Source organism: Myodes glareolus, chromosome 8 (assembly GCF_982192425.1).
Source record: "Myodes glareolus chromosome 8, mMyoGla1.1, whole genome shotgun sequence".
Lineage (NCBI taxonomy): Eukaryota > Metazoa > Chordata > Mammalia > Rodentia > Cricetidae > Myodes > Myodes glareolus.
In genome coordinates this window covers 2,765,217-2,909,395 of record NC_142033.1, presented here as the reverse complement: position 1 = coordinate 2,909,395, position 144,179 = coordinate 2,765,217, and the positions used below count along the sequence as shown (strand labels likewise).

The 144,179-nt window shown below is 42.9% G+C and overlaps 1 protein-coding gene across 10 annotated transcripts; it reads right to left on the bottom strand.

Annotated features, from left to right (window-relative positions):
• Positions 1-37,859: 37,859 nt before the first annotated feature.
• On the bottom strand, positions 37,860-107,692 carry Znf644 (zinc finger protein 644). Of its 10 annotated transcripts, XM_085691538.2 has the most exons (8): positions 107,444-107,688; positions 95,170-95,280; positions 81,170-81,230; positions 55,726-57,938; positions 54,925-55,626; positions 54,143-54,748; positions 40,319-40,421; positions 37,860-39,208 (listed from the first exon to the last, which is right to left on the bottom strand). In XM_085691538.2, the coding sequence occupies exons 3-8, from the start codon at positions 81,211-81,213 to the stop codon at positions 39,016-39,018; spliced, it is 3,861 nt and encodes a 1,286-aa protein (XP_085547664.2). In that variant the 5' UTR covers positions 81,214-81,230; positions 95,170-95,280; positions 107,444-107,688; the 3' UTR covers positions 37,860-39,015. The 10 variants fall into 10 exon arrangements, with proteins under 10 accessions (XP_085547664.2, XP_048303068.3, XP_085547661.2 ...); XM_048447111.3 differs by having other exon boundaries at positions 54,925-57,938; positions 107,444-107,687; XM_085691535.2 differs by lacking the exon at positions 107,444-107,688 and adding an exon at positions 107,128-107,414 and having other exon boundaries at positions 54,925-57,938.
• Between the last annotated feature and the right edge of the window lie 36,487 nt (positions 107,693-144,179).

Genomic DNA, 144,179 nt, shown 5'->3' with positions numbered 1-144,179 from the left:
GTCTTTTCTTATGTCAATATCAGGCTGTTTTCAGTACTGTAGCTCTGTAGTAGAGATTGAAGTCAGGGAATGTGATGCCTCCAGAAGTTCTTATATTGTACAGAATTGTTTTGGCTATTCTAGGTTTTTTGCTTTTCTATATGAAGTTGAGTACCATTCTTTTGAGGTCTCTGAAGAATTTTGCTGGGATTTTGATGGGCATTGCGTTGAATCTGTAGATTGCTTTAGGTATGATTGCCATTTTTACTATGTTAATTCTGCCTACCCAGGAGCATGGGAGATCTTTCCATTTTCTGGTGTCTTCTTCAATTTTTTTTCTTCAAAGATTTAAAGTTCTTGTCATACAGGTCTTCCACTGTTTGATTAGAGTTACTCCGAGATATTTTATACTATTTGTGGCTATTGTGAAAGGTGTTGATTCTCTGATTTCTTCCCCAGCTTTTTATCATCTGTGTACAGGAGGGATACTGATTTTTTGAGTTAATCTTGTATCCTGCTACATTACTGACAGTATTTATGAGTTGTAGAAGTTCCTTGGTAGAATTTTGGGGTCACTTATGTAAACTATCATATCATTAGCAAACAGTGAGAGTTTGACTTCTTCTTTTCCAATTTGTATCCCCTTGACCTCCTTTTGGTATCTTATTGCTCTAGCTAGGACCTCAAGAACTATATTAAATAGATATGAAGAGAGTGGACAACCTTGTCTTGCTCCTGATTTCAGTGAAATCTCTGGGAGTTTCTCTCCATTCAGTTTGATGTTGGCTGTTGGCTTGCTGTTTATTGCCTTTATTATGTTTAGGTATGATCCTTGTATCCCTGCTCTCTCCAAGACCTTTATCACGAAGGGATGTTGTATTTTGTCAAAGCTTTTTTGGCATCTAATGTGATGATCATGTGATTTTTATTTTTCAGCTTGTTTATATGGTGGATTACGTTGACATATTTTTGTATGTTGAGCCATCCCTGCATCTCTGGGATGAAGCTGACTTGATCATGGTGGATGATAGTTCTGATGTGTTCTTGGATTCAATTTGCCAGTATTTTATTTAGTATTTTTGCATCAATGTTCATGAGTGAGATAGGTCTGTAATTCTCTTTCTTAGTAATGTCTTTCTGTGGTTTGGGTATCAGGGTAATTGTAGACTAATAAAAAGAGTTTGACAATGTTCCTTCTGTTTCTATTGTGTGAAATAATTTGAGGAATATTGGTATTAGTTCTTCTTTGAAAATCTTGTAGAATTCCAAGCTGAAACCATCTGGTCCTGGGCTTTTTTTTGTTAAGCAAAGATTCTTAAGAGATAATGCTGGGCATAGTGGCTCACAATCCTAATCTCGGCACTTGGGAGGCAGAGGCAGGCAAATCTCTGAATTGAGGACAATTCCAGGACATCCAGGGCTATGTAGAGAGACTCCCCGTCTCAAAAAACAAAAACCAACAAAAAGATCTTAAGGGATTGATGGTTGTTTTGAGGTTCTGAGTTTTGGAGTAGTTTAGTTATTATATACCAATATTGTAACATGAGGGCCGGCTTGTTGGGGTTTCTGTCCCGACCAGTACCCCACAATCGGCAAGCCCAAAGAAAATCACACACAGGACTCCATAAGATTATAAACTGATTGGCCCATTAGGTCAGGCTATTTATTAGCTCTTATAACTTATGTTACCCCATTATCCTTATCTACATTAGCCACACGGCTCAGTACCTTTCTCAGCTGGGCAGCTTACATCTTTCCTCTCCAGTGGTCTGGGCAGAACTGCCGGAGGGCACTTCCTCCTCCTTAGCCTTCTCCTATTCTCATTGCCCCACCTCTACTTCCTGTCTGGTTGACCCGCCTCAACTTCCTGCCTGGCCAATCAGCATTTTATTAAAATACATGATTGACAGAACACAGACAATTCTCCCACACCACAATATGATATGGGATACCCCTCTGTATGCTGTGAATATGCTTTATTGCCATTGGTTAATAAAGAAGCTGATTTGGGTCTATGGCAGGGCAGAATAAAGCCAGGCAGGAAATCAGAACAGAGATATAGAAAGAAAGAAGGCAGATTCAAAGAGATGCCATGTAGCTGCCCAAGGACACAGATGTCAGAACTTTACCTAGTAAGCCACAGCCTTGTAGCGATACATAGAATAATAGAAATGGGCTAATTTAAGATGTAAGAGTAAGTTAATAAGAATCCTAAGCTAATAGGTCAAGCAATGTTTTAATTAATATAGTTTCTGTGTGATTATTTCAGGTCTGGATGGCCGGGAAATATATGTACAGTATCCATCTACACCACAAGCATCTAAAACATACCAAGATGTGGGTCTAGGATCAAGATAGTTTCTATATAGAGGCACTAATGGGTTTAGCGTCTAAGCCTTCCTGATGCTGAGACCCTTAATACCTTTCCTCATATTGTGGTGTGTAGCATGGGGGTCGGCTTGTTGGGGTTTCTATCCCGCCCGGTACCCCACAACCGGCAAATCCCAAAGAAAATCACACACAGGACTCCATAAGATTATAAACTGATTGGCCCATTAGGTCAGGCTACTTATTAGCACTTATAACTTATGTTACCCCATTATCCTTATCTACGTTAGCACACGGCTCAGTATTTTCTCAGCTGGGCAGCTTACATCTTTCCTCTCCGGTGGTCTGGGCAGAACTGGGAGAGGGAGCTTCCTAGAATACTCCCAGTCTCTTTGCTCCACCTCTACTTCCTGTCTGGCTTTCCTGCCTATACTGCCTGCCTGGCCAATCAGCGTTTTATTAAAATATGATTGACAGGATATAGACAATTCTCCCACACCAGTGGTGACCTCCAAACCATAAAACTATTTCTGTTGCTACTTCATAACTGTAATTTTGCTACTGTATAAATTGTAATGTAAATATCTGTGTTTTCGATGATCTTAGGTGACCCCAGTGAAACTGTCATTTGATTCCCCATCGGTTGGGACCCACAGGTTGAGAACTGCTGGTTTAGACAAAAAGGCAGGGAAAGGGAGGTTATACAAACAGCAAGCATGCGACAAGTTGAATTGGTAGTTTAATGTCAGATGAAAATAAACTTTTAGCCCAACACCTTAGTAATGTGTCCATAATAATAAAAGGGGTAATCCATGAGATTTTTCAGCTGTGTATCAAAATTAGAGTTTCAAAACACACCATGCAATAAGTGCTACAACTGAAGAGAAATAGAACATTTAGATTTTAATGAGAGATTTAGTAATCTCTTACAGGTAGGCCTTGCCCAAGTCGTTAAGAACGTAGGAGAAATGGATGGCACCATCAACCCATCCAGACGTGATTGACATCCACACAACACCACGCACAGCAGCGGAGTCTGTGCTGTTTCCAAGGTCCCATAATGCTCACCATGAAAGACCATAAAATATGTCTCAATAAATGTAAATAGACTGGAGTCATACAGAGTAAGTTTCTTGAGTAAAATTAGAAATCTAAGATCTTTTTCAAAGGCCACAATATTTAGAAATTAAACGGCAAACAGTTGATCCTTTGTATTAGGGTGTGTGTCTTGGACTCAATCAACTGAGGTTTAAAAACGTTTCGAGGACTTTGCACATGTGCTGAACACACACCGAGAGACTGGGTTGTAGTTCAGCCACTGGAGTGCTTGCCTGGCATTCATGAAGCCATGGGTTCTGTCCTTAGCACTCCATACACTGGGGTGGCATGGCACATGTCTACAGTACCGGCACCTGGAGATCTGAGACAGGAGGATCAGAGTCTGAGGTATCTTTGCCTACAGAGCAAGGTATATGGAAGATGTGCAAATACCACAGCATTCCATTTTAAACAAATGGTGTAATATGGCTTCCTTTTTTTAAGATTTATTTTTGGTTTTATTTATGTGTGTGTTTGTGTTGTGCCATTCGAGGGTATCAATCCCTACAGCTGGAGAAATGGGTAGCTGCAACTTAGTGCTGCTGGGTGAACTCAGTCCCCTGGAAGAGCAGTGGGACTCTCAACTGCTGAGACCTCTCTCCAGCCCCTGTCTGAACGTGTGTTTTAACAGAGTGACCAGACTGAACTGTTGGGAATAGGCAAAGGAAACAAGAAGAAAGAACCACAGCTTGTAAAGCCAGGTAGTGCATGGCTGGCACAGTGATTTCCATCAGGAGGTCAAGAGTGAAGACAGCAAGGAAGGATTGTATTCTAAAGGCTTCCCCTCCTAGACTTTATGTAATCTGTACACAAAGCAGAGCCGGTTAACCGTGTATATGAGTTTCTGGATGAAGTTGTGCACACAATGCTCAGCCATCCGAGAACCTCCCTGGCACCCCTCTGCAGTCAGTGAACTCCATTCCGCCCCAGGCTATCACTGGCATGCCTTTATGCTCTTAGGTTTCTCTGTGTCTTCTCAATGTGTTAGTAGCTTACCTTTCCCAAATGCGATTCCATTGTTTGTGTGAGCCACAGTTTGTTTATTCGCAACTGTTAGTGGATATCTAGGTCATTTACAACTTTGAATTTCTAAGAATAAACCAACTGTGCATGTGTGCAGACATGTTTGCCTATGAACGTGACTATTATGGGATGTCACGAGTCATGGTAAGATGTTTAAATTAACCTGACAAAATGTTTTAAAAAGTGGCTGTGCTATTTAACATTCTTATCAGCAGTGGGAGTTCAACTGTCCCTTATCTTTATTCCAGCCACTGTGATGAGTGTGGTTTGGAATGACATACCCAGGACGTTCCCTAACAGATCCTTCTCCAATTCCCTGTCCTTTCCATACAAATTGAATACCTGGACTCACTTTGAACTTTATCTCTGCAGTCTTGTACATGCCCAGGACTGCTGGATGTTATTTTGGTGTACAGACAGATCGCATTTGTCTAGATTCCCAATTGGTGTCTCTTAGGTAGCACAAGTTTCGGGCTACTATGAGAAAAGCTATTATGAAAAATTCATCTACAATGTTCTGTGTGAGTTTATCTTCCCAGTTCTTTCTTTTCAAGGAACTAACAAAGTGTTTCCTGAAGTGGATTTTTTTTTTTTACTTACTCCTACCACCAATACGTGATGTTTCCAGGTTTTCCACATCCTTGCCAACACCTTTTATTATATCTTTAAAATTTTTAATGTTTTTAAATTGTGCGCATGTGCATGTGAGCATATACCTCACTATACAAATAGAACTTGCTTGCAGGGCACAGTTTTTGTGGGGAGAGGTTTGAGTCTCTCCTCTACCATTTGGTCCTAGGGATCAAACTCAGATGGTCAGGTTTGGCAGCAAGTGCCTTTACCCTGAGTCATCTCACATTGATTTTTAATAATTTTAATCCACTTTTCATTGTGGTGTATAATCTTATATACTGCTTAATTTTTGCAAGTATTTTGCTGAGATGTATAAGGAGATATTGGTGGGTAATTTTAATAATGTCTTTAGAATGAGTTATAAAGTGTTACTCCTCTCCCTTCTCCTTGTGTGATGATTGATGATCACCATCAATTATCCTTTAATGTTTGGAAGAATTCACCAGTGAAGCCATCTGGTCCTAAGCTGCCCTTTGTTGAAAACTGTTTTGATTATTAATAGTTCACATAAACAAATATGCTTAATTTATTCAGGAGCGCAACTAGAAACAGGACTGTAAGCGTCATGGTGGATGGTGCTTTCAGGTATGCAAAGGGAGATGGGGGGATTTTTAGGTAAAATGAAGGGGGTGGCAGGAGCTGTTTGGAGCAGTGATCATCCAGTAAGGACAGGTGTCATGGATGACATCATCAAGGACTGACAGGCAGTCTCCAGGCAGATGCCCTCACAGAAGCAACTGTCGTGCAAGGCCAGGCTCTGTCAATCTCCTGCATCCTCTCGTGATGCAGGATCAGTGGCAGTGATCTTTCTCTCATCGCTGATTATACTGACTGAACCTTCTCTACTCTCACTACCTACAGTTTTGATGATGTTTTAGATTTAATTTTAGGCATGTTGATTTTCTTTGAGCCACGAGTGATTACAGTTGTATTGACTTTCACATATTTATGAATTTCCCAATTTTCTCCTGTTGCTGATTCCTAATTCTACTCCTTTGTTGTTGGAGAATAAACTTTATGTGATCTGTTGAGATGTTTTCTGACTTAACACATGGTCTGTCTATCTGGAGGAGGCTCTTGTGCACTTCAGAATAACATGTATTGGTGTGGGAGAATTGTCTGTATTCTGTCAATCACATTTTAATAAAAACGCTGATTGGCCAGGCAGGCAGTATAGGCGGGAAAGCCAGATAGGAAGTAGGGGTGGAGCAAAGAGACTGGGAATATTCTGGGAAGCAGGAAACTCCCTAGCCACTCCTGCGCAGACCACCGAAGAAGCAGCATGTAAGCTGACAGCTGAGAAAGGTACTGAGCCGTGTGGCTAATGTAGATAAGGATAATGGGGTAACATAAGTTATAAGAGCTAATAAGAAGCCTGACCTAATGGGCCAATCAGTTTATAATCTTAAGGAGTCTGTGTGATTTCTTTGAGATATGCCGGTTGTAGGGTACCCGTCGGGAACAGATATCCCAACAAGCCGGCCCTTATGTTACAATGTATCCTTTGTTGAGCAAAGGAGCTTTTGGTCTGCCTGTTTTGGTTTAATGAACGCAGCTCTTTGTAAGTGAAGACTGCTCATTCATTTCCCAATCACCCAGACCCAAATAATCACACAGAAACTATATTAACTACAACACTGCTTGGCCAACAGCTTAGGCATATTCTTAGCTAGCTTTTACATTTTAAACTGACCCATTTCTATTTTGCATTTTACCACGAGGCTCGTTGTTTGTTAACTCTTTCTTCTTGGGCAGCTACATGGCGTCTCTTTAATTCTGCCTATTCTTTCTCTGTATCTCTTGCAACCTGGCTATAGCCTTCCCTGCCATAGGCCAAAGAAGTTTTATTCATTAGCCAATAAAAGCAACACATATGCAGAAGGACACTGTGTAGCTCTGACTGGCCTAGAACTCACGCTGTAGACCAGATGGCTTCTGAGTCCTGAGATCCACTTGCCTGCCCTTGAGTCCTGGAATTACAAGCATGTGTGTCCATGTTTGGCTTTAGTAGAGTATCCTGTAGACCTATCAAGTCAGTGTTGCTCAAATCTCCCATTTCCTTGTCGATGTTCTATCTGATTTTGGAATGTGAGGTACTAAAAGTTTACAATCACTACTTTGTTCATTTTTTCCTTCTGTTCAGTTTCTGTTTCAAGAATTTTGAGATCCTGTTATATATGACCATGTTGTTTATGTTCACAACTGTTATTCTTGATGGCTTGACTTCTTATTCTGATTTGCCTCCATTAATGAGTTTTTGTCTTCAAGTTTAACATCTGACATTAGCGTATGCTCCCCAGATATATTTTAGTTATTGCTCCCACAGTCTACTATCAAGAATGTTTAAGAGCATATCACAGACAGTATATAGTTGGATCCTGTCTTTTTATCTGCTGTGTGAAAGATCTTCTTTTAGCACTTCCTATTCAGTCTGAAAGCAATATAATCCCTGTTTAATCCAAGATTGTCCTAATCTCCCCTTTTACTCAGTGTGTGTGTGGCCAGGAGCCTATAGAAGCCAGAAGGGGTGACATCTTTTGGAACTGGAGTTTAAGATGCTTGCAAGCCACCATGTGGGTTCTGGGAATTAAAGTTGGGTCCTCTGTAAAAGTAGAAAGTGCTCATAACCACTGAGCCATATTTATTTATTCATTGTATAAATGAGCGCCTGTATGTATGTGTACCACGTGCATATCTGGTGCCCAAGGAAGCCAGAAGAGGAAGTTGGATCCCATGGAATTGTAGTTATAGACCTTTGTGAACCACCTGATGTAAGAGCTGGGAACTTAGCCCCTTTTGCCAGATACAGAATTCTTGGGTTTAACTCTTAGGCTATATCTGTCCTGATATAGCACTCCTCCTGACCGCCACTGTTTCTGAGGACATATCAGACATTAGTGTGATGGGGGATCCCTTGCATGTGATGAGTCACCTTTATCCTGCCGCTTTTCAGTAACAAGTTGCTTCGAATTTACAGCTTTAAGAATCGCTCTTGTGGATAATGATATGTATCTGTGATGTGTGTGTCCATGAAGTATTTATGATGGTTTGTATTTGTGGTGTTTGTGATGTGTGTGTGTGTGTGTCTTTTTGGGTTTACACAACCTGAAATTTTTGAACTTTTTAGATGCAGAGGCTAAATTTTCTTATATCAGTTCTGTCCTTTTTGTCTTTCCTCTTCCTTTCTGAATTCCCACGAAGCTTTTAACTGTATCTTCACAGTGCCCCTGCAGCATGTTCAACAGAACCCCTTAAGTCTCTGAGGCTCCTTTCATTTTCTTAATTAACAAATTTTCTTCCTCAGCTTCCTCAACTGATCTATTCACCGATTCTCTACCTCAGTCCTATCATTGAGTTCTTTCAATGAAATTTTTGTTTTGGTTACTGTACTTTTCAAGTACAGCATTTCTGTGTGTTTACTTTTAATTTATTCTCTTTGGTGATACACTCTGCATCTAAGACATGTTCTCACATGTTTAAAACATTCTTTGGAAATGGTTACCTGTGAGTGTATTTAAAGTAACTGACATTTCCTATTGTTAATTTAAGCATGAATCTTTTCTTTTCTGCTTCTTTGCTTGCTTTGGAAACTTGCTGCTGAACACTGGACAAGCTGGATAATGGAAGTTAGAGAATCTAGTCCCCTTTTCTTTGTCTGCTGATTATGTGGTTGGTGCTCATGGCTTTCTGAACTAAGCCATGAAGCTGCATCTCTGTTGTTGGAAATGGCTACCGTTTTTTCTTCGTTTAGGGCTCAGCTGCTGTGGAATAATCTTTTGTACACTGAGAAGATGTGTCTTTGCCAAGGAACCTTCTGATTGGTTTAATAAAGAGCTGAATGGCCAATAGCTAGGCAGGAGGTACAGTCAGGCGTGGAACAAGTCGGACACAGAGAATAGGATAGAGTATAAGTCATGTGGTAGAACATAGATTAATAAAAATATGGGCTAATTTAAGTTATAGGAGCTAGTTAGGAAGAAGCTTAAGTTATAGGCTGAGCTTTCATAATTAATAAAAAGTGTCCATGTCAATATTTGGGGGTTGATGATCCAAAGATAGCCCGACAAGAAAGCTTGTTACAGCCAACACTAAGATTTTCTTAACTATCTGGAACAAAAGCTCACCTATCTTTGCTGAGGGAGCTGGTATTTATGGTTGTGTTTAGTTCATGTTGAGACACCACTCCCACGCTCAGTCAATCACACCTTCTGACTCAGGGGACTAGAGAGATGGCTCAGTGCACGGCTGCTCTCCCAGAGGACCAGAGCTCAGTTACCAGCACCGCGTCAGGCAGCTCACAACTGTCTTTAACTCCAGTTCCGCCTAGTGAAACAAACCACTCGGACTCTTGAACTACTGCTAAGGACAGGAGGCAGGCAGAAATACACTCTGCCACCTCACTTATCAATTGCTTTTTCTGCGATGTGATAAAATACCCTGGCAAAAACAACCCAAGGGGTTTGTTTATCTCACAGTTTGAGGGTGAGGTTCTTCATGGTGAAGAAACCCTGGAGGCAGGGGTCAAGCATCAGGTCACGTGGTTTCCAGACAGCCCAGGCAGGAAGCAAAGAAGAATGTCAGAGACAGCTCACCCTCTTCCCACCCTGATAATCTAATCTAGTAGCCCCTCCCAAGTGGTCCTCGAGCCTGTCAGGCTGACAGTATTAACTGCCACACTCACCACCTCTGAGAAGACGACGGCAGAGAGCCTAGAAGCCAGGGACTATAATTCCCGCACAGCTCTAGTTTAGGACTTGGTTCGTGCTGGATTTCATGGGACAATGGCTTTTGTATGGCTGTTTCTCCTTCCTGAATGACACGTTCTGTAGGATGGTGAGTGCAGAGAAGAGCTGTTTGAGTTCATGTGCATCTTCAGGTGACTTGTTTCTGAGTTGCTTGGAGGGCTCTCGCTTGGCATCGGATTCAGGTGGTAACTTCTTGACTTTGAGCAGGACCCTGATGCCGATATCTGTAGGGGCTTTAGGGGCACTGTGGGGACAAGTGAGGGTATTTAGGAATGGAGGTGACCCACAGTGTGGCTGCCATCGGTGTTTGAGATGCTCGCCTTCCTCTACAGAGCAGCACGGGATGCTGGCACATTACTTCTAGAGAAGAAGTGGAACCGTTTGTTTTTTTGTTATTTTGGCTTTTTTGGTTTTTTGAGACAGGGTTTCTCTGTGTTGCTTTGGAGCCTGCCCTGGAACTAGCTCTTGTAGACCATCCGCCTGCCTCTGCCTCCTGAGTGCTGGGATTAAAGGTGTGTACCACCACTGCCCAGCGGAACACTTTCTTTTTAATATATTCATTTTACATACCAATCACAGTTCCTCCTACCCCTCCCCTCTTCCTCCCCACCCACTCCTCAGAGAGGGTAAGGCCTCCCACGGGAGTCAACAAGCCTGGCACATCAAGTTGAGGCAGGACCAAGCCGCTAGCTCCTGTATCAAGGCTGAGCAAGGTATCCCACCAAAGGGAATGGCTACAAAAAGCTATCTCATGCACCAGGGATAAATTCTGGTCCCATTGCCAGGGGCCCCACAAAAAGACCGAGCCACATAAATGTCACCCACATGCAGCCTCCCCAGCTGTCAGTCCAGTCTGAGAGCTCCCACTAGCTCAGGTCAGCTGTCTGTCTCTGTGGGTTTCTCCATTGTGATCTTGACCCCCATCCCCTCCCCTGCCCTCCTCCTTCTCTTTGACTGGACTTTAGGAGCCCAGCCCAGTGCTTAGCTGTGGATCTCTGCATCTTCTTCCATCAGTTACTGGATGAAGGTTCTATGAAGACAATTAGGGTAGTCACCAATCTCATTACAGGAGAAGGCCATTTCAGATACCCACTCCACTACTGCTAGGAGTCTTAGCTGGGACATCCTTATGGATGCCTGGTGGTTTCTCTGTGTAGCCCTGGCTGTCCTGGAACTCGCTCTATGGACCAGGATGGTCTTGAACTCACAGAGACCTACCCACCACTGTCTTCCGAGTATGGGATTAAAGATGTGCGCCATCACCGCCAGAAGGAACACTTTCTAACTAGTTGTGACTGTTGGGTGCCTGACTCTTGGAGCCTAGCAGTGTTGGGGGGATTTGGGTTCTGGCAAGATGATGTGAAAACGGTCCCCCAGTTTCAGCTATCCTCCCAGCCAACAGCTACCAGTAAGTGCCAATCAGAGCAAACAGGGCTGCAGACAGTCCCAACCTTGAGTCCAAAAGATCCAGGCTGGAGCCACGGGGAGCAGAGGTGGGCTACGCCCAAGGCCACCCCAGTTGGCAGAGATATGTGAAGAAAACATATTGTCATTTTAAGCTGCCACGTTTTGGGCTGGTTTGTCACATAAAGCTAGATAATTGGAATAAGATGGTGGCGTTAATTTGCATTTCCCTGACGGCTGATGATACTGCTCCCTCTCACATGCCAACTGGCCCCTTAAATCTTTCCTGGTAAAGTAGCTATTCACATTTTTTGCACATTTTAATTAAACACTTCATTTTTCAGTTAGTTGTAAGAATTCTTTATTATTCTGGATTAAAGTCATTTAAAAATATGTGACGTCTCTAAGACAGTCTGTTTTGTCCCTTCCTACCTGCCCATTTTTCTTTCCTCCTCCTCCTCTTCTGAGACAAGGTGCCACTATATCCCCTCTGCTGACTTCAAATCCCAGTCCTCCTGACCCCACTGTGCTGAGATTATGAGAGTATGCTACCAAACTTGGCTTAAAATTTTTATTTATTATCTACCTATTATATATCTATTAACATTTTATAAGAAAACAGATTTTAATAGTGTTTTATATATATTTCATTTTAGTTGATTCTCCTCTCCTCCTCCTTCCCCCTTCCTTGCTTTATTCTTTTGCCCCAATCCCCTTTTCTACTTGGCCCTGTTGCCTTCTTAACTGCTCCTTTACAGTCTCTCTGCTCCGACCACATGGGCCTCTTCTCATTTCCTGGCTTGTGTATGTGTTTATGTATATTTACAGCCAGAGGCTGGGATCCACACGTATGAGAACGTATAATATTTATACTTCTGAGCACGTTACCTCGTTTAAAGTAAGGTTTTGCAGTTCCACATATTAGTTTCAAATTTTAATAATTTTATTTTTTTACAGATGAATAAAAGTCCATTGTGCATACATACCACATCTTCATTATCAATTCATTCTTGATGGACATCGGGCTGATTTCACTTCCTTGCTACTATGAAAAGAGACCTGTGACATTTAGTTTTGAAAGTGCAAACAATGAAACCACTTGGAAAGAGAATCACAGTGAGGACCTGTCTGGATCAAGTCGACCTGTGGGCATGTCTGTGAGAGTTATATCGATTATGTTAATAAAAGTAGGAAAGTCGCCCACTGTGGGTGGCACCATTCCCTAGGCCGCCCACTGTGGGTGGCTCCATTCCCTAGGCCGCCCACTGTGGGTGGCTCCATTCTCTAGGCAGAGGATCCTGAATTCTGGTAAGAGTGGGGGAAGCATACCGACCAAAAGTATGCCGCACCACCTTGTTCCTCCTTGTGGCTGTGGGTGTGATGTTCTCTCATATTCCTGCTCCTGTGAGTTCTCTACTAAGATGAACTGCAACCTGGAATTGTGAGCTAAAATAAACACTTTCTTCCTCGAGTTACTTTTTGCCAGGATGTTTGATCACAGCAATGGGAAATGAAATTAAGATAAACATGGACATGCAACTGTCTCTACAGTAGGATCCTTCTGCTGAGGTGCATGGTAATTTGACTTGCTGGGTCTCCTTTTTATTTTTTGAGAAACTTCCAGACTGATTTCCATAAGTAGCCACACCACACACACACACACACACACACACACACTTTCCCCACATCCTTGCCAGCATTTGTTGTCATTTGTTTCCCAAGTGACCATTCGTACTGGGATGAGATGGAGTCTCTGAGTTTTACTTTGCATTTCTCTGATGAGTAAAGATGTTGAAACTTCTAGAAACACGTAAGACCCTTTGTATTCCTTCTTCTGAAAGCAGTGCAGATCTCCGACCCACTTGTTGACTGGAAGCTCTGTTTCTTGATTTCTGCAGCTCTTTATGCATCGTGGATACCACTCTGCCTGCAAACTGCCCGCTTACCTGCTTCTGTGCACCAGTTTTTGGTTTCACACAGCCCACTTGGGGTTGTTCGCTGTGCTGGCTTTGGCTCAGAAACTTGCCTATTTTACGCTTTGAGTATCTGGTTCATTGTGAATTGATTGTGCGGGGTGAGGATATGGGTAGACTGCCACTCTCCTGCAGGCGGATACCCAGCTTTGCCAGTAGCACCACCTGAAAAGGCCTTTTCCCCCCAGTGCTGTGTTTCAGTGCGCGTTCTCGACGCCGACTTTGGAAAGGCAGAGGTCTTAATGCTCTTATAAAGTAAAATTCACCAATTTTTAGTATCTGTTGGTAAATACAGAAAACTGGTCACATGAATGCTTAGGGTTGACATCACGGGGGTAACAGAGAATGAGGAAACAACAGACACACAGATAAAGCTGGGATCCAGCGGGTTGTGAGCTCTGGTTAGCTGTACCAGCAGCAGTGGTGATGCAGACACACGACACACTTATTGCATGCGTCTGAACCAATGAGGTTTACTGCATAGAGCCAGAGCTGGCAGGCGGGTTAGCAGGTCTCAGGCCTCTATGGGGGAGCAGCGTCGGGCTTCCTAATTTCTGCACACTCGTTCATCATTCCTACTGGGACAAGAAAAAGGTCTTCCCATGTCCCTGGGTCTGAAGCATTAGTGTCCTTGACAAGCCACGCCGTCAACAGAGCACCTTCATCCAGGACTTCATCCACCGCCCCCTCTCACAGGCTCACACGACCTAGCAACTAAGGACGAACCCTAGTAGGAGTAATATGACCTGATCAGGCAAAGGTCACAGCTGTCAGGCAGTGGAGGAGAACGGATGCCATCCTGTGCCAGGTGAAGCTGTGGCAGGAGACTGACATTAGCATGAGACTTTCCTGATCCTTTTTATAGTCAGCTTTCTCCGGTTTCTTCAGTCAGCAACACTGCATGGGGACAAATTCCTTTTGGTTAATAGGAAACTTGTTTTCTTTCTAAACTTTCTCAAACCATTCCTGGGTGTATGGATAGTAATTTGAAATAAAGATCATAGCCATTTGAGGTTAATGAGTTGACTATATAGGCTTGATTTTTTTCTTTAAAATTATTATCATTGGGCATACCCATAATGTATGTGTAGGTCACATGCCACAACGCAGGAGTAGAGGTCAGAGGACAACTCTGTGGAGACAGGAACTTTTATAGGGGCTCAGGAATCCAATCACATTACCATGCTTTGTGGGGCAAGCATGTTTATCCATTAAGCCATTGTCTTAGTTAGGGTTTCTGTTGTTATGGAGAGACACCGTATCCATGGCAAGTCTTATAAGAAGAAACATTTAGTTGGGGTGGTTAGCTTACACTTCAAAGGTTTAGTCCATTATCATCAAGGCGGGAAGCAAGGCAACATGCAGGCAGCCACAGTGCCGGAGAAGGAGTTGAGAGTTCTTACATTTTCTTGAGGCAACAGGAAGTGGCCTGACAGTACTACATAGGTTTAAAAACAATTTTTTTTTATAAAAATTATTTATTTCTATTTCCTTTGTATGAATGTTTTGTCTGCACATGTGTATGTACATCACCTGTGTGCAAAGACTGAGGAATGGAAAAGAGTGAGCCAGAGTTCTTGGAACTGGAGCTACTGCCATTGTGAGCTGCTATGCGGGTGCTGGCAATCAAACATGGGTCCTCTGCAAGCAGCAAGTGCTTATAACTGCTGAGCCGTTTCTCCAGCTACCACGCACTGCATTTTCCCACCATTCTACTACTGATCAGTCAAAGGATGACTGTGATTTCGCACTATTAAGTTTCAAACCTGGGCCTGGCCTGCAGGCACTCCCAGCATCCCTCAGTCCCTGCCTGGCATAGGGTATGACCGGCATACCCAGTCCCTACCCTGAACTCCACAAGCCCAGATCCTGGCCCACTCTTTCCCCAGAGGCTCTTTCCTATATAACCCAGCCATTTTGGTTATCTGCCCCTTCTGTGCCTTTGGCCTCCTGGCTGCTGCGCCTGCTTCCCCTCTCCCCTCCCTCCCAGGGCTCAGGGTCACGGCCACTCTGGACTCTCCAGGACACCTCTGCCTCTGCTCCCCCTTCTATCTGCTATGAACGTTCTCCTCCACCATCCTAGGAGGAGTTATGTCCTTTGCTTTCCCTTTTATTTCCTTTTTCCATTCTACATTCCAAGTTCCTATGGTTTCTAGATTGAAAAGTTGGTATGTATTTATTGTAAAAACAGGTTTCATAATGACATTTTAATCCAAGTCTGCCATGTTCTCTGACCATATTCATTCTCCATCGTCTCTTTATCCATGGTTTCTCTCAACACATACACTCTATACACACACACATACATACTCCATACACACACTCCATACATAAACACACATGTTACAGCAGAACAAAAGTCCACCACACACATACTGTATTTTCTTAGCCTGTTCATCTATTGAGGGGTACTTAATCTTTGGGACATTGTCTGCTGTGAATTAGTGCTGCCATAAACAAGAATGTTGCAGGAATGTCTGTGGTGTGCTTAGATTATTAGACATTATACCATAAGTGATAAGGTTGGCATGGCTTTCTATCTTTAGGGGGTGTGGTGGTTTGAGTAGGTATGGTCCTCAGACTCATGTGGGAGTCTATATATAGGGAGAGGCAATATTAGGAGGTGGGAACTTGTTGGAGGAAGTGTGTCACTGCGGGGGCGGGCTTTGAAGTCCCACAGATGCCCGAGCTATGCCTAGTGTGGGACATAGTTCATTTCTGTTACCTGTGGATCAAAATGTAGCAGTCTGAGCTCTTTCTCCAGCACCGTGTCTGTCTGTGTGCCATCATGTCTCCACCATGACAACAATGGACTGCACCTCTGACACCACAGGCCAGAACTAATTACGTTTTCCTTCATAAGAGCTGCTGTGGTCGTGGTGTCTCTTCACAGCAATAGAAACCCTAACTAGGACAGGTGTTTTATTTTTGTGTTTTGGTGTCTGTGTGTTTGGAATTTCTATACTTGCTGAAGTAACTTCCACTCGCAGTCTATGAGGGGTCTCTTCCCCTATATTATTGCCAATATTTGGTTATTGTTTATTTTCTTAATGATAGTCATTCTCTCAGGTGAGACAGAATCTCAAAGTAATGATTTGCATTTCCATAGTGGCTACACACACACACATACACACACACACATACACACACACGAGGGGAGAGAGAGAGACAGAGAGGGGGGGGGGAGGGAGAGAGGGAGAGAGGAAGAGAGAGAGAGAACAATGCTTTGCCCATTTTATATATGGGCACCATATATGTGCCTGGTACCACAGAAGAGAGGGCATTGGATCCCGTGGAACTGGAGCTATGGGTGGTTGTGAGCCACCAAATGAGTGCTAGGAACCAGGCCTGGGCCTCTGCAGGAGCAACAAGAGCTCTCAACTGTGCAACCATCTCTCGAGCCTCCAGTGGTCGTGGTGTTTTGTTTTGTTTTAAGAGCCAGGATCTTCCTGTCCCCACACCAGGCTGGCCTCAGATCTACAGGTACCTGCCTGCTTCTGCCCTGAGTTCTGGCCTTAAAGGAGTACTGCCACACCCTGCTTTTGTTCATGAGTTTCATTGGCCCCTTGTGCTTGGCCTTCCGAGAAGCTCTACCCCCTTCTTCACTCACCTGCTGACTTGGTGGAAGCACACAACATCCCCTTCTATTTCTGCATACCTATTGATGCATTTCTGCGGTCTTCTCATCCTGGGAGGCTAATCTTCATTACAGCTTGCCTGGATTTGGTATGAGCGTGAAAATGCATCTCTGGATGTGCATATGAGGGTGGAGTCCAGTTCTGAATGGAAAGAAGAAAGCAAGCTCATTTCCCAAGCTTCCTGTGGACCACACATGAGCAGCTTCCCTCGGAGGTGTGCCACCACACTTTCCCCGCATGCTCAACTGCATCCCCAGAGACAGAATGAATCCTTCCTTCCTGAAGTGGCTTTTCAGGCAGGGATTTTGTCAAAACAAGGAAATGGTAATTGATAGACCGTTTTAATATTTTTTCCAGTAAGATCTACCCCAGCCTCTTTCCCCCCTGGCAGTTCAATGATTATTTCAATCTCTCTTTGAGATCATTTAGAACATCTTAGTTTCTGGAAGATCCAGTAATGTTTTGGATCACACTTGCAAGTCTACAATGACCTTATCTACCATTTACCCTCAAGCTGTGTAAAGAAGTGGGCTTGGGAGATGGCTCTAGTGCTTGCCTGCAAGTGTGAAAAATATGAACTGCTAGAACCCACAGAGAAGTAGGGTGGTGGCCACCTGTAAACTCTGGAGGCACAGACAGCATTCCCAGGGCAAGCTGGCCGACTAGACTAGCTGGCATTGGCACGCTCCAAGTTCAATGAGAGACGTTGCTTTGAGCTTGTGTACATGTACGTGTGTGCAAGCACACATACACAGACAGGACAGAGACAAGAGTGCACACACACACATACACACAGAGACAAGATAGGAAAATGAGAGCACATACGCACACACAGAAACAAGAGACAGATAGACACAGAGAAAATGCACACATATGCCAAAAAAAGAAAACCTACCTTTTGGAACAGGTATACTTTTTTAGTCCACACATACCGCCATCTGGTGGTTCTACACGCAACCATGCCGTTTCCTCTGGCCTCCATTTGTAAAACTTTGGATATGAGAAACAGAATTACAGCTCCAGATTTGGCTGCATTGTGTTTGGAAAGTATATACCCAACCATGCGTTCTAGAATGTGGAACCCTCCAGGGAGGCAATGTCTTTGTGTGATTTAAAAAAAAAAAAATTGTGTGTTTGCCTTTGTGATTTCATGTGCACCCCATGTAAGCAGGAGCCCTTGAAGGCCAGAATAGGGCATTGGGTCTGCTAGATATGGAATGACAGGTCGTTGTGAGGCACTGTGTGTGAGAGAACTGATCTCAAGTGCCCTACAAAAGAAGAAAGCACTCTTCCCTGCTGAGCCTTCTCTCCAGCCCAGGACTTAACAGAACTCTCTTAACAATGTCCACTAAGGATTAAGAGCGGATAAAAATTGAAGGCACCGAGATCATCAGTACAACCCCTGACACCAAGGAGAACCAAAGAATAAAAAACATCACCCAAACCTAACACCAAAATTGTATGTGGATCAAGTTGTTAATTGTATTTGGGCACAAATCCTTCTTAGTGGGAAAGAGAATTTCAGGTAGTCTAATGTGTGTATCTAACTCCTGCTCAGCCTAAGTCAAATACCCCTCACCACAGGAAGCACTGATCGTTACTAACTACAAGGAAATGTCTGGACACTGGCTGAGCACTGTGCACTGGGGTCAGAGAACACAGATGAAGATCCACTAGACATTGGCACTGGACTCGGACCTCTGTTCTCCTATGCCTTTCTCCTGATCTTATGTCACCTGAGGATTATTAAAATCAGTGCACAGACATGGCGATGTGTTACTATCAACATTATCAGTAACTCATCAGTGGAGATATCGTGGTGATCATGTTCTCAAAATCCATTGCTTTCTCCTCTAAAGTTCAGGGGGAAGTTTTTGCAGCTACTGAGAGTTTTGTTTTGAATCAAACTACGAACAGCAAGAGTTCAAAAGTACATGCATATGCCTGCTAGCTTTATGTAACCTGACACAGGTCAGTCATTTCAGAAAAAGGACCTCAATTAAGAAAAGTCCTACCAGAGTGGCTTGTGGGCAAGCCTGTAATGCATTTCTTTCGACTGAGAATGTGGGCGGATTCATCCCATAGAGGGTGGTGCCACTCCTGGGCCCATGGTCGTGGATGGTAAGAGAAAGTAGTTAGTTAATCAAGACATGAGCACCAAGCCAGTAAGCAGCGTCCCTTTGTGGTCTCTGTGTCAGTTGTTGCCTTGAGTTCCTGCCATGACTTCTCTGGACAGACCACAGTTGTGACATGAAACATACTCTTTCCTCCCCAAGTTGCTTTTGGGGAAGAAGGCAATGGAAAAGATAACTGGGAATTCTCATACATTACTTGTAGGTAGGAGCTCAAGCCATTGGGCCTTCCAGCATTAGGGAAATTGCACGAGACACCTCTGCATTCCCAAGCCATGTGGGTTTGAGAATGAAGACACAGAGTGAACTGCAAGCCGACAACCAGCTCTACCATGCTTAAAATAGAAACATTCCCAACCGGCCACTAAATGTGTTTCCAGGTAGGCTTTTAATCAGGGCAATGTAGATTAGTGTGCTTTGACTCTTTTAAACACCAGCATTTTAAAATAAAATTAAAACATGCTTCCAAACCTTGGTTTTTCTCCCTGTGCTGTAACAGGAGGTTTCTCTCTCGATGGTCAGTACATGAATAACCACTCTGAGGCTTACTAATAATTACAAACTGTTTAGCCTATTAGCTCAGGCTTATTATTAACTAGCTCTTACAACTTAAATTAACCCATTTCTATTATTCTGTGGCTTTTATTATTAAGCTTGTGGCTTGTTACCTCACATCTTGTTTCTCCGGTGACTGCTGGCATTGCCCAGATTCCAACTTCTTTTGCCCTGTATCTCTGCTTGGATTTGCTGACTGGTTCTATTCTGCCTGTGTATTGGCCAAATCAACTTCTTTATTAACCAATGGTAATAAAGCATATTTACAGCATATAACAAAAACAGTTATCAAGCAAGAATTACAGTTACCATATTTAGTCTATTTGTATTTGACGAAATTAAAGAAAATACTCTGCTTTATCTATGAGTCTAAAGTTTCATATCTAATTATCATTTACCATAATAAAAAGCTACAAATACAACTATCTAGTCTTCAACTCTGTCAAAGACTCCAGAAGGATATAATATTAACTAAGTAACCAAGAGGTGCATTGTAAGCAATTTCCAATACTCTAGAAATGACAAGAGACATCTGGCTGCCTGAACAGTCACCCAAAGATCTTCTGTAATATTGAGGTATATATCTTCAGCCTAGAAGCCTGAAGTGTCTGGCAGATTTTTGAGTGAAGCAGGAAATTTGAAGGAGTGTCCTGCCTATTTTGGTAAAATCTATAAGTAGTTTTCTTCTGTGTCCTGTAGAATGTCTGGCAGACTTTTCCATGAAGCAGGAACCCTGGAGGATTGTTCCATCTTCTTTTAGCAAGTTCAGTAGCCATTTTCCCATGGGTTCTGCATGTTAACTTTATACAGCATATTGTCAAGCAGTCCAGGAAAGAACAGTTTCTTGCCCAAATGACTAGTCTCACCACATTGAAAGAAAATTCTGTAAGGAGCCTCTTCAATGTCCATCATCCTCTGAAGTAATTGGTGCTGCCAGGAGCAGAAATCTCACATCCAAAGAATATAAGTTATTAAAACATTTTAAATGTCATATTTTGTAAGTATTTGAAGTGTCTGAAGATTACCTACCCCATTTGAAATATGTATCTGCATATCTAGAAAATCTAACATGACAATAAGTTTGACTATTATAGATGACTATTAATTTATATTTTAACTATATATTACATTTCTAAATAAGTTGCATAAATATAATACCTTAAACAAGAGTAAAAATAAACATATAGTATAACAAAATTGACTTTAAATTTTTATCAGTAAACCAAAATCCATACCAGTGTGATATATTTTGAGATTAAGAGCTGTTTTTTTTAATTAAAGTAGATTTAATAATCTACTCTTTATCATTTCTATATCATATTTATAGATTTATCTTTTTATTTAGAAAATTGACCATGACCATTAACCATTTTTAACCAACCCCATTTAAATGATAACAAACATTCATAAACCATATTTTGGGAATTTGAGCATAGTTCTCTAGACTACTTCCTGCTGATTGGGGGTGCTGGTAATCTAATGGGAAACCTGAAAAAAATTTGGAATTATGGTTAACTCTTGGCTATAGTAGTCTATAAAGCGGCACTGTCTCAGCCAGCTGCCCTGAAGCTGTTCCGGATATTGGGTCATCTAGGCCATTGCTCCCATAGGAGACCTCTCAGGGGGACTTACTTGATCAAACCATATTTGCCTGGAAGAATTCACAGATTCTCATCTTCCTGGAAGCAAAAACAGAACCTCTTTTCCAAAGTAACACATACTTAGAGCCAAATTTTGAAGTCAAGACACCTTTGTTGACTTAGCTTAGGAGCCACAATCAAATGTCTCTCTGCAGTTAGCTCAGTTAACAGTTAAAAAAAAAAAAAACTTCAAAGAAAACACAATAACATACATAATCCGGACTCCCTGTGAATTTTCCATTTTATGTGGCTAATTATAATTTTTTACTTTATTTCTTTTTTAAGTACCCCAGTTTGTCATCTTCAGTCTATAATTCTGTCTATCCGTCATCCCCTCTCCCAAGCTATACATATTTATCAAACAAATTGTGACCAGTTTAGAGCTTCCCCTCCGCCCCCCACCCCCACCCCGAATCTTATTGAGTGAGTATCTGTAATCCTTAGGACCAACTCAGAGGCTTTGGTTGTTGGCTCTGCTCTGTTTAGCTTTCCAACATGGCAAAAGCACACCCACCACCAGCTCTGGGAGCCATGCTCACTGCTTTACCTTTGGGAAGCAGCTTGTAGTATGCTGCCCATAAACCCTTTTTGTTTGTATGAGTAAAAGCTAAATCCACCATGTAGGGCAGCCTGCAGGCAGCAGCTGGGAGCCTCTTTACAGCAGCCTGTGTAAGAGACTGTAGGAACCACCATGCAATTCAGCCCATGGAGGTTGGCGGCTGGCTCAATTTCTTGGGCAGTTGTCCAGAGATGTGTCTGTGCCATGGCCAGCATGAGAGGCTAGGAAGCACGGTGTGGCTCTGTTTCTTTGTACTTAAGAACCTTTTTAAAGTTTTTGTTTGTCTTATGTGGATCTATACCAGACAGTGGGTACCATTTGTAACTGGAAGTTTCTCTCCTGCTCACCAGTTCCCAAATGACCACTCTAAGGCTTAATATTAATTGCAAACTGTTTGACATATTAGCTCAGGCTTATTATTAACTAGCTCTTACAACTTAAATCAACTCACTTCTATTATTCTATATTTTATCATGAGGCTTGTGGCTTGTTACCTCACATCTTGCTTCCCCAGCAGCTGCTAGTGTCTGACTCCATCTTCTTTGTCCCAGTGTCTCTGGTTGAATTTCCTGCCTAGTTATTGGCCAAATCAGCTTCTTTACTAACCAATGGTAATAAATAAAGCATATTCACAGCATACGGAGAGACCTAAGCTGGCCTCACACTGTGGATTCAAGCAATCCTCCTGCCTCAGCCTAAGTAGGTTACTTAATGCTCCTAAGCATCAGATCATTTGATTTGTAAATGAGCAAATGGTTTCATTTTCCTCAGTCAGACATTACTACAAGGAGCAACATGAAGGACTGGCCCCTCCATAGAGCTGTTAGGATTTAAAGAGCAGACCTCTGAGAGTCACACCCCTGCCTCGCATCTGCAGCTTTGTCATAGGATGAAGGAGAAGTTTCAATGCCGATATTGATGCTTCTCAAAGTTTGATACTCTGTGTTCATGTGACAAAGGACACTGGGGAACTGCAGCAATGAGCACTGAACCTGCACAACCCAGAATGAAATCTTGAGTGATTTCATGTTTGTACCTTGTAATCAGTCACAGTGAGATTTACACTACTAAAATTGACAAGCTCTACAAACCGGGTACCTGTAACCACATGAGAGCACCAGATGGGAAACCACACATTAAGTAAATACTACACACCACTGCACAGGACTGAAGTCTCCTGATACTATTATTATACTGAATTAGTGATTCTGTAGACAGGGTTTCTCTGTGTTGCCCTGGCTGTCCTGGAATTTACTCTGTAGACCAGACTGGCCTTGAACTTACAGATCCACCTGACTGAGTGCTGGGATTAAAGCATGCACCACCACTGCCCGACTAAATTAGTGATTTCTAAGTTAGAAGAAGGCAGAGATTGCTTGCATGATGACCCCAAATTTTAACCTAATACACAAATATCTCCCTGGATCCACAGCAGCAGAAATTGCCCCTCTAGGGCATTCTAGCTCCCCAGATCCAACGTCCTGAGGACCCAAGCCCTCCAAGTCACACGCTGGCACCGGCCTAATGCTTGCAGTTCTTCATCCTGAACACCTGTGACTCTAACCAAGTCAGTGGACATTCTATGAAAAGTACACAGTTTAGGGGGAAATCCAGTAAAGAAAAAATAAAATCTGTAGGTAAGTGCAATTCTCATGCCTCATCAAAGCAGCAGCTGGTGGAGACCAATACAGAAAGTTACACTGGTCAGAATGCAGAACTGACCATAGGGAGCCCATCCCCAGGGGATATATCTACAGCACAAACCCTACACTTAAGGCTCAGGAAACACTGTGGAGGAGGTGGAAGGATGGTATGAGCCATCTCTTACCACAGGGATCAGGGAGTCTTTGGCACCCATGAAATCTAACAATATGGCTGCCCTAAACAAAACCTGAACTGTGACAGCATCAGGTGACATGTCCACGTGGGTGGAGGATATCCCACAAGGTCCTGCTCTAATGAAGAGCGACAGGCAATGACTGCTGAGGGGGAGAATCCTGGATGACTCCCTACTAAGTCATGGGATACTAAGTGGTCACCCCTAGACATATCACACGAGTAGTACTAGCAGACACAGCAGGTCAGATTCATATATGTGTGGGTCTGTGGAACAATGATCAATATTGAAGCCCTCAATTTGTGAGGGAATGGGGGGCACAGAAGGAGTTGGAGAGGAAGGGAAATAATTCTCAAGAACAACTTCCATTGTTGCCAAGTGTCTGGAAGTACTCTGTAGGAGGCAGTTGCTCACAAACAGTACAGATAGATGCCAATGTGAACGATTTCATTCAAAATTGTGTTAACCAAGAAAGCCAAAAATGAAGACTCTGATGCTCTCCAAAAGCAGCTTCTCAAGAAGCTAATAAGCTAAATGCCAGTCTTAGGCTTACGCCACATGCTTCCCCTCTCTTCACTCTTGGTGTCTGTACTGACTGTCCAGGCTAGATTTTTCATTCTGTATCACTTACCATCCCTTTCAATAGGGTTCCCCATGTCAAAATAAGACAGTATGTGTTTTAAGGGACAGAATGTTCTTTAAAACATTTTACAGAAACTTACTTCAGTCACTAATATTCGTCCAATTCTTGGCCAAATCACTCATACAAAGCATGCATTCAGTCTTATTGTTTAGAACTCAGGGGAGATAGAGAACAGCTGGTCACCATCTTCTGCATAATGCCCTTCACATTTGTATCTGAGTGGGTACATTCATGGCAGAAGCCTAGGGGCTAGTGTTCAGCTGGCCAAGGCTCTATTCAAAACTATTACCCAGTCTCTTGCTCTTGAATTTTAAATGTGTTAATGAATTTTGTCCCCTACACCAATGTCAGGGGTCCCATGGCTGAGTGATATTACATGAGACTCTCTCCTGCCATCTCCACTCACCTCATCAGCTGGTACCTTTTGACTCCAGTTATTTGGGTTAATTCTCTCAACACAGTAGCTGAGGCAAGCTATCCACGCGGTTCCAAAGTGGTCCAGCTTCTGAAGTCTTTCTTCAGGATCCTGTCCTATTTGCTTCATTAGGCACGAGCCTCACTGCTGTTTTCTAATCAACAACTCATATAAAGCAAATGGCAGTAAACCCAGAAGTTGTTTTCTTATATTGGTTTCTGCCTCTCATGGCAATTTTGAGTCTGCTGTATGTACAGAATGTAGTTTATGTTTTCCTCTGTTTCTGATAACTGCAGCTCAGCTTCCAAATAAGGCTTTATTCTATTCCAACAAAGGGTGAAATGCATACATTTTGATCATACAACAACATGGTGCATCTTTCCCCTCAGTGTGCACATACTACTACATCTATGGCATCTTATCTTGTCAGGAAGAGCACCACAGACCATGAAAGGGTGTCTTTAGGATTAACTAGGGATCTGCAGACTAGCAGGGCTTCTTAAATCATAGATAGAAAATATATTTAGTTTCATTCCTTCCAGCAATCAGTAAATATTTAGCGGTCTGACAGAGGACAAAAACAGAGCTGAAGGAAGAATACTTTCGATGCAGCAACCATAATGCTGCTCCTGAAACATAATACTTTCAAAATAACCTGAAGGAAGCCCAGAAGACTCCACTGAGAGGCTGAGACTGGGCGCGAGAGCCACCACTGCAGAGGACACCTGAGACCAGGTCACGGTGCCGCAATGGAAGCTCAAATGGAGGTGTTTGGTGACAATCTCGGCACTGACGCAAAGACTGAAACGGTTTTGCTGAATAAAGTTTTCTTCTATATTTTACCTCACAAAGGACAGGCTGTACGGCAAATGTAAGAGCGATGAATGTTCACAGGTCTCTATCACAAGTCTTTTTGGTCAGCGTTGTCTTAATCCCCCACAAAAAAGTTAGCAGAAAATCGGGGAGATGCTCATACTTTGCAGTGGAAGGAAGATGCGCTTATGTTTAATCATATTTGGTGCATCCCACCGGGGCGCAGGCCACTCGGTGAGATGTGTTCTTGAATGGGGACAGATGGTGGCCGCGGTCGTGTCGTGCTAGAATACATTTCCACAGAGGATGATGTCGCATTCAGCTCGGTGTCCAGGCTGACGCTGACTGCAACTCAGTCACGGTATTTAAATCACATTAAGGCTCTTTTGTTTATGGCTTGCCTTGTGATTTTGTCTGGCTTTTTAAAAAGTATCTGCCAGCCTCCATGTGGCGCTTATGACGAGCTAACAGTGAGGCTTTTTATTTTTGCCAAAATGAACTCTGCACCTCTTTCAGAAGTATTGTGTCCAAAAAAGTTACATAAATGGATTATAATTAAATGTAAACAATTACAGTTAGATCAGAGTTTAATGAAAAGATCCCTTTTCATAAGCCATCTTAAATATTCTTGACGCTGTTGTGCTGGCCTAATTTTTGAGGAGGAATGAGAAGACACGCGACTCAGGCCCTGCTTGAGAAAAACTAATGGCAGTGTGAACTTGGGGCTCCACGTTTGGCTAGCACAGGGACTGCACACGCAGACACCTGCTTTGGCAAGCTCCCTCTCCTGGAAGCGTTCTCCCAGCAACTCCTGTCTACAGACTTCTGACACCACCATCATCAGTCCCACAGTCACGACTATGCTGCCCTTCTACCGCCAGCAGACAGCAGTGACGCGTATTAACAGTGATGCTACTGACTTCACAAACACTCCACACGAAGACACAAGCAGCTTGGACCCCCGTACATATGAACTTATACCAGGGTCCCAATGTATAAGACCATGCTCTGGTTAGCTATTTCAATTTTCATGTTTAGATGATATTACTAACATATAGGATAGCCCAATAAACTACAAAGAAAAACAACCTATTTGAAGCAGCCTAGAACCAGAGAAAGAAAATCAATAGAAAATGTCCTCAAGGGCTAGAGAGCAGGCTCAACAGTTCAGAGAATGTGCTGATCTTATAGTGGGCCTGGGCTCGATTCCCAGGACCCACAGAGTGGCTCACAACCGCCCAGAGCTCCAGTTCCGGGAGTCTCTCTCCCGGTCTCCACACAATGGCACACAACATACACATAAAAATTTAAAATGTCCTTAATAAAATGCTAGAAAAACACACACACACACGAGAGCATTTCAGAAGTTTCAAGGCCTGCACACACATAAACAACTTCTAGAAGCTTAGTGATGCTATTTCTAACAGAGGATTTTATTTTGTTACAAAAACTGAGAATCCCCCGCCCCCTGTGTGCACCACATATGTGCAGGGGCACTGGAGACAGGAGACTAGAGGACAGCAGATCCCTAGCAGTGGGGTTACAGGCCACTGCAAACTACCACATGGGTGCTAGCAGTAAAGTCTGGGTCCTCTATAAGAGCAGCGAGTGCTCCTAACTGTTGAGCCCTCTTTTCAGTCTCTCAAGTAGTCTCAAGGAGGGCTTTGAAAGCAGATGGTTCCGGTAAAAGCACACAACTGTCTCGAGTACAAAGCAGAATTAAGGAAGGAAGATTAATTAACAGATAATGGGGGTCTTGGAAGGAGAAGAGGAAACAATGGGGGTAAGGGTTATTCACGAGGCAAAGGCAGAAAATTGTATCTGAATAAAGAAAAGCCTGGAATCTGCTCACCCAGTTTCAGGTGAGGCTCACACACGCACACACACACACACGCACACGCACACACACACACACACACGCACCCCCTCCCCCATCATGCGCTAGGCTTAGTAAAGCTTCTGAACGCTGAACTCCTGAAACTCCTGCAATCTTGTAAACACCCGGCAGAAAGACAAAATTATTTTAAAAAATAAGTCTAACTGCAGCAAAAGAAAAGCAGAAAGTAGAAACCTCCCAAAGGATGAGACAGGAATACTGGAGAATTGGACAGAATGAAATGAAATGTAAGCTTCATCCAGGCGTGGCCGCACACAGCCTGGTTAGCAAAGTCATTGAGTGCATTGAAAACACAGCCAGGAGTCCAATTTTCCAGTTACAAAACTGTAACGATACAAATGCTGTTCCGATTTCACAAAGAGAAAGAAGGTGGACAGAGCCCGTCTCCGGCGGAGCCCAGGGTACTAGAGAACTGCTGCTGGACCGGAGTGAACGCAGGTGCTACTGGAACAGGACACAGGCGGACTCCTAGCCTGTGGTATAACCCAAGGAACGTCAGAAAGGGCCCGTGTCACATGAGGAGAGGGGGTTTCTAATGAGAACCAGCACAAAAGCACCAGAGCCCAGCCGTGAATGGGATGTCATTGTCTCAAAGGGAGGGACAGTAAAATCTACTGCATGCCAATGACAAAGATATCTTTTATTTTGGTATCTGAAATATCAAACAATTAGATTAAATAGTTATGAACTTCTGTATATTTAAAAACAATGTGTGGAAACCCAGAAAGCAAAGCTGAGGACAGGGAAGAAACTGACCAACCTCACTCTTACTGCAACCCTACCTGCTCTCTCAGGACCCAGCGGGTAAGGCACAGCCTGCAGGACATGACACAGACAACAATTGTAGCCTTCTCTTTATTTCACCCTGAATGCGCATGATACAAACCACAAATAAACTATGTGTATATAAATATAAAGCATTAAAATTTAGTAATCTGAAACCCAGAGATCTCATTTTCTAATATATGACCAACATATAAATTTATTATCTTAAACCCACAGAAAAATTTTACAAATTCTCCTATGTTGGCTAGTTTTGTATCAACTTGATTTAAGCTATAGTCATCTGAGAGGGGGAAGCCTCAACTGAGAAAACGCTTCAGTAAGATCCAGCTATGGGGCATTTTCTTAATTAGTTATTGATGGGGGAGAGCCTAGCCTAGTCTACTGTGGTGCCAGCCCTGGGCTGGTGGTCCTGGGTTCTATACGAAAGCAGGCTGAGTAAACCATGGAGAACAAGCCAGTAAGCAGCTCCCCTCCACGGCCTCTGCTCAGCTCCTGCCACCAGATCCTGCCCTGCTTGAGTCCTGTCCTGCCTCCTTCCTGGAAGGACTACAGGGTGGAAGTCTAAGCTAATTAACCCTTTCCTCCACAACTTGCTTTGGTCATGGCGTTCATCACAGCAACAGAAACCTACCTTGGACACCCCTCACGTGGAAACCAGTTAAAGGGGAAACCAATGCTGAAGTACCGCGTAATACGTAAACAGCAACAGTGTTAATGCATCTAAACCTGAGCTGTATTAATGTAGGGAGAAATTTAGAGACAGAGAGTTACTGTATTTTATAAATGTCAGCAAGTTAAAGAAAACCCCATGGCAATCTAAAACAAGTGGAGAAGCACTTGCTGAAGGCGAATAGCTTTCTTCACCGTGCAGGAGCTATGGCTACACTCGACGAGCAGGGGCCAGAGCGCGATGGCGGCTGTCTCCCTGGCACACACAGACGAGGACAAGCACACAGCAGTCACAGGCTCACATCCGAACAGCAAAACCATGAGAAAACTTGGGAGGAACCCTTTATTTACCATAGTAGGAAATCCAAAACAAAGATAACTTAAAAGAAAATGTGTCATTCTCTATAAAGAAAACTAAGACTTTTCTGCAACATCCTAGCAGGCTCCTACTGTGCAGACCGTGGTGACTTCAGCACCCTGGGGTTACAGTGTCCTTCCAAGTGTCTGACCAGGGCACTTGTTCATGGGCAGAACAAGGAGAAATGGATTTTACAGCTCTTTAAATTTGCCTTTACGTATCTCATTTGCTTTAACCTTGCTCAGGGTTTACTGGGTGTGAACTAAATAACAAAGATCTTTAAGAAAAAAATACCAAATCCCCACTCAGAAAATTTTTATAAGGATTTCTTAAAACGCTGGATTAACAGGGGCTGGAGAGACAGCACCTTGCGAGCACTTGCTCTTCCATGGGACTCGACTGGTTCCCAGAACCTAAAACAACTTTATAACTCCAGTTCTACGGGATCCGATGTCGTCTTCTGGTCTCTAAGGGCACCTATACTCAGTTCACATAAACAAAATAAAGCTTTAAAAAATGCTGGATTAGTAAACAAAAACTTAACACAAGTATTAAGAACAAGACAATAAAGAAATATTGAACCAAATCTAAAGAAGAGAAAGCAGTTAAGCCGCCTCTAGTGAAATCTTTGTGTCTTTCTTAGAAGACCTAGGAAAAGAAAACTCTCACACTGTATTCCCATGGTCACAGGGACTGATCAAGACAAAACTATATAGAACATAAAAACTAGGCTTGCTACAATGGACACCTTAGTGCCTGACATCTTGAATTAAAGTATTGTAAAGCAGTAATACCCTGAACACTTCACAGTAGTGAATAAAAATCTCAGTGGAGGCTAAGATGCTCTTGGGGGGAGAAAGACGGCTCAGTGGTCCAGTGCTCATGCTGCTCTTGAAGACTCAGGTTTGATCCCCAGCCCCCACACGGTGGTTCGCAACCATTCATAACTCCAGCTTCAGAGTTCTGCCACCCTCTATTAACCTCCACTGGCACATATAAACACATGCAGGCAAGACATGCAGCCACAAAAACAAACCTTTCTTTAAATGATTTATCTTTAAGAAGAAGCTATCTTAGGCTGCAAGATAAATAGTTTTAAAATATAATGTTAACCATATACACAAGCATTCAACAAAGAGCAAGATAAGACCACAGCACACGGCACAGCTTGGGACAAGGGACAGAAAAAGCAACTTGCAACAGAATCTTGTCCACGATCATCTTAGATTCCAGATTTCTCAGTGGTCAAATACAATCTAACCCAAAGGGAGGTGTGTGCTAAAACAGTAGAGAGTATCTAAAGAGAGAACCAACAGATGCTCTAGACCTGAGGAACTTTACACAAGCAGGGTGGCGGTGGGTGGCTTTAACAGCAGCTGTGAACATGAGTACAACAGGAGGTGGGGCAAGAGAGAGAAAAGACAAAATGGCTCTAACACGATGGCGAGATGGGTACACGTGGCAGGAGAAAACACACTGTCCTGTGGTTTGAGCACCACATAATCAACACACACAGAAATATTAAAAATAAGGTTTAAAAGACACCCCACAGGACACAACGAGAAGGACTTAGCACATATTTACCTGGAATCTCAAAAGACCAAGAGACAAAAAAAAGTTTAGAGATAAGAAATTTCCAGAATTCAAAAGAAACCAACCAAGGCCTAGTGGCACACACCCTTAATCCCAGCACTCGAGAGGCAGAGACAGGCAGATCTCATTAGTTCGAGGCCAGCCTAGTCTACAAAGTGAGTTCCAGGACATCCAGGGCTAGACAGAGAAAGCCTGTCTCGAAAAACCAAAATAAAAAAAAGAAACCCCAAATTTGATAATAGAAGAAAAAAAATCCCCCATATATTATATATAACATACATTATAGGAAATAGAAACAGTAAGCAGTAAACATAAGTATCCCAGGAGTGGCCAGGACATTCAGGCCAGTCTGGATCCCCCCCCACACCAGACAGGGTTTCTCCGTGTATAGAGCAGGCTGGCCTTGAACTCACAAGAGATCTGCTTGCCTCTGCCTCCTGAGCACTGGAACTAAAAGTTCCACCATGCCTGGACCTATAGCTTATTTTAAAATGACCAGCAGCTGTCCTGGAAAGAACACATGAAGATGGTGGCGTAACAAGTTCAATGTAGAGTATGTGGTAACTGCCAATTTACAATTCCACACCCAGTGAACATATTATTACATATTATTCAAGAATTAAGCTTGGTGGTGGTGGTGCATGCCTTGAAGCCCAGCACCCAGGAGGCAAAGACAGGCAAATCTTTTATACCAGCCTGTATATACTAGGGTTTCTAGAGAGACCCTGTCTCAAACACACCAAACGCCAGCAAACGACTGAGTGAAGGGACCAGTAGTTAAGTTACACACTGCGCTTGTAGAGAATCAGAGTTTCAGGACAAGCACCCACAGCAGGCAGCTTCAGCACCCGGGAATCAGAAGCCTCTAGCCTCCCCAGACACCTGCATTCATATGCACATAGCACAACTCCCAACCAAAAATAATAACAACAATAATAATAAATCTTAAATGCGTGTGCCTGCAGAGAACAAAGAGGTATCAGAGCCCCTGGAAAGGGAGCTGTGGGTGGTTATGAGCCAGGACGTGGGCGGGTACCGCAAACTGACCTTGGCTCCTCCGTGAGCACCAGGTGGTAACTGAGCTTTCTCTCCTCCGGGAACCCTTTCAGCATTTACAGCATTTCTTTGAACATTCCACGTCACAATGAAACAATCTGAGCCACACCTTAACATTTTGGACACTTTTCACTATTGAAAACATCTGACTTACTAGACTTGTATTAGCCTCTACACACAACTTAAAATGAGTAGCCACTCCTAAATTATAATTGTAAAGCAGATATTTTACTAAGTTATCTATGTGTGACACATTGAAATCCTCAATAGAATTTAAAGTTAAACACACTGAGTTGACTATATTTATTAGAGATATTTACGGTCCAGTGGTGGTGGCAGCGCCCCCCTTGAATCCCAGAACCTGAGAGGCAGAGGCAGGTGGATCTCTGTGAGTTGGAGGTCAGCCTGGTCTTCAGAGCGAGTTCCAGGACAGCCAGAACACAGAGAATCTGTCTCAAAAAACCACACCCCCCCAAAAAAAGAGGAAAGGAAAGGAGAGGAAGAAAGGAAAAGGAAGGAAAAAAGGGAGAAAGAGAATGGAAGAAAGAAAAAAAATGGTTTAAGTACTTGAGATGCCCTTAAATCGGGGAGCTGAAGTTCTTGAAAAAGGAATTGAATGCACAGCTTAGAATATTTGTAAACTACTATGCTGTCCCAAGTTCCTTAAAAAAATTGCAAAGCGTGACCTTAAAAGCATAAGAAAGAACTTTTAAATTTATATTTTAAACCATCTATAAAAGAAAAAATAATAAAAAAAAAACATGGGGGTGAGGTGTTTTGTTTTGAGACAAGGTCTTCCTAGGTTACCCAGGCTGGCTAGAACTCCCGATTCACACTCCTGAGTAGCTGGGGCAACAGGTGTGTGCCACTGCAAATTTCAAAAACTTGCGATCAGAAGACACAAACAGTTCACAGTTAATAAATTTCTATACTGGATCCTGGTTTAATAATAATCTGCCTGGAATTATACTAAAAACCCTACACTTAGTTTTGAAGCACAAAGGGCAATGTGTGTGACTTTCTTCACTTCTGGAGTGACATGCTCACTGGCTAACCTGAGCATGTGACAAGTTCCTCAGAACGCTCAGGAAACCACACACGGACAACACACACAGACTGTTATCAGCCCAAGTGTCAGAAGATTCTTGAAAAAGCTCCAAGCTGAGTATCTCAGAGAAGCTAACTCTGAAAGTGCAGTTGACATTACCTCAGACATTTCTTCTAGAAAAATGTTAGGTGCATGGTGCGGGAAGTCCCTCTGTATATATGTGCTGTTTTTATTGGTTAATGAATAAAGAATCTTCCTTGGCCTGTGACAGGGCAGAATACAGCTAGGGGGGAAAACTAAACTGAATGCTGAGAGAAAGAAGGTGGAGTCAGGGAGATACCATATAGCCGCCACTGGGAACAGACAAGCTGGAAACTTGCCACTAAGCCATATCCATGTGGCGATACACAGATGAATAGAAATGGGTTAAATGAATATGTAAGATCTAGCCAATAAGAAGCTAGAACTAATGGGCCAAGCAGCGATTTAATTAATACAGTTTCTGTGTAATTATTTCGGGAGTCTGGGCGGCCGGGAAACAAGCGGTCTCCTACAACAGCAGGTGACACTGGGATACTGCACATACACACAGCTGTAGCCACGGCAAAGGAGTTCCATCAGAGGAAGGTCTGAACCAAGGACAGTCACGAAGAACCCATCGACTCCAGGGCAGGGGACCAGCACACTCCTCATACTAACAGGAGAGAAGAAAAATAGTCCAACCACCCCCCCAAAAACAATAAAATCATAAAAATTAGCAAGCACCTCTTGGCAATAATTTAAAATGTAAAAACTCCAATTTATAGAGACATAGACAAAAAAGTGAAAATTGGTAGCCAACGAGATGGCCCTATGGGTACGGGCACTGGCTGCCCTGGAAACCTGGCCTCCATAAGCTCTTGTCTCACCATATAGGCCACAGTACAAACTTCCCTGGCAACAATTAGAAAGATACATCTAAGAAAGTAAAATCCAACTACCTGTCATCTCCAAGAAAACACAACTGGTGGATGGATACCCGGCCTGATAGCCCAGGATGGAAGTCAATGAAGGAAACAGCTAAACGTAACTTGATGTAGCTATTCTTATCCAACAAAGACTTTAAAACCTCAGAAGTAAAGGTCAATACGTGTGAACACCCTCTCCCTCTGCCCCCTCTCTGCTGAGGCTATGGGTCTTGGTGGAGGTGTGACCCTGGGAGGGGGTTCTGAGGTTTAAAAAGTCATGCAAAATGCAAAGTCTCTCCTCACTCTCCGTGCTGCTAGACTGTGATCAGCGGACGCTAGTGCAGACTTTGAACACTTCATCCAGTGCCTCCTCAGTGTCCAGTCTGCATGACCGGCTTTTTGCCAAACTCAACTGGGCACCTTTGTGCCCCAAATTCGTGGGGCGGGATCTCCAAAGTTCATCCCCAGCTCTGGGGAAGAGGCGTAAACTCAGGAAGGCAGTTCAAGTGCCAGGTGCCTCTCTTCTTTGTCCCCCTCTCAACGCCCCCCCCCCCAACCTGGTCCTTGCAGGATATAAATGCCTGTCTGCTTCTCACCACGACAATCACGGACTAACCCTCTAAACTTGCAAGCAAGCCCCTGATTGGATGCTTTCTTGCAAAGTTGCCTTGGTCCTGGCATTCTCTTCACAGCAGTAAGGTGACTGAGAGGAGGTGATTCATCAGACAGATCATTCAAACTAAAGTCAACAAAGAAACCTCAGGGTCAAAACTCACAATGGACCAAATGTTCCGAACAGATCTATAGATATGGAATGCCTATAGTACCACATTACAGATCACAAAACAGCAACTTAACAAATACAAAAACCAAAGTATTTCTATTTTTCTAGCAGATCACAGTGGTATAAAGCAGAAATCAATAGCAAGTGAAACCACACAAATGTCTGAACTCAACAGATTTCCTTTAAAAAAGATTTTATTTAAAATATTATGCATATGTGTCTTTGTGTATGGCTATGCGAAGGAGTGCAGGCGTCTCTGGGGCAAGATGCATTCGATCCCTTCTGCAGCTGAAGTTAGGGTGGCTGTGAGCTGCCCAGTGCGGGTGCTGGGAACCCAACACAGGCCTTCTACAGGCTGCTGCCAAGCTGCTATTTGGCCCTGGAACAATGCACTCCTGACTGATCATTGGGTCAATAAAGCGATCAGGAAAGCTGTTTAGAAAATCCCTATAATCAAGTGAATTTGAAAGCACACTCTGCTAGAACTTTTAGGTTATAGCTAGGTCAATTCTAAGAAAAAAATTACAACTTAAGTGCTTACATTTAAAAAGTAAGCTGAGAATGAATTCAGTCAAGGTCCTAGAAACAAGAACAAGCCAAACACCAAAGAAGCAGGTGGCCAGAAAAAAATAAAGATCAGGCCAGAAATTAATAGAGGCTAAAATTATAACACACATCCCTACCCGAACTAAGAAAGAGAGGAGACCTTGGCAAACGCCAAGGAAAGACTCTGAAAACCTAAAACTGCAAAAGCCTGGAAAGAAAAAGACAGTAAAAAACAACAACAAAAATGGATAAACTCCTACACACTAAGACACACCAGTAAGTCAAGACAATATAAGCAGCATAAATCCGTAACAAGCATCAAATTGAAGCAGTGATAGCTTCCCTACAAAGAAAAGCCCCAAATCAGATGATGCACTGTTGGATTCTAGAGAACTTTTTTTAAAAATTTACTTATTATGTAATTATGTATAAACATGCCAGAAGATCTTATTATCAATGGTAGTGAGCCACCGTATGATGGCTGGGAACTGAACTCAGGACCCCTGGAAGAGCAGTCGGTCCTTAACCTCTGAGATCTTATTATCAATGGTAGTGAGCCACCGTATGATGGCTGGGAACTGAACTCAGGACCCCTGGAAGAGCAGTCAGTCCTTAACCTCTGAGATCTTATTATCAATGGTAGTGAGCCACCGTATGATGGCTGGGAACTGAACTCAGGACCCCTGGAAGAACAGTCAGTCCTTAACCTCTGAGATCTTATTATCAATGGTAGTGAGCCACCGTATGATGGCTGGGAACTGAACTCAGGACCCCTGGAAGAACAGTCCGTCCTTAACCTCTGAGACAGAACTCTTAAGGAACAGCCAGCACGACTCCGCCTCCCACTTCTCAACTAGCCGACAAAAGGAGGGAAAAACTCTAAACTCATTTTATGGAGCTAATCAGACCCTGACACTAAAGAAGGTAAAAGCGGTTTGGGGAGGCAACTGCAGCAGAGACCACAAGGAATACTCTGCTTCTGGCTTCCATATGGTCCTCGTACAGCCCAGGACCACCTGTTTACAGATGGTACCACCCATAGTGGGCTGGACTCTGGGACATTAATTAGCAACCAAGAAAACATCCCACAGTCGGAGGCCACTGGTCAATCAGATGGAGGCGATTCCTCAACAGAAGCTCCCTTTCCACAGGTGTGTCCAGCTGACAACCAAAACAGCCACCACATATGGACGTTCTCAATAAAATCAGTGCAAACACATCTAGGAGAACGAACACCCTGACCAATCTGACTTCATCCCAGATAGGCATCAAGACTGGCCCAACATATGCAGATCAACTGGTGCTAAATATGACATACACTTCCAGGCAGATGCCACACAACTGGAGAAACAGCCTTTGACAAACTTCAAGACTCTTTTCCGATAAATAAGCCAGGACAGAAGGAACATAACAAAGGGTGCTTATACAAATCCATCCCCAACATTTATAAATAAATACTGGAAACCTCAAAGTTTCTCCTTCTGAACCAGGATCAAAGCAGGTGTGCCCATTCTCGTCACTCTGATCAGTGTTCAAAATCTGGGCTAGAGCAATAAAACGGGATCACAGGGCAGGGGTGAGTTTGATGGGGCAGCAGAGGACGCTTGTCTTGTGACTTGTGACGAGGCAGGCCACCTGAGTCTGACCCCTGAACCCACACGGTACAAGGAGAGAATAAACTAGACTAAGCATTCTGACTCTCAACAAGAGTGTTGTGCCCCCCTCACAAAAATACATGAATAAATATTGTTTTTAAAGTAAATAATGAAAGAAAAAAATCAAAGGGGTAACTAAGGGAAAGATGTCCATGCGTCCATACTCGCAAATGGCACAATTCTATACTTAGGAGGCCCTGAAGTATGTGTTTACACTAATTCTACCATCACGCCTACATTTTGATAGCTGCCATTATTAAGGGAAAAAAAGGCTCTAAAATTCACAAGTCTTCTCATTTTCTCGCTAAACTTGCTTTGTTAGCATATGGTTCTATTTCAAAAACTGTATTGAGCCAGGCACAGTGCCACACTGGTGTGGTCCCAGCCAGGCCAGAGGCTAAGCTGGGAGGGTTCTGAGCTCAAGGCCAGCCCAGGGAAAGGAGCGAGATTTTCTCCATCAAATGAGCAGACAACAGGACAGACACACACTGAAATCTACCCACGGAAACTCAACAGGACAGACATCTCTAGGAAGAGGTAATTGATACTAACCCAGACTTGGTATACTTTCAGTCAGAAGTAATGCAATGTGATGTAATTCTATACATTAAATGGCCCTGAATTAAGAGTTTAATAACCTAACAGGTGAAATTTTTTTTTACATATAACATATTGACCAATGTAGTGTTTCTAGAAAACCAAAGTAACATGGTAAATATAAACAATCCAAATGAAACAACTTCATGGACTACGTCCCATGGTAAAAGATGAGAAATGCTTTACGTTTGAGGCACTATGCTTCTTCAAGTCTTTATATTTAGCGATTTTTGGTAAGAAGATCTACCATAGAAAGTCATTTCACTGTGGTGAGCTATGTATGTACTCTACCAAAATACCCCTTTGTTCAAACTGTTTTAACGTTATTTACGAATGAAGAAAAGTATCAATGCATATCCTTGGTTGACCTATATTAGCAACTACACGAAATGTCATGGAATGGGTGCTTGCACAAGAACTTCCGCTTGTAAGGGTGCTACTTCTCGAACACAGGACGAAGCTGCTTGTGGAAGAGTTTGCAAGTCATCACGACCAAGACGCCTGACGGTTTCTCCACTCCTCACAGCACGTTTATTTCAGTGTTCCATGTCGGTCCTTAGCATGAGCATAGTGTTACACAATTTTCATACATATCATCACATCCAAAACAAGCTCTAAGATTGAAAATGTAAACATTCTCATCATATGTAGAAATATTTTGTGTATTAATAGTTTTGCTAACTGATCAAATTTGGAAGATAATATAAATGAGAAAGTCTATTCTAAATTGTGTAGTGAGCCTTGTTTATTAATTACATTTCTACAATGTTAAATAAAGAGACAACCCTGTCCTGTAAGCATGTCAAACTGTACGTAAAACATTACAAAGAAACACGTCTGTTAACAAAAGTATGTCTTGCAATAGAGAACATTGGATTTGTAAAATCTACTATGATACAAAGACGGAAAGGGTAAGAGCATCTTTGCTGACAAAGTAGGAGGTAGCATGGGCGCACCACTTCATTGTCTGAGAAATGCCACTGGAGGAAGAAGGCTTCCTCGCCGCGGGGAATTTCCAGGACTATGTACATAGTTCTTTTAGAAATACTTGTTTAAACAAATCTCCCTCCAACTTTTTAGTATATATATATATATAAAAAAAACAAAAAAAAGTTCCATGTGATTTAAAAAAAACACTTACATATCCAGACAGATAGTTCTCTGCCCTATCCGGGTGAACAGTCTCAAACTATGAAGTACATGATATTTAATGCCCTAAGTTGAGTAAATTTAGTTAGCAGTTCCTGGTATTATACAAAACACTAAATACATACCAACAAAATATAATATCTTAGTTTTCTATATAAGTGTGGGGAAAAAAAAACAGAGTCTTGATTCTGGTAACACTGCAGAGAACTTAACTGTAAGTCTGTCTGTAAATTCATGTGCAACACTTTACAAATGGCTCTCAGATGTAAGACCTTTGAGTAAACTCAGCCAACGAAACTCAGTAACCCTTAAAAACACATTCCATCCTATATAAAATATAGATATCAGCTACTCACTGTCTCAAGTATTCAGATGCTCTGATGTCCTGTAACTCACGTCCCCCACTGCTCCTACCTTAGCATTTATAAATGGACGTGGCTTACAAAAAAAAAAAAAAAAAAAAGAATTTTAAATTTACATCCAATTAAATTTGCTATTGGAAAGGACTCCTGGTTCTATGAAGCTGCTTCTGCCATCAGTAAAGAGAACGAGGCTTCCGTAATGGAGGCAGGCTTTTTAAGTAGTGATGTGACTTCAACCATGCCAGCTCCAGTCCGTGGAATATTAGCGTTTACAATGTGTCGTTGTAAGTGCTTAATCCAGTCTTCCTGAACAGACAATGGTCCCCGAAAGACTAGGCCACAAAACCTATAAAAAAGAAGAAGTGGATAATGGTAGTTCTCTTAATATAACTAATTCTATTTAAAACTAATTCACATAAAGCCCCTAATGCAGGAAATGAATCTCATCGTACACTACATAGAGCACTTGTTTAATAAATCAAGGGTTCTCAACCCGTGGGTCACAACCCCTTGATGGTCAGATGGCCCTTTCACAGGGGCCGCCTAGGACTATCCTGCGCATCAGATTTTACATTACAGTTTATAATACTACAATTACAATACTGTTGTTGGGAAGGAGCAATGAAAATAATTTTATGGTAGGGGCAGGATCAGAACAACATTTAAGTTCTGTTATTAAAGGGCCGCAGACTTGGGAAGGTTGAAAACCACTGGTTTGAATTAAGAGGATTCAATTTACACCTTTATTAACAGATTTAGTAAATGTTCTTAATTTTTGTAGCGGTTGTAATATTATTTGAGTTAAAATTAAGTAAATAGGTTTCTTAAAAAAAATCTAGGTGCACAGATATTTTGTTGGCCTCTAAGCTTGTGCACCACGTGCCTACGCGCAGTGCTCTGGAGGTCAGAAAAGGGTGCAGGACCCTGACCCATGTGGGTGGGTGCTGAGAACCAAGCGTGGGTCCTCTGGAGGAGCAGCCAGTGCTCTTAGCTGTTGAGCCACTTCTCCTGCCCCACTAAACTCTACTAAAACATCTAAATTCATCCACGAGAATTATTCTGAAGTGTCTCTCCAGTGCAGAAGCGTACTGTATCCACATATGTATCCATGAAGGTGCACAGAGGGTCGGAGGTGTGTTACGGAGGAAAAGAAAATGTGTTTTCAATAAGCAGGAACTTAAAGACAGTAGAAACAATCCAAACTAAATTGATCGAATATATAAAGCACAACTAATAGACCACTTCTATAAATACAGGCATTTGGCTGATATACACACCCAATCTTACAAGTTGTTGAAGCAAACCTAAGTATATGATGAAATAAGATTCTGTGCTGCAAAACCATAATTTATAATTTTTTTCGTTCCGCATGCCACAAAATAAAACTGCCAACTAAAATAGTTACTGTGTCTCAAAGGAAACCTGAAGAGACGATGTCTGGCAAGGAGGCAAATACCTGCACCGGAGAATGTAGACCTCGTCAGCACCGTGAGGCAACGTCAGCATCTTCTTCTTGCTTCCAGATCTTGACCTGGACTTCTTCTGCTTACAATCTAAGGCTAAACAAAAGAAGAGAAACACTTAACATTCCTTCTATGTTTAGAGCATACTTATGCAACAGAGAGACCACGCCCCCTACGTCCCATCAGAGAAATCTGTACTCCACTCCCTGTTGGCAGGGCATGCACTAAGTCGCAGGGTCTCACTCCCACAGCGGCATCTCATCTGTACACGTGCTCTGTGCCGCTCTTTTCAAATAAAGTTCTCCACGCACACAGAATGGAGAAAATGTGGCTAAAGAACCGGAAGCTCAGCAAGTCAATAATAGCAATAATGGGAATCTTTACTTTTGATCACACATAATTTTAAACATTTTTTTTCCAGGAAAATCACAACTTTTTAATGTTAACCAATTAAATTAGCATTTTATTACTACTCGATTAAATAGATTTAGCAAACTGAGCAATGAACTATCCCAGTGTAACAGAAAGCTCAATGAAAAATCAGTTTCTGCTGAAATTCAAGAGCAAACATAGCTCAGTTTTCATTTTTAAACTTATATTACATGTACAATCATACAAATGTGAGTTTTATTAGAAAATAGCTACAAATCTGTTATCTAAGTTCACAGCTGGATCCAATGTTTAATGCCAACTATTCTTTACAGATTTCATCCTATGTTTTCTCCAGTGGTTTATTTTTAAAATGTGATTTAAAAAATACATTTTTTTAAGAGTAGGCAAAATTTTAGGCTAGTTGTGACATTTTTCCATTACTTAATCTTTCCCTTTAATTATTTACTTCAAAGGTATGAGTCAATGGAAGAAAAGATTTTCATCAGTTGAACAGAGAGGACACAATGCTCTATAGTCTTTGGACAGGACTACAACACTTCTTTGGACAAAGGGATGATGGGAAGTGTGGGTGCTGCTTGTCAAATAGCAGGAAGAGAAAGAGTTCGTCTCTAAGGGTCCAAGCACAACAGAAGACAGAACCACTCAGATGGTCTTCATTCTTCTAAGAGAGCAGGGTGGGCTGCTCAATGAGCCTGTGAAATGGGCTGCTCAAGAGAACAGGTGTTGCCATCACAGAACCAGAGACCACAGTGCCTCATGGCGGCCGAAACGCACACAGCAAACTACAAACTGTAGGAACCTAAATCTCAGTCACGATTTCCGGCTTTTTGCCTCTTGTCTACTTAAAAGTAAAATCCAAGACTCATGGTTTTTTTCTATTTATTATTAAAACAAGACACCAGTAAGTAAAGAACAATTAGAAATCAGGCATTGAAGAATAGCTACTTCAAAGCTAAATAACCCAGCCCTAGAAAACTCTTTTTAGATTCTCCTCAGTTATTTGAGACGAGAATCTGGTACACAGCAGGGACTCAAACGCTCGGGACCAAAAGTAAAGCAAAACCCAGCAATTTAACCACTGGCATCCAGAGGAGGTGGGAGCAACGGGAAATACGCTCTGCCACAGCACAGCATGGGCAGTGCTCCTCTCTGAGGCCACCGCACACGCGTTTACACGCACACGCGTTTACACGCACTGTTGCAGCCACAGGCTCTGCGCTGGCTTTGGTATTTACCACAGACCTAGCAGGAATGAGCCAAACACCACCTACTTCTTTCCAGAGCTGCTACAGTGATGTGCACTCGGGAAGTGGAGTAGCTGTCAGCTACTCCCTTCACCTATGAGACACGTGACGTCTGCCTCCATGATGTAGGACACAAGGTTTAGTTACAGCCTTTCAAACCTGCCACACTCTATTCAAAAGTCCTTGTAGAACGCAGATAAATGACTGCAAGATACAAACAGGATTTATTATAACAACCCCTGCAAAGCATCCAAGACTGCAAACGGTCAAAAGGAGGTCAAGGAATGTGTCACAAGCTCCCAAACTCAGTTCCTCAGACACGCTGTGACAACTGGAAACTGAACAGCCAGTATCTGTAGGATACTTTATTTGAATGAAGAACAATAATTTCTGAATTTTGATATTGTACATACTCTCAAAAGGTGCTTTATGAACGACAACATCTAAGGTTGTAAATGAAGCCATCTAGTTTCAGCACTGATATCTGGAGTGGCATCAGAACACTGGGCAACCATCACTGCAGCTCGTAATTTCTGGTAACTAGTTTTTCGAGTCAGGTTACAGTTGTTCTTGTGTTGAGTGGCCTTATAAGCTTAAGATTAAGATATTTTAAATCTCACACTCCTGGCAACAAAACCTGAAAGTCTAAAATGTCTTAACATCTTCATTATTTTAAGATTCCTTGGTTCCCAAAAGCATTGTTTAGTAAGTGAAATGAGTACACTGAGCACTGAGCACTCCTGTAATGCAGGCCACACATTTATAAAACTCTGTAAACAGCTGAGTAATAGGAACACGTGCACAAGGAGGACACCCACACGGCACGGCTACGTCAGAGATGACTTACACGGAAATGCTCTGTGGAGAGCAAAGGACAGCACCCACACGTGTCTGCACAGAACACTGCTGCTGCAAGGAGCACAGAGCAGGCCTGGCCACGCGGGTCCTCACATGCCTGCCCAGATTGCAGAAAATGTGCAGGGAACCAGACTCATCCAAAAGACTGCTTAAAAATCTTTTTAACTCAGGTTATCTGAGTATATGGAAGACTGACACCTGTTCCTGCAAAATTACTCGCAAAGACAGTGAGCTGAGCTACAAGGACATACACAAAGGTTTGACAACCTAACTTTTAGTAAAACAGCTGTGTATTTACTAAATATGGACAAAACTCAAAAGACCCCACAGTGTTGTTATGAAAATACAGTCCAAAGCGCTAAACATATGACAACAAGCATACCATTAGATGACACACACGTCCAAAGACAAGCCTGTTTTCAGAACAATTATTTCATTTTATACACAGAAGAAAAAAAAGTCACTTTTGGTACTGGCGTAATTATATAAAATCTTTTGCTTTTTCCATTGTTCTGTTCATTGTATACAGTATTTTTCTAAGAAAATTTTCTTTTCTTCATTATACAAATGACTTCAGAGGACGAGGGCTTATTTGGTGTTACTTGAAGCTTCTGTAGCCAAGTACATCGTGGCTAAACTAACGTTCACCACTAACATTTTAATTGCTCTCAGTCATCCCTGCCCAATCGGCTGCTTCTCTGACTAACGACTGGTCTCTCTATGTGTCGCAGTGTGCTGTCTGCTGCTGGAACAGAACACCGTAGACTGGGTGAATGGAAACAAGGGAAGTGATTGGCTCACAGTACTAAGGCAGGAGTGTGGCATCCACTGTGGCGAGGCCTTCCTGTTCAACAATAACACGGCAGGCAGATGGGTATGTGCTCAGAAAACCAAGAGAACATTGGGCAAACTCATTTTTATCATTGCTATGCTAACTAGCCCACTTGTAAAGTAACAGCATTAGCCCATTCTTGAGGACAGAGTCTGTGGCTTCTGATGATCTCTTAAGCATCTGGTCTTCAATAATAAGACATTCTCATTTCAAAAGACAAGAACAAAGGAGAAGCCTAACCCATGTACGTGTAAAAGCTAGTAAGAAAAGCACCAAGACCAGGGCTCTAGAAGGACCTTTCCCGTGTGGAGAGTCGGGGCTGCCCTCCCCTACAGCTCTGCGGGATTCGGGATTCGGGCAGTCCTGTGCCTGTCTTTATCTCGGGCTTGTGTCACATGCTGGGGCTCCCACTGCAGGGGTCCTAGAGGATTCTGACTCTCACAGCCCACAGCTACCCTGGTGTAGACTCTCAGCAGCAGTTTGGTTCCTGACTCCCATTTCTCCCGGGTGCTGCCCGGTGAGGACTCACTGTTCAGCCCCCATGGAAGCCATGCTCCTGCTGTTCTTAGGTTCTGGGAGCTTGGAGATTTAACATCACCTGGAAACAGCACAGGCTTCCCACTTGTATCTGGAGTGGGTCTACTAGATCACATGGTCACTTAAGCCACAGTGGCTACAGGCCCACAAGCCCTCGATCTTTACCACACTGGTCCCCTGCAGCTGAAACTCTTACCTTTCCTCACTCTGTCCCCCACTCTCCTTACAATAAGCTGCAGCGCCAGGCGACAGCAGCTAGGGCAGACACTCAGCTACCAATGCTTTGCTGTCAGAAAATGTTACGCACCAGATAGCCTACTCCTCCATTCCGTGTTCCACACAACTCTGCCCAATTCTTCACAACAACAGAACAAGGGTGACCTTTATTCTTTGGTTGTCAATACCTTGTTCCTTATTTCTGTCTGAGCATTAACAGAGTGGCCTTTCCTGTCCACATTTCTACCAATATTCCAAACACAACCACTTAAGGAATCTACAGCTTTCTTCCGATCCCACACCAGAATTACTCAATGTTCTGCACGTGGCAGCGCAAACATTTTTTATAGCACGCTCACCTAAATCTTCTCGCCTCCTGTAGCTCCAAAGGTGGTCCACATTTTCAGGTGTTTTTAATAGGCCTACTTCTTGGCAATAACTTAAATCTCCAAATAAACACACTCATAATGCTGGGGTCTGGTGAGGGACTGACTGCATCATGGCACCAGAACAAGTAAGGGGTGGGGGAGCAGGGGAAACTGGACAAGCCATTCTTCCTAAAGAAACCAGCCCTTCAGTAGCTAACTTCCTCCCTACATTAATAAGGCCTGCATGAGGAGATAGCCTTGAGGGCCTGCTTAGGCCCTTTTTGTAACATGATCGGGGCTGGCTTGTTCGGATTTCTGTTCTGCCCGGCCCCCCAGCTGTTTAGCCCCAAAGAAAATGACACAGAGGACTCCGTAAGTTATAAAGTTGACTGGCCCGTTAGGTCAGGCTTCTTACTGGCTAACTCTCACATCTTGATTAACCCATTTTTCTTATCTATTTTAGTCATGTGGCTCAGTACCTTTTTCAGTGGGGCAGCTCACATCCTGCTGCTTCGGTGATCTGGGCAGGAGTGGGAGGAATCAACTTCCTCCTCCCCAGAATTCTCCTGCTCTCCTTGCATCATTTCCACTTCCTGTCTGGTTTTCCCACCTACACCGCCTGCCTGGCCAATCAGCATTTATTTAAAACATGATTGACAGAATACAGACAATTCTCCCGCACCACTTCCCCCTCTTTTTTAAAAAAAACAAAGGAAAATATCCATAGTTCATTTTTTGGGAATGTGGGCATAGTATTCCAGGCTACTTCCAGCTGGTTGGGGGCGCTGATAATCTTATGGGGACCTAAAGAAAATTTAGAGTTATGATCAAGTCCTGACTGAAGTATCCTGTGAGTCTTTATCATCTCAGGCAGCAGTCTTAAATCTGTTCTGGATGAAGAACTCAAGACATCTGAGCCATCTGTTCCTACCGGAGATTTCTCAGGTGGTCTCCCTTGGTCAAAATGGATTTTTCTCAACTCTGAATAAATCCAGAGCCTCTCATTTTCTCCAAAGTAACATACCTTTTGACTTCAATTTTAAAGCCAAGGTATTTTCAAATGTCTATTTTGGATTAATTCTGCAGCATTTATAAGCAAATATGTTTTAGCAGCTGTTGCTCCTTCCTCGGCATTCAAACAATTTAAAGAGCGCATAATAGCATACAGTATCAAGATTTTCTGTGTATTTTCCATCTTTACGTGGCTTTATTTTAACCTCTATTTCTTTTATTTTTACTTTTAACTTTTGGCTTTTTGAGACAGGTTCTCTGTATATTTTTGTCCGGGAATTCCCTCTGTAGACCAGGCTATCCTTGAACTCCCAGAGATCCGTCTGTCTCTGCCTCCCCAGTGCTGGGATTAAAGGTGCGTACCACCACACCCAACTACTCTCTTTTTTTATTTTAAGGCTTTAAACCTTTTTTTTTAATCACGCCTGCATATATTTTTAACACACTGTAAACCATTTAGAGGTTTTTTGTTCCTCTTTGAATCTCTCTTTACTGTGTATCTCTCTTTTTCTGACCACATGGGTCTTTAATTTGCTAAGGAATATGGAGAAAACAACAGTCAAAAGCTCTTAAGGTGTTTTAAGGTCCTTGCCAGGAAGCAAGCTGCAACAGTGTTTCCATAGTTGGGACTGCCTGCTTGAAAGAGTCAGAGCTTTCCCTGGCAGTATGGCCCAGAAAGCCAGCATTTTAAAACAGCGCAGTTTTTTTCCTGCTATGGCTGAAAACCAAAATGCTTTACTCTAGTCTTTCCCAAGCTTCCTCAGGCTTTCTGTGGATTCAGTTATCTATGTGGGCGCCATTCTGTAACATGAGAAGGCCGGGCCTGCTTTTTCGGATTTCTGTCCTGCCCAGCCCCCCAGCTGCTTAGCCCCAAAGAAAATGACACAGAGGACTCCGTGAGTTATAAAGCTGATTGGCCCATTAGGTCAGGCTTCTTACTGGCTAACTCTCACATCTTGATTAGCCCATTTTTCTTATTTTAGCCATGTGGCTCAGTACCTTTTTCAGTGGGGCAGCTCACATCCTTCTGCTTCGGTGATCTGGGCAGGAGTGGGAGGAATCAACTTCCTCCTCCCCAGAATTCTCCTGCTCTCCTTGCATCATTTCCACCTCCTGCCTGGCCAATCAGCGTTTATTTAAAACATGATTGACAGAATACAGACAATTTTCCCGCACCACTTTTAAAGCTACACATCTTACTATAGTTATGACAGCTAATTAAATTTCAGCCCAAGTTTTATGGGGCAGTCTTCAGATGATACAGCCCTGGGTTACGGTGAAGCACAATGGCCACATCATACAGACACCAAATAGAAGCGCTTAACATGTTCAATTTGGGAAAGCAAAAGCAACTATAGGTTTATTTGGAAAAAGCAGCAGGAATTATATTGTCACCCACAGGTAAGCCACCATTCCAGCACCACTGAAAAGCTGACGAGGACTGCGTGGTGCCAGCTGTGGTGGGAAGAGGACCCACGTCCCAAGGACATTCAAGTGTGAGTCTGATAAACTCAACTCCAAGGCTCAGAAGACCCAACCATATACAAAATTGTGCACACAAGCATTTTCTCTTTCTCAGTTTCAAAAGAAAAAGAAATAGGCTTGGGGGTGATTTTTGGGGGTGATTTTTGGAGAAATGCTAGCTGGTACAAGACAGGAATCAAGGGAAGCAGGGGATCGTTTACTTTAAAAACGAATCTATCTTTTCACTTAAGCTTTCTGTGTGCGCAGAGTCCAAAAGATCAGCATCACAGATGTGCAGCTGGACAGGGCTCCACACTTGGGTTTAATTCTGTTACTACAGTCTTGAAATTTTTAATAATTTTCAAACAAAAGCTACTACATATTCATTTTGCATGGGGCGTACAAATGCACTCAGTGTCGTGTCCTGAATACCTACTTCCACAGTGGTGCTGTGACTATGAAACAGTAATTGACCCCAAATCAAAATAAACAATCAGGGAGGGGTAAATGCACCTAGAAACATTTTATATCTCACCTGGAAGAGGATGATATGCAACCAATTTGGAAAGTAGCCTTGAATTACATTTGAAGTCTATGTGGAGAGGAAAGACCAGCACCACTGCTTCAATGCACAACTATACTCAGACACAGGAAGAATACCCAGACATAACCCACAACAGGACAGCAGATATTACTTCTCTGTGTTAACAAGGAAACAAAGTCAAAATTGTCTAAGGTGAGTTGGGCTCCATGCTATTTTATTCAGCAAAGCAAGTGTCTGTCAAGAAGGAGTTACTCTTCTTAAACTTAGACATGCCTAAAACACAGAACAAACATTAAAGCACACAATAATCAATCTGTGAGTCATCCTTTGAAAAAAGAATTACTCCAGCACTGGAATCCTGTCCTCTATAAGCTTCTGTATTTCTGAGACATCATCTGAGGAATAATTAAACAGATGTACAACAAGAAAGTCAAATTGCCTTCCCCATTGTCACATTCAACTTCAGTAAGACAGACAAGTCTAAATGTCACTCCTTTATGGCTTAAGAAGTCTGATTTGGCTTTTAATCATTTTTTAAGACTATATATTCCAACAAAGTTCAAAACTAAAAGCAGACATGGTGCTCACCAGATTATTTTCTTCCAGGGCATTTTCTAGATGAGATTCTCTGTGTGTGTTACACATACATACAACACTGGACAGCAAGATTTCATGTTATTCCTCAACTTACACACAGAACAAAGAAATAGTATATTCTACTTCTGTGCCTCTGAGAAAGTGAGGAAGGAAATCTCCAACCAGCCCTCTCTTGGCCTACGCTCACAAGAGGCAGTTAGAGCACATTTGTACTGTGCCTGTCTTGGGGCTTCTGTTGCTGTGACAAACACCGTGACCAGAAGCACGGGGAGGAAAGGTTTATTTTGTCTTCCAACTCTCAGGTCTTCACTGAAGGCATGTGGGGCAGGACCTGAAGCAGGAGCCCGGAAAGCTGCTTACTGGCCTGCGCCTCATACCTACTATGGCACGAAGCTAAATATACAGCTTCTTTATACCATCCAGGACCATGGGCCCAAAGGTAGCACCACCCATAATGGGCTGAGACCCCCTCTACATCAATCATTAACCAAAAAGAAAAACAAAACAAAAAACCCACCATAGGCCAATCTAGGTTCTTAATTGAGGTTCCCTCTTCTCGAATGGCTGTAGCTTGTCTCAAGCTGACAAAAAAGAAAAAAACTAACCAGGATAATACCCATATTACATATACCATAGAAGGTCAACTATGGCAGAATGCCTACATTTAGCTCTGGCTAACAACATAGTCTGTAACCATAATCCAGATCATAAACACTCAAGAATTCATGTTAGATGAGAAGTCACAGCAGGTTCAGAGAACACAACTGAAGATATTTTAGATGCATTAAAAATTATTAACATAAAAAGCAAATCCTAAAAAACTAATAAGTAGGGATAATAGGGATACTAAAAACAAGCCTGTCCCCACCTCAACTTCCTGTGTCATTCACTACTCTAGTGTATGACTTGTAAAATGAATTTCTCTTCTCCCTAACCATATCTTTTATTTAAAAAGTATTTTCCAAAGCATCAGATAAATGCTTTTAAAAAGTATTTACAAAGGGGATTTTAAACCCAACCTTTAATCCCAGTACTCAGAGGCAGAGGCAGACAGATCTCAGTTACAGGCTGTCTAATCTACAAAATGTGTCCCAGGAGAGCAAGACCTACATAACAGAGACCCTGTCTCAACAGAGAGGAGAAGGGTTAGTTTCACTAGTTCACCCCAGCACTCATTAGCTTCCGATGTCCTCTACTGCGCTCAACCATCTAGCTTACCTCCCTACCTCCCAGGACTTCTAGGAACTACCTCACACCTTCCCACATTACCCCTCCAAATACGGTTCCTTTCATCTCCAGACCCTAACTTTCCTTTTCGATTCGTTCTCCATAAGGCTCACATCAAACTGGCACATGCTGGGATGGGGTGTAGCTCCTTTTGGTACATGTTCTTAGCATGCAAAAAACACTAGATTCAAATTCCAGCATCTAATGAGCCAAGCCTGGAACCAATACTTTGTAAGAGGCTCGCGGGTGGGTCCTAGTAAACCCGCTACAGCGCGTTTTTTTGCCTCTGTACATGCCCAGTGTGTCACAGCTCCTCCGCCTTGCGTGTCTGCCTGAGGATCAGGTGCACCTGCATTTCTGACTCTGACTCCGTAGTGCCTAGCACAAGGCTTGGACCACAGCAGAAGTTGAGGGAAGAATCAGCCAGCATCTCTGGGTGTAGCGGGCAAACTGTTTACGCCTTTCCTTGCACAATAGATCAGTTTCTCGGTCCTTTACAGGTTATGCTAAATGGGCACAAGGCTACATTTCTCCAGCTGTTTCACAAGGCGAAAATAACAACCAAATGGCTAGGGGAAAACAAGACAAGTTAGGCACTAAGGTTGTAATCTCAGAAAATGTACTCAGAAATGTTGAGCACTAAGGTTGAAATCTCAGAAAATGTACCAGAACCATTCACTTTCTTGTTTGAATAAATGACACATTACAGCCACATAAACACATATGTTTCTATTCCATCTACCTCCTGAGGCAATACAGCTAAGGAAGTATGGACACTGTCTCATGGACAAGTCAGAAGATCCCTCGTGCTCCTTCTGTGTTTATGGGAGTCCATTTGCATGCGGGGATGTAGGAATCAAACCAGCCCCCTTCCTTCCTAGGTCTGCTCAAAAGGTGACCTGCGCTAGGCAAACCACCTGAACGCTGGACCCCTACGGCTGCTGTCGCCAAGGAACCGTCACAAAACTCATTTCAAAGTCAATCCCGTCGAGAGAATTACCAAGGTTTCTGCCTTTGAGTTAGAGTTGCTTTAAACAGTTTGAAGATCAACACTCTGCTTCTACTCGACGGGACTGAACCACTGTGCCATAGGAGGAAGCACTCCTACAGCATTTTCAGAGCACAGGAGAGACTTTTCCCACCGTTTATGAGCCCATTCAGTGCCTGGCTGAGTTCACTGGCACTTGTAGGAGTACTATATCACTAAAGCTGAAAATGGGCAAAATACCCATTCATAACATCCAACCTACAATTACACTCTAAAAATAGATCACTTTAAAAATAAAGTCTTTATTTTTTTGAAAAGCAGGCATTGACAAAGGACTAACGTTGAAAACCTTTTTCTCATTTCTGAATTACAGTGGGCTGGTCACTTTAGAAAACTGGGTCCTTGTTTCTAATTAGACTCATATCTAGTCTTCACTAAAATGTTCCCCACTTTAAATCTGCTTTCATTTTGAAATTATCCAACAGAAAGACTTGTTATATAGCAGAGAACAGTGCCTGGGGACAGCCTACATGGGGCGGTCGTGGTCAGAACCCCAGCTGTGCTATGCTGACTCTCCAGTGCAGGCACAGCACAGCGAGAACACAGTGACTCCCTACTCTCACCGCCTCCCGTCTTCAATGTCTCCAACTGCACGATCAAAGTGCAGGTGCGTGAGAACTAAAACCGCACAGCCAGAGCTCTCAAGAGTAAACTACAGCCGGCAGTTCTTCTCCTTTTCAGACAGACAGGGCTCCATCATCTGCAGATGAAGTCAAGAAATAGAGTGAAGAAGCAGAAGAAAGATACAGCGTAAAGCCAGGCCATAGTAGATGTAACTTGTAGAACATGAGGAGGAACAAGAAGCCAGGCAAACGACTACACGAGGAAGCAGAAGACAAAGACTTCAGAAGAGCAAGAGAAATGAGAAAAGATCAGAAAAAGGATTTTAATAGAAAAAAGATTTGAGCAGTTCTATTTAGGAAAAAAAGTGTATTTTAAAACTTGAGAGAAACGAGATTTGCTGAAGCGGGCAGTTTGAAGAAGTACAGAGGAAAGAATGGCCATGGTGTGAGCAGTGCATTCTGAGTAGGTAGGCCAACACGCTCGCAAACAAGCAGTCCAGAGATTACCTGCAAAGCTGGACCAGTCAACCAAAAATAGCACAGAAATGTGCACCGCAGCACTTCTATGTACATCTAGGTTTAGGAACCCTAAATGAAGGCGAGGGGCATTAAAGAAAAAATATTCTTCCCCTTGAAGATTCAATCTATACACTAATGAATTATTCTATATATTTGAAATTTCACTGTGAATTCCTCTCCTAATAAAGCATCTTTTCCAAAGTAGCACTATTGTCTTTTTCATGCTTTTTAACCAGAGATGTCTTTATTAAAATCTATTAATAAAAAAATTTAGAAATAAAATAGTATAGTTTTTAAAAGAACAGAATTAATATAGACAAAAGTTCACCTCCAATGGGCTATTTTCCCCTAACCAATCAGTATGAGCCAGATGAAAACTAATCACTTTAATGTGTACTCAACTGTTGCTTACCAAGAGGGGCTCCAGCTACCGTCTAACTACTGGCACCAGAGCACTGCACCAGGCAGACGTGCTGTGATGTCTGTTCAAACGTACCTGTGCCAGTCACAAGTGCAGCACTCTTCCTTGGTGCACAAGCGCGGAAATGGTTGGCCAGGCTAACAGCACTTGTAAATGTCGCACTGCACTGCACACACGTTCTAAGCTTCACAGGCATACCTATCATTCAAAAGAAAACTATAATCCAGTTCTCACTTCAAAAGGGGAAATTTTCTTAGTTTAATGTGTGTAGAAAAGCACCACAATAAAGATGATTTTTAAAACGTTTGTTGAGTTGGCTTAGCTTGAATTAAGGGAGTTAAGGGTTAGCAGTTGGCAGTGAGTATTCAGAGCTGGGCCATGCTCCTTGGAAAGGTGGAAGGTGGCCTGAGCTCTGAGCTCCTCAGGAAACACCCACTGTCGCCTTCTGGCAGATGTCTGTGTTACGCACATCATTTTCGAGGCCTACAATAATTCAATGTTGTGATGTGAACAGCACAACTCTGCTGGGAAAGTTCGAAGCTTACAACACAGCAATGGAGAAGGACAAAGTCTAGTGGACAACGTGGTAATCGACGTGCTGCACCCACAACACGGGACAAGGCACGACTAAATCAGGCTTTCCAATGAAGGCTGGAGAGGAGGAGGTGAAACACACCGCTGGACAGCTGTTAGACACAACATTTTATTCAGGGCATTTTATATTCATTAATCTGAATGCTCAATCCATAATGGCAAGTTAATGATTTGAGGTTTTTTGCTAAAATGTTTGTGCTAAATAAATGATCAACAAGCCAATACCACCACAGGAAAGGAAACGTTGAAAAAATAAGAAGCTCTAAACTTTTCAGACAACTCTCACTCCCCGAAAACATTTCAGCAGGTGTCACCAACACTATCATGGTGGTCACAAGAAATTCTGTCTCATGGTGAGCACAACTAACATGCTCTCTGCACTTCATCCTTCTTAAAAGGAGAAAACTACGGCCTTTGAAAGACTCTTTACTTGGAATAAAGCAGTCTACTATCCAGAATCCTGCATCAGAGAAAGCATTGTTGTAGACTATTAATATTCCCCCTAAATCAAAATTACAATAAAATATTAGAGATATTTAGTGCTTGCCAAGAGGTGAATCAGAATTACAGTAATTTGATTCTTTACTAATCCATGGGCCAATTTCTATTAGCTAAGACACGTCAACAGGGGCTCACATACACAAACCTTTCAACACTCTTAACCTCAAAACAAATAAACCCAAAACACCCTTCTAGTGTTTGAGTATAAACCAGACACATCCTTTCCCAATACATTCGAAATATCCCTTCAACAGAAAGAAACTTGGCACACCAGCACTGACAGAGGCACCTGCTCTGCTGCAGAAGAACACAAAACGGTAAAATCCAAAGGCCAAGCAAACATTTGTTCATATTCACTACGGTTCTCCAAAGTCACACCATCCCATAACACAGTGAGCTTCAGAGAGGAGACGCTTGTTTGGGTAAATGGCATCAGGCACCAGTCCTTTGGTCTAAGAAGTTGTTCTGTACTGCCTCGCCTAAGCAGCAGACACCAGCAGCTCAGTTCTGAAAACATCCCTCTGCAGCACTGGCAGAGGCGTGCCAGATCTTCCCTTTCAACAGTGCAGTGCTGTTACATGTCAGCCTCCCATATTACAGTAGCGCCGGTTTTCCCAGGTCAGCTGGTCTGGTGTGTAGGTGTGCGTGTGTGTGTGTGTGCATGTGTGTGTGTGCATTTTGCTTTGTTTCTCGACTTACATTCAGACCAAGACATGAGGCAGAGACTCAGTGCTGCTGGGCATCCACCTCAGCCACAGCAGAATAAGCAGTGTGGTCTGCACATGCGCAAACAGAAGATGCTCAGGAGGCACTGCCCAGAGGCTCCAGCTCACAAAGCCACTTAACTGTGTTCAAATAACAGTCACAAGCGTCCTCTTACCTGAGTGCACAGTCAAGTCCATTTTTTGTGGTTGATACATCAACGGACTGTCGTCGTTTAATGGAAGAACACATTTCTGAACAAATCTCTTCCTTGCCGTCTGGTTATGGATCTTCTGAGGAGAAAGAGCAGAATTCCTTTCGTCCCCCATCCTTTTGTTTCTAAGAAGTTCTATCAGTGTAAGAGATTGGTTCTTTCTTCCACTGGGCAGTTCGGGTTTTGTTTCATCACATTCGTTTAGGAAACTCAGGCGTTCTTCCTCTGATGCAGACACTGACAGAGCCTCTGTCTTTAGGCCATTACGGTATTCATCGAGAGGTAAAACATCCTGAGACAGGAAGTCGTCACCTGACGTGAGTTTCTGAGCTACAAACGGTCTGGGAATGATGCGACGATTGTTCAGGGCCTTTAAAATCTTTTCGTATTTCTCCTCGTTCTGCATCATCTCGTTCAGAACACAGATTGGAGACTTGTGAGCATCCCACTTAGTTTTCCCAAGTCTTTTCAGATGGCCTCTGACATGATTTGATAACCCAATCTTTGTGTCAAACCAACCACCACAGAGCTGACAAGTGTGTTCAGAAGTGGTCTCAGCCTTCTCTACAGCTAAAAGAGACGGTTAAGAGTGGTGTCAGGCTCTTTCACAAATCCCCATCAATGAATTAATTCTGAAATATGAAATTCTGGGATTTCTAAGAAGGACCAAACTCAAACACCATTTCCAACTCCTCCGAATCTCAACAGATTTATTAGGCCCCAACTAACTCCACATGTGAACTTACCTTTTCTAACACGCTTCACAGGCGTCCCTGTGCCAGTTCTTTTGAAATGCTGCATTTTGTCGCTTGTGGCTATTTGTTCTGGCGATACAACATGACGGGCTTCATAGCTTAATCCTGCTCTATGAAGATGCCCTCGGACGTGATTTGACAGCCCAACACCTGTTTCAAATGTGGCTGGGCAATAAGGACACGACTTCTTCTCAAGGGACAGATCAGTCCAGTGAAAAACGGAGCTATGCTTTGACAAAGGTGTTTCTGCATTTTCCAAAGGCTGAGGATCATGTATCTCACGCAAAAAGCTGTCGGTGCCACCATCTTCATAATACTCAAAATAAAAGCCCTCATCCTGATTGTAACTGAGGGCAGCACTGTCCTCACCTTGGCTTTCCATCTTGCTTTTAAATAGAGGCAGTAAGTTTACATGTTCTTGACTAAGACCACTGTAGGTTTCTTCTTCCATGGCCTGTGTAGTGTAGTCACCTAGCTCCACATTATCCCAGGAACTGTCATCTTCTGTCTCGTAACTATCTTTCTTTTCAGCAGAATTAAGCTTTTGCAAAACAACAACAGTCATTTTATGCAGAAAATCAGGATAGCTATCCAAGTCTTCTCCACCAGATCTTTCCTTCTTGGAAGCCTTAACTACTCTTTTGACAGCTACACGCTTGTGGTCTGGTCTTTTGGTGTCTGGACAATGAGGGTCTGAAATAAAATTATTATGAGAGTTATTTGATGATGAAAACAGGTGTGAAGAGTTTAATGAATTAGCCTCTTGTTTGAAAGGAAGTGGGTGTGATTCACCTGATTTTTTGATCATCCTGTAGTTTTCATACTTGTGTCTATATAAATAACTATTTGCCTTGGCATTAGACTTTTCTTTTGCTACTTGATGGAGATACTTTGGCTTTTGGTCAGTGCTGCTTTTTACTGTACCATCCTTGTGGGGAGAGCTGTTTGGATTGCACGCATTTACACCAGACTGGGCAATACTTTTCCGGGCTTTTTGTATTCGGTGTGGACGCTTATGAAATTTTGAAAAATTACTTGATTGTGAGCTTGATGCAAATGTCCGTTTAACATCTTGTTTTAAAGCAGAGTTCTTTGGAAATGTGGCTGACTGTTGTTTTACTAATGGCTTAGTGCAATCGAGATCTACAGACTCCTCAAGGATGTCATTTTTTCTTTTGTCAAGTCCAAGAGGATGACCAAATGAGTCAACACATGATGGGGAATGCAAACACTCCATGTGCTTTTTCAGAACACTCCTGGCTGAAGTAGTAAAGGGACACATTTTACATAGGTACGCAGCTGACTTTTTGGATGAACCTGTAACAGAGTCTTTGATCAAAGCCTTTTTTTGTGTTTTTCTCTGAGTTGCATCTGAACTGACGACAGGACACTTCACTGCAGCTCCGTGGGCGATGCCCCGATGGCACTCCAGCTCGTTCTCCGTGACCGCCATGAAGTTACACTCCTCACAGCAATAGTACCTTTTGTCCTTCTCATGGGTCTTAGCGTGCTGGACGAACGTCTTAGGGCAATTGGTACCAAACACACACTGAGGGCACTGCAATCGTGCGCTTCGTCCTTCATCTTGGAGTTCTTTCAATTCCCGGATTTCTTCCATCAGCTTCTGTCTCCTCTCTTGGTGAATGATCATATGCTTCAGCAGTGAATTGCGATCCCGAAATGTCCGTCCACATTCTCTACAAGCATACGGTCTGGGGACGTTGAGGTGGCGGAAGTGACTGTTCCCATCTAGATGGTACATCATATGCCTGTGGAGGTGCTTCTTCTCCCTGAAGTTCACATTGCACTTTGTACAGGGGTAGAAGGATGGCTCTTCAGCACTGAAGGTAGCAGGGGACTCAGAATCACGCTCTTCACATTTCTTTTTCAAGGTATTTGATATAAAAGTGCGAGTGTGAGCAGGCAAACTATCTTCTCCGCATTTATCTGCATTATAAACTAGGTGCTGAAAAGTGTTCATGGCCTCCAGGTCATCAGCAGATTCGGGCTTCACTTTCGATAACGCATACTTCTGTGCGTCTGTTGCTTGTACCTCCTCATTTTGCCCTACAAAGTCAACCTGTAGCATCTCTGACTTACTGGGTACACGACTCGCATCGCTGAAACAGTCCTGTGTGTAGCGAGTGATTCTGCTGACGTCCATTTTCCGCTTCCTCTTCTTCTCTATACCTGCCACTTTAGGATGGACCGGGGCTTTATCCGCCACTTCTTCATTCGTCATAAGAAACTGAATGAACTCTTTCTGGGGATCCCAGTTTGTATCATTTTCTGGCCTAAATTCATCTGTACCTGAGGAAATCCCTGCTAACGCACTGGCACAATCATCTTTTGCCAATACATCTTTATTACCCTCACCCACCTCTACTTGGTTTAGTAAAGTGCTCTCTGACTTCACACTATTCCCTACTGAACTCGGAGCATCACAGCCAACTAAAGCAGAGGTAGGTAGTTTTTTAATGGAATGGGCTGTGTTCTCAGTATGTGCTACATCTGATAACAAAAACACAACTTGGTGCTGACTTGGTTTTTGTGGTGCAGACAGCTGAAGATCAGCTGCCGCTTTCAAAGCTGAACAAGATTCTGTCGCTGGCTGATCCACAGGCTGTCCAGTGGTTAAAGAGACACTACCTTCATTCATACTGGAAGTCTTTGTTACAGAGGAGTGTGAAACTGGTCCATTAACGGCAGCTCCTGTAGGCAAGGTAAAGTTTTCACTAGAGGCAGCAGGAGCACCGGCAGGAATAAGCAAAGCAGACTGGCCTCCACTTAAGGCTTTTTCTGATCTATCCTCTGATGATTCTTCAGACAGAGTCAATAAATTGTTTCTCTGAAATGATGTCTGACAGTCTTTTGGTTTATGAACTCCACTGTCTTTCTCTGAGATAAAACTGCTGTCATCTTGGAGTTCTTCTTTAGCACCAGGAATATCGGTGTTTATCTTCAAATCATCCATATTGTTGGCAAGATCATTTAACACATTTAGTCTAGAAAATGGAAAACAAAAATTTAGATTGCATGGAAGGCAAGCTAGTGGCATGAATGGAGAACTGGATGTGTACATTCTCACTGGCTTTTCTTTATATTGAAGACACTGATAATTTTCTAGGAATCAAAAGCATTTTAAAGAAACTGGAACCACTTTAAAAACTTTTTAAAGCAAATATTGCTGTTCGAGTTTTCTAGAAATTCTGTGTTCCATACACAGACCACTTAGGGAAATGCAGCATATACTCACACACAACATAAATGAATGCATTACACATTGAAAAAAAAGTTTTAAAAATCATGCATAAATTTATAATAAAAAGAGTTCCCTGGCTTGAACAGACTCACTAAGGACAGTTTCTCTACACAATAGAACTGGAGTTATCAACTGTTGAAAAGAACTGTCTTGTCACCTGGCAACGCGCTCCTGGAGCAAAGTAACAATTATCACACAGTAAATACCCTTATTTATTTATTAATAATAAATAATGTATTATTTGCCATCACTATGTCTTACCTATGCATAAAATAGTAATTTTTACTTCTAAAAAACTTAAAACTGTTTTGCTCTAAAGAAAGTGTTCTGTCAAAATTCTACCAACTAGAAAACTGCTTTATTCATAATGTTCTAGTCATTCTTTATTCAAGTTATCATTAATTATAAGTTACTAATGTTAAAATTAATCAAGTTTTATGCTAAAATTTCATTCAGTGAGATCTCAAATTCGAGGCATTCCCTAAAAGCAAAGCAGTTATAGCATTTATAATCTGACAAAGTGCAGAGACCTAAAGTTTTGTTACAATGACATGTCATAAATACTTAGTTATTTTATACATAATGCGGACTGACATGGAAAGTACTTTTGATCATACGCTGAGTTGTTCTAAGAACGAACAGAGTGTGAAGAGGAAGGAGGTGGCTGTGAGGCAGTCACGGGTGGCCATCTACTCTCGACATCACAGGGCTCTGAGGAGTGGACACACTGTACAACAAGGACACAACCTGGCCACCATCTTGTTTCACAAAATCACATGGCAAAGGTGCAAGGCGGAGTTTATTAAATAAAGGACTAAGTGTTGAGTAAGTAGAAATGCAATTGTAAAATCAAAACTGAAAGAAAAATAGCTTTTCTCTATGAAACCTAGACATACAATTTCAATACAAATCCTACCACGGCTCTGGATCTGGGGTCGGCAACTGCGACAATGGCTACAAATGAAGTATGGCTACTGCGGCAACAGACGGGAGCGGGCGCCACATCTTACTCAGCGCCCGCTATGTGCCAGGCACAGCTGCAGTATGACACACAGTAAACAAGACAGATCTCGTTTTGATTTGCAGATAAAAATAAATCCTTCACAATATCTTTGCGGTATTTAAAACTGTACAGTGAACAACACTATTTTAAGTCAGCAGGGCTCTAAAATTCAATCAGAAACTAAGATATTTTAAGTAGTTTTCAGTTGGAGTATAAATTTCATGCTTTATGGAACATTAACTCTAGCACAAGAATAAAAATCTGTAATAACTATCTCATTTCATAACTTACAAAACATTACTCTTTCGACAAAATATTTAATACATCAAAGATTACAAACAAATATCATAAAAGAGCTCTTTGGCATTATTTATACCAACAATCATTATTCCTTTTCTCACACATTTTAGAATTCTGCTTTGAAACTGGCAAACTTCCACAGTAATAAAAATAGACTTCCAATAAGATCATATTCAATGATATCACCCCAAAACGGTGCTAATGCAGCACCCAGCAGGAGGCTGCACCACAGCCCAGAAGTTAAACCGGCAGCACATAAACATGTGCGGGGAAGCGAGCACAAACGGCAGGAGGAAGTGGGGCTGGCGCTGTCCTCGTGCCCATTCCTGGTGCTTCTTGCTGAGATCAGGAGGGAAGGAAAAGCCTCACTATTAACAACCGCCTCATAAATTTGTGGTGGATGACAATTTTTAACTAGCCTGAAAGACACTTTGTGGTTCTATTTAGTATAACCACAGAAGTAGACAAATATATGCTCAGTCAGTTTGAAGCCTGTATTAGCTTTTCTCAACAGGAAGCAACGTTGCTAACGAAGTGGTGAATTCAGTGTTAATGAGTGGCTTCACTGTTACCACCTCAGAGGTACAGCCTTCCATGTTCTGTGTCCCACCCATCTGTTCTGGTGTTAGAGGGTGAGGGATGGAGCAGACGCTTTCCATTTAAAGCAGCTTCACTGGTGCCCCCTGCACAGCAGGGTGACAAACTATGAGGATGTCATGTCATTTCGGAGGCTGCATCCTTGTTACCAAAAGGGCTTAATAAGATCCTCTAACTTCACATTTGGAAGATACCAAACCAAAAACGTATGAAAAGTACATGTGTAAAACACAACATATCTAGTGTAAAAAAAAAGAGAGAGAGAGAGAGAGAGAGAGAGAGGGAACTGAATTACACTGCTAAAACATAAAACCACGTCTTTACCAGTCAGTTTTTCTTTATGTATACATAATGAAATGTGGCAAATAGTTGTATTTATGAACAACTAACATTTGCCTGGCTGAATCCTCATACTCTATTCTGATATGAAATGCTTCAAGTATTTTATACGATTTCCAGGGCACCGCGAGCAGCACTGCATCATTACTGTCGCACGAGTCAGCTGTAGTGTTGACATCACGTCCTCGGCTTCACGGAGCACTGCGATCACCCAGCTGGGACGCGCTGGACTATAACCCAAGCCCGCACTTTCCACACAGCTCTCCACCACCTCTACATGGACACACACCTGCGCCACCGCAGCAGTGTGTCACTGTAACAGGGAAGAAACCCACCTGAGATAAGCAAGTTTAAGGAAGTTAATCAGTGCTAGAGATGGCTCAGTGGGTAAGAGCACTGACTGCTCTTCCAGAGGACCTGAGTTCAAGTCCCAGTACCCACAGAGCAGCTTATACCTGTCAGGGGATCTGACACCCTCACACAGAGAAACATGCAAACAAAAAGCAATTCATTTAAAAAGTCATATATTATATATAATTATATAACTATACATAACATTATACTATATATTACAATATAAGATATATACTTAAATAAAAATAAGGGAAACTAACACTTAAAACATACTATAATGGTATAATATTTAAAATATTTCAATGTATAAGAGAACTTGAATTTGATTAATTCAAAGTACACCTTAAGATTCTTTAAAATAATGTTTAGATGGCACTATTAAAACCCTTCTATAATCATAGAATCACAGACTCTTCCTCTTAACTGAATTTAAACATGTTCTTTAAACAATTCATACACTTTTTTAAAGCTGCAAATGGGGATTTAGAATCTACATGAAGCGTATTTCAGTTTCTAGAGAAGCATAATGAGCTCTCCAGCTGTAACCGCCTCTAGTTATACTGTGAGCACTAAGAAGCACAGAGGTCAGAGCTGTCTTCAAGATGACAGATCATCACTTATGAGCCTCCAGCTAGGCTTATTGTCTCAGAAATCTCAAACATCAGTATTTTTGCAAACTATCAGCACTTGCTATAACACCCTCGCTACACTCCATCTTGAGGTTACTACAGAAGAAACGAGGTGATAATTGCATATTAACATAATTATTCTGTAATCCCTCTGAGCAAGCTTCCTAGGTCACTCAGTGATTCAGATTAGACACAACCTTCCTGTCATCAGAGCTGTGCTGTCCACTTTCTGTTCATGAATAATTCTTTTTAGATAAAAATTAGCTTAATTTCATTCCCTTATGTACATTATTAATTGTATTTATTGCAAGTAGGTTAACATTCTGTGGTTACTTTTTACATAATGCCAACCTTTGTCATATAGCAGAATTTCACATAAAATGTAGTATAATTCTGCCCTCATTCTAAGTTAGTTCATTAGTAACTGTACTACACGGCTATAAATAAATTATAATGCTGCCCACTAGCTGAGCTCCAGCCAGGCTTTCTCAAACCCTATGTTCATTTACATTAGCCCTCGGATACATGACAACTTCAGCCAGCAATCCATGAGACTGGGTCCAGAAGAGAAGACCGTTCACAAACTGTCATCTTAACTACAAAATAAATCCCAATTAACTATATTTAAATCACTATAGTAGTTAAGTCTATACGTGCTACACACAATTTAACAACAAACAAACCTAATTCTCACCCAGGTTCTACTAGAAGACAAAGTATAATACATATATTATAAAGTATATCACAGAGACAAAGTGTACTATATATCATCCAGGTAGTATCTTAATGTGGGTGTCACACTGAATGAAAATACTATAAAAAGTAAATAACACTTATACAAAAATAGAGGTAAACACTAACCACAATGCTACATAATAACAAAGAGGCAAGTTAATATGTTTAGCTTCACAACCCACTCGGTTTATAATCTACACTACCTGCCAGGAACACTGAAGAACAGAACCCAAGGTTGAAGATCAAGGAAGATAATTTCTAAGGTCCTTTCTTACATGTACAATACAATTTAATTACATTACTAAACTGCAACACTATTTGGAAAAAGAATGAAAATTTAACTACTGGGCTCCAAACACTCTCATTTCACCGTCACTTGGAACGATCTGTTAGTAATCACTAACATGCTGACACAATGGCCCCGAGTTCTAAGTGACGAACACACTGAAACTACAGAGCTATCTCGGAGCATGAAAACTTTCAAGACTCCTAAGGCCAAATGGCAAAGACACAAAAATAACTACAAAAATATAATAGGGTACAGGCATGAAACTAAAGCAAATCATCTACAAAGGTAATTTGTAGTCTTTGTTTCGTTAGTAACAGCCCAAGGCCTGATCTCAGTGCATGTTTCTCTCTGTGTGTGCTGTGTTGCACATGGCACAGATGTGCAGGTCAAAGATGGCTTACAAGAGTTATTTCTCTCTTCCCACCATGTGGGCTTGTGGGATGGAACTCAGATATTCAAGCTGATAGCAGACACCTTTACTCTGAGCCATATCACCAGCTCTCCTTTCCTCAACCTCTATTTCCTCATCTGATGTAGGCGGGCCTTCTGTCTATGTGTTTTTTCATTGGTTAATAAAGAGACTGCCTTGGCCCTTTGATAGGTCAGAACATAGGTAGGTGGGGAAGACAGAACAGGATGCTGAGAGGAAGAAGGCAGTGAGGCAGACGCTATAGCTCTCCCCTCCATGATGGACGCAGGTTAAGATTCTTCCTGGTAAGCCACCACCTCATGGTGCTACACACATTAATAAAAATGGGTTAATCAAGATATGAGAGTTAGCCAATAAGAGGCTACAGATAATGGGCCAGGCAGTGTTTAAAAGAATATAGTTTCCGTGTAATTATTTCAGGTAAAGCTAGCTGGGCGAGTGGCAGGACGCAGCCCACCGGTTCCTTCTACACTCATCTTAGAGTTAAGAATCAGAAATGAAAACCTCATCAGGACTACATGTTAGTATTTGAGGAAATGCGCATCTGGTTCTACAAATGTGACAAGACCCAGTTAGGGAGCTCGCAGGCCCCAGTTATTATTCTGCTAAACAGACACAGTTTCAGGCTGTCCTCTAAAATTTATCTCTGGACTCACAGATTAGAGCAGCTCTCCAAGTAGATGGGGGCTGACAGAGAAACTCACAACTGGTCAGAATGTGAGAGTCAGCGTCTGTGAGCACTCACCCACAGACAGAACACCTACATCATCACCACCACTCAACCGCGCCATGAGTCAGGGAGGACCAGGCAGAGCAGTGTCTTTCAGAGACGACCACTGCACTCATGAACTGCCTGCACAAGACCTGAACCAGACAAGCTAGTCAGCAGTTACACTGAAGGGTCTCGACAGATGACGGCTTCTGTGAGAAGAGTCAATTTTCTTTAAACAGGTGGGCCCCGGCAGGTGGATCATGGTAAATGGATGACCTCACACTCCTGAATATATGGGCAGCTCAAACCAGATTCAGTGGGGGTGGATCTAGGAGTTATAAGGAGGAGAGTATTAGGATCAAAATATATTTTGTGTATTTATGAGACTCTCTGGCAGAAATGGTCTCATTTCGGCTGCAAAGTACCCTGAACAGTAAAACTAGTATAAAAAGACAAGTGAGGCACTTCCTGATCCCAACCTACAGTAGCAAGTGGCAGAAAGGCAGGTCTATAGGCAGACGGCACGTATTTCAGAGTCCACCAATCAATCAACCAATCAATCATCTACGGCAAGCCAACTGTCAACACGGTATAAAGATTACTCCACAGGGAAAGAACTGTCTCTTGAACCAGGTCAGAAATCAGAAATTAAAAACAATCAACAATCTGAAAATCCAGTACTCAGAAGGTAGAGGCAGGAGGATCTCTATGAGTCCAAGGCCAGCCTGGTATATACAAGGAGCTTTAGGCCAACAGGACTGTATAGTAAGACTCTATCTCTAAAAACAAACAAACAAACAAAAACAAACAAACAAAACACAAAAAGTTCAATTTGTAAAGGTTCCAGAGGACAGCATGAAATATGGATTCTTTGGCATCAGAATCATGGGGGACGACTTTGCCAACACAGAAGACCTGTGCAGGGCACCCATCTCTAGTCCCACACTCGGGGCAGAGGCAGGCCTGAGAGCTCTAAATTTGAGGCTAGCTTGGTCTACAGAGTGAGCTCCAAAACAGCCAAGGCTACAGAGAGAAGAGCCCTGTTTTGAAAACAAATGGATGAATGACTGAATGGCCTGTATATCAAGGAGTGTTATTTAAATGTATTAGATAAACGTTAAATATTCAATCACGATATAGAAACAGGTCAACAAGAAAGAACCAAGAACCTGATCAAATTGTCTCTTTAAAATAGATTTACAAATAGGCAAACCACAATGGAAAAATGTTTCACTTTATGGTCACTAAGGAAATAAAAATCAAAGCCTCAAAAAGATAATTCTTCATACCCATAAGATCCTTAGCTTTCATGACGCACTAGGAAACAGCCAGCATGAACTCTCGAAAGCGAAGCGCCCATCTGCAGACAGCAAGCTTGGCAGTTCAGAAAGGACTAAACAGACCCATGCGATCCAGTTCAACACCTAGATAATACATTCAGCAAAAACGAAAACTTACCTCCAAAGAGATTATAGTTTTCAATGCTGGTAACCGAACCCGGAGCTTAACATATTAGGCAAATGTTATACGCTGAACTAGATAATATCTCCAGCCCTCTTGTCTTTACTCACTGAGAAAAGGTCCCACAGAGTTGCCTGGGTCGGCCCTCAGCTCACTTGGCAGTCCAGGAAGCCCTTTAACTTATAATCCTCAGGTTTTAGCTTCCAAAGTAGCTAGTTACAGTCACCAGTCCTGACTCACAGAGCAACTGATATTGAAACCTTTACAGATGGGTTTTCTACTGGCCAGCAAGTGATACATGGATGATGTGCCATGTCCAGAAAATGGAATGTTATTCAACCTCAAAGAGAAACAAATGCAAGCTACAATTTGGATCAATAAGCCAATGAAAAGTAACAAATCACAAAAGGTCATTAACTCTGACTTTATAAAATATTCAGAAAAGGCAAATTTATCCTGGGACAGAGTAAATATACCAGGTAATGAAGGAAGAGAAGACTAAGAAATGATTATGTAACAGGTACACATTTTACGGATGACCAAACAATTTAGATACTATAAGCTAAAGGCTACCCCACAATGTGAAGACACCACACAAAGAATCATACACTAAAAATGGTTATTATATGTTTGTGAATTTCATTTCAATTTTTAAAGAAAGGAGCAATCATAAAATATAATTTATTCTGGCAATATCAATGCAGAAGAAATTTTTACTTCCTAAATCTCTCCAAAATCACCTAGCAAACAGCAAGTCACATACATAATGTGTTCTTTGTAATGTCAAATTAACAAGGTGACCCGGGCCCCCAAAGCGTATGGTCTTTCTCACTAACACAGCAAAAACTATTTTCAGTTGGGTTTTGACTCTTTTTCTGGCTAGAAAGTTCTCAACAGAAACAACAGAAGCCGGGACAAAGGACTAACATCCTAGTTAAAATAAATGCTAAGAACAGTCGGACAAGGGGGTAGAGCTTAGAGGCAAGTGTTTGCCTGGTGTGCACAGGGCCCTAGGGGCCAGCCTCCAGCACCAAGAGAAGAAAAAGAAACCTGGAATTGGGACAGGAGAGAAGAGGGATGTAAGAACTTCTCAGCGCTACACTAATGGGTGTTCCTCCAAACAGGAAAGACTGTACATGGAGAACTGAAGACACAGGACTACATTTTAGACAGGGATCTGAAACTGCTAGGTATGTGGCTGGCTTACGTGTCCCTCAGCTCCTGTGTCAGAAACTTGATTTCTCACACAACAGCATTGGGAGGTGGGCAAGAGGAAAGAAGACTAGGCAGTGAGGACCAGATGCATGAATGGCATCAGCACCCAGCTATCTTGGGAGTGGGTGGATTCTAAGGCGGAGGTCAGGACACTGTTTTCCCTTTCCCCATGTGAGCTTGAGTTACACCATAAGAAAGGCACTCAACAAAAGCAAGCAACCTAAGTTTTGGCATTCCTAAGCTCTGCTGCCAAATAGATCTCTGTTCATGAACCAACCTGGGATTCTCTGTCACAGCAGCACAAAAACCGACTAAGACAATGGGTTAATTAAGAGAGAGAGAGAGAGAGAGAGAGAGAGAGAGAGAGAGAGAGAGAGATCGAGATCCTAATATTTCCTTGATGACTAAACATATCAAGTTAAAACAGGACCACAATGCAAATGCTGAATAAGGAAGAAGGAATAGAAACGCCAGGAAAGTATTTTAGATCCTTGCATTCTCTAAAAACATTAAAACATTAAAATAACTTAATGAAATTAAAACCTCACAGAGAAGAATGCATTTGTAACCATCAAGGGTAAGTTTCCAAGGTGTGCCCTGAGAACCACTGGGGATCCCGAGGCTCTGCAGAGTCCTCAAAATTAAAGCAATTTTCATACTAATACCTCCCTCGCCTTTTCCACTCTCACTCTCTCCTAAGTGTCTCAGGGAATTTCACAAAGGCTGTATGACTTGTGACAGCCCAACATAGTAAAATAAAAAGCAGGTATAAGGATACATAAATCTTCAATTAAGATATTTAAAAGATTTTTCAAAATGTAAAATAATGCTACTCTTCTTACAAAATTACAATCTAGAAAGTATATTTTATAAAACTGCACCATTTATGCTAATGTATTTCAAAATACTATCTTAAAAGAAAGAAGTATTCACATGGTTTCTGCTCACATTCGAATACATCAGCCATCAATTTCAACTGCGCGGGGACACCCTGGCTGTTGCACTGGGTGAGCACGGTGCGGACAGCTAAGCATTTTTCAAGACACCTATGCTACCTGGCCTGAAATGTCAACTGTACCGAGGTGCAGAAACACCAACACAATCTCATAAACCAACCAGAACTTAAAGAGACCTAAGAACAAATAATCTGAGACTCACTAACTTAAACAAATAAAAATGACATTCATAAAAACTGAACAACTTAATACCATATCATGAAGATACTGATTCTACCTCACAGGAGTGAATATATTCAATTTTTTTATAAAAGTGATAATGTACCAAACATTTATGCAAGTGCAAAGAACAAGAGAAGAGGGCAACAACACACTGGTCTGTAAAGACCTCTGTGATGTGGCACAGGTACCAGGATAAGCAGAAACAGATCCACATTGTATGTATGGTCACCTTATTTATGACAACGTGACACATTATCAGCACAGTCTTTTACACACATAAAATGTATATTCGTATCAAAAGGTGACATGGTATGTAAAAATCAGTTCTGGCCAAACAATAAAGCTGCTAAGACAGTTTCTCAACCAACTACTAAATGGCATTGGCTAGATGACTGCCCCATGTGTTGGAGGTGCTTAGCATTTGGTAGACTAGCTACTGGGTGGCATTCCTAACCCAGTGCACAGGATGCCAAAGAACTCTAGCCATTCAGCTGTGGAAACAAAAAATGTCTCCAAGCACTGCCAAGTCAGAGATGTGGGATTAAAGACAGAGAATTGCCTGCAGTTGAGAACCACATCCTTACAACAGAAAAAACAAAACCACAGAGCACAAGAAGCCTGGCTAGAAAGCAAAGCAAAGACCGCCTGGACTACACTAAGGTTGAGGCCTCCGCTCCACAAAGGGATAGTGATACAATGAAAACAGACCATGGCTATGTCTTTGTAGGAAACGTAAGAGCAGTTCAGTTTAGAAGGAAGCTTATAAAAGGGGCTGGAACTAAAGCAGAAGCAAAGAGGGGCTGAATGGCTCAACAGTTTAGTGCACACAGTGCTCCTGCTGAGCCCAAGTTTAGTTCCCAGTACCCAAACAGGACAGCTCACAACTGTCTATTAACTCCAACTCCAAGGGTTCCAATCACCTCTTCTGGCTTCCCTGGGTACTTGTACAGTACACACATGCACAGACACATAACACACATTATTTTTTTTAAATGCACACACAATAGGAAGGTTTCATAAAAGAGAATAGCTAATTGAGCAAGTAATACACTCAGGCAGGGTGCCCAATCAGGAGACAAGACCTCCAGGAGAACCAGATCTAAAGAGGTCAGCAGACCAAACACTGGTTAGGAAACAGGAACCACTACAGGCAGCTGGCGAGGGCACACTTGGAAACAATTCTGGTGTTAACTTCTAATTCCAGCCAAACACACCAACAAAACAGCATCACTTAATCACAAAGTCCTGCACTAAAAGACAAACCAGTAAACCAACTCCAGGTGAAGCACTGCTATACCTGACAAATCCACAGACCTCCCCCCCCACTGCTGATGAAAGGAATCCAGTGGTAAGAGAGTGTGCGATTCTACACCCAGGAACGCTGTGCGCCAGGCATAAAGAGCTGTCTTCTCTCCAGTCAGGGTGGCTACTCTCAAAGAAAGGCCTAGGGACTGGGAAGAGGAACAAACACAGGGTGCTCCAGGTTGTGGGGTTCTGTCCTGTGGCCTGTGTGTGTCACACTGTGTGCTGAACAATACACTGCAACACTTTATTATAGCTATATATGTCTTTTGTTGGGAGTAAAAGTATGTCTGGAAATAAAATTCACTTCTCACACTTCAACTACACTTTGTCTAAACAGAAAATAAAAGATGTTAGAGATCAGTACTGGAGCCTTTAATACGCTGTAAGACTTCATCAAGAATATTTAGTTCTCTTTTTTTTCTAAATATGCTTACCTTGATCACCTAAAAAATAAGTGTTTCTTAGCTTCAAAAGAAAAAAATAAAATGCTCACTTTAAAAAATATTACTAATAAAAACTTTAAGTATTTTCTAATATAAATATTACTAAGGTTGAATGATAAATAGTATCTGAACTAATGGAGGTTTCTTGCAAAAGAAACTGCATACTTCCCTACCCACTCAACTAAGCCTTGGCTTTGATTTTCTTTTTTATGGAATTTTAGTAAAACCCTATTCTAGAAGGCCAGTAATTATCTTATTTAAAAACAAGAACCAAAACAACATCAAGCTTCTCATCATAAACAATTTCTTCCCTGAATGTAATCATGTCTAACACTGTACAGCTAACATTACAATCTAATAATCTAAATTCATTTGTAAGCCATGCAGTGCCACCAAGTGGCAACAATTATTTTTTTCTAAAATACCTCAAGTAATTGAAAGTTAGATTGCAATATTTTACCAAAATGGGGGAGAGAATCAATCTTATAATTCTAGTCAAAGTTTAGAAATCAAGCAGCGTCTTCTGTTTCTGACAAAGTGCACACCTTCTGAGAACTACAGTTACAGCTCATCTCTCCTCCCCCAGCCCTCAGGGACCTGGCTCACTGAGCCCTCACACTCCAGGCTTCCTTGGTCTGGAGCCCTCCCCTCCTTTCCCCTCCCCTCTTGGGCTCTCACTCACACAATTTAATCATCGCTATCCTTTAACTCAGAGTCCCCCAGAGCAGCTCCAGCCTGGCCGTCATAAGAACCTTCTTTGTCACATGTCCATGTAGAACAGTGTCTCTTAGAACTGTCTTCGTCCAACTGATGACTACTGATCTAACTTAGCTATAAAATCCAAGAAAAAGTTTCCCTCAGGAGGACACAAACCAAGCCTGTCATATTCATTGCACTTTGAGCCGTCAGATGATGTTAGACAGCATAAATGAACACACAAAATGAAGTAGGCTAAGTATAAATATCAGTAATGGCCTATGATTGGTCAAGAATTAAAGTTTTCTTTGCTAATGTCAGATATGCTGAGTGTTTCTACGAAACCTCTAGCTCCCAATGAGCTCACAAGCTCCAGTTTATCTGACAGTAAGAAAACCAGGATAGGACAGTGCACACAACACACTCCACACAGTGTACAGGACAGGGCAGTGCACACAACACACTCCACACAGTGTACAGGACAGGACAGTGCACACAACACACTCCACACAATGTACAGGATAGGACAGTGCACACAACACACTCCACACAGTGTACAAAGTCAGGACTTTACTCAGACATGTCCTAACTGGACTTTAGTTAATCAACATGTGATTTACCAAATTCATAAAACTATATATGAAATGAACTTGACATGTACTCAAAACTTTGAAGGCTACGTAATATAATTTAAAACAGTATAAAATAAAGACAAAAGACTGTGTTGAGCAAAAAAAGAAATTTACTCTAAGCTCCTAAATTAAAAATATATTAACGGTCTAATTTCCCTTTAGATAAGAATGCTCTCTAATGTAATTCAGTTGGGGGTTGAGTTGTTTAATATAATTTATGAGAAACAAGTAGACTTTAGACAATGGTTCTAATATTAACCATTACTATTTCTCGAGAAATAATTTAAATCTTTGTAGTATTCATGTTCTATCAATAGCCTTATAAAACAATCTATCAATTGCCTTATGACTGTCTCCAGTTCCAATTTTATAATCCTGACAAATAGTATGTTTTTCTTTTCTTTATGTCAGCATCATAAGAATTAAAGAGACTCAGGATGAATGTGTGGGCTAAGGATGGAGCCCAGTGACCAGAGGACATGCTAAGCATACTCAAAACCTGAGCCCAATCCCCATATCAATGCCTCCAAAAATGATCACAGATAGTACAAAGTGAAGTCATACTAGGCCTGCCTCGAATGGATGACACTTCTAAACTCTTTAGTATGCCTCCCAGACACTGAGGAGTAGACACATTGTATTGAGCATAGTGAACCCAAGGTTACAAATCTGACCACGACATTACAACTGTCATCATATTCTAAAGGCTAAACACATATTCATTACAAAAATCTACGTAACCTCTTTGGCAGACATTTTTAGTAAGCAGTATCTATATTTAATAAGCAATCCCAAGTAATTACTTCAGCACATATAATCATTCAGTTACACAGGAGACTATATACATGCTGAAACGCTGACCTCCAACACTTCAATGAGACAGACAGCTTCTGGAGGCAAAATAAACTGAAGGCCAGGCCCTGATCCGGTCTGAAATATCTCTGTAAGAGCAGATGAGCACATAAAGGGCTATCAAGGGTGGAAAACACAGAAAAAGTCCAAAAACAGCTGGACAGCGACTATCTTCAAGTCAAGGCAAACTCAGGAAAAACTACACAGCAACAAATGTCTTGATCTCAGATTGCCGATCTCCAGAAATGTGAGAAAGCAGACTTCTGTCGCTGAGGTTACCATGCTTGTGGCATGTTCTGACAGCAACACAGCTATACCATCACACTTAACATGTCTGCAATCATACTTTAAATGCATGTTCAATTGTAACATAGATACATTAGAGATTTCTTTTCTTTTCTCTTTTTCCTCGAGGCAGAGTTTCTCTGTATAGCCCTGGCTATCCTAAAACTCACTATGTAGGCCAGGCTGCATTGAACACAGATTTCCTTGCCTCTGCTTCCTGAGTGCTGGAATTAAAGACAGCGCCAACACACCAGGCCCAATACATTAGTGCTTTCCACCCTCTGAAACACCACTAAAGTCACTTCTACCACACTAAATGCTGATATAAACAGAGAACCTATTAAAACATATGAACTGATTTGACCGAGGGAAGTGGTGGTCCCTGCCTACATGTATCCCTACAAACCCAAACAGCGTGAACTAGATCCCAACTTGGATAGACAACCATGTCAATTTCCTTAATCACAAAGAATAGCTTAACTTTTAAATACCTGATATAAAAAGCTATGAACATTCTCTTGCCCATAGAATAGAAAACTTAGATCTAGACTCCACACTAAAGGTCATTTTCTATACCGAGACAATGGTACATCAGTATTAAAATCTCCAGATGTGCTTCAGAGAGAACTTGAAATCTGCAAACGGTGGACTGCACAGTTCCTCTGCTTGGAGATTAGAGTCTATGCCATTAAGGACTCAGACAGCCACACTGACCTCAAACTCTCGATCCTCTAGCTTCTCCTTCCGAGTGCTGAGGTCACAGGTGTATAATCTCATGACCAGCTCCATCTTTATAAGTATATAGCCAGGATCAAGTAGGTCAGCATTCTCAAAAACCATGTTTGTACTTGAAAACCTTTTTTTAAAAGTACTGATACTTAGTCCTTCTCTGAAAAAAATTACAATCTAAATCACTCTCAAAATGGTGTGTATGCATACAACTGTTTGTGTGTAATCTCCTGTAACAGCAGCTCCGACATCTAAAATCTAGGGATAAAATTGTGATTAATGTGAAGCATACCAGGTAAGGGAGTATTTATCAGAAAATGCCTTTTCTTTTTTTGTTTGCTTGCTTTTTGAGACAGGGATTCTCCGTGTAGCTCTGGCTGTCCCGGAACTCACTCTGTAGAGCAGGCTTGTCCTTGAACTCTGCCTCCTGGAGTGCTGGGATTAGAGGTGTGCACTGGAAAGTATCTCACATCCTGTCAAATGTATTTCCCTACCAGTAAAGACTAGAGTAAAAGAGTCTATGGCACAGCCTGGCATCACTACTAAGGTCATCTGTGAGCCTTAGTCAGGAGGAGACCTGAAACGAGTTATCAGCACAGGTGGGGGATTAAAGTGATTACACACCTTGACCAACTGAAATTAATTGTTGAAATTTAAGGATAGTTTAATATAAAAATTAATGTAGCTCAACATGTCAACTTAAAAAGAGTACACAGCAACATTTAACAGTCTCCTTCATGACAAACACACTCACCAAACCCCAGAAATGAAAGAAATTTATGGAAAGATTACAGCTAACTTCACACTCAACCTTGACAAAGCCTTTCCTCAAAGACCAGGCACAGAGCAAACATGCCATCTGTTTGCTTAACAAGAGAGCAAAGGAATAGACGAGGGAGCGCAGGAAGGCATGGAGACACAGAAGGAAAGGCGAAGGCAGAAGCAGAATTATGTTTACACGCGATGTGGTCTTCCATGTAGAAAACTCTAAAACATATCCAAAACTTGCTAAAATAAAAGAATTTACCAAAGATCTACTACACAAACATCAATGCACAAAGACGAGCTGTTTCTATCAGAAACTGACCGTGAGCAAACCATTCTACTTCCTGTGGCATCCCAGAGACAGAACCACTCAGGAATGAAGTCAACCAGCCCACAGGCTGAGAACTGCGCAACAGCGCTAACGGAAATTAAGATGATAATGGAAACAGAGGTTGTGAGACTGATTATTAAGAAACTGTATTAGTCAGCGTTCTCTAGAGGAACAGAACTGATAAAGTGAATATATAAATATGAGATTTCAATTATAGCGGCTCACAAACTGTGGTCCAACTAACAGAACAATGGCTGTCTACCAATGGAAGATGCAAGAATCCAGTCGTTCAGTCCACAAGGCTCAATGTCTCAGCTGGTCTCCAGTACACGCTGGAATTCCAAAGTAGACTCCAAGGCCAATGAATAAATGGACTTGCCAGTGAGAGGAGGACCAGCTGCAAAGAAAAGGAGTCACCTTCTTCCACATCCTTATACAGGCTGCAAGGAGGTGTGGCCTACATTAAAGCTGGGTGGGTCTTCCCACTTCAAATAATTTGATTAAGAAAAATCCCTCACAGGTTTACTTAGTTGCTTGAGATGCAGTCAAGCTGGCAGCCAAGAACAACCATCACAGAAGTCAACATTATACATAGAAATCTTCCAATTCAATGCAATTCTCCATCAGAATCCCAATGACACTTTTGTCAGAATAGAGAAACTCATCCGAAAATACATATAAAAATCTCAACAAACACCAAACAACTGAAACAACCTTAAAATGAAAAAAGCTAAATATACAAAAACTAAAAATGGGGCTGAGGACTTAGATCAGGTGGTAGAATGCCTACCTAGCAGGATCAAAGTCTATTAACTGGATCAATACCAATTACTGCATAAACCAAGCATGGTATACCAGGTGAGAGGCAACAGGACTGATTACAAGTCAAAGTGAACTTCACTACACAGCAAGTTCAAGACTGGCCTACGGGAAAACTGTGACTCCAAAACAGAACACTGAACAGTGAGGGACCCTTGCAGTGCAAGAAAGTATTTTCAAATCTGTATGTGACAAGAGATTCACATCCAGAATATATACAGAAATTTCAGGACCCAGAAACAACACTCACTCCAATAATCTGTTTATTTAATAAGCAAGGGATCTGACATTTCTCCAACACTAATACACAAATGTCAAGAAGCACATGGAAGACACTTAACATCCTGATCATCAATCAAGCCTGCCACGAGACACCAGCATGACAGCTCAACACTACAGAACCACTTGAAACTACAGCAAGACTCCATCTCAAACAAAACTGCACTGAGCCATCACCTCATTACCGTCAGGACAGCTGCTATCAAAACGTAACAACACATACCACCATACACAGACACATGTTAGCAAAGACACAGAAAAGAAGCCTCAGTGAGAAGTTAGAGGCAACGTCACACGTTGTAGTGGCTACAGAAAACAATATGGTGGCTTTCAGAACACTGAAACTACATTTACCATGTAACCCAAAATACCCAGAGATATTCCCAAAGAACAGAACGTAGGGTACCAAAAGAAATTATAAACCTGGTGTGGAGGTCCTTCTGTCCATGTGCTGCTTTTATTGGTTAATGAATAAAGAAACTGCCTTGGCCTGTGATAGGGCAGAACTTAGGTAGGTACAAAGAACTGGACTGAAAGCTCAGAGAAAGAAGGCAGAGAGAGAGACCCATGGACCCGCCGCCAGAGACAGACGTGTCTGCTGGTAGGCCACGGCCTCGTGGTGATACACAGATTAATGGCAATGGGTTAAATCAAAGTGTAAGAACTAGCCAATAAGAAGTCAGAGCTAATGGGCCAAGCAGTGATTTAATTAACACAGTTTCTATGTGATTATTTCGGGGCTAGGCGGCCAGGAATGAACAAGTGGCTCACCCTCCTGCAACGTAAACCTATGTTCACTGGAGCAAACGTCCACCGGTGGAAAAGCTGATAAAATGTGGTATATACACACAACAGCCTTAAAAAGAAGTTTGGCAAAATACCACAATATGGATAAACCTTAAGTACAAAGTAAGAAAACCAGTTATAAATAGGCAAAAACTTAATGAAACTATTTAATTAATATCAGTTTAAAAAAAATCACCAGTTCATGTGTATAGAAACCAATAACATAGTTTTCCAAAATAACCTGGGGGAGGTGCATAAGCATTTAAACAAGATTAGCAAAAGATTTTACTTGTGTAAAATTCTTGTGGTTTTTGTTGAGACAGGGTCTCACTATGCAGCCCAGGCTGGCCTTGAACTCACAGAGAGATCCATCTGCCTCTGCTTCTCAAGTGCTGGCATTAAAGGTGTGCACCACACCCACTCCATTTTAAACATTTTATCTCACATCTCTTTTACTGCTATGTGTGGTATAACATTTTCTATCGCAAACAAATGTCTACTATAAGCAAGGAGTTGTATCAGATGCTTGAGCATAGATTAATGTATATAAAGCGCACAGCTCTGGCCTCTGGGAAGTAGGACTGCATCGCATATGACTATAATCACATATCCAGTCATTGTCCTCCCTAACTCTAACATCTACTACCAAGGATGGACTAAAAATAATTTAACTACAATAATAAATTCAGATAACATCAGTAAACTGATATTTAAAAACATTTTACAGATCAATAGTCAAGGGGGAGAGAGGTCCACAATCCTCAAGACTTACTAGATGTCAAATATTAGCTTTCCTGGTCTTCTCAAAAGAATGCTATGAAGAGGTCAGAAGACCTAGGTTCTAGCTTTGCAATTAATTACTCACCTAGCCTTAAGCCAGTCACTTACTATTTCTGAACCTCATGACAATTATCTATACAACTGAAATATCAGAATGAAGACTTTCACCACATTATTTTTGGTGAGTTCAAAATCAGACTTGTCTAAACAATTTGGAAAAGACAAGAAACTAGTCACACAATGAATTCCTATGCTGTAGCAGTGTGAACACACCTAAGCACGTCTGGTAACCGGGTGTAGTAGCACATGCCAGAAACCAGCACTCTAGTCACTGAGGCACAAAGACCACATCAAGTCTAAGGCCATCCTGGTCTCTAAACCACAGAGAAATAAAATATCAATAAATATGGCAACATGAATATCCAGGTAAATGAAATAAGTGAGACAAAATCATTTCTGAAATTCAAATTTTGGTGCAAACCTCCCTCTGCCCATAATTTTACACCTCCAACCAAGGAAAACAGTTCTTATTTCCAGGGCCCCACTCAAAAAAGAAACTGAAAGTGAGGGCCATCTAGAAACTGCTAAAGAGAAAATTGAGTCTAAAATCCATAGATATGCAAATCAAGGAGTTAGAAATAAGCAAATCAAGCAGTGTCAATAAGAAGACCACACACTTTGCATTCAGAGGGAAACACAAGTTAATCGAGGTTATATGTTCAACAGGAACAACAAAGCACTTGTAGAGAGAAGGACAGCAAGAGAGGGGTGGGTAGCCTACTGTGCAGACACCCTTTACTGCACAAGCTGCAATGGGAGAGGAAACAAACTGACCCCAGTGGGGGAAGAACCTCTTCTTGCTTTGGACTTGCTAGAAGGCAATCTAGTTTCAGGCATAAAACCCCCAGGTGACTGCAATAGCCAACCCAACTAGCCAAATTTCAGATACTAAGGAGGAAAAAAACTGTCAAAATGCTTGATATTTTTTAAAAGAAAGTATTGTGTGTGCAAGTATATATACACATATGTTTTCTAATCATATTTTTATATGTGTATATATGTTTATAATGCTAAAACCAGAATGCTGATGGCCAGCTGCCTATGCTACAGTGATCATCAACACCTACAGTTCTAGACCACAGACCTGCAGTCTCCCCATGTTCACCCTCAGGGAAACGTGGGTGCTCCCTTCACCTCTACAGATATGCCCAATCTTTCTGCTTTTTAAAACTTATTAGCAGCACATCTTCTTAAAGCTTCAGATTAAAGAAATAACTAGTGAAAAAACCAAAGAGAATATTCTGTCAGAAAATACTTCAATTCCTACAGAACAGATTTAATATGTTTACATGGAAACAGTAATCAAAATCAATGGGGGCTGGAGAGATGGCTCAGAGGTTAAGAGAGCATTGCCTGCTCTTCCAAAGGTCCTGAGTTCAATTCCCAGCAACCACATGGTGGCTCACAACCATCTGTAATGGGGTCTGGTGCCCTCTTCTGGCCTGCAGGCGCACACACACAGACAGAATATTGTATACATAATAAATAAATAAATAAATATTTTTTAAAAATCAATGATATTCGGGGGCTGGAGAGATGGCTCTGGTGTAGGAGGTCCTTTTGTCTTTATGTTGCTTTCACTGGTTAATAAAGAAACTGCTTTGGGCCCTTGATAGGGCACAACTTAAGTAGGCAGAGAAGAGAGAACTGGATGCTGGGAGAAAGAAGGGTGGAGTCAGAGAGAAGCCATGGATCCGCAGCCAGTCAGACTCAGAACCTTGCTGGTAAGTCACAATCATGTAGCAATACACAGATTAACAGAAATGGGTTAAATGAAGATGTAAGAATTAGCCAATAAGAAGTTAGAGCTAATGGGCCAAGCAGTGATTTAATTAATACAAGTTCTGTGTGGTTATTTCGGAGCTAAGCTAGCCAGGTGGCCAAGACAAACAAGTGCCCCCACACACACATGGCCTCCCACATGGCTCAGTGGTTAAGAATGTTGACTGCTCTACCAGAGGACCTGAGCCCAATTCCTAGCATCCACGTGACATAGCACAACCGTCGGTGGCCCTGGTTCCAGGGGATCTGATCCTTTCACACCGATGCAAATATTAAAATAAACGGCGAACAAACATTCACTGAGTGCATGCACATTTCAAGGGTCATATGAAATAAATGAGACATGGATGGTATCTACCTTCTACAGGGTCACGGGTAGGACAATGGCAGTGTCTGAATGAGAATGGCCCCCACAGGCTCACGTATTTGAATGCTTGGTCTGTAGTTGGTAGAACTGTTTGGGAAGGATCAAGTGTGGCCTTGTTGGAGGTGAGTCACTGTGCGGTAGGCTTTGAGGTTTTAAAAGCCCATACCATTCCCTGTTAGCTCTTTCTTGGTTTCACTGTCTCTCAGCCACTATTCCAGCTCCATGCCTGCCCTGTCTCACACCATGCTACCCACCATGATGGCTATGGATTAACCCTCTGGAACTGTGTGCCCCGAATTAAACGCTTTCTTTTATAAGTTGCTTTAATCAAGGTGTAGCTTCACAGCAACAGAATCAATCTCAGACAACACCTACCACAACAGAATCAATCTCAGACAACACCTACTACAACAGAATCAATCTCAGACAACACCTACTACAAAATGCCAGGCTGACTCCAAGTTTATGAGACAATCCATGAAATGATGACTATTTCTGAAAAGAAGGCTGTACCTAGTAGAAAGAATATTGTCAACATCTCTTAACTATAGGCAGGCGGGCACAGACAAGTACTCATGTATGATACAGAGAGCTTACACTTTCTAAATGAATAGAAGTCGGGGGTAAGAACTGGCAACTGAATGCAAAAACTTATGAACAGAACACACAAACAACATGTCACATTCATACAGGAGAATATTCCTCAATAATAAAATAATAAATAATGGTATTCTCGCAATATAAATAAAACAAAAACACCAAAATAAAACTTTTTAAAAAGGTACAAACTATATAATTTTATGTACATCAAGTTCAAAAATTAAATTTAAACCAGGCTAATGAAACTTAATAAGGTTTACCTCAGCAGAAAGCTATCACACTGAAAAGAATTAAGGAACTCCTGGGAATAATCTAGATGAGTGGCTCAATGTCAACTACAACACAGTCATTCAACTCTGGACTTTAGGTTCACATGACACTGAAGGTTAATTATAGTATGACAAAAGAAAAGTGCATATCCAACTTCTGTAGAATTTCCAACAAGTCAACCCTCTGACACTACAAACATGCAACCAAAAAAGAGGGTTCTAACACGCACTGCAGATTTAGTTACCACTGAGATAATGACAGGACCGTAAGCTACAATGTAAGCGTCTTCTCTATTTCAAGACAGTCCACAGCTTGACAGATGAGTTGTTCTTTTTCACTCTGTATTTTAAGGCCATGTTTACTGATATGTTTTTATCATTTCAAAAGCTTACAATTTAAAAAGCATTCTTTCATACATCAGACACAAAATAACATCAAAATTAAGTTTTTAAAAAGTCAACCATCTTTAGAAGGCCAGTCAGAATGGAGTACATGAGAAAGCCATCCATGGGGAGGCACTCAGTAGACAGAATGCTTGCTGCGCAAGTCTGGGCTTATCGGCGAATCAATCCCACACCAGTTATGTTTTAAGGGGTTATTTATTTTGGGGGGTAAAACTTACATACACCATAAACCGTCAGGAAGGGAGCCTAGTCGCAGGAGCCGGGAGCAGGAGCCAGGAGCAAGCACCGGAACCAAGAGCCGGAACTAAGAGGGCCTGATCCGGATATGCTTCTCTTTTTAAAAGAGAAATATACCACGTCCCAGTGGGCTGATATTTCAGCAGCTATTGGCTGACGGAGCGGAAGTCGCTCCCCGCTGCACTGTGGGCTCATATTTCAGCGACTATTGGTTGAGGCAGCGGAAGTTACTCCCACAACATGGGCTCAGAGGGCAGGCAGCTGGCCGGCTGGATGAACCTCAGGGAAGGAGGACACCCGCTGTAGCCTCTGGCCTCCACATACATGCACATGTGTGACCAAAACATACAGGCTTTCAACATCACAGTAACAGAGAAGTCATGGCTTACAAATTCTGTTAAAGGAAATAAAGCAAAATCCACAGAAGAGAACTATATTCTCTAGACCACAGAGAAAACTAAGCAGCCAACACATCTTACACTAGTGAGAGATCAGCAACCATGGTTAACGCAACACCAACCAGAGTTTCCAACATGTTCCAACAATATTAGGACCCTGTAAGCTTTAGCATCAATACTAAAGAAAGAAAATTAAGATTGTTTCATGTTGTAGATTATTAGTTTAAGATGTGTTACATTCGTTTATGCTATGGAATCTTTGTTTAATGAGACAAAGATGTGTTGTATCTTTAATGTTGCATTTGTCTAACTGTAAAGCTGTGTGACTTTGCCTGCCTACAACATCTGATTGGCTGAATAAAGAGCTGAACGGCCAATAGCTAGGCCAAGGATAGGCAGGGCTGTCAGGGAGAGAGAATAAACAGGAGGAGAAATCTGTGAAGAGAAGATCGAGGAGCGAGAAAACAAGGAGAGAAGGAGGAGAGAGGATGCCAGAGGCCAGCCTCCCAACCATACAGTCAGCCACGGAGCTAAAAAGGAAAGATATACAGAATAAAGGTAAAAAACCAAGAGGCAAAAGGTAGTTAAAGAGAAACAGGGTAAGTTGAATTACAAGAGCTGACTAGAAACAAGCCAAGCTATTGATAAGTAAGAACAAGCCTCCGTGTATTAACTTGGGAGCTGGGTGGTGGCCTCCAATATACCAACTACAGCGTCACCATTTTATAGCTACTTCTTTACTCCTATTAAGTCAACTGAAACAAACTGGTCAAAATGTTAATACAGCATATTGCAAAATTTTATTGAAACTCGTTAATTCTAGACTTATAGGCATGCTTTCAAAATATAAACTATGTTTTATATTACTATTCTTACTTTAATATGTAACATTTAATAAAGTGGCCTACTTACCTAAATTTCGGCTTATTAACATCTCGATGCAAGAATAATCTCATCCAGAATTAAACCAATCCTAAAAGAACACATGTAAAAACCATCATTTAGTTGTGTTTCATTCAGATAGGACAAACTGTATGCACAATACACTATTTTAAATTAAAAACTATAAACTTATTTTATTCATAAAACAACATCTAAGTGTTCAACAACTAAACTAATTTAATGCTCAATAAACTATTCAGTACCTTTCAAGGGGAGCGATAATCTATCCCAGCAAGAAACTTAAAATTGTAGGTGGCTGGAGAAATGGCTCAGTGACTCCAGACACTTGCTGCTCTTGCAGGTGACCCAGGTTGGGTTTCCAGCACCAACAAGGCAGCAACAACTGTCTGTGACTCCAGACCTCTGTGGGCACTGCACACACAGCACACAACAACTGTCTGTGACTCCAGACCTCTGTGGGCACTGCACACACAGCACACAACAACTGTCTGTGACTCAGACCTCTGTGGGCACTGCACACACAGCACACAACAACTGTCTGTGACTCAGACCTCTGTGGGCACTGCACACACAGCACACAACAACTGTCTGTGACTCCAGACCTCTGTGGGCACTGCACACACAGCACACAACAACTGTCTGTGACTCCAGACCTCTGTGGGCACTGCACACACAGCACACAACAACTGTCTGTGACTCCAGACCTCTGTGGGCACTGCACACACAGCACACACACATTCAAGAAAAATACTCACACACCTAAAAAAGTATTTTAAAGAAATATAATTTGCAGTTTTTAAAATTTTTTATGTAACTTGCTTTCATTAATTTTAATAACAAAGCGATATTAATTCTGTCTATAACCCTTCAAGATATGAACATCTGCGCTTGGTCAGATCCCTTATATAAAATGGCATGATCTTTGTGTGCAACCTACGTACATTCTCACATGTAGTCTAGATCACTGTTACAGTACTTCTGATACAGTGCAAATGCTGCGGACACACGTGTTACACTGAGAGACTTGCAGTAAGACAAAGGCAGATCTGGACATGCCTGCACAAACACAATTTCCCCCAACAGTTTTAACACAGGGCTTTAAATATTCATTCATTCATTCATTCATTCAACCATTCATTCAAGTTTTTCGAGACAGGATTTCTCTGAAGCTTTTGGAGCCTGTCCTGGAACTCACTTTGTAGACCAGGCTGGTCCCAACCCCACAGAGATCCTCCTGCCTCTGCTTCCCGAGTGCTGGGGTTAAAGGCATGTGCTGCCGCCGCCACCTGGTTAGGGCTCTAACTAGTTTAATAATAGTGCTTGTTAAATTCAGTTATGCAGAACCCAGGTATAAGGAAGTTACAGGTCAGGTCCGTGTTTATCTAATAATGTATCCATACCATAATAAAGGATATAGTGATAGATGACATAGAATATATCAATGATAAATGTGATAACAGCTAACAGAAACTAAGCATAAAGACTATGTTAAGCACCATTAGAGACTTAGGAATCAATATTCTCCCTGCCTCAATTTAATATGCAACACTATTTACTACTAATTATTCACTAAAAATGGACTCACCAAAAATCCATTTCTACCAATGTTGAAACTCAGTATTGCCTTACCCCAAATCATTAATCTCTCCCCCTACCAAAGGGATCTAGCGTTTCTAATTATTATTCTCAAGGTGGAGGTCCCACACCTATTCCAGTGTCTCCCCACATTACTCCAGCTGCTCCCCTCCAGACCCACCAGCACCTAATTCTGCCCTCCCACAACCACCCCTGCCATGACTTCTACCACAGTTAACTTAGCAATGCCTTACCACATGGTGGCCATATCCTGGTAGACTGGTTTTTAATCCTGTGTCAAATAGGGTTATATCAGTTATTTCATTGAATTGTAAAACCTGTATAATTCTAAAATAGTGAATGCTTTTTTTTGTTCTGCTCAAAATCAGAAAAGAAAAAACTTTTCCAGATGTTATCTGTTCAGACAAAATAATCACACCAATATATTTTAGAAATACTAAAATTTTTTGTTTTTTAATTAACAAATAATAATTGTTCATATTATTGCTAGGCGGTTGATATGGGATTCCCCTCTTTGTGCTGGGAATACTACTGGGTAACAAGAACTGCTATGAGTCTATAGCAGAGCAGGCAGAACAGAGGTAGGCGGGGAAGGTTGGACTGAATGCTGGGAGGAAGAAGGTGGAGTAGAGAGAAGCCATGTAGCCGCTGCCAGAGACAGATGCCAGAACTTTAGCCAGCAAGTCACGTGGCAATACACAGATTAATAGAAATGGGCTAAATTAAGATGTAAGAGTTAGCCAATAAGAGCTAGAGCCAATGGGCCAAGCAGTGATTTAATTAATACAGATTCTGTGTGATTATTTCAGGGCTGTATAACTGGGAACCAACAAGCGGCCTCCTCCAACAAAAAAGAAGCTGCTTTGGCCTATAGCAGGGCAGAATAGTCAGGCTGGAAGAGATACAGCAAGAGAGTAGGCGGAGTTAGAAGTGTTGGGTCTGGTGCCAGCACGGACCCTAAATTATTTCTCCAGACCAGAGGGGAGGCGTGGGAATAAAGACACAACTCACATGACTTTATGGGGAGGGAGATTTTCAGTGATCTCTCATGAAATCCTGAGTTTACATCCTGAAAATTCCTCCGCATTTATTTTTCAAACAGTCTTTATACCAAAATGTAAACTGAGGGGGAAATTCATTAGCATTTTGTTTCCTAGGTAAACAGGTGAATGACTCTGGTCACATCCACACATCTACCAGTGCCTGCTCTGTCACGTCTTCCTGCTCTGTATGCCAGCTCTGTCACGTAGGCTGAATTAACATCTCTTTTCAGGCATCCTCCAAATTACAAAGTAGAGCAGAACAACATCCCTTTGTTAGGGATGGCAACAGGCTAGGTGACCGACCACCTCCTGTGTGGCAGGTGCAAACTATGGCCTGGGATTCTGGTCACCATACCATGTAGAAATATGGGCCTACAATTAAAACAGTTTCTGTGTGATTATTCCAGGGCTGTGCAGCCAGGAACCAACAAGCGGCCTCCTCCAGCATAAAAGAGTCTGCTTCAGCCTATGGCAGGGCAGAATAGTCAGGCTGGAAGAGATATAGCAAGATAGTGGGCAGAGCTAGGAAGAAGCCATGAAGCCACTGCAGAAGACCTCTACACCCTACTGCCCCCTACATCCTACTCTGAGAAAACACATTCCAACAGAGATCTTCTAATGCAATCAACCAATACTCAAAACGGGAAAGTCATTGTAAACATGTCACGAGCATCTACAAAAACTGCAACCAAATGTGAAGTGTTGCATTGAACAAGAAAGAAATTTGGTGTGGGGGATTGAAGAAACGGGGGGGGGTGTCTTTAGTTAATATTATGTGACAATATTGGCTCCATAATTATAATAACATCTGGTATGAAAAGGGAAAACATGCTGAGGAAACAAATATAGTTTAGAAAATGACATATTTCAGAACAGTAATCAAACATTCAGATACACACAGCTACAAGCGTCAAGAATTTCAGAGCCTAAAAGAATCTATCTGACTTTAATACAATGAAACCAAAAGCCAGCAGCAGAGGGAAGCAGGGAATTTACACACCAGTGGGAAGTTAGCATCTTGCTCTCTCAGAAAATTCTTTGAAGGATACTTTTAGGATAATACCTTGATGTGTAGTCCAAGCTACCTCTACTGCTACAATTACAGGCATTTGCTGTACTGTGGAACCAATGCTCACTCCTAATCAATCAACGCATCAAAATAGGTATCACTGGGAATTTAGAAACCATGCCTCAACGAACTAGAAAAGAACTAAGCTGAAACAAGTTAGAAAAACAGAAATGATAAATATTAAGACATAAATATTAAAAAGATCCACAAAACTGAGAACCAAGAGAAGACCACTGGAAACAGAAACGAAGAGGACCTGCAAAGGAAGTCATGTCAGGAGATCAGAAGGAACACTAGGAACAACAATGGCCAACAAATAAGAAAACCCAGAACTGACTAGATACTTTAAAACATAGTTACTCTGAATGAGAGCAGTTAACAAAACTTGCTGCTTTTCCAGAGGACCAAAGTTCAGTTCCTGGCACCCAATCTGGGTGACTCACAACCACCTGTAACTCCAGCTCCAGGGGATACAACGCCCTCTTCTGAACTCTGCAGGAGCCTATATCCACAAATGCACACGTGCACACGTACACACACACAGAATATATAAGCATGATTAAAAATAAACCTCTATGTGCCACAAGACAAGTAAAACCTCTAAATAATTCATAACTAATAAAGGAGATTAAATGCTATTACGATTGAATCTGAACTGTCTCCCAAATGCTTGAGGCTGTGGTCCCCAGCAGTGATGCTATTTTCAAAGGCTGTGGGACCATTATTATGTGGAGCCTGACTGGCAGGAGTAGTCACGTGAGGTGGGCCTTTGAAAACTACAGGCCTCAAGTTTCTGCCACAAACTACTGCCATGAACTGGGTGGGCTGAACCTATAAAATCATTGGGCCATCATATTCCTGTCGAGTACTTTGGTCCAGAGACACGAATAACACAGATGCAGCCATTAAAAGTTTTCAACTAAGGAGTTAGATATAGCTTAGTGAGTCAATGCACTGGACACTCTTGCAGAGGACCCAGGTTCAACCCCAAGCACACACAGTGGCTCACACTATCTACCTCCAGTTCCAGGGGATCTGACATCCTCTTCTGGCCTCCATGGTACACACATATACATGCAGGCAAAATACCTGAGCTTATTCATAATTTTTTAAGTCTTTAAATTCTTTTCGAACTAAAAAGCCCAAGACCAGACAACTCCTCTAGAAAATTCTACCAAACACTCAAGAGTCAAATTCTCCCAAAGAACTGGATATTTCAAACTCATTCTATGAGGTCAATTATCTGGAAACCAAATCAAGACAAAGGCATAAAAAGAAAACTAATCTAGTATCTCTAACGAAGGATGTAAATAACGAGTAAAGTATTACCAAAACAAATCCAACAGTGTAATAAAGAACTACGTACTGCAACCAAGTGAGTCACACTCCTGGACTGCACGCACAGCTCAGCACAAGACTAATGCAATCGAACAGTAATGGGGGCGGGGTCACAACTTCATCTCAGCTGATGTTCAACACCCACAACCAAACTCAGCACCACTTTATTATAAAACTAAATATAGAAACCACTTCAACCTAATAAAAACTACACAACTAAGGGGCATCCAACCTTTAGACACCACTGTCATCTAAAACACACTAGCATTCACAGCTGTCCTGGGCACTTGCTGCCCACAGACCACAAGCTGGAATGCTCACACATGTGATAAGCCCACAGTAAACACAGGAGTAAAGACTGAGTGTTCTCTGAAGTCCAGAAACAAGACAGCGTTCCCTTTTCTTACCACTCCCATCCACTGCATCACCAGAACTGTGTGCGAAGAAATTTGACAAGTAATAAAAATGCATTCAATTCTGAAAGAAACAGGAAAATTATCTTTGCCTATGGATGATAGGTTGATCCTAAATGAAGAATACTCTATAGAATTCAAAATAAAATCCTGTTGCTGCTAACTGACAAACTGAGCAATGTAGCAGAAAACAAAGACAACACATTAAAAACACTTGCTATTCATATACACAAAAAGTAAAAAAAAAAACTGAGAAAACAATTTCATCTATAACAGCATTAAAAAATATTTAGGAAAAAAATATTTAGGAGTTAACAAAAAAGAAACTGTACTATGAAAATAAGAAAGGATTAGTGACATTAAAGTCATGAATAAACACATGTGGCTAAAATGGCAAAGTCAGCTAACGCAGTTTTGTTGAAAAGGAAACAGCCACTTGAATGTAGTCCGAGACCCCAAAGAGTCAAAACAATTGTCAACAAGACTTGACACTTCTGATTTCAGAACATACTAAAAATCAGTATAATCAACAGAATGCTATGACTTACTGACAAACCCATGAAAACCAATGGAACAAAACAACCCAAAAAGAAACCCCAGGATAAGGTCAAATGGTTTTTTAATGGTACCAAGAATACACAGTGGGGAAAAACATCTCCTCAAGAAAAGATCTTGACGAAGCCCAATATCCACATGCAAAACAAAGACAATTCATATCTCATACAAAAATTAACTAAAAATCAGGACATAAAATGTAAAAACATAAAACTCCTAGAAGAAAACTAGAGAAAAAGTTCCAGGTTGTTGTCCAAATAGGGCTTCACGACTGCAGAGCTTCTGCAGAGCGACTCTTCAACTACACAGAGGACTGACAGCAACAATAACAAATGGTCTAACTTTTTCAAGGGCAAAAGACTTGAAAAATCAATTCTCTAAAATCAAATAGAACGTGAGCCTACGAAAAGATGATTCAACATCACTTAGTACAGAGAATTAGAGGTCAAAACCATGTTGCAATGTTCCCCCCATCAGTAGGATGTGACTGTGAAAATAAACACAGGGCAGCACTGTGGGGACACAGAAGTGGGGACCACTGGTGACCACTGTCAGCAACAGAAAAGGTGTGACCATTCTGGTCAACAAAAGCAGTACCTCAAATAACTTAATAAAATTAGCACATGGTTAGCAAATGTATTTGCCTCTCCATATCTAGAGCACTATCCACAATACTCATACCATAGAAGCAACTCAACTATCCACGGAAGCAATGAAGAGTGCATATTACATATAATGAAATACTATACAGTATATAACAACATGGACAAAACTTGAAGGCATTATTCTAACTGAAATTAGTACAAAAGTTAATACAATATAATTCTCCTCCCGTGAAATATCTAGTCAAAACCACAGTAAAGAAAAATGGTTATCAAAATCCAAACGGAGAATGGACATAAAAAACAAGAACTTAATGAGCACGGACTTTCAGTTTTCTAGTATTAAAAGTTCAAGAGATCTGCTTTATAAGGTAACCAATCCTCGTGAACTTCAGCCGTGAGCACATTTAGGATGTGTTCCTGGAGCCAGAGAGATGGCTCTGTAGTTAAGAGTGCTTGTTCTTGCAGAGGACTCAGGTTTGAGTTCAGTAACAACATGGTGGCTCACGACCACCTGGAAATCCAGTTCCATAGGATTCAATACCTTCTTCTGGTCTCCTTGGACACCAAACACAAACATGGTACACAGACAAACACTCAGGCAAAATACTGATACACACAGAATAAGTAAGTCTTAAAAAAATTTAATATGTTGCATGTTCCTAACACAAAAAAAACATAAGGGGAAAAAAATACATATAATGGCCTAGGTGGAGTAACAGAGATGAACTTTATCCTTCTGCAAGAACAGCCTAAAAACCAAATATACACAAATGCAGCGCAACCGTCTTCAGGGTGAACATAAAGGGGAAATAAATGAAGCCAACAATCTAATGCCTGAGGAAAAGCAGCGAGCCCAAAACACATAACCAGAAACTTCAAGGCGAAGTGCACAGGAACTGCAGAGAGAGAACACCTACCTGTAAGTGTCTAACCATAAGTTATGCAGCCCTACACAGAAACCAGTCAAAACTACGTCATCCCAAAGGGTGGTAAGGCAGACTGCCCCTGACTCAACAAGAACCAGAGATCATACCCATGCCGTTCAGACAGAGCAGAAAACATCGCTGGCTAATTAACAGTACAGAACAGAAAACATCACGACTAGTTAACAGTACAGAACAGAAAACATCACTGGCTAGTTAACAGTACAGAACAGAAAACATCACGACTAGTTAACAGTACAGAACAGAAAACATCACTGGCTAGTTAACAGTACAGAACAGAAAACATCACGACTAGTTAACAGTACAGAACAGAAAACATCGCTGGCTAGTTAACAGTACAGAACAGAAAACATCACGACTAGTTAACAGTACAGAACAGAAAACATCACTGGCTAGTTAACAGTACAGAACAGAAAACATCACGACTAGTTAACAGTACAGAACAGAAAACATCACGACTAGTTAACAGTACAGAACAGAAAGCATCACGACTAGTTAACAGTACAGAACAGAAAACATCACTGGCTAGTTAACAGTACAGAACAGAAAACATCACGACTAGTTAACAGTACAGAACAGAAAGCATCACGACTAGTTAACAGTACAGAACAGAAATCACGACTAGTTAACAGTACAGAACAGAAAGCATCACGACTAGTTAACAGTACAGAACAGAAAACATCACGACTAGTTAACAGTACAGAACAGAAAGCATCACGACTAGTTAACAGTACAGAACAGAAAACATCACGACTAGTTAACAGTACAGAACAGAAAACATCACTGACTAGTTAACAGTACAGAACAGAAAACATCACTGACTAGTTAACAGTACAGAACAGAAAACATCACTGGCTAGTTAACAGTACAGAACAGAAAACATCACGACTAGTTAACAGTACAGAACAGAAAACATCGCTGGCTAGTTAACAGTACAGAACAGAAAACATCACGACTAGTTAACAGTACAGAACAGAAAACATCGCTGGCTAGTTAACAGTACAGAACAGAAAACATCACTGACTAGTTAACAGTACAGAACAGAAAACATCACGACTAGTTAACAGTACAGAACAGAAAACATCACGACTAGTTAACAGTACAGAACAGAAAACATCACGACTAGTTAACAGTACAGAACAGAAAACATCACGACTAGTTAACAGTACAGAACAGAAAACATCGCTGGCTAGTTAACAGTACAGAACAGAAAGCATCACGACTAGTTAACAGTACAGAACAGAAAACATCACGACTAGTTAACAGTACAGAACAGAAAACATCGCTGGCTAGTTAACAGTACAGAACAGAAAACATCACGACTAGTTAACAGTACAGAACAGAAAACATCACGACTAGTTAACAGTACAGAACAGAAAACATCACTGACTAGTTAACAGTACAGAACAGAAAACATCACGACTAGTTAACAGTACAGAACAGAAAACATCGCTGGCTAGTTAACAGTACAGAACAGAAAACATCACTGGCTAGTTAACAGTACAGAACAGAAAACATCACTGACTAGTTAACAGTACAGAACAGAAAACATCACTGGCTAGTTAACAGTACAGAACAGAAAACATCACGACTAGTTAACAGTACAGAACAGAAAACATCACGACTAGTTAACAGTACAGAACAGAAAACATCGCTGGCTAGTTAACAGTACAGAACAGAAAACATCGCTGGCTAGTTAACAGTACAGAACAGAAAACATCACGACTAGTTAACAGTACAGAACAGAAAACATCACGACTAGTTAACAGTACAGAACAGAAAACATCGCTGGCTAGTTAACAGTACAGAACAGAAAACATCACGACTAGTTAACAGTACAGAACAGAAAACATCACGACTAGTTAACAGTACAGAACAGAAAGCATCACGACTAGTTAACAGTACAGAACAGAAAACATCACGACTAGTTAACAGTACAGAACAGAAAACATCGCTGGCTAGTTAACAGTACAGAACAGAAAACATCACTGGCTAGTTAACAGTACAGAACAGAAAACATCACGACTAGTTAACAGTACAGAACAGAAAACATCACGACTAGTTAACAGTACAGAACAGAAAACATCGCTGGCTAGTTAACAGTACAGAACAGAAAACATCACGACTAGTTAACAGTACAGAACAGAAAACATCGCTGGCTAGTTAACAGTACAGAACAGAAAGCAGTCCTGACGCAGTAGAGAAAGAAAGCAATGCTGACCGGCAGGCTGTGTAAAACAGGGAAAAGTGGGGAGGGTGCCAGAGAATGGAAGCGTTTCAAAGAATTACAGGGCACAAACTTTGAGGGCACTCAGCTGTCACAGGGTACTCAGTCACCAAGAGATTAAACCATAGAGCAGGATGTGCATACGTTAAATGCTAATACTGTGGCACTGCATGTAAGACACATGAACAGCACATGTTCCGGAAACCTACAAGGGCTTATCATGAACAGACTACATCTAAGTGTGTGCTTCATCACCTGTTTCTACACTTTCAACAGAACAGGCGGAAGATTTGACTAAGTATAAGAAGATATGCAGCATCCTTTGTCACTAGTTGCAGTAAGACACCACTACACAACTTTAAAACCAATCGGACCGAGTGCTGGTGAAGTGCATGTCTGAATCTCAGCATGCTGTGTAAAAAACTCCATGCAAAAGAATTCTCATTTCATTTAATACAATTGCAGGGTATGCAAACTATCCCATAATGACAATGCAATCCATCATTTCCAGGACAAAAGGGACAGACAATAGGAAAGGATCACAGCCGTGGGATGTAAAAAGAATCCTCAAAGTAATGGGCATGCTCATTTATATGACAGAAGGACAAGTTCATGTGTCTACAGTTACCAAATCTGTCCAAACTTTACGTTTAAACATGAGACTTGACAGGTATTTGTCCATAACTTAAAATAGCCACAACATGCCAAATTTGGTTTTAGGAAAAAAAAATTCCAATTTCAAATTACAAAAGTTATAATGGCAATAAATTTTCAAAAATAATGTAAAGTACAAGGTACAAATGAATGATCAACATCTATATAACTGGTAAGTCAATATATAAACAATGCTTCCAAAATCTCATAGCATATTTTTATGAAACAAACATAGCAGAACCACCTATACTATATGGACAATGAAGTTTCTGTCAAAATCAATAAAATAAATAAATAACCTGCTTTTACAGGCTGACTCAAACCACAATTCGGGAGCTAGAGAAATGGTTTACCAACTAAGGAGAGCAGACTGGCTACCCCAAAGGCTCTGGGAAATGACCTGAGCGTGCCCTCTTTGAGGACTAGAAGGCACCGTGCAAGCTTTCCAAGGCGGGGGGGGGGGGGGGGACCAAATAGTGCTACACAGCTAGGATGCCCACAAACTTTATCAACAACCAGCAGGGTACCAGAACCCTAAGGAAGTAGTAAAGGCACACATGCTTTGGTGGTAACCAACAACTCTCCAACAGGACTGAAGACACATTCAACAAGAGAGGAATTATGCTTTGTAGTGTTGGAAACCTAGCTAATTACCCAGTGCTCAGAAACTCAGTTATGGAGGACAATCTACAACCACTAATTTATTAGGTACCATAATACTAACTACTTTCTAAATATTTGTCCTTATACCTACAGGTAAGGATCGACCTCAACCCCTCATCAAGGGAACTTCTCTTTGTAACAGATGGAGACCACTCCAGAAAACCACAACCAATCAAAATGCAGAGCTGTGGAGCCCAACCCCGATGGACACATCTACAGAACACTCCCACACCCAAGGTTCAGGAATCAGAGGGGCTGGTAAGGGCCAGAGGACCAGGGAATTTACCGTGAGATGTGCCTCCTTGTAATACCAGAAGCTGGACCCATAATGTCTTACCAACACAACTACCCAAACATTACCTGAACCAGGATGACACCAGTGGACATGCCAAAGTGGACAGGGAAAAACCCAGGAAGCCTTAACCCTACAAAAACAACTCTGGGCAACTGGGGAGAGCTGGGAGCAGGAGAGGTGGTCGTCAGCCCTGAAGACGTACACACAAGTAGCATTACATGAACAGTTTGTATTTAAGAATCTATATAATATGTAATATGCATGCAATAACAGTGAAAAAAGGGAAGTCATGAATTAGAAGAGCAGGGAAGAGCACACTGGAGGGTTTGATGGGAAGGAAAGGGAGAAATATAATTAAATTATAATCTCAAAATATGATTTTAAAAAAAGAGGACTGATTGTTCTTCCCATCACCCACCTACAGGGTGACTCACACCCACCTCCAAGTCCAATCCAGGGAATCCAATGCTACCTCTGGCTTCCTAGCATACTGTATGCAGACATACATGCAGGTAAAGCACCCATACATAAACAAATACAAATAAAATAAAAACATAGTTGCAAAATCAACCAGCCTATATATTCTGTATCACACGCTCACTGGTCTCCTCACAGCCCTCGTAAGGAGAGGCAGCGGCTGTCACAGGACCACACACTTCCACCTTTTCAGGATCCTGCTGCCACCACTGATACACACATACTGGATGAAGTCTGACAGGCTATCTCAACTGTCTCTCAGTTGTCTCAGCCAATCCTAGAGCAGCTACAGCTGACAAGAAGCTAGTCGGGGCCAGAGAGCCAGGTACCTTCCCGATCTGCTGCTAACCAAACTTAGGAGCAAACCTCAGCCAAGGCCCCAAACACTGCCTGGTTGACTCGGACACTTGCTCTAATAGCACATAACTCAACTTTCTCAGCCACTAACTTACTTCACAGTAATACTGATCCAAGCCTCCTACATTAACATGGCCTCTGCAGAAGGAGGACGTGCACATTTGTGAGACTTCCCTGCTAACAACTGCCCAAACTGACTCAGGACTTCCAGAAAGAAGGAGTTAGCGTCACTCCTCCCGCACAATACTCACCATTCCAGAGCACACAGCCATTAAAGAAATTCAACTACCCCTACAAACACAGGTTACAAAGCTTCTACAAACAGCCCTAGTCCAACACTCTGAAACCTAGAACCTGTAAATCCAAAACTTTGGGGGTGTCTGATGCTGTTGGTAAATTCCACTTAAATATTCAAAACAAGCAAACAAACAAAACCCTCTGAAATCTGAAAAAGTTCTGGTTCCAGAGGCTGGAGAGGCTCAGCAGATGGGAACACTTGCTGCTCTTCCAGAAACCCAAGTTCAACTCCCAACATCTACCCTGCGTGACTCATAAGCATCTCTAATTCCAGCTCTAGGAGCATCAAAGGTCTCTGACCTCTGGACGTGCATGTTTGTGCGTGCACACACACACACACTTAAAAATAACACTTGAAATAATTTAAATTCTGGTTTGAAGAATTACAGCTTTTGGTTTTACCTGATGACCACATAGAGCTGTTCCTCCTCCTGCCCCAAATTCAACTGATTACTCTCCAAACCCTTGCATTCTTGGTTCTTCCTCTACTTCCACCCAGGGATCTATTCACCCACGTCTCTGGAGTTTACCCCAGCGTCTTTTGTGTAGCACATGCCTTTCAGGAACTCCATAAAGCATCTGAAGGAAGACTCTAAGCAATTCTGGAGTTTTATGGCTGCTCGCACACGTGACAAGGTGCTGGAGTGCAAACAAGTCACACACAACAACAGTTTTCCTTCAGATCTCATCATCAATTATTTCCAATGTTGATCCATAATCCTTTTTAAGAACATTTATCACCTTCCCTTATTCCTGGTGTCTAAAACTGCAACATGGACATGTTTCCAAACACTACGCCGAACATTCTGTAAGTGATAGGTCTTCCTGGGGACTGAACCCAGAGCCTCAGGCATGCTAGGCAAGTGCTCTATCACCAAGCTACAGTCCAGCTCTGACCCTCCACCCTCCCCTTCCCCCCTTTCAATTTCTGAGACATTGTCTTGCTACACCACCCAGGCTGAACTGGAGCTAGCCCAGGCAAGTCTCAAACTGGCAATCCTGCTTCAGTCAAAGCACAGGTGTGCACCTCAGCAGGTGTGCACCTCCGCCAGGCTTCCCTTCTTAGGTAAAATTCAACTGGGGTTCAACCACTAACTTCTTCCATTCATTCTCTAGTCTGTTACTGTCTTTCCTGTGCTGAGCCTTCACACATGTTCTGATTCTTTTTTCTCTACGTTACATCCCTTACCACCCAACTTTCTATTAAGATTCTGAACTAACTTTTCTATTAAATGTTCAGTGCTCTGGACTTCCTGTCCTATGACTTCCTATTCTAACTTCTAAGCTCTCCCTTTGTAGACTTCAGAGGCCCTGATAACGTTCCTAGCTTTCCTGCAGCACGGCTCCTTCCTCCTCCAGCAGTTTCTGTTATTCCCAGCACCCGGGGGTCCTCAGGCCTAGGATCAGGTAGTTAAAGTCACGCAGGAATTGTCTGTAGGCAGGTGCTACTATAACAAATCAATCTGAGTCGTTTACCTGGGTTTTCTTCTGTTATCAACTGAGCTTTTGTTTTTCCTTTCTCACACCAGCTTGCTGTAAAGGGATGAATTTTCCAATCTTGCATCTGGGAATAGGATCCTGACAGAACTGAGGAGAAAACAGGCTGGTGTTGGTTTCCAGTTCAACATGCAGATATCCGCCGTGAGTTTAGGTCCACACCCTGAGCCTGAGCTCTGCCTAGTTCTTCTCATCTACACACATCTTCCGTTCAGTGTAAGGAAAGAAAACTGAAGGTACAAGATCCCAAATGCTGCTTGCTTTACAGGTTTTTACAGGTTTCTTTCAAAGGAACCTGCAGTCACCAGCTCAGGAGCAGGCGTAGGCCCTCGCTAGTGAGCCGGGAGTTCTGCAGTAGTTGCTGCTGTTACCAGGCCTTACCTCACGGTCACTCTCCTAACCCTCTCAGTTCAGTGGGATGCTGTAGTGCACGGCTATCTAACCTACCATGCTTGAATGAAGGTCAATCATCTTTTCTTCTTCTGCTCCAAGTCTGAGCAAAGCACAGTGGCAAAGTCTCTGTGGCTACTCTGGTTACTATGACCTGACATCAGGTTTTACTGCACACTATAGTTAAACACGACCTAGAGGACTTTTCTGGTATAAAATTAATACCCCTTTTGAGGCCAATATATAACCTTTTAAAAAGGATTTATATGCAAGATCAATATGTGCTCTTAACCCATGAGTTATCTCTCCAGCCTCCGATATACAACCTATAAAAACATTTTTGAATAAAAAGAATCACAGGAATTTGAGAAAGTAAGTACTCTGTTGGAAATATTAGGACTAACCTATTAAATAAAGCACTGCCATTCAAATCTAACCAGTCTTCAGTTGCTGTTTGACTTGATTTATAAACTTCTGAAAGGTGAATTCAGACCCAAGGCGAGTGTTACCAGCTTCTTGAGGAAGCTAATTGTTTACATCTCAAAGCTATTTGTCAGTCACATAAATTTAAGCCTAACACTGTTTAGCTTTTTAATGGAACAATCCTTTCTTCATTAAATTGTTTTGGCATACAAGTACCATTCATTTTAGTATTTTTTTTTACATTTTTTGTTTTCATTGTTTGTTATCATTTTTAAAAAACACAGCAAGGCCAGGCAGAGTGGCAGCAGCCTTCAATTCCAGTTTAGGGGGCAAGTGGATCTCTGAGTCTGCAGCTAAGCCAGCCTGGTTTATACACAGTAAACCAAAAGAGCAAAACAAAACCCAGCAAGATGAGCAGAAATCAATACTGAGTAAGTCTCAAGGTAACTACATCTCAAAGGAAAACTAGCAAGTCAAAGTCAGGTTTGGAAAGCAAGGCAAGCTGAAGGCAGCCAGACAATTCCCAACCTGGCGCATCTATGGTTTGTAACTCTTCGGCACTGCTACCCTAATGGCATCACACACTCCTCCACCTTCCACCTCTCCTACGTGTGGACTGCTAGACAGGAATCTTTACAGCACTCAGCTTAGGGCCCTGCTGGTGTCTCTGTCGCTGCAGGCAGCCATTTTGTTACTGCTCAGTAGCCGGTACCCACGGCCAGAGACTACAGTTCAGGAAAGCACCCCACACTACAGGAGTCCTTTCTGCTGTCTCCGCTTCCCACCACCCTATCGACATCAACTCCCAGGTCCTACTTGACAGCAAGGGAAACATTTTTTTGCTTTCGCTGATTTGAGGGATGACCGGCAACCAAGATAAGAGTCAAATGTAACTATTCTCCCAAGTTCCCAAAAGCTGTGAGCTAATATTAACTATCAGAATGGCTAAAACATAAATTTCACACTAACTTAAAACTATAAAACTCCATGTATCCCAAATGTTGTTTCTGCTGTAATTTTCATGTTTTTCCCAATTTCACTTCAAGAATTATCTACACATTACATACTTCCAGGTGTCGTCAAACACAATTACATCCAATTAAGGGGCCTTAGCCATTCTAGTAAAGATAAATCATATAAACTATAAAACATGTAAGCCAGGGAATTAAGTCTTTAGGTATATCCCCCTACTGTTGAGCAAACTCTCTCTCGAAGGCAGACTTCCTGCCTTTCTTCCCACCAGTTCAGGGGAGTGTCTATAAATGTCCCAAGTTTTTAAAACAAGTACCTATTTAATAATAGAAACCCACAGTCCAAATAATTAACTTTAATTACTACCTGGTTTTCTATCAGCTCTTACACCAATTCTCTCTCACACTACGACTACTATGTACTGTTTTCATTAAAATTCAGCATTTTATTCCACTGAACTCAAAATTTCATTCAAAATCCATCCATTCCATCACAGCATAACTTTCTTGGATTTTAGTGGTTTTTGCTTTGGATTTTGAGAAAGGTCTCTCCATGACCTTGACTGTTCTGGAATTCACTATGTCTGTCTGGCTGACCGCCAATGTTCTTACAAAAAACTTAACAATAACTCAAAATCATCAAGTTTCTCATGGAAAAATACTCATGTGTCATAAGATTTGTAACTTGTATGTAAACTTTACCAAGTAAAGTGTTGGATAGCAGAAAATAGTAACATCGTTCCACTTTGTGTGTGGTATATGTGAGTGCATGTGCTCGCGTATTTATTCACAGGTGTGCCTGACTGGAGGCTGGAGATGTCCTGGAATTGGCCAATTCAGCTAGACTTAAACTGACCCGTGAAGGACCTCCAAAGACCAACCTGTCCCCTCCACACCCCCACCCAGCCCTCACTCTGACCAGACTGAGTCCCCACGCTTGACCTCCACCCAGCCTCTTCTCCAGCACCACGTGTTCTCTTTCTGGATGTGGCCCAGCATCCTCTAAGCCCAGCCCTTGGGAAGCAGAGGCAGGCAGATCTGAGGGTGTCATGCTGTCCCCCGCACACAGACAAGCTCTGGCTGACTCAGGTCAGTCACTACCCCAAGCACACTGTAGCTACAATTTTTCCTACCTTTTTCATGGAATTCTGGCGAATCAATGATCAGTGAAACTTTTACTTCAAATTTCCAAGGCAAACTTCAGATCCTTCTAGTTCATGTCACAATCTTAAGTTTATTTGTGCTCCCTTTATTTAAAATTGACTAATCAAGGGTAACACTTGCATCCTACAATTCCCACCAGTGTGATTTTCTTTTAACATCAATTTCTCTCTGATAAGTCTATTTATATCTATCCATAGCATTTCTTCAAAACTTAGGTAATCACTGTTTTTACGAAGCAGCTCACTGAGCAGCCCAGTGTGCGCTCCGGTGGCCTGCAAGTCACCGGTTCTTTGGAGCATTCCTATGATACTGAGACACTGCGCCAAGCGCACAACCAGCCCAGGTAAAGCAGGTGAGGAGCAACTGTGGTACGGGTTGTTTTCTCGCTTTCTTAATTACTTCAAGGTCTCTAACAACTAGTTGTTGAAAGAAGTTGTTGGATTTACTCTAGAGAAAAATTACCTTTTAGCCTGGACTTCCACCCTGCTTCAATTTTTGAAAAGTATAAGCACAGACTGCAAATTCCACTTGATGTAAAAAAAAAATATATTAACACACACACGTAAAATAACTTACTGTATCACTCCAGATTCAAAACCACGTGGTAGCAGATGTCACCTGTAAACTGTACCACTTTTAATGATATTGTCATTTTCAACTCTACCATGTTTACAGATGTGCTTTGCATTTAGTCGGCTGCTATCTTGTTGAGTCTCCTGTCTGCTTGTCAAGGCAGGCTGCGCAGACCCACGCAGTTCATGGTGTGACCCACCTGAGCTCTAAAGCAGTAGCCAGACTGGAAAACGCAACACACCACATACCGCAGTGAAAAACATTTGTATATTTTTTTAAATAAAGTTTCAAAAGGTTAAAAAAAAAGACATAAAAAGTGATGCATGCAATCAAACAACAAAATGTCTCTAAAAACAAAAGCAAATTCACAGTTATCAACTTAGCACGATAAACATGTGCAAGTTTACAGAGAACATTCTATTACTTTGTGAATTCCTAAATCCAGTTTTTTACAAAGTCTTAACATTTTGAAGTCTTTTTTCAATGACTAATCTGCCCAATTGTACACTTGTCCTACTGACCTAAGACAATCCTGCAGATACAGCTGCTATCTCAAGACAGATATGCAAATTCCCATATTAAACTCTTATTTAAAACAAAAACCAAAATTTTTCACATGGAATACAAATTTTTATTATTAGCTCAAACACATTCATTATCTAAATGTTAATAAAATCTTTTCATGACAAATTTTATAGAACATGCAAAACATATCCATTCTTCAAAGCTAGATATAATAAAGTGTAAGCTACGTATTTCTTTACACCTTTACAACTCTAAGTCCTTAAGAGTTCACAGGAAAAGAAACTCTTTCTCTCCAATTTAACATTATACAAAAAGACTTCCACTGTTTAGCAGTAATGCCTAACAGTGAAGTAATTACTGGTTCCAACAGAAGGAGGAAAAATTCAAACATTCTAAGTAAAAATCATGATCAATGAATACATTTCTCCCGTTTCTTCTTTCTGTGGAGATGAGGGGCGGGGAGAAGGGTTGAGGCAGGCTCTCACTTAGCCCAGGCTGACCTCATTAACCTTGTATCCAGAAGATGACCTTCAACTCCTAATTCTTTTGGTCCCACCTCCCAAGTGCTAGGATCACAGGCCGGCAGCACTGCTAGCCAGCATTCCCATCGCAATCTTCAGCTGGTAAAGCTCCCTCTGCAGGTTTGAACCATTCAGAATCTGTCGGTAAGGTAACGCTCTAGTTACTCATGCCAGAATCTTTTAACTTAAAAGGTGGATGCTTAACTGTAAAAACAAGTATAATTTATTACTACCTCCACAATTACAGTAAGACATCCTCAAATACCTCATTAAGCAGACTGAAAAATCCGAACATTAATCTAGAAGCTACTATTAAAAAGTCTCCAAAAGGCATCTGTGTAAGGGGACGATCCCATACTTCTTGGCCATATGCATCAAGAATACTATACTGAAAGCAGACAGTTGTTCTCTGTGGAGTCATTCAAATCTTTATATTCTAAAACTTCCAGATCCTAATACTAACCACTACACAGTTGCTGTCAGTAAAAACTGAGAAGCTGCTCTCCAGTCTGGGCATAAATCACACTAGAGGGAAAGCCCCACATCAACTCCCATCCCATCTGACTCCTCCTAACTCATGCAAGAGCAAAGACAGGCTCACTTGCTCCTCCCACCCCTGGAAAGGAGAACATGTAGCCATCACCACGTCCAGAACAAAACTAACCTAGCACTGATACATCTGACAGGAAATTACTACAAAACACTTTTTTCAGTGCAGAAAATGTTCTATATTACTTTCTGAAATGCGGGGTTTCATTGTGTAGATCAGTCTAGCCTTGAGCCCAGAGCTCTGCCTGCCCACAGAGCAGAGCTGAAACTGGAGTGAGGGACTTGTGTGTGTGCTTCAGTGTATGTACACGCACCATGGGAGTGCACTGCCAAGTCCAGAGGAGGGTACTTGAGTTACAGGCAGTTGTGAACCTCCTGATGTGGATGCTGGGAACTGAACACAGGTCCTCTGGAAGAGCAGCAAGTGCTCTTAACCATTAAACCACCTCCTCAGCCCCAAAAATGTTCATTATCATGATCTAGATTCTAGGGAAAAAGGCCTGTTTACGTTATTTGGCACTGGATAGACTTGTGGTATTTCCATGTGTTTAAGCTTTGCCTAAATAAAACATTTAAAAACAAGTCACTATTAGCTAAATCTAAAATCCATTCCTCAGTTTCCAGTCTTCTTGACCAATCACCATATACTGCAAATCAAATAATATCCCAATATGGGAAATCTCAGAAGGTCCACAAACCTTCAATATTTTCCCAGCATTTTTCTTACTCTACATAGTATTAATTTTCCTAAATATCAACTCACTATTCATCAAGTACTAATAGATTATGCACACACACACTCCACCATATAGTGATTAGTCTGTGTTTCTATACCTCTCTCAACCCAACCCAGAATTCCAATCTATCAGTTGGGTTCAATTTATAGCTGCTTTAATTTCCATCAACTTTTAAAGGAATATTCTTCCTATGTGTTCATTTTTCTCAAGCATTCTTTAATTAAATGTCAACTTTATACTTTGTCCAGCACCCTAAAAAGGACTTTCCCTATATGCACTGACCAATACAGTAGCTATGTGTCTACTCTGAACTGAAGTGTGCTTTATGTCTGTATTATGGGGATTTTACAGAACTGTTATGGGTAACAAATATATATATATATAATATATATATATTTCAGTTATATTCATACATTAAAATAGCATTTTGGATATACTGAGTTGAGCTATATTTAGATTTTTGACCTATTTCTTCTTTCAGTGTGGCTACAATTTTAAACTGAGCCTTGCAGCTCAACCCAAATGTATGCTGTGCATACAGCGCTGACCTCCACAATCATTAGAAATGACTAACAAGCCACTTCTTCTGTGTCACTCCTCTCTAGCTAGGATCAAGACGCTCCTGAGCTCAAACCGGAATCTGTTCACTATGAGACTTTAACTCCGAGGTGCTTCCCTATATGTAAAACGGGAACATATGGTTCATTAGCATTATAAAACACACAATAGATAATTTAACTTTATATTAACTATAACTATATTATAGTACTAGAATCAGGGGTAGCTTCTCAAGTCAGAAATGATGATGCAAGCCTGTATTCCCAGCACTTGGGAGGTGGCAGGAAGATCGAGATCACCCACAGCTATATAATGAATTGAGAGCCAGCATGGACTACATGAGACCCTGTCTCAAAAAGATGGGGACTTTCCCTTTCTTTTTATATTGCTGAAAACAACTCTTAAACATAATGAAACAGTATTTCAACATTCTTCCTTGTGTGAAATAAAAATTTCACCAGCCTGTACAATTTTGTTTAGTTTAAGAATTTGTGTTTGTGATGAGGAAAGAACAGAATATCAAGGGGGGAAGTTACCATTACATCAAACACATGCATGTGGGCACACAGGACAAAAGAAAAACAGGCAAAGGAAATGCTCCATTTGGAGAAATTAAAAATTCCCAATGAAAAGATCCCATTTCCGGGGATCAGACGGGGTGGATCTGCACAGGTATATGGAGCCAGAGGTCAGCATCTCTCACTGAACCTGAGCTCCAGGGTTATAAATCTCTACCAGCCCAGGACTGGGGTTGACTCACGGGCTTTACATGCATACTGACAGTCTAAGTTGGGGTCCCCACGCCTGCACAGCAGGCACAACTGAGCCTAGCTCCCCTCGCTGTTACCCAGGAGATATATAATATTACATTCAAGCACACAGAACCAATCCACCTTCTCTCCTCTAAAGGTCGCTGTCACATGGCCACAAACACCGCTGTGAACCAGACCGTCAGCACTGAAAAGCACTATTTCCCAGGACATCTGCTCACCCACTTCCAGTGACAACAATGGGGCACAGTGAATGTCACACTTTTGTGGCTGCTCCAACATTCTTTAACTCTCAGATTTAGATAGAGCCTAAAGATGGGGCCTTTACAGAAACAACTCTAAAGCCACCACAGGGGAAGAGCTGATTTACTGTAGGAAGACTAAACCGTGACAATAACTACTGTTTATCTGGCACCATTTACTCAGAATTACGGTCCAGAAAGCTACCTTGATGTGAATTCTAGACTTCAAAGAGGGCATTGCTGCTATATCCACTCAGTGCGCACTGCTCCCGTTCCTCAGCTTTACCCCTTCCTGCCTCCACTGCGGTTCCTAGGTGTGCACACATGCACACTTTCTACCTGTTGGTATTAGCAAGTGAAATCAGGTTCAACTCCAGCAAGGCTTTCCTCTACCTTCATACCATTTGCAAACAAATTTGGAAACGCCCTCCTCCTCTCCAGTTAGTGGTGATCTAAAAGTGCCAATCACAGCTAACACGGCCAGGACACTGATAAAATGCATCTGTGTGCACACCGCAAATAAACACTCTGGAAGAAAGTTCAAACAGTAACCTTTAAAAAAGTAAAAAACTGAGCCAGGACTGGTATTGTAGGCCTTTAATCCCAGCACTTGGGAGGCAGATGGATCTCTGTGAGTTCTAGACCAGCCTGGTATACACAACGAGTTCCAGGACAGCTAATGCAAGAGGGAGAGACAAGAAGAAAAAAAAAAACAAAAAGCCCACAAAAATGTAAAAATTCAGTAACTGACAGAATACAGGACGCCATGCTTGGCAAACAGTACTTTAATTGCGAAACTCACCCACCTTGGTCTCCCTAACACTGCACATTAAGTGGATGATGTATGTGCTGAGACACGCACAATACATAATAAACCCTGTACGCACCATTCCAATCAACTTCGGTTCTACCACAGCCTGCACGAAGAGAACTGAGTTTCATGGAATAAATCACTTATCTGCACTGTTATTCACAAAGCCACAGACCCGAGAATCCTAAATGATTCCCTACTGACAGAAGTCAAAGATTAGCACAAAGGTGATTTCTCAAGACAAACTCATCCAGCCTCCCTCCCCAACCTCAGCTATGTCCTTTTTCCTCTTGAAATCTCCGTACTCCTCCTCCTGGAGAGCAGCAGTCACCTCACCCGAGTGCTGTTTTTCTTGTTAACACCGTTCAACTGGGAGAGGATTTTGGAGGGTGGAGGGGCTGAGGGTCTTACTGTATCTGTAACCCAGGTGGCCTCAACTTCACGATCCTTCCTCAGCTACAGCAACGAGAGGACTTCAAGTGTGGCTTCCAAGCCTGGCAAGTCTCTAATCTTGGAGATTTTCAATTAAAAAACACAGACGCATACAACCCCATAATCACGCAAGAGTCAGGTTAAGTTCAAACAAGAAGCAACCCCACAGGTCAGCTTTGGAGAGCTGAGAAAAATCTAAAGAATAGAGAAATTGAGGCCTTAAAAGACAAGAAAACACCCTTTCACGTAGACTCCATTCCTAATGGAAGACTCAACTGAACATGGTGGAGTTTCACCCTCTGGATCTCACGAGGTACTTGTCTGGGAGAGGGAGGAGACACTGCAGCCCACCAGCAGGGTGAGCTATTGCTGGACTCAGTCGTTTAAACCCCAAACTGAACGGCCAAAGTGGCGCTGTTAAAAGAAGCTATCTCCTTCTACTTAGCCCTAATCGCAAACAGCACTTTCAGGACAACACCTCATAAACTGTTCAATGTTTACAGATTTCCCATGTACCAAACACATCTCTACACCAGATAAATGCAGAAAAACATGAAGACCTATGAATATCCAAATTACGACATCCACCATTCACTCCAAAGTTTGATTTTACAAAAGCACCAATTTAAAATTTTTCTAATTTTCTATAAGGATTGCTAAAAACTCTGTGTTCTACGGATTCGGACTGACAACTCGACAAGCCAATTTCTACATGTACTATGGCCGAGTCCTCGTGTGCGGGATGAGCAGCCCCTGAGACAGCGCTCAGACCAGGAGCACTTGTCCTCCCAGAGTCACGTGGCAATAACAGTCCGAACACTGATCTGCACAGCTAGCAGTGATTTGGCATGGCAGACACCACCATTTTCTGTTTTCCTTTACTCCTTCTTTAACTCCAACACTCTCCTAGAACTTGAACAAACCAAAAAACCTGGAAAGCATTCATGATGTGCAAGTGACACTCACTTTATAATTACAGCTCACCACGCCGGAACCCTAATTACCACAAGACTAAGTGTGATTACATCTACTCAGTGTTGAAAACTATCAACCAGCCGTTCAACCCTCTTAGGGTGAAAGGGTCATTCAAAAAGCACTTGATATGACCCCCCATGAGGCTTCTGCCAATTTCAACTGTTTCTGTGCAGCTGACAAACACTGGCTGCAGCACTGTGAGTCCTGCGCGGATGGCTGCAGCACTTGTTGCATCCCCGAGACCTGTGCTAGCAGTAGCTGGTCTGAAAAGGTCATTCTGAATAGCAGCCTAAGAGGCTATCTGTTTACCCAACCAAACAACATTACAAAATGAAGGGCACTAGGATGGTTTTCAGCACCTATTTCATTTCTTGGCAATTTCTAGCAATAATGGCAGTTATCTCTAACTTTCCAAGATTTATCAAGCACATGGTTTTGGTTTTATGTTTTGGCTTGGTTTTTAATTTTTACATTTCTGGGTCAAGTCTGCTTTGAAAAAAGTCATATATTTTGACTTTGGAGCAACACTGTCCAAAATTACATTAACAGTACATTTCTTGTCACAGGTGATCTCACTAATGGCACTACTTAATTAACAGGCCTCCCCAGTAATAGCCTTTGTTTTTAGAACCACTAGCCGTGGCTAACAACAAAGACGAGGATAGGAGTTGAAGACCATCTTCTTACACCACTCACTCATACTCAATACATTGCTAAGAGGATGAGAAAGGATAGCAGCTCTAAAGAGTTCCTCCTTTGGTAAAACTGTCTGATCCAGGAATACAGCTGATGTCAGCTGTTCTGTATGAGAAAGAAACTAAGAAAGGGAAAATACGTAACTGTAAAGAAACCAGGAAAACCAAAGTTTTAAGTAATGTTGAAAAGTTCAGATTTAAATGATATAAATGTGTTTGAACATTCCTTCGGGTAATTACATTAACGACAAACACAAGGCACCAGCTCTTTTGAGATTCACATCATTTCTTCCAACACAATGCATGACGTAAAAAACTTACAGCCATACTTTTTAGCAGCAATATACAAACGACTGCATTAGTACCAGTCAGGTACCCATGTTTCACTAATCGAAATGTCTATGCTGAGTTATAACTTCATTATAGAAGCTCAGCTTTTTTCTTACCAAACCTACCTGAAATACAGTATAACTGATATAAATTCCCTGGATACGGACACATGGCACTGAAGCAAGTTCCCTTGCTCTGGAGAACTTTAGTTGTTTAGGTTCTGAAATTCTTTCCAAAAACTAACTAAACTACCTACGACACGTTTAAGACAAATTCAATACATTCCCCCACCACCCTCATGCAGTAAGCTTGGCATCTATCAGTACTAGCCAGTACAGAAGATGATGTTATGGAAATTAACTTGTACACAGAAGAAGACCATCATTTCGGGGCCCCCAGCTGTGAGTATCCCCTCATTGAGTTTATCACATAAAATTTGAAATCTATTGTAAAAGTTTTATAACAACTGTATTTAAGTCAGTATTACTTCAACAGTTGAAGAAAACTTTTCCACTAATGTCGCTAAACCATGGTTGGATCCCAACACGAGAGTCGTCTGTGGCAGTCTCGAGACAAGAAACCACCTAAGTTTCCAATCCCGGGGAAGGGTCTGGGACAACTCATCTTCACGTTCTCGGGAGAGGTGGATGGAGCACACCTGCTCTCCTCGGGCAGAGATTAAGCTCCCAGGGACACAAAGGCCAGGGAATCAGACCTGGAGAGGCAAAAAGCTTTAGCTGGATACCCACCAATCATCTCTCCTGGCAACCCAAACACTTCGAGTTTTTTTTTTTTCTTTTTCTTTTTTTTTTTTTTTTACCTCTTGGAGTTACTTCCCAGGCACTTTGCGGCACAAGATGTTGCGGACCAGTGGGAAGAAGGGGAGGGCTATGTGGTCTGGTCCCAAAGTCAGGGGGAGGGGTGTGGACAGTTAACGCCAGAGCCGGAGCTCCACAGCCCGGACGGAGCAGCCCCGCACCGAGCTAGCTCCGACTGCGGCGCTCTCGGCCCGCCCCCGTTACTCGGGGTATTACAAAGGCGACCGCCAGGCTCCCCCACACACACGGGGCCTCACCGATCTCGATCCCCTTCCCCCTACCGCTCACTGGCTGCTCCGCTGCATGTGACTAAACAAAACCCCCCAAGTCTAGAGCCCGGCTCAGCCCCTTTGTGTCCGCCACCGGATCCTCCGCCGCCCGAGCGGAAAGGACCCCCCCCCCACCCGCCCGCCCGCTGCCGAATCCCGCCCCGCGGCGGCCACCGCCGCTCACCTAAGGTTCCGCGGCCCCCCGCGGCCGCCGCCTCCCGGACCCCGCGGCCCGGGCTCCTTGTGCAGCAGCAACTCCGCCTCCTCGGCCGCCGCCGCCATCTTAGCCTGTGCGGCAAAACGCGTCCTTTTGGATGGTCGGGAGCCAGCCTAGGGCGTAGCTCCCCGGGCCCGAGCGCCGCGGGCCGGGTCCCCCCACAACTTCTTCCGCCACCCTCGGTCCCGTCACCGCCTGAGCCCGGACGCCCGACACCCGGCCGGGAGGGAAGGGGAGGGGGGGCTCGGCTGAACCCGACCAGAGAAGACCCCCCGAAACTCACAGTTTGGTGCCGTGTGCGTCAAACCGGGGCGACGTTGGGAGCGCGCGGCGTCCCCGCGTCACACGCTGCACTGTACGCTGCTACTCGGCTCCAACGGCCCCCCTCCGCTCCCCGCTTTTCGCCTCCGGCCTCGGTTCCCACGGCGCAGGCGCGCGGCTTTCCCGCCTCTGCCTGGCCGCGGGCCGCCGGGGGAGGCCGGCGAAGAGCACCCGGGCGTTCGGGGCTGCGGGGTAGGGTAGGGTGGGGGGCTGCAGGAACAGTGCACCGCTGTTCTCGGGTGCCAGAGAAACCAAACAAGGTCACCTCCCCCAGCGGTGACCTAATCACTCCCAAGGAGGTTCCCGCCCCAAAGTAGGCATGCTCCAAATATGGTGGCGACCAAACTCTGCAAGACCCAAGGACTAGGCATGCCTGGGCCCTTTAAGGTGGAACAGGCCCGTCTTTGGTTTCTACGGTCACTGGTTGGCCAAGATTCCGTTTCTCTTCTTATCTATTGAAGGAACCAGCTAAAGAACGCAACACATGCCAGCTCTAACCGTGGGGCCCTGGCAAAGAGAGGTTTTAAATAGGGTCACTCGGAAGATGCCTGGTGGCTAGGCATCAGGTGTAGCCACTCAACTTTACCCAGTCAAAACACCCTAAAAGAAGCCGAAGATTGGGGCGACTTGGACGCTGCGGAGATAGTTTCTGCCTTGTGGAGCATGCCTGGATTGTTCAAATTGGAGTCACACAAAGAAACATCTGATACGCTGGTTACCTCTTCAGATAATCAATAGATTCCCCAGAGGGTCTTCCAAATCTCCTTTTTAACAAGCATTCAGCCATAGGCTTCTGGGGGAAGCAGAGCACTAATTAGACTTTGCTTCTGAACTGAGCCAACAAGTCCCTAACCTGTTGAAGGTGAACTAAACGTCCTAGAGCAATCTATTAGGCCTACCCTACTGAGTGCTTTGGTTTCTCTGAACTTTTTCCTCATGGAAAAACTTTAAAAAGTTTTCATTAGTTAAGCAATAATCATGAACTGTGCACCTCCAAGCCTTCAAGATATTATTGACATTCAGAGGAATATTCTGTAATTGCATTCATTTGGCAAGAATGAGAGTCTAGTGGTATATTATCTGTGTTTTAATAAATAAAGTTTGCCTGAAGATCAGTGGGCAAAGCAGCCACACTAGCTAGTCACATAGGCCAGGGAGTGGTGGCACACACCTTTAGTCTTAGGACTCAGGGGATAGAGGCAGACTCTCTGTGAGTTCAAGGCTACCCTGGGCTGCACAAAATCGATCCAGAAACAGATCCATGTGGTGGTGGCTCACACCTTTAATCCCAGCACAAGGGAAGTGGAAATAGGAGCTGTATGGCTGGGCAGAGAGAGGAATTAAAGGGGAAGAGACAGGAATTCAGTGGAATCTGAGGATTTGTGGAGACAGGATCTTGCCCCTTCGGTTTGAAGATTTCGTAGAGGTGAGAGGTCTCTCTAGTAGCTGGCTTCTTTGCTTTTCTGATCTTCAGGTTGAACCCCAATATATGTCCCTGGGTTTTTATTACTCATGCAACATAAGAGTATTTTTCCCCAAAAAAAAAAAATGGTACCTTCAGCAGCAGCAGACATATTTCAAATAACAGATATTTTACTAGCCACACGAATTATTTCACTAGCTAATAACTGCTGGCACTTGGATGCTTGCCGTGTGTGCATCGGGCATTATTCTAACCTGTTCAAGTCAACTACAACCTAAAGGGGCAAAGAAAGATTAGACTGGCTTCTCAAAGTCACGTGACTCTTTGGGCTGTTTCAAAATGTAAACTTGCTTTCCCATACATGAATGGATAAACAAAATATAAATGTGTATATATTTTCAGTCAACTGGTTAGGATGAAACACTTTAAAGATTTACTTATCTTTATCTCATGAATGTGGATGGTGGTTTTGTCTGAATCTATGGCCGTGCACCATGTGTCTTGCCTGCTGCCCAGGAGGCCCAATGAGGGTGAAGGGAAGCCACTAACACAAGCTACAGATGGTTATAAGTGGCCATATGGAAGATGGTACCTGAGCCTGGGTTCTCTACGACAATATCAAGTGCTTTTAACCAAATCTCTAGTCCCAAGTGATTAACTTTAGATTAGATCCGTTAACCTGCAAAATTCAAAGGCCCATTGACTGAAATTAAGCTTTTTATACATGAGTCTTCAGGGCACATTTCAGATATATCTATATATAGATAGCTATAGATATATAGATGTATGTGGAAAGCTCCTATAAATATATTTTGCATATCTTAAAATCTATATATCTTTAAATTCTATATAAATATTCATATTATATAAACAGTGTTTAATAAATGAGTTTCTATAGTTCAACAAAAGTTGTCTTTTAAAATATCAACTCTCAATTTATTAGGGATTTGGAGTGAAACAATAAAGATTTTAAAATTATAAACAAAACCTCATGAGAGCCAGGCACGATGGTAAACACCTTTAATCCTAACACTCAGGAAGCAGAGGCAGATGAATCTTTAATTCAATACAAGCCTAGTCTATAAAGAAAGTTCCAGGACAGCCAGGACTACACAGAGAAGTTCTGCCAAGAAAAATAATAAATGAATTAATAACCTCATGAAACACAGTAGAAAATAGATTCAGTATACTGGTGTTATATTAATTATTAATTGTATTAATTATATTAATATTATATCTAGTCGGGTGGTGATGGCGCATGCCTTTAATCCCAGCACGTGGGCACTCAGGCAGAGGCAGACAGATCTCTGTGAGTTCAAGGCCAGCCTGGTCTACAGATTGAGTTCCAGGACAGGCTCCAGAGCCACAGAGAAACACTGTCTCAAAAAAAAAAAAAACCCCACAAATTACATTATATATTCTAAAATTTAACCTGAGCTGGAGTTGGAGTTGGAGAGAGCACAAGTTGTGCAAATGTGAAGATGTGAAGACTGGATGGAGTTCAGATCCCAGAACACACGGAGAAGCTGGACAGACGTGGCATCCATAACCCCAGCCCGCGAGAGGCAGGGGATCCCTAGGCTCCAAGTTCAGCAAGAGACGCTGCTGTATATATGAGGTAGAAAGCAATGGAGGAGACAGCAGCACCAGCGTCAGGGGCTCCACAGGCATGCACGTGTGCAGATGCACACCTCACACATGTGCAACCACTCACTCAGACACCACGGAGGAAAGAAATACATCTGCTGCTCTACTCCGTGAGATTATAGGAGCCTGCCGGAAAAGAAAACAGTGGACCATGCAAACTTACTCGTGCAGGACTGTGTAGAGAAGCACATGTTAGCTTTGTGTCCCTTAAAATACCTTAGAGAAACAACTTAAGTCACAATCTTACGCCACCGTTATCTGGCCCACTGCTGGATCAGAGAAAGGCAGGAACACGGTGGGATGCCACAGTGAGGGAAAACCCCTTACCTCATCACAGCCAGAAAGCAGACAGAATGAAAACACGGGGTGGTCAAGACATACTCTTCTAAGACACACCTTAGCGACCTACTTCATCCTGCTAGACCCCATCACCTATCAATAACACCTTCAAATCGTGAATCCACCAATGGGTTGATCCACTGATGGAGTTAATCCTCACAATCCAGCCATGTCCCAAAGGCCTATCCGTTGTCGAGCAAGCCTCTGATACCTGAGCAGTCATGGGACAGTTCACTTCCAAAGGGTAACAAAACGCAAGAAAATAAATGAAAGGACACAGAAATAAGACAGAGATCGAGCGAAACAGCGAAACAGTAGCTCCAAAGGGACAAAGGAGCCCTGGTAGCGGCTTCCTGTTATGACCAACAGTCCCAAACATCAGGGTCTAACGACAGCAAGCTTTGTGTTTTTCTTATGTCACACCCCACTGCAGTCCGTCAGGAGAGCAGGGGAGGCCTTGGAGGAATTGTTCAAGGAACTGCAGTCTCTGCAGCGTACACTGGCAGGAAACATGTCTGGCCTTCCGGGAGTCGACACTCCAGGCATGTGGTCAGACCAGAGAATGTGGTTTATCATGTGCCATGGAGGTAAGTGAGACTTCTGGGGAACTAGGGACTCTACTCCCCCCCCCCCCCCCCCGTCGTTGGTGACTCTAGTAAGTGCCGCTGAATGACTCTTTTCAGCGCAGCGGTTTGGGGGGGGGGATACTGGGACAGCCAATTATAGAAAGTTGTGTGGTGGTTTGAATAAAAATAGTCCTATAACTGCATAAATTTAAATGCATGGTCATCAGGAAGTAGCAGTGCTTGAGAAGGATTAGGAGGATTGTTGAAGTAGGTATGGCTTTGTTGGAGGAAGTGTGTCGCTGGGTGTGGGCTTTGGGGTTTCAAAAGCCAAAGCCAGTTGCAGTGTCTCTCACTTCCTGCTGCCTGTGAATCTGGATACAGAACACTCAGCTCTTTCTCCAGCACCATGTCGGCCTGTGTGCTACCATGCTTCCCACCAGGATGACAATGGACCAAACTCCTGAAACTGTAAGCCAGCCCCGATTAAATGTTTTCTTTTATAAGAGTGGTCATGGTGTCCCTTCACAGCAGAACACTGCCTAAGACAGTTGATGAGATCAAGCTGTTGACTCACACAACTGAGACTCAGATACAAAGTTACAGGTAAATACTTCTGCCCAGAGATTCTCTACAACTAACCAGCCAGCCCTCTGCTGGTAAAAAGCTACCCTTGCTATACTTTCAAATTTCCACACACGTAAAGCTTGGCATGCTCCTTGGTTATGCTTTTTTTTTCCCAGTCAAAGATTCCAACTACTCCGTAATATTTTCTTGACATCCATCAAAGAAACAAAGGCATCTGTAATTTCAGCAATTCCATCTGGTTTATTAAAGAAAAAGAGTGTAAAAGAATAGGGCAGCGAATTAGATCACATGTACTGATTTTTCTTGTCATCAAAAATGGGGAGATACTGGAGAGCAAATATATTCCTTTAACCCCACAACAATATCCTGAGGTTGATGGTGTAAATATAGATGAAATTAAATCTCTTCTAAAGGAACATGGACTCTCCAAACATCATTTTATACTTATTTCTTTATTTATATTTGGACACAGGGGCTTCATAAGTCCAGACTGGCCCTTTTGCAGTCAAGGATGACCTCAAAGTTCAGACCCTCCTGCCTCACCCTCCTAAGGGCTGGAATCATTTCATTTACTACCACATCCTGCTTATGCAGTGCTGGGAATTGAACTGAGACTTTGTGCATGCTAGGCTAGCACTCAATAAGCTGAGCTATATTTCCAGACTTCTACCAAACACTATTTACTTAAAATTCTATGACCATGTTGAAAGAAAGAGTGATAGTTGTAACCTTTTGTCCTCGTTAGAGTGACTTTGACTGTAATAAAACATCACGACCAAAGCAACCTGGGGAGGAGAGGGTTTATTTGGCTTGGATTTCCATACCTTAGTCCCTCGGTACAGAAACCCAAACTGGGCAGAAATGCAGAGGCAAGAGCTGGTGCAGAGGTGTGCTGCCTACTGACTTACTCTCCCAGGCTTGCTCAGCCTGCTTGCTATAGAACCAAAACCCAACAGCCTTGGCAAGACTCCACCCACCATGGACTGGGCCCTCCACAGCCTCCAATTAAGAAAATGCTCTGCAGGCCGGCCCACAACGTGATTTTACAGAGGCATTTTCTTAATGAAGGTTCCATCCTCTTGGATGACTTTAGCTGCATCAAGTTAACATAAAACTAGCTAGCACAACCTATCCCTTGTTAACTTCACACACGAATACATCACTGCTAAAGCCACAACCTTTCTTCTTCATCCCGATAGTCACTCATTAATAGAGACATAATAGAAAAGACAATATAAAACACTTACAAACTTAAAAAGTCCCACAGTCTTTAAAAAAATCAAACACTTAAAAATTCAATCTCTTTTAAAAACCCAGTCTTTTAAAATATCATGTCTCTCAACTGTAGGTTCCTATAAAATAAAAAGTAAATTAAATATTTTCTTACTTCAAGATGGAAGAATCAGGGCACAGTTACAATTAAATCAAAGCAAACCCAAGCTCCAATTGTGTAAATAACACAATGTTCAGTGTCTGGGACTCACTTACAATTTTGGGGGGCTGTCCCCAAAAAGTTTGGGTCACTTCCCTGGCTCTGTACCCTGCAGTATACATGGCTTGTCTTCTAGGCCCAGGCATGCTCCACTCCACAGCTGCTGCTGTCCTGGTGGCGTCTCCAGAATGCTAGCATCCCTTCTTACAACTGGGCATACTTTCACCAGAAGCCTCTGCTAGGGTTTCCTCAGGACCTCCAGCCCTGCTACACAGCACAGGCTTCCACTGCTCAACACGACCCCTTCATGCCTTTAAGACCAGCACCACCTGAGCGACTCTTATACAACCCAGTTTGGTTGCCCTGTAGCCACCTGTAGAGCACAGCTTCTGCCTACAGACTCAGAAGAAACTCTTCCCAGAAGATTTCACCTCAATGATGCTGATCTCTTAATCCCCATCAATCTCTGGCTCCAGCTGACCAGCCATCTACTGTCCCAGTAACTCAAAGGCTTTACTTCAGTGGTTCTGGTCTCTTGTTAATCACAGCTGATTCTTCAGCCTGAGCTAACCAGAACCACAAATTCCTCACTCAAAATAGCAAATGGCCCTGATAGCTTAAACCTCCCTCTGAAACGTCACAAACCAGGCCTCCATCATCTGCACAGCTCTCTGCTGTGTCCTCTCTCAACTACAGGAGCCAACCAAGCTCCCATACTCAAGGGCTTTCCTGTTCTCAAGGCCTTCCACTGTGTCCTCTCTCAGCTACAGGAGCCAACCAAGCTTCCCGCACTCAAGGGCTTTTCTGTTCTAAAGGCCTTCCACGATCCTCCCGAAACCATGGTCAGGTCTGCCAATCAATAACCCACTTCTGGTACCAAAACCTGTATTAGTTAGGGTTCTCTAGAATAACAGAACTTGTAGAATGGATATCTATCATCTATCTATCTATCTATCTATCTATCATCTATCTATCTATCTATCTATCATCTATCTATCTATCTATCTATCTATCTATCATCTATCTATCTATCTATCATCTATCTATCTATCATCTATCTATCTATCTATCTAATATAATTTATTTTTATATATTTACTTATCATATATTTGTAATATATCAAATGTTACATATTAATATATATGCTTATTAAAAATGACTTACAGGCTGTGGTCCAGCTAACCCAACAATGGCTGCCTATCAATGGAAGGTCCAAGAATCCAATAGTTGTCCAGTCCACAAGGCTGAATGTCTCTGTTGGTCTTCAGTGTATGTTGGAATCCCAAAGAAGCAGGCTCTAAGGCCAGTGAATGAATGAACCTGCCAGCAAGAGCAATAACAAGCAGGCAAAGATCAAACGCTTCCTTCTTCCGTGCCCTTTATATAGGCTCTCAGAAGAAGGTGTGGCCCAGTTTAGAGGTGGGTATTAGGGCCTGAAAAGATCTGGATTAAAGGTCATGTCTTCCCACCTCAATGCTCCAGATTAGAAATAGAACTTCTACTTCAAGTGATTTAATTGAGCAAAACCCCCTCTTGTGTGCTCAACTGTTTTGGGATTTTAGTTAATTCCAGATGTGGTCAAGTTGACAACCCAAATAGCCATCACACCTTTGAAGAATAAATTTAGTAAATGTACTCAGAAATAGAAAAATAGGTCTGACATGCTATTGTGATATTTTTTCACATCCATGTCTCTTTTTATTTCAGAATGTTAAACTTATCTTACAAACTATCAAATATCTTTCTGGTTGCCTTTTTAGCTTTATGTCATGGTCTCCATGCAGCTAATGAATGAATTCTTATCTCACCCCACTCTTTTGTCTAATACTCAGTGCCTGTAAGGATGCACACATCTCTGACCCCCAACACTACAGGGAAGAATAGAATAAAAACCTTTTGCTTAAAAGACCGGGTCAGTTTGCTGTAGACAGCTAATGTCTCACCTGTCACTACAGTTTGGATCTGGAATGTTTTGCAAAGTCTCATGTGTTGGAGGCTTAGTCCATCTTAGTGATGTTGGGAACCGGTCCAAACGGCACTTCATGAGAACTCTTCCCAGTCTTAGGGTTGTGCCCTTAAACGTCATAGTGCAGTTAATGACTGTCCTCCTCTTTTCTTGGTTCCCCAGGCATAGATGAGATCTTCATCTCACAACATGCTCCACACAACCCACAGCAGCAGAACCAACCCATGAAACTGTGAGCAAAAGTAAGTAAATAAATACATTTTCCCTCTTTCAAACTGATGGACTCAAGTGCTACATTACGGCATCAGCAGGCTGACAGTGCGTCTGGTGATGGTGTCTCCAGACAGTTCCCTTCAGGACCTGACAGTTGAGAGTCAGTTCAGCCAGAGTTTACCAAGTTTGGGTAGATAAAATCCATAAGAGAGTAATGCATAAATCTTATTCTAAGTAGCATGAATTTATAGAATTTTTTCTGCCAAGCTCAATGAAGTACTCAGTCAGACTGATGAAAATATTTGCTGCCTGTAGAGAAGGGTATTCCTGGTATAATACTCTGGGTATTAGTCAGGGCTCTCTGGAGGGACAGACCAGACAGAATATGCTGACGTGATGCATTCTGGGTATTCCAGGAGGCCTGCTGAGCTGGTACTGCTGCTGGGAGCAGTCCCGCAGAAGCCCTGAGGCTTCTGCCTGTCTCAGCAGAGGAATGCCGCACTTATCTGGACAGTGAGAGTAAGCAGACAAAAAGCAAACGCTTTCTCTGTCCACCTCCTTTATCTGGGCTGCCACCAGAAGGTACCTGTAGCGTAAATCCTAATTGGTCTTATTAAATAAAAATCTGGAGTCAGATATTAGGGGGTGAAAACTGAAAGATCAGAGAAGAAGAGCAACCAGCCCCTAGTTCTTACCTCTCTGAAATCCTCAGAACCAGTGGGGTACCCCGTCTTTAGAAGTCCTCAGACTGCATGCTGTCTCTACGAAACCTCAGACTGAATCCTGAGCTCCTATCTCCTTCCCCTTTATATGCCTCTCTCCACCCAGCCATCTCCCTTCCCATCTCTGCCTCCCTGGTGGTGCTGGGATTAAAGGTGTGAGCCTTCACTGCCTGACTCTGTTTCTCTTTTAGACTGATTCAGTCTCCTGTAGCCCAGGGTGGCCTTGAACTCATAGAGATCCCTCTGCCTCTGTCTCCCAATTGTTGGGACTGAAAGTGTGTGCCACCACTGCCTGGCCTCTAACCAGTGTGGCTAGCTCTATACCCTGATCTTCAGGCAAGCTTTATTTGTTAAAACACAAACAAAATATCACCACAGGTACCATTTAAGGTGGGTCTTCTCACTTCAAATAACCTGATGAAGGAAAATTCCTCAGGGGGTGCCCAGCCCCTGTCGAGTTGGCCCCAGAGCCAATCGAGTTGACATCCAGGATGAATCTGCACACCCTGGAACTTGCTCGATACACACGGAACTAGATGAATATGATTTTAGCAGATGGTTCAACAAGTTTAAGTTCTTTTCGATGTTTTTATTTTATTTTGTGTGTATGAATGTTTGCCTGCCTGTGTGTATCTGTAGCACGTGTATGTCTGGTGCCTATGAAGGTCAGAAGAGTGAAGTTGGACCCGGAGTTATGGATGATTGCGAGTTGTTATGTGAGTGCGGCGGGGAGGCAGACCCGAGTCTTCTGCAGGAGCAGGAAGTGCTGTTGACTGCTCAGTCTTCCTATCAGCTTCGTGCCTTCCGAGACTGACAGCAACTGTGCTCTGCCATGCGCCTGATTCATTAATATGCTCTCACAAAGACAATGACTTACTTCCCCTTAAAGATTTGCAGTAATATGTAAACAATATGTCATAAAGTAAAAAAAACATGACCCACGTATGTTTAAAGCTATATTTTATATTTTTGTAATACTTGTCCATTATTGTGACATCTTCACAAGTTATTTTAAAAGTAGTTTGTAACTGGCATTTTTTTTCCTTTCCAAAGAATTTAAAAAAAAAAAAAAGACACCTCTTTCAAGCATCAATGTTTTAGAATCAATCAATAGGGTCACTGCTTGGCATTCACAGGAAATCCCTGTGTTCTGTAGATTGAATTCTGGGAACTTTGCTGTTGTCTGGCTACATCATTACTTAGACCATGACAGTTCAAAACTTATGCCAAGCTCAATCCATCAGGTTCCTTCACTGAGGTAAGTCCCGAAGGGAGGCAGGACACCAAGGACTTCCGGCACAGTGCGTTCTTTGTTTTTTACGGTCACCCAGACTCTGCTAAAGTGCAACTTTCCTTCAGCGCTGACTAGTTCATTAGAGGTTCTTCTGTAGCCGTCGGTACCCTTGATCCTTTCTTTCAGATTTACTTTACCTTTTTTATATAAATGTTTGTCTGCATGTATGTCTGTATACCACATGCGTGCCCGGTACCGTTGGAGGTCAGCAGAGAGTGTTGGGTCCCCTGAAACTGGAGGTAGAGATTATTGTGAGTCACAACGCGGGTGCTGGGAACCAAACCAGGATCCTCTGCGAGAGCAGCTGGTGCTCTTAGCTGGTGAATCACCTCTCCAGCCCCTCCCCCGTATTTTGATCTAGGATCTCATGGATTCCTCTCTGTGGAGCAGAGGGTGACCTCGGGCATATCCTCTGCTTCCGTCTCTGGAGTTCTGATTAGAAGCCTGCATCACCACACCTACCCGGTGCTGCAGATCCCGTCCAGGATTGCATGCGTGTCAGCAGGGCTGTAGCCTCAGTCCCAGGACACTGATTTTTTTTTTTTTTTTTTTTTTTTTTGGCCCTAAGAAGTAAGTCTTCCATCTGACAAATTAATAACCCAAGACTCATTAATTAGGAACCTTTCTAGAGTTCCATGCTGCAGGCTCGAGTTGGGGGTTCTGACACAGCAGGTCATTTCTCTTACAGCGTCTTCTTATAAAGATCCACAAAGACGACTTTAAGTGGTGAGACACAGGCAGTGAGAGACAAAAGTCACTCCTTTCCTACAGCAAGCTGAAGACAAGTCTAGAGGAACGAGGGACAGTGGGGCCAAGGATGCCCAGACCAGGAAGTCCAGGCAGGCAGGCAGGTCAGGTGACCTCATTGGGGGACAGAATCTGCACACCTGAGCATGACCTCAGAGAAAGAAGAAAGGAGATGCTCCCCAAAGGGCTGGTGAGAGAAAGAGGCAAACCACGTCCTTTACAAACTGCCTAGGAAGAGATCTCATCCCAAACCAAGACTATCCCGAACACACACAGAGGGGATGCAGACAGCGCTGTCTCCAGGAAGAAGAGGCTAACAGGGCCAAACTCCCACCTTGTCTGTTTTACAAACATTGCTCACCTCCTCTCAGGTACCTTTCTGCTGCTGTCTGCTGGCAGCATAACCAGGCTGAACGATCAACTCCTCCCTCAAGGGCAAGATGGTGAAAAGTGCTGAGGGCAGTTTGTCTGCTTCTCAGATTATGGGCTTTAACCCATCCGGATTGCTAGAGAAAACACCTGATTACCTACTGATGCAAGCGCCCACACGGTGTGGGTGCCAGGAGTACTACATCCTGTTGTGCTCACTACTCATCCGTCCGTCCGTCCGTCCATCCATCCATCCATCCATCTACCTGTCTGTCTGTCTGTCTATCTATCTATCATCTTCATCATCATCATCATCATCATCTAGCTAGCTATCATCTATCTATCATCTATCTATCTATCATCTACCTATCGATCTATCATCTTCATCATCGTCATCTATCTATCTCTCCATCATTTACCTATCTATCATCTATTATATCTATAATCTATCTCTTTTTTCCTTCCTTCTCTCTCTCTCTCTCTCTCTCTCTCTCTCTCTCTCTCTCTCCTGTTCTCTTTTTTCTCTACTCAAGACCTCACACATACTAGGCAAATGTTTCATCACTAAGTTACATCCCACCCTTTAATTTTATTTTTAAAACATGTGAGAAACTTAAAAGCTATGCATAATATTAGAGTGTCACCTGGTATTTTAGTATATGAATGCAGCATGTAAGGCTTAAAAAGTAATCCTCTCAGGCCCGGTGAGATGGCTTAGCAGTTAAGAGCACTCGCTGCTCAACCAGGAGCACCAGAGTTGAGATATCAGCACCCTTGTAACAAGTTGGCACCTAACGCACCTTTAATCGTATCTCCCATGACTCCAGAAGATTTGCTGGGGCTTCCTGGCCTAGCCGAGAAAAAAACATGTAACTCTAGGTTTAGCAAGAGACCCTAACTCAAAGGACTAAGTGGAGAGTGATCGAGGAGGCACCTGACATCTACTTAAGGCCTTTTCGTGGGCATGGCACACACGTGTGCACATACCATCACACATGTGATATGCTCATTATTAGGTAAATTACACATCTATCTCCCTAAGCATTTATCATTTCTTCACGGTGAAAACAACATTCTTTCTTGCAGCTTTTAACACACGGAACGTTACCATGTCTAATCGTCTTGCTGTGTGGTCACACACCAGAGCTTCTTACTCCTAAGTTAGTGTCTACTCATCAACCTTCCCGCATGGCATCTTTCCTCACTTCTCTATCTGAGATAACCACCTTGACCAACATTCAGTGGCATCAGCTCACTATAGTGCCCATATCAGCAAGAATGTGCAATGCGTGTGCAATGAGCCTGGCTGGAATGTGGGGTGCAGATGTGTGTGACACACATTTTTCTGAGCCTGGCTGGAGTGTGGGGTGCAGATGTGTGTGACACACACTTTTTTCAGCCTGGCTGGAATGTGGGGTGCAGACTTGTGTGACACGCACCTTTCTGAGCCTGGCTGGAGTGTGGGGTGCAGATGTCTCTTCAATGTTTTGAACTCTTTTTTGTCATAGTTCAGATTTGAGAGGTCATGAATACTTAGGAGATGTGGCTTTTTAGAAGAAACAGGCTATGGGGTGCATGCACACAGGGGCTCTCTGGGGGTCCCAAGTCAAGCCTTTGCTTTCCATCACCAGAGGACAGGCTCTTCTTCCACTACTGTCTGTGAGATGCTGACACAGCTGAGTCAAGCCACTGTGGACTGAAAACTCGGAAGCCATCAGCCAAAATAAATCTTCCTTTCTCCTCTTTGTGGATCTTTGTGGTTTTGTTTATGAAGAGTTTACTGAATTACACTGTAGAAGGTCGGTGGGCTAGGCAGTAACTAGGACCCTCCCTGCAGCCAATCCTTTCCATTCTAAAGACGATTTCCTTGGGTGCTGTGTCTCCATAGGAACCTGACACAGCTTCCTTGGCTATATAACCGACATACATTGGAATGTTATGCTTCTATCTAGATGTTAGGACCTTTTCCTAGTTCTTGTGAGGGATTTGTGTTTTAGTGGGGAACTGCATAGTCAGTGTTGGGATTGCTGGGCCACCCCCCCTTCTTCTCCCAAGAACATGGCCTACCATGCCTGTTTTGTTGTTGTTCTTTCATTTTGTGTTTTGTTTTAAGATAGGGTCTCACAGTGTAACACCGGCTGACCTGGAAATCACAGTGATTCCTCCACCTCTACCTCCTGAGTCCTGGGATTAAAGGTGTGTGCTCCCATGCCCAGGTGTGTGCTCCCATGCCCAGGTGTGTGCTCCCATGCCCAGGTGTGTGATCCCATGCCCAGGTGTGTGCTCCCATGCCAAGGTATGTGCTCCCATGCCCAGGTGTGTGTTCCTATGCCCAGGTGTGTGCTTCCATGCCCAGTGTGTGCTTCCATGCCCAGGTGTGTGCTCACAAGCCCAAGTGTGTGCCCCTATGCCCAGGTGTGTGCTCATAAGCCCAAGTGGGTGCCCCCATGCCCAGGTGTGTGCTCACAAGCCCAGGTGTCTGCTCCCAAGTTCAGTTTCTATTACTTTATTGTTATTGTTTGTTTTTTGGGGACAGGGTTGCTCTGTGTAGCTCTGGCTGTCCTGGAACTCATTCTGTAGACCAGGCTGGCTTTGAACTTAGAGATCCACCTGCCTCTGACTCCTGTCTGTGTGCTGGGATTAAAAGTGTGCACTGCCATGCCTGGCTTCCTTACTCTCCATTTTTTAAACTTTAGGCTCTTAAAACCCCTTTGCGTCTCTTGAGTCACAGCGTAAACAGGTCCTGTTAATCACCCCATGCTCAGCCTCTGTTAGGCAGACTCTGTACAGTGGCCACTGTGGGCCTTCTGCTGGCTCTCCTACCATCACATGCCAGGAACCTGCACAGCCACAACTCAGGACCTGAAGTCAACTTGCCCACAAGTTTGAGCATTTATTTTCATACACTATTCTATAGAGGTATCAGGGTCCACCATTTCAACTAAGTATCCTTCCCGGGAGGAGGGAGGGCTTTCCCTCCACCTCACACTCATGTAGCAGTCTGTGCTTCTGTTACACTTACTCACGTTGTGTGACATTAAATCCCACCACACTTAAAATATGGGCTGCATGGGGCAGCACCATGGAGCCAGTCCTGTTGGCAGAGCTGTGGGTGCGCCAGCTCTGAAGTTGTGAGCAGGGAAGAGCTGCCCCCATTGTTCATCTGTCACGCGGTGGCCTGGGCAGAGAAGTGAGGCCTCCCTCCCTGCCCCCACCCACCAATGCCTGAGGCAAGAGGAAGAGCAGGCCCTGAGGTCGAAAGGTCAGGATAGCTGCCTCCATCTTCCACCACCTGCAGCCCTTGGGAGAACAGGTTCTGCATCTTGCCTGAGCAGTCCAGCAGGGGCAATCCTCTGGGTGGCAGTGTGGGCAGGTCAGTCCCAATATTGTGAGCATGGAAGAGCTGTCCCCATTACTCACCTGCCATGTGGCAGAATGGTTGGGGGGAAGAGGGGAGGAGGGGTCCCCCACCGCCCATCAGCACCTGAGACAGACTGGAACTGGCTCTGACCACAGGAGAGCAGGAGAGCCCTGTCCCTCATCCGCTGCAGCGCTTGGGAGAGTGGCCCCACCTGGACGACACAGTTGACCCGGTTCTGAAGGTGCAGGTGAGGGAGATCTGCCCTGAGGACCTGAAAGCAGGAGAGCTGGCCCCGCCCCTTCCTCGGGGCTGCACAGGGTGGACTCACCAAGAAGGCCAGAGAAATCACCCTGGAGCTGAAGACAAGGGAAAACTGGTGGATTGACTAACGCTTCAACTTCCTGGGCCTAGAACCAGGGTTATGGGTTGGCGCCAATATCCGCCCTATCTGTGATCTGCTGAGGCACGCGAAGGGCTGGTCCTGCAGACCCAAAGCTGCAGGACCTCCACGCACAGGGCAACTGCAGGATACCCAAGAGGAGTCCCAGTGAGGGCCCAGTGTAGTAGAAACCAGAGGCTGCAAACCAGACCAAGGGCTTCTGCAAGGAAAGATAAATGGACAAAAAGATTTACTGTGTGACTCACTGTATCACACTGCAGCTTCCAGGATGAGATTCCCACATCCCTCTTTTCTCTTTTCTTTCTTCTCTCACGTTTTATCTGGGGGGCGGGGTTGCCGCAAGGGCAGAGGGTGGTTATGCAGGGACAGGAAATGATTGGAATCGAGATACATGATGCAAAAGACACAATAAATAAAAAGAAAGTTTTTAAAAATGGGCTCCAGGAATTCAGTTTCAAAACGTACAAAGTCATTTCATTGTAAGATTAAGGAAGTGTTTGGAGTAAGTCTGCCTAGCAGCAAACTGTCTTCTAAATACTACGCCTATACCCACAGACAAAAGCAGTTCCAGTCTCAGTCAGAGAAACTTCTTCTAACAGACACAGTGGTGAACGCAGAGACTCAGGGCTGCCTAAGACGCAGAAAATAGAAAATAAGCAATGGATGTAGACCCCAAACAAGTCACTTACACTAGCTCCTCTCACACTTGGGCACACGGTGGAAGAGAGGGTGGGAAGTGTGTGAAGGCCAGAAGACAGCCTGAAGGGTTTGGAATATTATTGTTTAGAGTCCAAACAAGTTCCAAAATCACTAACTCCCATCAGCTCTAGCTATCTGCCCAGCACCCACATAAGACAGTCAAGGAAGCGGGGAGGAGGACCCGGAGTCCCACCCTTAACAGCTGAACCATCAGCGAAGGAGAGATTCTAGGAGAGGGAGAATGGGTATCTTAGCTGTGTGCCCTCCGATGAGCCCACCAGGCTCTAGCAGATAGTTCCAAAAACCACAGTTATACAAACGGGCCTGATTACTCTTGGTGGAGGGGTGTGGGTGAATGGCCACAGACTGAAACAAATGGACAAGGATGTGTGAGCGCTTTGGGAGGGAGAGGGTGGACAAGGTCGACAAGGAGGTGGGAAGTGAACCGGTCACTATGCAAGGTGTGCAAACGTGAGATTGTAAACACTTAAAAGTGGGTCTCACGAGTCAAAGTGAAGCTTAAGGGTTTTGTTTTTGTTTTATGTTTTTCTGTTGCTTTTTGGTTTTGTTTTAGGAAAAAAAAGTTTGTTTTCAGACAGACTGTCCTGTTACTCAGGCTGGCCTTGACTCCCAAGCCCAGCATGCCTGTACTGAATGGAATCCAGGGCTCTGTGTGTGCTAGACAAGCATTCACCCAACCAAGCTACATCCCTAATGTTTGTTAAAAATGGATGTTAGGCTGGAGAGACGGCTCAGTGGTTAGGAGCTCACTCTGCTCTCGAAGAGGACCAGAGTTCAATCCCCAGCACCGAGGTCGGGTGACTCACAACCACCTGTAACTCCAGCACCAGGGGTCCAACCCCATCTTCTGACATCTGTAGGCTCTGCTCTCACTCAGAAAAACATACATGCAAATAATTTTTTAAGTGTTAAATTTTTATCTCACCCACAGTTTGGATAACAGATTGTTAGAAAGTTCCTGCCTGTTACATCACTCATTACTATGCATCAAATGGGAGTGACAGGTTAAATTATCCGTTTGTTCTCTCAAAAGAGGGATGTTAGGGGCTGAAGAGCTGTTTTATGTACTCAACCTACTAGAGTTTCTGGGTTCTACCCCAGTGATAGAGACGGAACAGATACAAGAGCATTTGGAACCCGGTAGGAAATCCCACGTGAGATGGTGGTTCTGCGTAGGAACCTGGTGTCTTGTGGCCAGCTAGTTGGCTGTCAAGTTACTGCCTACTAGAAGTGTAGCCAGAAGTGAATTAGAAGCAATCAGAAAAAAAAATGTATGTTCATATCTGTTGAACAGGCCTGTCCTCCAGCAGGGCGACCTGCGTCTACATGAGTTAAGCTGTGCTTGCGTGCAAGGGATCCAACAGCTGGGCTGGTGGACTGAGCCCTCACAGAAGCAAGGCCAGGAAAGGCCATGGGATCCTTTATCCAGCCAGTTGTAATTAATTCTGCCCTAATTGCAGGGTGGCAGAGGTCTGAGGGGTGGCCTACAGTGCATAGGCTGGGGGGGGGGGAGGCTAAAGGGAGCTCTAGCTCTGCCTGTGGGGAAGCCAGACTTCCCAGCCCAGCTTCCTGGACATCCCCACCTTCTTGTTATAACCCCTCACCCACGCCCTGTAAGCCCAATAAACTCACTGGTTCCCTAATGCGGAACTTTGGTGAATCAAGCATTGATTGGTTCATTGTTAGGATCTTACAGAAGGGAGATAGTCATTGCTTAGTCTCCTCCTACCCCACCCCATTCTGAGAGAAAATTCTAGAAACAGTATTCTTTCCTCTTCAGTTGTTAGCCAAAACATTAAAATATGCACAAACACATAAGGGATAATTCTTTTCATAAGGAGGAAAATAAGGCATATCCCCAAGGCTTGGGAGCAGAAATTGATGAGTTTGGCAGGAGGCTTTGGAAATGAGCAGCAATAGCCAATCTGACTAATAGGAGAAGAATGTTGCACGGAACCAAGGAAAGCAACACAGTTTTTGAATTGCTTAAAAGCGAAGCAGTCTGTGACAGCCTCTGCAGCAGTCCCTCCAGCAGTCCTCTGGGGGCGGGGGTGGGGGGTGGGGGGTGGGGGGTGGGGGGGGGACGGCAGATTTTCCTGGGAGGGAGCGCAGCAGCAGCAGCAGCGATTTGAGGACGGGTCTGGCGGGAGACAAGATGTGGTTCTCAGCCTTCCCCACCGACCCCAGTGCAGCTCCTCCTGTCCTGCCGACCCCAACCATAAAATTATTCGCGTTGCTACTTCATAACTGTAATTTTGCTACCGTCATAAAGTAAATATCTGTGTTTTCCAATGGTTTTAGGTGAACCCCGTGAAAGGGTCGTTCAACAGCCCCCAAAGGAGTCGTGACCCACAGGTTGAGAACAGCCGAGATAAATCTCTTTAGGGGTAATACTGATTGCTGTTTAGTAGTGAAAGTAGCCATGGATCAGAGAGATAACTGCTCCAGGCAGGCCAGTTCTCAGATTCTCCGTCTGGTCATGAAAAGCCACCTGGCCAGAGTTTCCAGGCTGCTCACCCGCCAGGACCAAGTGTGAGTGTCTAACCCAGGCAGCACTGCCTAGCTGGCAGGTAGACGTGCCAGGAGAAATAGCTGAAATCGGGGAGGGGGGGGGGGGAAATAAGCAGGGTCCTGTGCGCGATTCGGCCCTTTGAAAGTGAAGGAAGGCCCTCTGGGATTTACGCTCTCCTCCGGCTATTTGGAACGTTCGCTTATTTTTCTTAGAGATGAGATCTAGGACTTGGCTGTAGCTCAGTGTCAGAGAGCTCACAGAGCACGCCTGAGGCCCTGGGTTCGTTCCTGGCCCAGGAGGAAGTGGGGAGAAGGGGGGGAAGGAAGGGGGGAGGGGAAGGAGTGGGGGAGAGGGAGGGGAGAGCCTCACCTTGCAGACTTGGCTTTTCCACTGCCTCCTCAGCAGCTAGGACTGCAGGCTTTTGCTACACCCAGCTTGAGGCTGCAACTGCTGAGATAGGAGATCTTTGCAGTCGTTTTCTGTTTATATAATGGAATACATACTTACAGAAACGATTCAATTCCTCAAGAGTTTGTTTTGTGATTTGTCTGTGATGTCCGGTAAAGAGTGCCTCCCCTCCACCCCCACCCGTCCCGCGGCACCTTGGCTCTCTCTTCACCAAGACTGGATTGATTGACTGACGGTCTTGAAGGCCTGGCCTACCAGGTATTTCAGACTAACCTTCGTGGAAACCGAGTTTCTCTGCTACCAGCTTTTGGTATGGATCTGGTTACTAACTCAGCACCCAGAGCGGAGTTCTAAAGCAGACCCACAAGATCCCTGATGGACCCCACAGTTCAGAACGCTGATGGGACACCACACTAGGTGCTGATAAACCACTATGGGGACTTACAATTAAGGAGCCAGAATCTGCTGGGGCAGGCAGCTCAGGAGGGGCCCTGCCAGAACAAAGCATTCTTGGAATGAGAGAGGCAGCAGCCACGAAAGCTATAATTTGAGATAAGTTGGGAAAGCAGCCAGTTTAAAAAAAAAAAAAGTCTCCACAGATGTCTGGAAAAGTGTGAGGGGTTATTTCTTCTGGGAGAGGTGGTGGTTAAAAGCCTGGGTTTTGGAATCAGGCAGGCCTGTCTGCCAATCACTCCCGGCAGTTTACTGTCTTCCTTAGGAAGAGTGACTTTGCTCTTATTAGCTTCAGTTTCATCGTCCATGGGAGTAATTACACCCCTCGGTGTTTGGTTTTGTTTTAAAGATTTTGTCAGAGGCTGGAGAGAAGGCTCAGCAGAGGGCAGGGTTCAAGTCCCAGCACCCATTTGGTGGCTAACAACCAACTCTAACTCCAGTTCCTGCAGATCCAGCGCCCTCTTCCGGCGTCCTGGGGAAATGTACACACGTTGTCTAGGGATATACATGTGGGCAGAACATTCGTTAACATAAAGTAGAAATAAGGAGGAAGAGGGAGAGGAGGAGGAAGAGAAGGAGGAGGAGGAGAAAGGGAAGAAGAGGAGGAGGAAGACTACTTCTATCAGGGACTGAGGAGATGGATCAGCGGATAAAGTGTTTGCTTCCCAAGCCCGAGGACCCCAGCTCCAGCCTCAGCACCCGCGGGAAAGCCTGTGGTAGCAACAGCACACATCAGCAGCTCCAGCGCCGGGAAGTGGAGACAGGCAATCTCCAGGGCTCATGGGCCAGCCTAGCTGAAATATCAGCCCTGGGTTCAGTGAGGAGATTTTGCCTCAAAAAATAAAGTGACCAAGCTGGGCGGCAACAGTGCACGCCTTCAATCCCAGCACTCAGGGAGGCAGAGGCAGGCACATCTCTGTGAGTCTGAGGCCAACCTGGTCTACAAAGTGAGTTCCAAGACAGTCAGATATACACAGAGAAACCCTGTCTCGAAAAACCAAACCAAACCAAACCACCACCACCAACAACAACAAAAAACCCAAGTGTCGAGAGCAGTGAGATGGCTCGGCAGGTAAAGCCCTCGCCACAAGCCTGGTGTAAAGCCCTTGCCACAAGCCTGGTGAAAAGCCCTCGGCCGCAGTTCAACTCCAGGACCTGCACAGCAGAAGGGAGAGCACCCGAAAGCTGTCCTCTGACCTCCACATGTATGCAGTGTGTGTACATGTATGTTTTAAAACATAAGCTGAGATGGCTGAAGCCTCAGCTGCTCTCCCAGGACCCAGGTTTTGTTCCCAGCACCCACACAGAAGCTCCCGACCACCTGTAACTCTCGCTCCAGGGACCTGAGGACTACCATAAGAGGACGCAGCCTCCTGACTGCAGGGCGAGCCTCCTGAACTCTCGTGTGGCAGCACACTGGGGTCCTTCTCTGTTGGTGTGTGGGCTTCAGAGACCACCAGAGAGGCTTTCTCTCTCCCACTGTTCTCCTTCAGGCTCTCATCCAATGCCCGTCATTTCCTGGGGGTGGCAAGGGCCTTTTACATAGTTTAAAATTTTTTATCTACTTAGTAGATCTCTTGTATGAATTATCTCTATCTTCATCTGACTTGTATTTACAGCTGTTTAGGTGCAAACTTCTCTCTAAATCCCTTAACGAATGCCTCAAAATTAGGATTTTTAAATGCCACATTTCATATTCCCTTGAAAGCTCCTTCTGGTGCTTCTGGTGCCCACAGTCTCAGTGAAGTCACCACCGTCCACCCAAGTGCTGATCTGTCCAATTCCATCCCCTCCCTCAATGGTCTCACTTAGCCAGTCTTCAGGACTGGTCCTTGTACCTCACAGTTATGGATAACCAGGGTCTGTCCCTTTCTCTACCCTTGCTGCCCCCGCCAGGCTCTACCTAGACCACTGTGGCGCCTATGTTTAAACCTTTTCTCTCAGCAGTCAGGAAATGCCGATCTGAGCGTGTGCCAGGAGTATATTAATGGTGGAAGGTTTGCTTAGGATGAGTGAAGCCTCCAAGTGATTTCCAATACCACATTAAAAACAAAGAAAACAAGCAAAAATCCCAAAGGCTCTTCCATCATTGCCCTTAAGATAAACTCCAAACTCTCTACGGAACTGCGGCCATCACTCTCCTGGCTCCAGTCACCCTCATGTTCAGCTCCCCGAGGCGCACTGTGTGGGTAGGTGCTCAACTCTTGTTTGTTGTTCTTCTGCAGAGAACACTTTCCTCACATCTGAACCCAACAACTCTCCTTTAAAGGTCATCGCCTCTGTTAATCTTTGGCACCCCTCAGTCCAGTACCAACACCTAAACTTGTCCCTGACATGTCAATATTACAGACCAGGAACCTGCAGCCAGGTGAGACGTCTGGGAACAGAGATCTGCCTTCATCAGTGCACACAGCTCAGAGCCCAGTAGACAGAGGCTGCCAGATGATCATACATAAAAATGAACTTTAGGGTTGATAAGATGGTAGGTAAAGGACCAGCTGCCAAGCCTGATAACCCAGGACCTCATTCTGGGAAACAGACTTCTGCCAGTTGTCCTTTGACCGCTACATGTGCGCACACACATAAATAAGGACATTACTTTTATTTTGAAAATGTGAACTTACAGAAACCACCATGAAATGGAAACACATGATGCTTTGAGAGGCTTGAGCGGTACAGGAAAGTCATCCCTGAGGAGAACATTAGCCTAGACCTGGAGATTGAGCAGGAATTGATATTAAGAATTGCAAGCTAGGTCCGGTAGTCTACACCTTTAAACCCAACCCTCAGGAAGCAAAGGCAGGCAGATCTCTGTGATTATGGGGCCAGCCTGGTCTGTATACTGAGTTTCAGGACAGCTAGAGCTACATAGTGAGACCTGGTGCGGGAGAATTATCTGTATTCTGTCAATCATGTATTCTAATAAAACGCTGATTGGCCAGGCAGGAAGTATAGGCGGGTCAACCAGACAGGAAGTAGAGGCGGAGTAATGAGAATAGGATAAGGCTAGGGAGGAGAAAGGTTCCTCAGCCACTCCTGCGCAAACCTCCGAAGAGGCAGCATGTAACATGTCCAGCTGAGAAAGGTACGGAGCCATTATGGCTAACATAGATGAGAATAATGGGTTAATATAAGTTATAAGAGTTAACAAGAAGCCTGACCTAATGGACCAATCAGTTTATAATCTTATGGAGATCTCTGTGTGATTGATTTTCCTTGGGGCTTGCTGGCTTGTTGGGGTACCGGGCGGGACAGAAACCCCAACAAGCCAGCCCCCTCATGTTACAGAGACCTTGTCTAGAAAAATCAAAAAACAGCAATAACAAGAGTTGCAAAGGTTTGGGAATGTGGCCCAATGCTTGGCTAGACCCTGGTTTGATCCCCAGCACATACAAGCTGAGTATGGTATTGTAATCAACATTTAAGAGGAGGAAGCAGGAGGAGAAGTACCGCGCCAGCACGGTCTGGAACCACGAGTCTCGGCGGAGGGTGTCCAGGTTGAATGAAATCCACAGAGCACGAGGTTGAGGTGAAACAGCAGCTCATTTATTGTTCTGCTGGGGCTAGCTTTTATACCATGGCACCAAATGGGGAGGGGGCTGCGAAGGGACTGTCACCTGACCCAAGGAGGAACTCTCACCTGACCCCAGTAGGGGTCAAGGACTGATCACATGCACTCCACCTTCACCTGTCCCCAGTAGGGATCAAGGAATAATCACATGCACTCAAACTTCCTCATCCAACTCCAGGAGCAGAGGGAAGTTAAGGTTCTTTGCAGATAAGCACCTCAAATGGGGGCAGGGAAATATAACTCGGGGTAGCAATTCCCACAGAGAAGCAGGAATTTAAGGTCATTTTCAGTTATACAATGAGTCTAAGGCCAACCTGGGTTACGTGAAAACCTGTCTCAAGAGTTGGAAGTAGAAAATGAGGCCCTGTTGAGACACAGGTCATAGCCCTTCAACAGGAGCGATTTCAATGAGATTCCTGAGGAACTGGAGCTCACAAACAAGGGCAGCTGCTAATCTAAGACTATGGAGAAGCAGATATGACCAGGATTTACAAAGAGTCTGAGTCTTAATGCCAAAAGCATGGCTAATCAGGAAAGACAAAGGTATAGAAGCCATGGTTAACCAGGAAGGAGAAAGGTATAGAAACCATGATAACCAGGAAGGAGAAGGTAGAGAAGCCATGGCTAACCAGGAAAGAGAAGGTGGAGAAGCCGTGGCTAACTAAGAAGGAGAAAGGTGGGAGAAAATATGCAATCAATTTTGCACCGTGAAAGCACCATGGGGAGGGTACATGGACAGGTGGCTTAGAGGAGGTGAGGGCGGTGTTTCCAGTAGCCAAGAAGGTGAGAGGTGATGTGAGCATGTATCAGGGGCTATATAGAAACAAGGCAAAGCAATGATGTCCAAGAGATCTGGACATAAACTCAATAGTCTTTGATATGGTACTGTCTTTAGAGGGGAGCAATTCTCTTCTCTTGTTTCCTTAAAAATCTCTTCTTTACCTTTCCCTGACTTTGTCAGACGTGGTACCACATGTCTGCAATCCTTGTGCTAGAGGCAGTGGCAGGATGGTTACTCTGAGTTGGAGGCTAACCTGAGCTACAAACGCAGCCCCAGGCTGGCCAAGGATGTAGCATGAGACTATGTCTCAAACAACACAGTGCTCCTCGCTTCATTCCTCATTCCTTTCTCCTCTCGTTTGGCGGATGAGTTTGGGAGGGGTCTGAAGTTGGAAGGGTTAGCCTTCCTGCCTCCTCTTTAAGTGGCCTGTCTGCAAGGAGGGCAGGCATATTCTTGGGCTGCAAGGGGCCAAGTTGGTTCTTTTTCTTTCTTTTTATTTATTCAGTGTGTCTGTCACACCTTGCATCTCGATTCCACTCACTTTGCCATTGCTTCGAACCCACCCTCTGCTCCGGCAATGCCCCTCAAATAAAACAAAATTTAAGAGGAAAAAAAGGAAAAAATAAAGGATCTCGTCATGGAAGCTGCAGTGTGACACGGTGAGTCACGCAGTAAACCCCTTTGTCCATCTGTCATTACTTGCCAGTGTTCGTCGCAGAGAGTCATGGGTCGGGTTCGAGGCCTCTGGTTTCTCCCATACCATCGATGCTGGGCCCTCAGTCTGTGCTCAGAAAGGAAACCTTGAGCTTGGGGCTTTGTCCCTGATAAACAAGCTCTCTACTGACCAAACTGCATCCCCACCACGGATCGGAAAATCTCCCAAAAGCTGAGGTTCAAAGTTTGAACACTGATACCCCCTACACATCTCATTAATCTGGTTTTCATCAGGAGCAAGTCTGACATATTGATCCCCATCGTCATAGTTAGGGTTTCTATTGCTGGGAAGAGACACCCTGACCAGGGCAGTTCTTATAAAGGAAACCATTTCATGGTGGCATGCAGGCAGACATGGTGCTGGAGAAGGAGCTGAGAGTTCTACGTCTTGATCCACTGGTGGCAGAAATAACTTGTGTGCTGCCCTGAGTGTAACTTGAGTGTATAAGACCTCAAAGTCCGCCCCTACAGTGACACACTTCCTCCAAGACCACAGTTACTCCAACAAGACCACACTACTTTTAATGCCACTCCCTAGGGATGGAGTATTCAAACACACGAGTCTGGGGGGGGGGCATTCCTATTCAAACCACCACACCTGTTTTCCTGGTGACTCATCTACTCCTTAGTTTATTTAGATCTCAGGTGGGGCCGAGGGGAAAGAAACTCAGTAACAAGAGCTCCTGGGTGGTTTCCCTTCTGGGTGGATATGGAGGTCTTCTCTTCTTCCTTTTCTTTTCATTTCCTTTTTCAGATGGCTCAACTGGATGTCACACCTTCATTTCGGGGCAAGCTGAATTTGAGATAATGTTAAGGTCGGATATGGAAATGCCAAGCAGGCAATTGTGTCTGCAGGTCTGGGGCTCTAGGGATGGAGACAGACATCTGGGAGCTGTCAGAGTGTGGATCACACCCGCAGTCATGGCCGATGACACTCGGGAGGGGCTGTTGGGAAACGCAGGGACCTAGGTCTGACCTCTGACAAACCATACTATTTGTCAGGAGAGTGAGTCTGTGAACGAAGGCCAGTTGCTGTCTGAGAAGTCGTTCTAGAGGTCAAAGAGTGAGGGTTTAGAAGATGAATGGGAGAGGAGGAAGAGGAGGGGGAGGGAATACAGTGTGGCAAGGAGGGTGGGGACAGCAGGGTCCATGTCAAGAGTGGGCTAGACTGACCAGCAAAAACACATTCAGATAAGGTCCCAAAGATTTTAACTATTGAATAATTTGTCGTGAGTATAAGTAACACCTCTTTTCCCTTCAGAAATGACTATGTAGAGGATACTTCTTGGTCACACTAACCCCCTGATCATACCAGAAAATTTTTCTTTCTTTCTTCTTCTTCTTCTTCTTCTTCTTCTTCTTCTTCTTCTTCTTCTTCTTCTTCTTCTTCTTCTTCTTCTTCTTCTTCTTCCTCTTCCTCTTCCTCTTCCTCTTCTTCCTCCTCCTCTTCCTCCTCCTCCTCCTCCTCCTCCTCCTCCTCATTTTCTTCTTTTGCAGGGTGATTCAAAACAGGGTTTCTCTGTGTAGCCCTGGCTGTCCTGGAACTCCCTTTCTAAATCAGGCTGGCTTCAAACTCACAGTAATCCACCTGCCTCTACCTCGTGAGTGCTAGGATTAAAGGCATGTAGGACCACCGCCCAGCAGCACAATTTCTTGAAGTAGAGACAGCTCCACTTTGTTTGGACACAGTCTCTGTATCTCAGACTGACTTCCGGTTCATTCAGCAGCTGAGGGTAGCCTTGAACTTCTGATCCTCTTGCCTCCAGCTCCGGAGTGCTAGGGCAACAGGCAACTGTAGCTACGTCAACTTCACGCGGTGCTGGTGAGCACAGCCAAGCCCTGAGCACGCTACTGACCTACATCCCAGCCAAGCCTCATCTTTCGAGATTCCATCTCGCACTGAACTGTAAAGAGACCCGAGAAAAAAGAAGCCTGGGAGCATTTTTTAGGTTAGTACTAATTATAGACGCAAAGAGAGGAACGTGGCGGTGAGGAGACACATGTTGTTTATCGAAGCAGTAGCCTTCAAGCTAGAGTTCTTGTTTGGTGTTGGAGTTAAAACCCTGATTCTGCAGACCTCTTTATCAAATAATTCAAAACATTCTCCAGCCCTCAAAACATATCTGACTTTTAAAAAAAAAAATCAGTGTTTCAACTTTGCTAAAATATCCATTAAATCAAGTCTGCATGCTCATAGCACCGTGAAAGAAGGGTCCCCTTTTACCTAATTTCTAAACATCTCAGTTATTCTGTTTGTTTTAGAGGAGTTTATATATTTGAAGGATATTAATCTTTTGTTGATAGTATATTGTAAACATCTTCTCATTTTTAAAAGCTACAGTATGTTACTGCAGCATTACTAATGAGCCATATTAGGATTGAAATATTTCCACAAGAAAAAAAACAAGGACAAATATTCCATATGTTTAATGGTTTCTTATGAAAAGGCTTTGATAATACCCAAGTGATAATTAACCATTGCAACTGAAAAGGAACTTTTATAAGAAGAGAGGAGATAGATGGATAGATAACGAGGGGATTAGCCGCAGCTCAGTGAAGATACAGGTATAATGTCCCTTAGCTCTGTACCTAAACAGAGAACTCTCAACAGAGGAATCTAAAATGGCTGAAAGACACTTAAGGAAATGTTCAACATCCTTAGTCATCAGAGCAATGCAAATCAAAACAACTCTGAGATTCCATCTTACACCTGTAAGAATGGCCAAGATCAAAAACACCGATGACAACTTATGCTGGAGAGGATGTGGGATAAAGGGAACACTTCTGCATTGGGGGTGGGAATACAAGCTGGTGCAGCCCCTTTGGATGTCAGCAAAACCATTTTTGGATATATATCCAAAGGATTCTCAATTTTGTCACAAGGACATATGCTCAACCATGTTCATAGACAGAACCTGGAAAAAACCTAAATGCCCCCCGACTGAAGAATGGATAAGGAAAATGTGGTACATTTGCACAATGGAGTACTACACAGCAGAAAAAAATGATGACATCTTGAATTTTGCAGGAAAATGGATGAAGCTAGAAAACATTATTTTGAGTGAGATAACCCAGACCCAGAAAGACAATTATCACACGTACTCACTCATAGGTGGGTTTTAAACATAAAGCAAAGAAAACCAGCCTACAAACCACAATCCCAGAGAACTTAGACAACAATGAGAACACTAAGAGAGACTTACATAGATCTAATCTACATGGGAAGTAGAAAAAGACAAGATCTCTTGAGTAAATTGGGAGCATGGGAACCTTGGGGGAGGGTTGAAAGAAAGGGGAGAAGAGAGAGGGGAGCAAAGAAAAATGTAGAGCTCAATAAAAATCAATTAAAAAATAATATAATGTATAATTAAGAATTACAGATTAATAGGTAGTCATCTATAATAGTCAAATTGTAGTCATATTAGTTAGATTTTCTATATGCACAGAGAGATATTTCAGTTAGATAATCTTCAACACTTCAAAGACCTGTGGAATATGGCATTTTAAATTTTAGACTCACAAAAATATTGTAACTGTAATTCTTGCTTGATACCTATTTTGTTATATGTAATTTTACTATGTTAAAGTTAAAACTTTCCTTTTTATTTAGGCAGAAAAGGGGAGATGATGTGTGATGTCCTTCTGTATATGTGATGCTTTTATTGGTTAATAAATAAAGCTGTTTGACCAATGACTTAGCAGAGTAAAGTCAGATGGGAAATCAGAATGGAGATAGATAGATAGATAGAGAGAGAGAGAGAGAGAGAGAGAGTAGGCAGAGTCAGAGAGATGCCATGTAGCTGCAAAAGGAGGCAGATGCCATGTAGATGCCTAAGAAGCAAGAGGTAACAAATCATGAATCTTGTGGTAAAACATAAAATAATAGAAATGGGTTAATTTAAGATATAAGAACTAGCTAGAAATATGCCTGAGTTGTTGGCCAAGCAGTGTTGTAATTAATGTAGTTTCTGTGTGATTATTTGAATCTGGGCAGCCAGAAATGAAAGAACAGTTTCTGTTTCAGGGAGGTGAGTTCATCCAGTGCTCCTCAGGAGCAACCTTTCTTGGTTTCCTCACCTCTGGCTTCCTTTCCGTAGCACGGTCTGTAGCTTTGAGCTTGACCTACTGTATAGATGGCATTGTTTACTAAGACAGGTGAGTCACAGTGGGCAACAGGCTCACAGGAAAACTTGACGGCTCCTTTCATGTTGTTTGAAAGGAAGGCATCAGTCCCTTTTCAGTAGCTTTCACTGTAGCTTCATCATCCTGTCTGTCATGTGCCTCCTTTACAGGCTTCTTCCCTCTTGGTTTGTGAGCTCGTGAGGCAGGAATTGCGCTGTTTGTGATCCAGTATTGTGGTGGTTTGAATAAGCATGCCCCCCATAGGCTCATATATTTGAGTGTTTAGTCACCAGGGGATGGAACTATTTGAAAGGATTAGAAGGATTAGGAGGTGTGGCCTTGTTAGAGGATATGTGTTACTGGGGATGGGCTTTGAGCTTCTGTTTCTCTGTCTGCTGCCTGTGGTGGATCAGGATGTAAAGTTCTCAGGCATTGCTCTAGCACTGTGAGTTCCACTATGCTGCTGCCTTGGTGATCATGGACTAACCCTACTCTGAAAATGTAAACAAGCCCCAAGTAACCCTCCAAAAATATAAATAAGCTCCAATTAAACATGTTCCTTTGTAAAAGTCACTTTGGTCATGGTGTCTCTTCACCACAATAAAATAGTGACTAAGGCAATTATATATACCTAGTGGCATTTGTGTGTGTGTGTGTGCATATGCAAGCATGTGTGTGAGTATGTGCACATGTGTATATGCATGTGTGTGTATGTAAGCATGCATGTGCATGTGTGTATGTGCATGTGTGTGTGTGTGCACATGCACTTGTGAGACAGTTTTGACACAGGCTGGCTTTGAACTCACTATGTATTGAAGGATAACCTTTGGTCTCCCTCCTTTGCCTCCTGAGTGATGGGATTACAAGCATGCACCACCATGCTCTGTTTATGTGGCACTGGGACTTTTACCTGGCCTTGTGCATGGTAAGCTAACACTCTAATAATCAAGCTACATTCCCAACAATCCTTTTGTGAAACATTTGTAACTTTTTCACCCAGCTAAAGTAAATAAAAGGAAATTAAAAAACAACTGAAGCATTCCTCCCTGTCAAAGAAGAACTCCGACCTTCTACTTCTACAGCACTGAGAACAAAATCAGACGTCCTTCCTTCACACAGAGAAGCAAAAGTAGAGCAGCTTACACCGTCTCTTAGAACTAAATGTACAGAAGCAATAGGGCTATCCTTGGCTCTGAAAATCCATGAGCAATGTAAAGGAGTAGCAGAAGTATTTTTTTGCTACCACAAACAAACAAACAAACAAAAAACACATCTGCAAGCCATGAGAATTTTGACAAACAGAAATTGTCCAAGAAAGGATGCAGTTGGGTGTTTTCTCTCAAGTAGAGCAAAATAGAGCAAGTCTGTGGTAGAAGCAAGAAAACTATTAAGCTGAACGGCACCAAAGTCTCACTTTTATAAAACAAGGTGAGTGTGAAGTCAGTAAGCTCATGTGATTTGAACAAACAGGTGAGAGTTTCTGGACCAAACCCTTGGAAAAGAGCAGAGACACGACCAAGTTTGTTTGTTGTTCCATAATTCTTTGTAAGACAAACCCAAGACCTTGTTCTGCTTTCCAGACAGGAACGCTTTGATCATAATAAAGAACATATATGAAGGTTGACAACTAAAACAACCAAAAAAATCTTTTATGAAACACTGATGTTCAAACAGTGAAAGCATAAACTTTGAGAAAGCTTCTCAACTGCTTCCTGTGTTTTAAACAATCTTTAAATTAAAAAAAGCTCCAAAATTAAATGGTTGCAAATCTAAATTCATTTATATTTTTAAAAATTTTTATGTGCACAAGTATTTTGCCTGCAAGCATGTGTGCGCATTGAATAGGTGTTTGGTACTCATGGAGGTCAGAAGTGGACATCAGTTCCCCTAGAACTGGAGTTACAGACGGCGGAGCCACATGTGGGCACTGGGAACGAAGCCCTGGTCCTCTGCCAGAGCAATAAGCTCTCTAAAGGACTGAGCTGTCTCTCCTGCCCCCAAATCCATGGCTTTAACAGCAAAGGGAAAGAGAGACTTACTGAGTTGTAGGTAAATGGACAGTTTTAACAGCACAACTTATAGACAATTGGCTTAAACTGACACATTTGCACACACCAGAGAAGGGAATTCTCACTATTGGTGGTAATATAAATGAGTATAGGTAGAAGAATGTTACAGATTTTCTGAAAACAGAAAACTCGGCCCGGATATCCTACTACTAGTTATATGTACAAAGAAAATGAAATCGGAGAAACATACATGCCCATGTTACTGCTGTAGTATTTACAGTAGCTAAGACACAAAACTAGTGTAGACGCCCATCAACAGAAGAGTGATAAAGAAAATGTGATGTATGTGCACAGTGGAATATTATTCACACCCACAAAGGACGGTGCAAAGGGGTGGACATCAAGAACTTCACATTAGGTAAGTCAGAAATAGCAAGGCAAACCCATATTTCTCCTTCACACACATCATATGCTTTGAAAGACGGATCTGAATGTATGATGGTGAATCCTAGTTCGAATAGTGGTAGAAAGGGGGGAGGGTGAACTGGGGTGTTAATAAAAAGTAGCAAAACACAGATACACGCAAGTAATGTGATGTCTTCTAGAGTACTTTGCAGTAAACTCTTCTATTTTAGCAATAACTAGAGAGAGGAGCTTCAAGGCACTAAGCTGGAGTACTGATCAGGAGAAGGAAATATTAATTGCCTGTGATTCAATAAATACATGTATATATAAATGCTAACATCCCATATTATGCCTCATAAAACTGTCATTCTAGTATCAGAATGCATTATTTTTTATTGTTTTGATTGAGCTATACATTTCTTGTCCATTCCCCTCCCTTCCTCCCTTCTCCCCATTTTCCCTCACAGAACACATTATCTTTCAAACCAAAGACTCTATCCTGTGTTAGAGGATTTACTTCTTATTATTAAAAAAACATATATAATTAAATTCGTGGACAGAAGAAGAAGGAGGACATGGTTAAAAGAAAGAAAAAGGTAAGGAATGGAGAACAGGAGGGAGGGAGGAGGGAAGGAGGAGGGAGGGAAAAGGGAGGGAGGAGGGAGGGAGGAGGAAGGGAGGAGGGAGGGAAGAGGAAGGGAGGAGGGAGGAAGGAGGAAGGGAGAGAGGAGGGAGGGAGAGGGAGTTACCAGGACACCACAGGTATAATTCAGACTGCTACTACTCAGAATGGACCCCTGACCGTCAAGGGGAGCTAGAACCTGCCAAGGGCTTCCCCATTTGTTCTACCCACTCATTCTCCACTGTGAAATGACGGACATGTCTTCTCATCCATTCTCTACACACGTCTTTTGTTCTCTCAGCAGACAATTCTTCTCTATTTTTCCAAATACAGGGAAGAGAAATCACTACCTGAGCTCAGATTTTAGCCAAGAACCAGAACTTACTGTCAAGCACTTACATCTCTGAATATAAACTTCCAAATCCCTGGAAAGGAAGAATCTGATTAGTTTAGCTTGATGTGTCTAGTTTTCATCCCATCTACTATGCATAAAACCCATAGAGTAAACACGGCCCAAAGAGTAAACTTGGCACAAACTAGAGAGTGATCTGAGAGGGGGAGTTCTGGCTGCAGGCCAACCTGTAGAACATTTTTCTTAACTTGGGATTTATGTGGGAGGGCCCAGCCCATTGTGGACAGGGACATCCCTGGGTTGGTTGTCCTGGGTCCTATAAGAAAGCAGGCTGAGCAAGTTATAGGGAGTAAGCCAGTAAGTAGTGTCCCTCCATGGACTCTACATCAGCTCCCGCCTCCAGCTTCCTGCCCTGTGTGGGTTCCTGTCCTGACTTTTGGTGGTGATGGTCTGTGATGTGGAAGTGTGAGCCAAACAAACTTTTCCTCCCCAAGTTGCTTTGGTCATGGTGTTTCATCACAGCATTCGCGACCCTGACGAGCGCAAGTGTGTTCCTGTGAGGGCGAGCGGGATAGTTCACTGGAGAAAGACACTGCTGGTCTCTACAGCTTGGGTCTGATCCCCGGGACCGCATGGTAGAACCTACTTCTACAAGCTGTCCGTCCTCTGAACTGCTCACGTGTGTAGTGCAATACATGCCTCCCCAACCAATAAATAAAATTTCCTTTAAGTTTTTCTGAAAAAGAAGAGTTTGCCTTTGTTTATGAAAGGACAGTAGTTGTGTGTGCTTAGGTGTGGTGTGTGTGGTGTGTGTATATGTAGAGTGTGTGTGGTGTATGTGTGGTGTTTGTGTGGTGTGTGTGTTTGCATGTGTGGTGTGTATGTGACGTGTGTGTGTGTGGTATGTGTATGTGTGTGGTGTGGGTGTTTGGTGTATGTGGTGTGTGTGATGTGTGTTTTTTGGGGGGGCATATTCAGTGACTCTACAAACAATCTCTAAACTATCTAATATATCGTGGTCCTGTCTGGTTTGAGGCTCTCACTAGTCCCATCGACAAAACATTCTTAAATGTATTGTTCCAATCCAGATTTTGGAATGACTGTTATTACATATCATAAATACATATTTTACATACACAAAGAGAGACAAGTTAAGAAAAAAAACTAATAATGTTATAAACTTCAAGGATATATGGACAATGTCTAAATTTTTTGTTTTTACAAAATATCTGTGTGGTAGGCTTAAAAAAATGGCCTGTAAGTTAGACTCATCCTAAGTTAACATTCTCAACCTGCACAGTCTACCTCAGCTGATACGTTGCGGACATTAACTAATAATCTTGGATGGGAAGATTATCCTGGTCCCTTTAATGTCACCGTCCTAGGTGTCCTTATGGGGAGGAGCAGGAGATCGTGCTGCATGGGGAGAAAGGTCACGGCATGGTGGGAGCAGGGGCTGGCATGATGCTCCAGATAGACACAGAACAGGCTCAGAATCCACGTGATGCAGGAGTCACTAAGGCTGCAGAAGGAAACAGGTTCCTGTTGGAGCCTCCAGGAGGAACCAGCCATGCCAATGCCTTGGAAAGACTTGAACTGATTTTAACTTCCGACCACCAAAACAGAACTGTAGACGACACACGCTTTGCTTCAGGTCACTGTAGATGTGGTAATTATCTACAGCAGACATGGGGCACTAACAGATACGGCACGCGAAATCCTGGCTTTGGGACTCGAGCTTCCTTTATAGGGCTCGTATCAAGACTAGCACAGAGCTTTCTCCTGCTAATTATGCTTGCAGTGACATTGTGTTTGTGATCTAACAAATAAAGCTTGCTGAGATCAGAGTGCAGAGCTAAGCCACTAGTTAGCCACAGAAGCCAGGCAGTGGTGGCAAAGACATTTAATCCTAGCACTTGGGAGACAGAGGCAGATGGATCGCTGGGAGTTCAAGGCTACCCTAGGCTACACGACATTGAATCTGTCTAAAAGAGAAACAGAGTTCACACAAAAGTGTTCCCAGCACTTGGGATCCCAGCACTAGGGAGGTGGAGACAGGAGTGATGTGGCTGGACGGAGAGAGGAATATAAGGTGGGAGGAGACAGGAGCTCAGAGCAGTCTGAGGTTTCGGAGAGGCAGGTTCACCCCTTTGGTCTGAGCATTGGTAGAGGTAAAAACTCTCCAGCAGTTGGCTGCTCTGTTTCTCTGATCTTTCAGCACTAACTCTTGTATCTGTCTCCGGGTTTTTACTATTGAGATCAATTAGAGTCCGTGCTACCCATGCTTATGAACGCGACCTTCCAAGTCTGTGACAGTCGTTGACACAGCACCACCATAAGGAAGAAAGGTCTCGGGTCTAACAACTTCCTTCTGATCATCCAGCTTTAGGATGATTTCCCAAGCGCTTTGTTGTGTGAGAAGATAAGGTAGACTCTAAGCAGGCACGGCAGATCTGCGCGCTCCTCTAAGAGAAGGTGTGGTGCTGCTGTGCTTGGAAACTGACGTCGAAGGGTGTCTGGAAAACAACCCAGCTCTGGAGAAGCTGTGGCTTCCACTCAGAGGAATGCGGGCTCTGTCTTCACCGAGGAAGTACCCCCATATATGTTAGGAGACATTAGGAACTGTAATACAGAGGAGCCCCCAGGCAATTCTGTATTGGAATGGTGTAACAGAAATGACCTGATTGTTGAATAGAATATTAGAGGTCAAGAATGGATGAATGCCCCAGGAAACAGTGGGGAAACAAACCATCCCAAGAGACGGTGGCCCTCGGGGTGTTCTGTAGAGTTGTTTGTCTAAGATGCCGCAGTAAGTGATAGGTAGCTATTTAGATCTTTCGTCACAAGTTTGGTTGCAACAATCTCAAGCATAAAACAGCGTTGAAAGAGTATCACAGTGGTATGTATATACGGATCCCAAGACCCGCCAGCTACATTGTCACACACCCGTGTTTCCAGACACGCACTCAAACAAGAAGGCAGCAGTTCATACTACAGACCCTGGAGGTGCCAATAAATTACCTTCATGTGGTTATTTTCAAAACTGGACTTCCAAGAAAATCAAGCTATATGAATAGACATGTATATGTAATCACACACAATACGTGTGTGTGTGTGTGTTGGAAATGGAACCGGGGCTTCAAGCATGCTCTACCACTGAGCCACACCCCCATGCCCCGAAAGACACTGTTACAGCACCCACAGACTGTCGGACGCCTTCCTCTCTCGGGAAGCAATTGCTTGCCTTTGTGCTTGCTTTGTTCTAAAAACTGTGAACGCGTTTTTGCTGATGAAGGGATACTGGACTTACAATTTAAATTATACTTGGCGGTTTAAATTCCCCCATTCACCTGATAATTGAATTTCCAGCCTCTAGATTTTTATGAAGTTTAGATTGTCAAGCATTTTTAGGGTTTTTAAAGTTTTATACACTCTTTATGGTAATTTAAGCATGCAAGAAAGGATGTCATGAATATGTATGATAAGTACGAAGCAAATGAGGAGATGCCCTGAGAACTAAGATCTCACTCTTGTAACCGAGAGCTCTGCTCATGAATATCCCAGGTGAGAAGGCATGAGAAAAGACACATAAAACCTTGGCGTGGTTTTCCCAAACTTCTCTCATAAGATTTACCTGAAAAGCTTATAACAATGAATAACATATTATTTGATCCCCAAAATTCTACTTGCTAATCTTAGGGTGGGGCTCCAAAATTTATATTTCTGGCAGGGGATAGAGACAGACTGAAAAAATCCTCAGGCTTGACTAAGTGTATTTAATTCCATCTCCCTAGTTCATTTGTGCAAGATCTTAGTAAGCTTCTATTAATGACTTATAATATGTTTCATTTCTATGGCCAAGAATGACAGAACAATTCTTTTCAAAGTAATCAGTGTTAAGAACCAACTAGGGAGCTTAGGAGATACTCAGTTGCTACAGTGCTTGTAGAGCAAGCATGAAGAATATAATCCTCAGACATGCTTAAGAGATAGATAGATAGATAGATAGATGATAGGTAGGTAGGTAGATAGATAGATGATAGATAGATAGGTAGGTAGGTAGATAGATAATAGGTAGGTAGGTAGGTAGATAGATAATAGGTGGGTAGGTAGGTAGATAGATAATAGGTAGGTAGGTAGGTAGATAGATAATAGATAGGTAGATAGATAATAGGTAGGTAGGTAGGTAGGTAGGTAGGTAGATAGATGATAGGTAGGCAGATAGGTAGATAGATAATAGGTAGGTAGGTAGGTAGATAGGTAGATGATAGGTAGGTAGATAGGTAGATAGACAATAGGTAGGTAGGTAAATGATAGGTAGGTAGATAAATAGATAGATGATAGGTAGGTAGGTAGACAGACAAATAGATACATAGATGATAGTTAAGTAGGTAGGTAGGTAAGTAGATAGATGATAGGTAGGTAGGTGATAGATAGATAGATAGATAGATAGATAGATAGATAGATAGATAGATAGATAGATAGCAGGGAAGTCACAGCTGGAGGGCGAAAAGCGCTTGAAGCAGTTGGTCATTATCACAGTCACAGCTTAGAGCAGAGGGAGAACGGATAGATGTTCTCAGCTCACATTCTCCTCTCTAACACACACTCCAAAGCCCAGTCCAGGCAGCATGTCTCCCTCCATTAGGTTCGGGTCTCCTACACCAGTTAACGTAAGACAATTCCTCCCAGACACTGTGAACTGCTGTGAGGACCATAGAGGCAGAATCAGTGTCAGGTTTTAACAAGGATACTTGGTTTCCTACATTCTTTCTTTTCTCTTAGAGAGAAAAGCAGAAAGTGAACACAGATCGCCACAGATGAGATGTGGGATGTTCTTCTGCCTATGTGTTGCTTTTATTGGATGATGAATAAAGCCGTTTCAGCCAATGACTTATCCGAGTAAAGCCAGGCGGGAAATTTGAACAGAGATAGAGAAAGAGAGTAAGTGGAGTCAAAGAGACG

What these genes read in the sequence shown, in the direction of transcription:
- Znf644 (XM_048447111.3), bottom strand. Translation starts at nt 81,213, where the DNA reads ATGAGATTATTCTTGCATCGAGATGTTAATAAGCCGAAATTTAG. An exon ending in TGTGAAGCGTGTTAGAAAAG is followed by an intron (nt 54,749 to 54,924) that starts GTAAGTTCACAT and finishes CGTCTCTTTTAG; the next exon opens with CTGTAGAGAAGGCTGAGACC. An exon ending in GGACTTGACTGTGCACTCAG is followed by an intron (nt 40,422 to 54,142) that starts GTAAGAGGACGC and finishes TCTTTTGTTTAG; the next exon opens with CCTTAGATTGTAAGCAGAAG.